At 45.4% G+C, this 132346-nt stretch overlaps 1 protein-coding gene across 1 annotated transcript; it reads right to left on the minus strand.

The window, feature by feature from the left end:
* Positions 1-59023: 59023 nt before the first annotated feature.
* LOC147668335 (rho GTPase-activating protein 39-like) lies at positions 59024-116470 on the minus strand. The gene is made up of 6 exons (XM_086948587.1): positions 116446-116470; positions 98315-98388; positions 92089-92288; positions 91562-91653; positions 77948-78117; positions 59024-63206 (listed from the first exon to the last, which is right to left on the minus strand). The coding sequence occupies exons 1-6, from the start codon at positions 116468-116470 to the stop codon at positions 63012-63014; spliced, it is 756 nt and encodes a 251-aa protein (XP_086804713.1). The 3' UTR covers positions 59024-63011.
* Positions 116471-132346: the final 15876 nt, after the last annotated feature.

Genomic DNA, 132346 nt, shown 5'->3' on the forward strand with positions numbered 1-132346 from the left:
CCCTTGAATACTGGGGGTCCCCGATTCCCAACTAGTCCACCAGGAACCTCCAGTATGCGCCAGGGGGCTGCCTTGCAGAGAGGTGTTAAAAGGGTCGTGGCCTCTTTACACGTCTCTGCAAGGCAGCCCCCTGGCACATACTGGAGGATCCTGGTGGGCTCCTTGGCCCCAGGGACCCCCAGTATTCAAGGGGAATTATTTCCCCCTCTGCAAATGCGCCAGGGGGCGCGTTTGCAGAGTGGTGCAGGGAGGGGGCGGGGCTTGAGGTGACGGATTGCACTACTCTGCAAACGCGCCCCCTGGCGCGTTTGCAGAGAGGGAACTAATTCCCCTTGAATACTGGGGGTCCCTGGGGGCCAACTAGCCCACCAGGAACCTCCACTATGCGCCAGGGGGCTGCGATGCAGAGAGGTGTAAAAAGAGGCGTGGCCTCTTTACACGTCTCTGCAAGGCAGCCCCCTGGCACATACTGGAGGTTCCTGGTGGGCTCCTTGGCCCCAGGGACCCCCAGTAATCAAGGGGAATTATTTCCCCCTCTGCAAATGCGCCAGGGGGCGCGTTTGCAGAGTGGTGCAGGGAGGGGGCGGGGCTTGAGGTGACGGATTGCACAACTCTGCAAACGCGCCCCCTGGCGCGTTTGCAGAGGGGGAAGTAATTCCCCTTGAATACTGGGGGTCCCCGGGGGCCAACTAGCCCACCAGGAACCTCCAGTATGCGCCAGGGGGCTGCCTTGCAGAGAGATGTAAAAAGGGGCGTGGCCTCTTTACACGTCTCTGCAAGGCAGCCCCCTGGCACATACTGGAGGTTCCTGGTGGGCTACTTGGCCCCCAGGGACCCGCAGTATTCAAGGGGAATTATTTCCCCCTCTGCAAATGCGCCAGGGAGCGCGTTTGCAGAGTGGTGCCTTAATTTGTTTTTGGGATCAGCAAGGTACGCGTATCCGGGTTTTTTTTTTGATTGTTTTTTTTGTCCTTGGGGGTCCTAGTGGGACCCCCTGACCAGGCCTAGGGGGTCAGGAACCTCCAGTATGCACCAGGGGGCTGCCTTGCAGAGAGGTGTAAAAAGGGGCATGGCCTCTTTACATGTCTTTGCAAGGCAGCCCCCTGTCGCGTTTGCAGAGGGGGAACTAATTCCCCTTCAATACTGGGGGTCCCTGGGGGCCACCTAGCCCACCAGGAACCTCCAGTATGTGCCAGGGGGCTGCGTTGCAGAGAGGTGTAAAAAGGGGCGTGGCCTCTTTACACGTCTCTGCAAGGCAGTGCTCTGTCGCATACTGGAGGTTCCTGGTGGGCTACTTGGCCCCCAGGGACCCCCAGTATTCAAGGGGAATTATATAGTGGTGCCTTAATTTTTGGGGGGGGATCGGCGATTTAAAAAAATTTTTAAAAATGTATTAGGTCCTTGGGGGTCCTTGTGGGACCCCCTAAGCAGGCCTAGGGGGTCAGGGTGTTTCTACCCTGCCCCCTTTTCGCGTTTTTCACGCTTCTTTTTCTGTTTACACTTCCTGGTTTGGAGTGTTGACAGACAGTTGACAGCCAATCAGCATGCAGCTCGTGCTCTGGAAGGTACAGTGTACAGTACAAAGTACTGTACTCTGTCTCTAGATATCGCTATGATTTTACATTTGATTTTCTCAGGAACTACTGAATGGATTTACACCATCTACCTCTCTGCCAAATTTGGTGTAATTCCGTTCAGCCTTTCGGGCTGAAGCCCTGCTTAAAGGTCCCTATGGAAAATTGCATGGGGAAAATACACTGGCCATGTCATGAGTGATGTAATATGTGACGTCATCAGCAGTGCATTGCAGGCGCGCAAGTTATAGTGAGTCCAACTAACTATAACGTGGGCATTTCAATGGTTTTATGTCAGTAAAATTTCCAGCTAACTATAACTGGTGTGAAACCTATGGTTTTTTTCAGTGAATGTAATAGGTTTTTTAAATGCTAATTCCTAACTATAACGGAGGTGAAACCTATGGTTTTTTCAGTGAATTTCATAGGTTTTTTAAATGCTAATTCCAAACTATATATAAGGCCCCAAACCTATGTTTTTTTCTTTGAATTTCAAAATTTTGTTAATAGCAAATGTCTATAGCTTTGAAATGTAATATTTTTGAAAATGAATGAATCCTATATTTTATTTCTATTTAAAACAATTTTTTTAATGTGTATTTTTTTTTACCCTGGAGCGCTCCCGGGGCACGCCCAGGTGAGCGCCCCGGAAAGCGTAGTCTTTTGAAGCGCCCCAGGGCGCGCTCCGGAGAGCGTCCCGTTAGCGCTATTACCGCGAACGAAAACATCATCGTGACGTATCGCGTAGCCGCGTCCATGTGATACGCACGGCGTAAGCGCACTCGAGCGAATACGATTGCGTAACGTAAACATCCGACGCGCTTAGGCGACGCGCCCGGGGGCGCGCCGCGTAAGCGCGTCGGTCATGTGACCTGAAAATAACACTTTTTATTGGTGCAGAACAGTTTTGGTTTCATAATGATGAAATCCCTGGTCTTGTGACCTGAAAATAACACTTCTCATTGGTTCAGGCCTTTTTTTTTCCAAATGATGAAAGACCCCACCTTTTTTCTTATTCTGACTTTGTCCTTTGACTTAGGAAGACCTGTTTTGCAATCTTTGAGGTATATTTTGTACTTTGAAATGGCTTCAGTAGCAGCAGCAGCTGGAGCATCTGCACCACCACCACCACCACAACCACCAAGAGGACCACCACAAGATTACATTGGTGGTCAACAAGAGGAGGAGGAAGAGGAGGAGGAGGAGGGGAGGAGAAGGTGGCTGCAAGAACACAATACCCCATACCAGCCAAGACCACGCATTGTATGGGAGTTTTTTTCGATCCCAGAGGGCAAGAAAAAAGTCAATGCGGCCAAGGTGACTTGCCTAATCTGTGGCATGGAACTTTCAAGGGGGAACCCTAATAAAAAATACTCTTTTGGAAACAACACCATGATTCGCCACATGCAGCGCAGGCATCCGATCAACTATTCTGCTGCAGAGATGAGGGAACTGGCCAGTAACCCTCCCCAATCTTCAAGCACCACCTCCAAAAGAAAGCAACCCACTCCATCGGGATCAGAGGCAAGGGAGACGATCCCTTGCATTCAGCCACGGTTTGCGGATTTCCGAATAACATGTATTCATTGTGGTAAGACCATCTCCTATGGTGAACTGAGCATAAAGCTCATCGTCCTTGCTGGGGACAACCACAAATGCCCCAAAAAACCCTAATTTTTTCTTATATTTTTTTTTTGCTCCAGTTGAGCCATTTTCAATTCCCTGTTTTTTCGTTTCTCCCCATAAAAATAACAAAATAAATATAAAATAGTTCATAAAAGCCAAAAAAAGTACAAAATGTTCCAAAAACACTAAAAAATATAAAACAACAAAAAGAAGAAAAAAAACAGTTCTTTTTAGAACTACCTCCAATTTATAAAAAAAAGCTACATTTTTTAAAAACTCTGTCATTCTTCTTTCCCTATGGTCCGCTCCCCGGTGCGCGTACCGGGCGCTCCCCCTGCGCAAATCAAAAAAAATATATATTATTTTGCACTGCGGAGCCCTTTTGTAGCCCCCACATCAAACCTAGGGGGTCAGGGGGGGTCTATCCTGCCCCCTTATGGTCATTTCCCCTTTTTTTTTTCCACCTCTTGTGTCTCTATCCTACCGAGACACAAGATGGCGGCCGGTCCGGACTGTTTTGAATGTTTACAGACACCTGAGAGCCAATCAGCTTTCCGTGCGCACCTCGCGTGTCGCGCCTGCTGCGCTCCCTGGTGCGCGTACCGGGGCGCGGCCATAGATATATATATTTTTTTTAACCTAAATTACTCAAAATCCACTGGAGCACATATCTTGAGACATAGCAAAGGCACATCGGGCTACCAGTCCCTACAATTTTGCCAAGTTTGGTGGAAATCCATTCAGCCGTTCGGGCTAAAAGTGAGTTTGACCGCCCTATGGAAATTAACATGGAGAAAACACGTTATGGGACCCCCCTTTTATCTCGGCCCCCGCTTGACGAATCCCCCCCAAACTTTCAAGGAAGGACCGGAGCTCCGCAAGGCAAATTTGAGGAAATTTTCAGGCAGATTCGTCAACAAGCGCCAATATTATTAACAATAGAATTTTGAGATTTAGCATTGAAAAAAATCCTAACTATAACTACCTACTGGCGACCGCCAGTAGGTAATATATATATATATATATATATATATATATATATACCAGTAGGTAGTTATAGTTAGGATTATTTTGTATAGGGAATCCGCAACATTCTATTGGGAATAACTTTGGCGTCGATTGAGGGATCTGCCTGTAAGTTTCCTCAAATTTGCCTCGCTGCGCTCCGCTCCTTCCCTGAAAGTTTGGGAGGGAATCGTCAAGCGGGGGCCGAGATAAAAGGGGGGTCCCAAAACGTTTTTTCCCCATGTTAATTTCCATAGGGTGGTCGGACTCACTTTTAGCCCGAACGGCTGAATGGATTTCCACCAAACTTGGCAAAATTGTAGGGACGGGTAGCCCGATGTGCCTTTGCTATGTCTCAAGATATGTGCTCCAGTGGATTTTGAGTAATCTCAGCCACTTATACACAAAGTGAAACACTGATACAAAGTGATGTAATATGTGACGTCATCAGCAGTGCATTGCAGGCGCGCAAGTTATAGTGAGTCCAACTAACTATAACGTGGGAATTTCATTGGTTTTATGTCGGTAAAATTTCTAGCTAACTATAACTGTTGTCAAACCTATGGTTTTTTCAGTGAATATATATATAATCAAAATCAACAGAGTTGCCTGCTGTAAGGAAAGCCCACGACAGATAGGTAGGTGTACGCCTCTTTATTTGCTGGAAGAAATGCAAGTTTCATACATCAGCGATGCTTCGCCAGAGTCAATGTCCTTCCCGATGCGTTTTGTGTTGGCTACACTTCTTCGGGAGATACGGGCATTTTTGGCAAGCAAAGTCACAGCAATTTCAAATTGCACTCTTAAAAAAGTTTTCTCCGCCTCAGTGGGCGTGGCCACTGCTTGGCCTGCTGGAACATGGAGTGCAAAAAATCTTCCTTTCAGTGAGGGGCTGTAAGTTAGCTTGCATTTGTTGAATAAAATCCCAAGTGAGTTGCGATGTAACAGCGCGAATGTTGAGCTTGCTATTTCACATTCTCCCGGCGGCATATCCGTCTCCGCACCACAACGTCGGTTGGCGCTGCGGCTAGACTGCACAGCGTGCAGCGGGGCCCTCCTTACGGCTCAGGTTGGGCCGCTATAACCAAAATCAACAGAGTTGCCTGCTGTAAGGAAAGCCCACGACAGATATGTAGGTGTACTCCTCTTTATTTGCTGGAAGAAATGCAAGTTTCATACATCAGCGATGCTTCGCCAGAGTCCATGTCCTTCTCGACGCGTTTCGTGTTGGCTACACTTCTTCAGGAGATACGGGCATTTTTGGCAAGCAAAGTCACAGCAATTTCAAATTGCACTCTTAACAAAGTTTTCTACGCCTCAGTGGGCGTGGCCACCGCTTTGCCTGCTGGAACATGGAGTGCAAAAAATCTTCCTTTCAGTGAGGTGCTGTAAGTTAGCTTGCATTTGTTGAATAAAATCCCAAGTGGGTTGCGATGTAACAGCGCGAATGTTGAGCTTCCTATTTCACATTCTCCCGGCGGCATATCAGTCTCCGCACCACAACGTCGGTTAGCGCTGCGGCTAGACTGCACAGCGTGCAGCGGAACCCTCCTTGCGGCTCAGGCTGAGCCGCTATAACCAAAATCAACAGAGTTGCCTGCTGTAAGGAAAGCCCACGACAGATAGGCAAGTGTACGCCTCTTTATTTGCTGGAAGAAATGCAAGTTTCATACATCAGCGATGCTTCGCCAGAGTCAATGTCCTTCTCGACGCGTTTCGTGTTGGCTACACTTCTTCAGGAGATACGGGCATTTTTGGCAAGCATAGTCACAGCAATTTCAAATTGCACTCTTAACAAATATATATATGCTCCATGCCTAATTCATTGAAAGTTGGCACTGGTGCAATGTAGCATATCTGCTCATTTATAAATGAATTTGACTGCGCACAGAGTGAATGAATGAATGATTTATTGTACAGTTAATAAAAACTCACAATATTAAAAACTTCCATTATTAAAAACATTTAAGCCTTATTTATATTCATGGTGTAAGAATAAGAAAAACATTTGTTTTACACTCAATAAAGTCATAAAAGTCTCAATTGCATTTTGGTATAGACCATTTCAAGTTTGTAAAGTCAATGTGCCTCAGTTTGCCAGGCGTAGTTGTAACTTGGCAAGTGACTAAGCGGGCTGTCCTTTGTTGGATTGAGGTGCTGTTGCTTACTGTACTTTGGATGAACCATGTGGCTATCTCATGAGTCTTCTAGCCATTATATCAAAATACTTTGTTAGTCTGCAATTTAACTGAATCTCTTCAGGATTAAAGCACAGCATCACATACTGGCCTGCAACTTGTTATGCCCTTTAGATCTCGCCGCCACTGTGCATAGAGGAACTCTATTGTCACAAGGTCTCCCGCCCCTCCACAAAAAACTAAAACAAAGGATAATTGAGGCTGTGGCCCATGTCCTGGGTTGTTTTCACACCTCTCAATGGTCATCGGCTCCTTACTGCCTCCGAAAATGAGCTAAAAAGCCACTGTTTTGCAGTGGCTATCTCCTCCTCTTCCCTGCCACCGTGTGCTTTTGGCTCCTCACCGGGTGACCAGGTGAAGGGAGCCGAAATCGTACGGCACGCGGTGGCACTTTGTGAGTTGTCGGCTCTGTTATAGGTTTGGTAATCGCTAAAAGAACAGATGTTAGCAAAGCACATATGATAGAGAGTGACAAGCATTGCATAAATGCAGACCAGGCCATGTCCATTCAGATGCTCAGTACATCTCGCCAGCGGGGTTTGAAAATCGGGCAAAGCTGCAGAACTGTTCAGGACATATCCTGCCCCACTGCTTATTTCCAACCTGCCTCCTCCATTCCTTGCCTCCCCCAACACTAGGAGTTATGGAGACAGTAGTTACAAAGAGCCACAGCTTGAGCCAGAACGTACTATTAATAATCGTTCTTTGCAATATAGAATTACAAGAATCTGCAAAAAGCATTAGCAAAGTCTCTGCTTTACACATTTAATGCCTCGGTCACGTCTGGGCAATCAGATGTTCTCCTTTCTTGTGGACAAAATGACAGATTGCCAAGGAGGACTGCCAGTGAGATTTCCCACTGGTACAATCAATGTAACAAAATGGGAAGACCCTGCCAAGGCCACAGATCCAGGTTGTATTAGAAGAAAGAAGGAAAACCACTATGCAACTATGGTTTCTCCCAAACAAAAACATCCCCTCCTTCCTGTCTCAGTTCCCGACAATATGTGTATCTGTTAAAGTGTCCCAATCTGGTTTAATCTTCGACCATCAAGACTGTGCCTCAGATTCAAGGTAGAATTTTTAGAACATGATGGGCCAGATGTACAAAGCAATTTCCCTGTCAAAATGGGCCTGATTCGCTTTTTCAAATGTGCAAAATGCAAAAAGCGATTTGGTAACTTGTTATTGAATCAAAATTCGCGATTTGACATTTGGATGGGGGTGTGTTTTGGGTACACCTTCCAAATACCGAATCAGCATGGTATGAATTACTGTTTTGCAACCAAATTCCGGCCGCAAAACAATAACACTTTACCACCATTCTAAAAGTGGTGGTAACTCATTCGCAAATGGGAAGGGGTCCCAAGGGGACCCCTTCCCCTTTGAGAATATTGAAAACATTTTTTTAAAGCAGACAGTAGTCCCACAGACCACTGCATACTCTTAAAACATGAAACTTCAACGTTTCATTTTTTTCTTTTTTAAGCGCATCCAATTTTTTCCTTTAAGGAAAACAAGCTGCATTTAAAAACAAGCATTTACAATGCAACGGTCTCGCCTTTGCAAAAGTTAGAGCTATTGGCATTGTAAATAACAAACTTTTTATTTATGTGTTGGTTTTGAAAACAGATAAATAAATGGCATTGTCATTTACAATGCCAATAGCTTAATCTCTCGCAAATGCGAGACCTATTGCATTTTAAATGCAATAGGTCACGTATTTACGCAAGTTTGAGCTATTGACAATGCAAATAACAATACGTTTTATTTATGTTTCAAAAACCAAAACATAAATAAAAGGTCTCGCACTGCTGTCTCTCTCACACTGCTGTCTCTCTCACACTGCTGTCTCTCCCTAGAACACACACACTGCTGTCTTTCACACTGCTGTTTCTCACAGACTGTTGTCTTTCTTACACACAATGCTGTCTCTCATACACACTGCTGTCGCTCACACTGCAGGTGTGGGTTGTGGGATGTGGGTTTCCAGCTCATATCACACACACACAGAGCCACAGCCACACAGACACACACACACTGAGAGCCACAAAGACACACAGAGAGCCACACACACAGACACACACACACAGAGACACACGCACACACACACACATAGACACACACAGAGACACACACACTTCAGTGATCTGTCAAAAGCGTGGTTTGCAGCGCCCACCTCTTCTCTCAAGGGAGCCAAGCCCAGTACCGGCAGTGTGCAGTGACGCTGTCAAAACAGGTCTGTGCTCTCAAAGGGGACAAAGCCACTCCCTTCTAGTAGGTCACATCAGATGACCATTTTCTAAATTACATCTTTAGGTGCCTGAGATTTACAGTTAGGCAGCATTATCTCACAATATTCCAGAGTTAAACTCTGGGGTGGAAGAGTCAACACCTATCATAAACTGTGCCGCTGCAATCATATTGGAAGGAAGGCTAAGCCACAAAAAGCATAGGATATTTTCTAAAGGTGCAAAAACAAAATACTAAAATTGTACACCCCACGACACACCTTTCCATCAGTTTCTGAAAACGAAAAAGTGTTTGTCGACATAAAATTAAAGAAAAATGAGAAGGTCGAACCAAGACCCTTTAAGCAACTATGTAAAAATCCTATGAGCACGAAAAGTGATAACAGCAAGGAAGAGCCACTAAAAGCCACGTAGAGCAGAACGGCGCTGCTTACGTTTCACTGAGTACAATGCACGATACACTTTTCGTGTGCTGTCCCAAATCAAAGTTTGCAAGGGGTTTCCAGGTTGCAGTGCACACTCCGAGAGTCCCACTCCCCAAAACTTTCAGCAGAGGCAGACGATGCCTGTCACAGCCTGTAAACACCAACCCCACCAGTGACAGGAAAAAAGTAAAATGCACACTCTGAATCCCCCTCAGAGACAAAAAGCAGAGGATATTTTCTAAAGGAGCAAAAACAAAATACTAAAATTGTACACCCTGCGACGCACCTTTCCATCAGTTTCTGAAAATGAAAAAACGTTTGTCGACATAAAATTAAAGAAAAATGAGAAGGTCGAACCAAGACCCTTTAAGCAACTAGGTAAAAATCCTATGAGCACGAAACGTGAAAACAGCAAGGAAGAGCCAGTAAAAGCCACGTAGAGCGGAGCTGCTTACGTTTCACTGAGTACAATCCGCAATACACTTTTCGTGTGCAGTCCCAAATCGAAGTTTGCAAGGGGTTTCCGGGTTGCAGTGCACACTCCGAGAGTCCCACTCCCCAAAATTTTCAGCAGAGGCAGACGAAGCCTGTCACAGCCTGTAAACACCAACCCCACCAGTGACAGGAAAAAAGTAAAATGCACACTCAGAATCCCCCTCAGAGACTGTCAATCCAAAATTCACCCAAATTGCTCATCGCAGATCACCAATCCAAAATCGTCTTACTGCCAGTCTATTAGTGACTGTAAACCACTTGGTATACAAACAGGCTTCTCCGAGAGTACCTTCTCTACACTAGGGGCACAAATAAATACACTAGTGCCCAGATCGGCCTGCACTCACCTCTTCCTTCTTGGAGTTCCTGCGGCTGGGACAGAGTGGAGATAGAAGTCTGGCCCATCTCCGGCACAAAGTTTCCTGGCAGCTCCCAGGCTCATGGTGTGGTTCTGCCGGACTCCGAGTCAGGCAGCCCTTCCGGCACCACCATTTCCTGAGTTTGGGAGGTGCGGGTCTGGTTCCCCTCGCCTAGCACTGGGTTTGAAAGTCGGGGGTGGCTGTGGCGGCTCCTCCCCCCATCCCTCATGTAGGCGCAACAGGCAGTTCCTGCTCCGGTCTGCTGCCGCTACATGCCTCTGCGCCTCTGCGGGGTCAGAGGGCGGGAGAGGATGGGCCTGCAGCAGGCAGCGGACACATGCCCCTCGCTGCTGGCCCTGCAGCCCTGGGTACTGGAGGGAGGGTGGCAGCGGCGAACCCTAAGCGCGCACACGAAGCCTTGCTCTGGTCGCAAATGTTAGTAAAAGAGCTGGCGCCGCCCCGGAGTCCGGGGCCCGGGGCCCTTCCCTTTTCACTTGCATATGCCAATGCTTGTTAAATTTTCATTGGCATAGTACAGCACGACACATGCTTGCGGCGTCGGCCGGCCCACATTTTTATTTTTGTGAAAAGCGCACACTTTTTTCCCCTGGCAGCCAGCCGGCATGACCTGCTCTCAGCAGCATCTTATTAGGTTGTTTATTGAAGAATTGTGGCCATCAGTATGACCTAACAGTTAGTGGCGTGCACACTATTTCTAGAAAGACTAGCAGTTCCAGATGAAGCCACATGCACTGACTCCATCTTTGCGATGTGCGGCTGCAACCACGCATGCCCTGCAGGGCAAATCAGTGCTGTGCATGTGCACACTATTTAAAGGGGGTGATTAGGCTCCAGGGTGCAGGCAGCATCTTTAAGCATGCACGGAAGATCGATCAGTGATGTGCACATTAATTAATCATTAAGTGTGATCCTGAAAAGAGCACACACTGATCAAAAGACAGGCCAGAGTTTCTGGTTATACCAGTACCGTGAGGTGTGCCATATCCCTGTGATGCACACACTAAATACAAGTGCATAGCGAGACTTTGATATATAACATTCAGGTATGATTTGCCCAGAAACACGGTGTTATCCTCAGACTACACGGATGCAGTGTGCTTTATTTAACTAGCTTAGGATGCGATCTGCCAAGCCTCCCAGTTTGTTGAGTGCCGCCGAGACTCAAACCTGCTTCTCCCGCATTACGGTTGGGAGTCTCTGGTGCTGCCTCTCCCCTTGTTGCGCTACCTGCCCATTCTTGCTACGGATGTCCCGGTTTCGCGCCATTGCTCACCTCGCTCTATGCTGCCAACGAGGCTTGGGGGCATCATCATCCGCACCAAGCCCTCCATGGTGCGAGACCTTCCTGGTCAGACTGTCCTGTGCGATGGCTGGGCTGCTTCCCCTACTACTTCGTCCAAGGCACCACCGTTCAGGTTGCAGGTGCCGGACATGCGTGTACTCTTTTGGGGGCGAACGGACCCTTCCACTTCTCCGCTAGGTCCTTTTTGGCTGCACCTCCGCCCATGGCTGGTCAACGATCCTCGGCTTCCCCACCCCTGTTCCACCGATTGTGCGCTGGATCTTGTTGCCACCTACAGCTTGGGTTACGCCGCCTGTCCCTGGCGATTTTTCTTCTTCCTTGATGCGAGGGGGGCTGTATGTGCTTACTTGGGTCATGTTCAGAAAAGCTGTTTTGTGGGATGGGTTGAGCCTCCGAATCTGATAAAACTATCCGATCTGGGTCTGATGTCGGAGATATCAGTGCCAGTGTGGAGCTCAGACCCATGGCATCAGTATTGGTCCCGTGAAAGGCATTGGGCATTGAGCTGAAGCAGGTGCAGGTGGCAAAATGCTCAATGATGGAGTACGAGTGGCGCAGTCAGCGTCGAGGATTAATCTGTCTATGGACCTCCAACAGGATGGCACCTGGGACCGAAGGCACTCCAGCTGGATCTGGTGGGTTACTAAAAATTTTCTCCAGAGCCTCTCTCAGCTGGTGGAGTTTGTCAGCTGTAGCAGTGCACTCAATAAAAAGTCAGAGCATAACCACTGATAAAGTCCATTCCAAAGAATATTTTCCTGAGGGAAAAAAGTCCATCAGAGACAGCAATGTCAGCTCTGGGACCACATCGTAAGATGCAGGAAAAAAGCGCTCGCCATGACACAGCCTTTTGTCTTTTAGCCCTGTCCCTTTCAGACTGACTTCCTGCTGACTTAAAAGGTTCCTTATCTTCTTTATGGGGCCACCTGGACCCATAAAGACGATAAGAAAGCTTTTACGCCAGCAGTACGTCAAGGAACCCAGTCTGAAAGGGACGGGGCTAAAAGAGAAATAAGAACGTCCCTAGGACATCTTCTCCAATGGCTGGCCACCGTTTAGCATGAACGGTGACGACAGCCAATGGAAAAGAGGGGCGGGGTTTAACCTCGCTAGTGAAAGTTACTCTATCTCATCCAGTCTCGCCAGCTCGACTGCGCATGTGCGCAGTCTTTCGCAGGCTGAGACCTGAAAAGATTCATTTATTAAAAAGCAATCACAGACATGATGGTCTCCTGACCTCAGCAGACTTCAATTACAGTGATGGCTGCAATTCCTAAGGGGTCACAAATTGCGACCTACTTCAGTAATATTCATGAGTTCGGTCGATTAACAACTTACCAGGAATCGCAATTTCGCATTACATAAATTACTACATTAGGAATACTGATTTCCAAATTGCGATTGGGAGATAATCGCAATTAGGAGATCAGTATTCCTAATGTTAATACATCTGGCCCAATATATTTTACAGATCTGGGCTTCCATGAATAAAGTATTGTAAGCAGGGCTTTTGGGCATTTAACTTTAGGTGTGAAAGGTAGCATTTGAAGGAAAACATAGGCAGTTGCAGGGCTGACAGCTGTATTTTGGTTTAACTAAGGTCATGCCTCTGGTTGATACAGAACTGGTTGCATTCAAATATGGGTCCATGCCTCATTCTCCAACAGTTGACAAGGTGCAATGTAGCATACTTGCCAATTTACAAAGTGATTTCATTATGCCAGGGGGTGGGGACTTGGAAGGGGGGGCTCATGCCGAGAGTTACCTAAGAGGCACTCTGCCCCTCACCAAGCCCCCTTCCACAAAACAAAGGGTCATATCGAGGCTTTCGACTAAATCCTGGGGTGTTTTCCAACCTTATTGAACATCGGCTGCTTACTGCCCCGAAAATGCAATCGACATCCACTGTTTACCCTACCGCCTTGCGATTTCGGTTCCTCGGCAGCTGACAGTGTGAAGGGAGCCGAAATCGCGTGACACACGGTGGCACCGTGTGAGTTGGCAGGCCTGATGTAGGTTTGTACATTGCTACAAGACTAGCTGTTTGCAAAGCACACATGATAAAGAGTGAGCAGCATTTCCACAAATGCAGACCAGACCACGTCCATGCTAAGTACATTTTACAAGCGGGGTTTGAAAATCGGGCAAAAAAGGCAGAAGTGTTCAGGACATAGAATGTTATCATAAAATCACATTGTACTGATGTATTACTTTATTAGCACAAGCCACCTGGCCCGAATGCTGCTTCGGAGCCTGCCTCCTCTATTCCTTGTCTTGCTTGCACCAGGAGCTTGGAGACAGTAGTTACTAAGAGCCACAGATCGAGCCAGGACAAATGATTATTAATAACCGTGCTTTTCAATATACAGTTACAAGAATCTGCAAAAAGCATCAGCAAGGTCTCTGCTTTACTCATTCAATGCCTCGCTCTCGTCTGGGCAATTAGAGGCGCTCCTTTCTTGTGGACAAGATGACAGCTTGCCAAGGAGGACTGCCAGTGAGATTTCCCACTGGTATAACCCGCGTGCCAAAATGGAGAAACTCTGCCAACGCGGGTTTTATTAGAAGAAAAATGGTAAACCACAATGGAACTATGCTTTCTCCCAAACCCTAACATCCCCTCTGAGTACACCCCGCTTCTCGTCTCAGCCCCGATCATATGTGTATGTTTTTTATGCACCTTCTGTCCGCACACTTCTCTCACTCCATGATCTTCTGTAATAGTATGCTCATGCTTCCCTACATAACCTTTGTTTTTGTAAAGCTTTCTGCCGCTCTAGGTCCATGCTATGTGAATACCCCCATTATATAAAAATTAAAATAAAATACCTAGTTAATCGTTTTTTTTTGTAGGTCGGACTTTGTTTTTTTTTGTTGCTTTCCCTTTAGAAAAGTAGTAAAGAAGCGGACTTTTATTTTACAAATGTGCTCAGAAAATGATTCCCCACATTGCCTTCATATTCTCTGAAGAGCCTTCATGTTTGAAGTGGAGCCCGTGATTTTGAATTTGGTTAAACCTATATCATATTACCAGAGCTATATGGTTTTCATAACAATATAAAACACTTTGCATGATGACAAATATTTACTCACATCGAGACATCTCAGAAATTGTTTCGACATCTGTGAAAGCTGAGCAAGGAAACAGAAAAAAATACAAATCTTTATTGTTTCAGCTAATAGCCTTACAATTAATATATAACATGTTCACTTAAAAATAAATACATTTAAAACACATGAAACAACAGCCCAAGAAATAAAACACATTTCGCCTAATAAAACCTAAAAAGGCATCTGCTGACTGCATGTAAATACTAACGTCGTGCAGTCGCGCAGATGCTTAACCAAATACAAACAGAAAAACATAATTTAGATTACATCTAAATTGATTTAAACTTAGCTCTTAAAAATTATAAAATCGCTGTTCTCCTATACTTTTGTTTGCTATATATTTTCACCATCAACGCATATGCCGCCCTCTGGCATGTCATAAGACAGGTAAAATGATCTTCTTGGCACAGTAGTAACAGCAGCATAGCTAGTTAAAATGGGCACAATTTAAGAAATACTTCCCACACGAATCCATTATGCAATTAAACGCCAGATGCAATACCATGTACAAATAGTACAGATGCCACCTGGGAAAATTTTAATTGATGCCATCTTAACGCCCACTATGCAATGGGTATTCTTGGCATCCAATGGTCAGTTACTGGCAATGGCTAATAACTCTTTCACACGCAGCAAAGCTGCCCATAAATATGAAGCTATGGAATTAAAAATAAATTCATCACCTGTCCTAAAACAGAAAGGTACTAAAAACCTAGAACTGATCTTATACAATTTAAATGTAAATGTAAATGTAGTAGTATTTGTATAGCGCACCGAATCGACCCCCGAAGGGGTATCTCAGGCGTTTGTACACATACCGCTGTGGAACCCTTCCTGGCTTTCCCCTGTGAAGTGCCCACACCTGGGCACCCCCAAGGTGAAGCCAGGCATCCTAGCGTTGTTAGTAATAGTAATAGTAATAGGGGCATTTATATAGCGCAGAGTTTTTACGCGCACCGGCGTGTCCTCGCGCTTCGACCGCTGCGAAACCCTTCCTGGCTTCCCTGAGAGATGGTCCCTTAATGGGTATCTCCAGGGTGAGACCAGGCATCCCCGGCGGTCTGGTGAGGCCGTTAGTGAAGATGAGGCAAGCTGATGCCCAGAGTTGCCGAGTGTGCTCGCTGCTCAGAGTGGGCACCGAGGCGAGAGAATTATCGAGTCCGCTGACCCTGGTCCAGAAACCTGCCGCGTCGGGAATCGAACCCTGGTCCCGGGCCGTCCTCTGCTCTCGGGGTCTGCCGCCTCTAACCAGTGAGCCACACTACTTCACATGTTGGGGCCGTTGTGGAGATTAAGCAAGCTATTGCCCAGAGTTGCAGAGTGGGACCCATGATTAGAATAGGCACTGAGGCGAGAATTATCAGGTTCGCGGAAATTAAGCCCAAGATCCGCCGAGGCGGGAGTTGAACCCTGGTCCCGGGCTAGACCTCTGCATCAGGGTCTGCCGCTCTAACCATTGAGCCACACTTCTCCACTAAAGGCAGTAGCCATCTTTTGAGAGTAAAACTGTATTTTGTGCAAAAAAGAAGTAGGTGCTGTGAGAAGTTGGCCTGATATGTGATGTCCACTATTCTAGTGGGCACCCTGTATCAGTCCAAACAACCCTTATGGTGATGGTTGTAAAGTCAACCTTATAGACCAGCTATCCTAAAGGTAGCATGGACAAAGCAGTCTTAGGCTAAAACTTCCGAGGGCATGTAAAGCCAGCTGTTTTACCATATGTAACCCATTTAACCCCTTCGCTGCGGCGGGAATTCCGCCGCAGCGCTAAGGGGGCGGGGGGGCCGAGCGGCGCTCGCATGCTCGTGACGGAGCCGCTCCGTCACGAGCCGCGGTTGAGCTGTGCTTGTGACGGAGCGGTTCCGTCATGGCCCGCCCCGCTCAATGGAACGTCCAGCGCAGGCGCGAAATTCGCGCTGCGCAGGTGCGAAATTCGCGATGCGCAGGCGCGCCGAGCGGGCCATGATGCAACCGCTTCGTCATGAGCACAGCTCAACCGAGACTCATGAGCACAGCTCAACCGAGGCTCATGACGGAGCGGCTCCGTCATGAGCATAGAACGGGTTAATACCAAATGAAAGGACACCACACAGGTTATATATAAAATATATATGTATTTATTTCTAACACAACCCCTCTGAACTCTTTATGAGGTCAGAGGCACAAGCACATAACAAGATACTTAATTATCATACAATAAGTTGCACAATATACAGTAGAGCCCTAGGGGCACTTCAAACCATATACTAAAATAGTGGTATAAGAACCACGTCACGAACAAAGGATAGGCCTAGGGCCTAGGGAATCGCTGGGGCTACACTGTACTACCAAAGGATAGGAAGTGGGAGGCCCACGGGAGGCGTGTGCAGTGTCTTTACACACACGCAAGTTACCATAGAGTTACCATAGAGTTAAAATGGGGACAAAAGAAATGGAAACTAGTTCTTTTAGGTCACTTCCGGATGGACTAGGAGAAAGCTACTGAAAACTGAGACACTAGGATAGTTAATACCCACAGGAGACCGGAGTACTCGGGTTACCTCACCCACAGGAAGCGGGTGCATAGGTGTCAAAGTGTGTCGGGTTTCGACGCTGAATCCTATGGAGCCTTGAAGAAAGATGCTGCAGACGACCAGGAAAGAAGTGTCTGGTTGGATCCAAGGGCGGATTGAGGATGAATAGTACCTGAAAGCAGAAGGGACAGAGTCTGGGTCACTCGCCAGGAACCAGGCGATGTCGTGAAGCAATCAGGTGATGTCGGGAAGCTTGTCTCTGCAGCCACGTGGACCAGAAGGTGTCGACGACGACCAGGAGCTGGGCACAGACTGTCCCACGAAGGATCTCGCTGTCAGCGGTTTCGGCTTCCGGATTGGAGTCAACAAGCCTTGGCTAAGGCAACCAACGCAGGAATCGAAGATGGTTTCTGGATCAGACCAGCAAGGTCTGATGGGCTTCTCCTTTTCAGGGAAGCAAGGGCCAGCCTGGAGCAACCAGGCCAGCGGTGGAAATTCAAAGGTTTGTCGTCACAGAGGCCATTAGCCAACGGGCAAGTGACCGGACAGACGCGTCGTGCAGGAAAATGCAGAAGGGCCACACGCGGCACTCATGAAGTGTGGAGAGCTGATCTTCGGTGCAGATGATGCTCGGGGCGGGGGCTTCTCATTCCCTGTTAGACCTGGCACCTTGGCGTGAGTTTCCCTTCCACTTTTTGCTGGTGTGCCTCCGATGTTTTGCTGGTTTTCCGCTACTCAGGGCACTGCGCCACGGCTAACCCGTGCCGCAGTGCAAGTGCTCCCTACTGTAAATTGTACATGTGATTGATGTCCATGATTGGTTCATTGGATTTACTGTTAGTCCCTAGTAAAGTGCACCAGGAGTGCCAGGGCTTGTAAATGCCAATACTGCTAGTGGGCCTGCAGCGCTGGTTGCGCCACCCACAGAAGCAGCCTTAAGATGTGTCTAGGGTCTGCCATTGCAGAACCTGCGTGCAGTCTCGTACTGTCACGCTGGCTGGGCAAGTGCACCCACTTGCCAGCCCCTGAACCTTCCCTTAACTTCATATTAGTCACCCCTATGGTAGGCCTGAGGGCAGGGTGCATTGTAAGTGTAAGGTAGGACAAGCCCTGATGTGTGTGGCCTGTCCTAGTAGTGAATTACAACTAAATTCGTATTTCACTATTGTAAGGCTACCTGCTTCCCTTAGGCCAGAATGGGCTGCTGGAATTATTACACTCTATAATCCCAGCAGGCTCAGGGAGCATGGTAGAGAGTCATGTTTAGTATGCCTGAACTCAGAATAATAAAATATTTCTTTTAGTAAAGTTTATTTTAATATCCTGTGTTTGCAAATGCTACTTTTAGAAAGTTAGCATTTGCTTGCCTAACCATTTCAGCCCGCCTCTGCTGGTATGTGTATCTGACTGTCTGGGATGTGTGAGTGACAGGGCTGGGGGATGACAGGTGGTGAATGCGAAGATTACACCTTAGTGGGAGGTAGGAGTGGCTCTTGACTCTGAATCTAGCAGTGCTCTGCCACCACAATGCTGGCTCCACCCTCCTGGGGAGCGACTGATGACTCAGCCGACACCTGGCCCAGGAAGGGCGCAGCCCCATCAACAAGGTACTTCTGGCTGCCCCTGTCCCCACAATGCTGGCTCCACCTCCTGTGGAGCGTCTGATGTGCCTGCCCCTCACACTGAAAGTAGAAGCCGGATTGCACCCAACAAAGTACTCAGAGACTGAAAGTGGCTATGCAAAGGCCCCCCTGGCCTGTAAGAACAAAAGAAACTGGGTATAAAAGTAGGAGCCCTGCTCCTTGTAAATTAGATCCTGTTTGTGCTACAGAAGAAACTCTGCCCAAAGAGAAGGACCTGGAAGGACAAGGAGGAGTGCTGTCTCTGGCCTGTGTCTGGTGCCTTGCTGCAGAAGGAGAGGAAAGAAAAGACTACAAGAAGACGTTTGCTTTGTGAAACTTTGTGCCAAACTTTGCTGAGAGATCTCCAAGGGCTTGCCTGTGAACTTGCCCCCTGACCAGCGCCCCAGGAACAGTGGGCGCTACCCCCTGACAGAGGAACCACTGCGAGACGCTGTCTCCCCTCTGCAAGCCTCTCCAAGAAAGCGGAGCGCGCTGTGACCATTGCGCTCTTCAGCAACGCTCTGGGAGCTGCCCCCTCTCTAAACAAAGTGACTGCCGCCTGCCTGGCCCAGAAGCATCGTAAAGATCAGCCCAGCTGATCCGAGCACAGTGACTGACCCCGAGCTGCAGCTCGCAACGTGAAGAGAAGGGGCGCCCGGTGCCTGCTTGCCCCCTTCGTGTCGTGTGCCCCTGAACGCGCCGCCGCTGTCCGAGAAACAGCTGTTGCGTGGGGTGCCTGAACGTCGCCTGGAGTAATAGAGGCCTGCGCCGAGGAGCACTGTCCCCTGAGTGCGCCCTCCTGATCAGGAACCCCGAGGCGCTGGCCCCTTTCAACCCGGCCCGCACAGCAACGTCGACCCACGAGCCAGAGCCGAGCCGCCGCTCGCTCCAAGCCGGACGGAAGACAACGCGACGCGGACTGCCGCATTGACCTGCGCCTCACCAAGTCTCCCCCAAGGTACTGTGTTCTTTGTCCTCCCGGTGCGAGCGTCCTGCGACCTGAGCTCGCACCGCGCTGCCTGTTCCTCAACGCGAGCCGCCTCTGAAACCGAGGCTCGCACTGCTCCTGGTCCTCGAGGCCCACGCGGGAAGCGTGAGCTTTGGCCGGCCGGGCCCGATCTCCTCTCTGAAGCGAGCGGAGACAGCGGAACGCGCATTGAGGCGCTACGAGACACTGAACCTTGTTGAACCTGGGCCGAAGGCCCGAAAGATTGCTTAATTGCTAGAAAGAACTGTGGCAACTTGAAACTAAGTGAACTGGAACCGCTATTGATAGTTTGACAACTGTATTTACAAGCCTGCTTGAAATTTATATAAAGATATATATTTTTACAAAATACAGTTTGGTGTCATTGTGTGGTGGGTCGGTTGTGATGGTGTAATATTGCAAATGTTTAACCCTATGTGCCCCAGAGATTAGCCTGAGACTGCTTAAGCCACACTACCTAGAGGGTAAGCAGAGGTTGTCTTGAAGGTAACCCTCAGCCCTGACGAGGAAGAGAGAGTCCCTGCTTGTCGCCAGTGCCGCACTGCGCCAACTAGAGACTCCCCCTTCCTACATTCCCCAATGCACAACTTAGAGGGTGGCTCAGAAGTTGCACGGAAAGCAATTCCCAGGCTTTCCAAGATGGCCGGTCCCACGTCTCTCGTCGCCTCCACGGGTCTCAGCTTTGCTGTGGCTGTGGATCGGGCTGAAGGAAGTCTGGAAGTCCGGGTCTTGTCAGGCTCTGTGCTCGGGCTCCGGCGGGAGCATCAACAAAGCAAACCGTTGATCGCTTGATGGTGCCTGCTTGCACAGGGTGGTCACTCCTTGACCACAAGGGAGATTCTTCAGTCTTCCATCTTTAAGTAGAACGTCGAAGGTTCAGAGTTACATTTCAAGTTTCAGTCAGGATAAATCTAAAGTCTCTTGACTCAGCTCCTACCTATATACTAATATGAGGGGCTGGTTTACTTGCTAGGTCCCTCCTATGGGTGGGACCAGATAAGGGGGTGGTTACACCCCTTTCCCTTTGTCCAGTTTCGTGCCAGAGCTGTGGCTGGAGTGCCCCAGCAAACGGTTTGAACCGGGCTATGCATGGGACACCTTGTGTGCCCCAGGCAGTGTCTCATTTCATTTAGCCCTCCCTGCCCCAATACACTATGGCCTGTCTGGGGTGGTGCTAGCACCTCCCAAGACAGGAAACCTATTGTCCAAGCCTCCCTCGCTGGAAGGACTCCCAGCAGCAGGAGGTCAGACTTGTGTGTGTGGCAGCAGCATCCATTTTGTGATGCTGAGGCTCTGGTTACCTTTAACCGGGTTTAGTGGGAACAACATGTCTTCTCCCTCTAGAAGGGTGGAAGGCTACCCCCGTCGCCAGAACTGGTGAGGGGGTAGTATTCCAAAGCGTATGACACCTTACACAACATGTTTTGATAAAGCCAAACCAGTTAGAATTCAACCGCGAGGATGATAATGCACTTAAGGGTATATGGTATGGCTATATCATAGAACAGCTATAAGGACATGGTTCCGAAAGCTGCAGACAGGCTCAGCTCATGCTAGAGCCTCATCTCACATAAAACCAAGCACTCTGCCTCCAGGATTGTTAAGGCCTGCCATAGGAGTGACTTATAGGTGTATATGTGTCTATATGTAAAGGTAGGTATAGGGATACTACACCTAAGCAAGGCACGACCTTGCCCCAGCTGAGGGATAAGCCAGTTGGGTCAATGTGAGGGGCCAGCCAGGGGTGGCATAATACATGATGCAGCCCCTGGTAGGCCTTGGATGCACCTATGACCTGGGTACCTAAGGTACACTATACAGGGACTCATAAGGTGAGCTAATTTCCAATTGGAGATGTACCTAAAGTACATGGAGCCCATTTTACAGTGAGAGCAGATAGCCTGGGGCCCTGATTAGCAGGATCCCAGGCCAACTAAGTCAAAAACCAGCTAAACACTAGGCAAAAAATCTGGGGTAACCATAGTCAGGTATCCACCTTCCTACACAGCCCCCCCCCCCCCAAATGAAAGGAGATACGGCTATCCTTGACCAGGTAAGCCTATGTTGCCTAAGTGGCCATATAAGGAAGTACCTGCACTAGCATGGTTACCCTCTGTCTCATGGTCCACTAAGCAATCCCTTACCCTAAGGGTATCATAGGGTCTCCACCATAGGGAATCTCTACCTGTGGTGTGTTTGGGCAAAGTAAAAGGCTGGTGTTGAGATGGAGTACTGAAGTGAGACTCCTCTAATTTAGGGCTCAGCTTCCTCCAATCATCTTCCACCATGTGTGCCTTTCTTTCCAGGACTGAGTTGCACTGTGCTCTCAGGGTCAACCTCTGGCTACCTAGTGCTGGAGGCTGGGTCCCTTTTGTTGGATTACTGGAGGGACAGGTCAGGTTTGGGGCCCTTAGGTCCCAGGTTTGGCGGTGCCCAACAGAGTCCATCTGGAGGAGGTTCCTAACTAAGTGTAAGGGAGATCCCTCAGGAGTTTTTAAAATGTTCACCTTGCGAGGGCTGCTAGCTTTGGTGCCCCTAATCTGCTGATGGGGTGGTGCTTGTGGACAGGGAGCCCTTTGGGGTCCACTGTCATCCTTGACCTCTACAGCCCTGGGCCGACTGAGGCAGGGTAGAGAGGGGCAGGTTACCTCCTGCAGACTGGGTTCCACCTTGGAAGGGTCCACTGACATCAGGGGCTCTGCCAGGCTAGGCCTGATTACCTCTGGGGCAGTTCCTTCACAAGGGGTAGGGTCAATTACCTGAGGAGGCTGACTCTAACCTAATGTCTGGTGGGAGGGAGACTTTTCTTCCTCCCCAATGCTCTCTGTCTGAGTGGAGTGATCCATAATTTCAGGCTTCACAACACTAAAATCTGTTTGAGTTTGGGATGTGACCATCAGAGTCCTGCCAATATTGTGTTTCTCTTGTTTTAAATTTATAGTGATTTTAATTCATAACACTGTCCTGAAGAAGGTGACGGCTCAAATCACTGAAACGCCGCGTCGACAATTTCTGTGTGATAAATTCGTTGCATTTTGAATATTTTTTAAAACATTGCTACTCTGTGTGATAAATTGTTGTATCAAATGTTTTTAATGATTTTTATGAATAAATGTGTAAATCTTGTGTGAAAAGTTGGTATGAACAGAGAATAATATCTTTAAATAAAAATATTTTTGTAAACAAATTTACATCTAGTGTATAAATCCTTATCAATTTACTATCAGCACTGATATTCAAGTTTTTTGTTAATTAAGGCTAGCTACAATTGATTGTGAATTTGTCAATCTGTATGCAACTCGAGATACGTTTGTTGGCTCACTCGGCGCCCCTCCCTTGAACCCCCCCAGACCTAAGTCTCTTCTCTCAATATATGAAAAGGGAATTCTTACTTTTGACTACTGATTAATATGTCATAATGAGTACGTAGTATGTCGATCAACGTTTCCATGCATTATGTAATTGATTGATTGCATGTTTAAAGATGGCGACCATGAATTGGTTATGTGGTCCGTTAACAGTGTCAATGAATTGTAAACATAAAAAACGGCAGTTTCGGCACCGCCATGTTACCATCGACAAAGGCGAATGCCGAAACGCGTCTGGACACCGTGAGCTCAGAAATAAAACTTTAGAGCTCGCCACCCTGAGTGCTTGTCTTCTTTGCGGGGGCATACCGCGGAAGTTTGGACCGAATATATATATATATATATATATATATATATATATATATATATATATATATATATATATATATATATACATACATATATATATATATATACATATATATATATATATGTGTGTGTGTGTGTGTGTGTATATATATTTGAATCGAGTTTGTGCTATGAAAAAACTGGAAAAAATAGCTGTAGAAAGGTACAGAGGAAGTCTTCTTAAGGTTTGTGTATATTTAATTTAGAGAGAGCATAATAAAGTGGGATGAGCACAAACACTAGTTTACATGCAGGGTCTGGTGGTTTTTGCAGGGGACTGCTGCATCCGCTCAAGAAATCTATTGCTGTCCCCTTGGTCACAGGTTCGTATCGATTCGAATAATCTTTATTTCGATCACAAGATCATAAAAGATATACATTACATTCTATAAAAAATTTAAAAACGTATTAAACAACATTAGTGATCAGAATAAAAGTTAAAGGTAAAAAATGTGCCACACATTTAGAACTATCTCGAGTCTTCAAGTTTTTTTTACACAATCCTTTTTTTTTTTTTTTATAAAATTTTTATTAGGAAACCTCAGGATTACATCGTGTGCAAAGCAGTGAAAGGCCAAGGGGCCATCATACATTATCAACAGATCCCAAAACATCGCGCACCACAGGATAGTTACACTGCGTAGTCAGACCCGACTGGCAATATTAAAGCAAAATTAGCGACCAAAATTACCCACAGTGTAGCAGGACATATGAGGATTCCAATTTACAATAAAGTTGAAGGATCATACGAAAGGCAATATTACGATATCAGTTTCAAACTATTTACGTATTAGGATAGCAGCCTTCAGTTGAAAGTACCAATGGGGGAACAAACGGCAGGTAAAACAAGAGTAACCCCACCATCAGCAGTGACCCAACCACGAAGCCAGAAATGTCAACAGGATCTATTACCATGAAGGGACACAAACAATGTTACACCCATGGAACCCATACCCCAGACTCCAACTATAAGAAAAGAGAGAGAGGAAGAATATACCAAGAAGAACAAGAAGGAAAAAGAAAAAGGAAAGAGCGGGCCATAGAGACAAAGAAGACACAAAGAGCACGTCCCACCCCCACCCCCCACCATGCATGCAGCGGAAGGCCACGCCCCCCCCCCCCATAGGCATGCCTGTCGCCCCAAGAAACCCCAAAGAAGGGAAAGTAGGAGGAGGGCCCAAGCACCGGCCCCTAACACGCCCCTCTCCCCCGCCCATCCTGAAAGACCAAAGTGAACCCACCAAAATGGAGGGCAAGCAACAATACAAAATCGTCCCAATCACCCCAAGTCACCATCGTAAGCAATGTTTTCATCCAGCACCAAAAACACCCATTAAGCAAACAAGTCTAAGTTCAGCCTTGGCCGGTACGAACCAGGGCAGCAAAACATTGTGCATCGGGAAAAAACAAAGTCGATGAGTCCGCAGTCCCTTTTGTAGCCGATGTAGCAGCAAGACAGGGCGGAAGAGTCCACACAGCAAAGAAACTCCATAGTGCTCTAGCGATCGAGGAAGGCAGGTTATGCGAATCAGGAACGTAGGCAGATAGCCAGAAAGCGTAGCAATCAGCAAACATAGCAGTTCGGCCACAAATCCCAGCAAGTTCGTTGTCCGGTTGCACACACGTTAGAGGGTCCCCGTCGCTGACAGACCGGGAAAGGACAGGCTCCGGCTCGACATCATAGCCATCCGCTGTTACACAACTCACCGACACCCGTGGGGAAGCCACACTCGTCCAGCCACTGATCAGAGCAGAGTGCAGGTCTTTAAGGGCCAGCAGGACGTCCCGCGTTGTAAAGTCCATATCCAGTCCGCCAGTGTGCATAGCGGTGTGCATTGCTCACCTCGCTCCCAGGGAAACTCAATGCTGGCAAGGACACACAACCCCAGGCGTGCCCAAAAGTTCCCTTAAAACAGCGATGCGAGGAGACCTACCGGCCGCCGACATTATCCGGGGCAGGTCGGGGCTGGAACGGCCGGCAGGCAGGCACGCCGAGGAAGCAGGCAAAACAGGCTCCGGCGAAAACCGTTGTCAAGCAGCCCGAGGGGCGCCAGCGCTGGACCTCAGTCGGCAATCTCCGGTCCCGGCCAGTAATGAACCCGATCTGACTCACTGGGTAAAGATGGCCGGCCGGGGCCGATGTTGTTCAATCGGACTCCGGCTGTTGCGTCACTCGAGGTCCCGGCGCACACACTGCGAGGGCCGGGAAATTGGAGACGATGTAGCTCGGCCGCGGAAGACCGATCTCGAACCGGAGAAACACTGCCGGGCTCAGTATGCACTCATCAGTGCAGGGCCGCTATCAGGACGCAAGATGGGTGTCAGGATAGTGCGGGAGGAAAGGCGATCGGCGGAGCCGGGCTTCTATGCGGCCATCTTGGCCGCCGTCTCTGCTCCTCCCTACACGATCCTTTTTACACAACGACTTCGAGCGTACCAAATAGAGGTTAAAAATTTGGATAGAGCAAAAACTACAGTAGGGGATAAATCTGTCTTTAAGACTCTGTAAGCGGGTAGAAAAGTTCTAAATCCCGTATTCCTAAGCAAGGGGACTAGCCAGTATTTCCTGCTCCTCTCATAACCCCTGCAAAAGAAGACAACATGAACGTCGTTCTCCTTTGGATGTGCACATGCCGGGCAAGTTTCTGAAGAGGAGCGAGAAGACCAGGATGCTGTAAATGATGCTAGGGGAAGAGTTCCATATCTCCATTGGAGAAATAATTTCCTAGTTAGTTGTGGGGTGATGGCATCTAGGACACTTTCGAGTTGATAGGAGTCTTTTGTTTGTATGAACTTGTTGGACAATGATCCGTCCCGGGTACCGTCTGTGGCTCTGAGGAGCATGTGTTCGTAATAAGCTCTCGCCAGTACCTTTTTTGGGGTCTTTGGAAAGATGTTTAATGGGTCCAGCCATAGTTCAGGGAGTCCAATTGCCTCCAGCGTTCCCTTGATGTAAATCAGCCATGGAATTCTTTTGGCATTGGGTAACTCTAAAAATTCCTGCAACTCAGCTCTGTAGTTTGAAAGGTCTGGGCTACTCCATAGACGCCGCCAGAATGTCAAAGGCTTAAGACCCAGCTCCTCCGTTATTGGTCGAATATCCAAGTCCAGTCTAAGCGGGAGTAATGGAGTACTCTGTGGAAGAGCAACAATCTGTCTCAGGAATTTATTCTCATTTGTTAATAATTTGGATGATGGAATGTGACCCCACAACTCACCCCCATATGTAACACCACCCCGGGCTTGGGCTTTGTAAATATGAATAATGGGGCTAAGTGGCCGATAGGGGGATTTGTTCACCAGTCTCATAGTGCCACCCGCCAACTGTACCAGTTTGATGTTCACTTTCGACTGGTGAGACGACCACGTTAAGTTTTCGTTGAGAGTGATCCCAAATATTCAATTGTGTGTACCCGTTCCAATTGGACTGTTCCCAACCTGGGTGGTGCACGGTTATGGGGCTTGGGATTAAAAATCATATACTTAGTCTTTTGTGGGTTGATTTCAAGTCCCCGATCTGAACAGAACTGTAAGAACCCGTCCAGAACACGTTGAATGCCCATAGGGGATTTGGACAGCAGCAGGGTGTCATCTGCAAACATAATTGCAGGCACCTTGCTGCCAGTCAGTTTTGGGGCGTCAGTATTGGGAATCCTGGTTAGGTGGGCAACTACCCCGTTCACAAAGAGGCAGAACAGGGTCGGTGCGAGCACGCAACCCTGTCTTACCCCTCTGCGAACGGGGAACCTTTCGGTTAAGTTGCCACCTCTGCCACACCTAACGCGGGCATAGTTGTTATGATGCAATCGCATCAGGATAACCAAGATATCTCCAGGGACATTCAACTGCTCCAAAACTTTCCATAATTTCGCTCTAGGTACCAATTCAAAGGCGGCACGCAAGTCTACAAAGACTGTATACAAAGTACCGCCCTCGATTATAGCTGTCCTCCAATATAGGAGGTTCAGCCTAAAAATTTGGTCTATTGTGGACACCCCCTGTCTAAATCCCGCCTGATAGGGAGTCAGCATACCCATCTCATCCACCCAGTCCTGTAACCGGTCCAAAATCAGTCTCCCAAAGAGCTTTTGGGATATGTCAATAAGACTGATTGGACGGTAGTTGGCTGGGAGCAGAGGGGACCCCTTTTTGTAGATTGGAACCACCTCTGCGCCCAGCCAAGTATCCGGGACCTCCATACCCCCCAGAATAGCGTTAAATATCAATGTGAGGTATGGGGCCCATATCCCTGGTTCCTGCTTAAATAGGTCCCCAGGTACCCCATCAAGGCCAGGCGCTTTCCCTGCGGACAGCCCAGCTATAGCCGCCCTCACCTCTTTTTCTGTGAAACGGTCACCAGTTGTCCCCTTGGTCACAGGTTCGTATCACAGGAGGTCCACTCTGACTTTCATCCTTCCTATGTCTATAAAGTGGGTACAATGAACATCCGTTATCTGTCGCTATCGCCCACAAACTCCTTAGGGATGGACATATATTCTACAGATATGGCTATTATGGTACATGGAATCTGACAATAATACCAATATGCATGTTGTTTTACAAGAAATCTAATAATAAATGTTTCTTTCTGTCATTCATTTTGCTGCCACACTACCGTAACTGGTGAAAGTTGCAGGATGGTCAAGTGAACATATTTACTAACAGGAGGAGTTCATGTGACCCCCAAGGTTTCTTTGAGCAGTGTTTCAATATTATGCAAGAATAGCTGCTGATATTTCTATTTCTGTTGCTGTGGGTGCAGGTTGCTGTGTGGTTTTAAATCAAGGAACAGTTCAACAGTTTGATATTCTACTGTGCTCAGCACTGTACCCATTTATGGTACTTACTCCAAGTAAAATTGGTAAAATTGAAAACTTTTTATTGACCGAATAATTACACTCTTTACACTAACATGAGCATAAATAGATATTTATAACTCCCCTAGTTCCAAAGCAACTTCTCTCCTCAGTGCATTTATCTTCTAAAGCCCTTGTTGTTTTCCTTGGAAGATAAAAAAACATCGCTTGAGATGAAACTTTATAAATAAATAAATAAATAAATAAATACTTTTCACATATTAAAATTGTCCCACCATAAAAACAAGTTTGTTAAAAGTCCCAAATTTAACTCGTTAATCATTTTGATTGGCTATGCAATTACTCTGCCTGATAAAAAATCGTATTCTCAGTCTCGAAGTGCAATGTGCTATCCCCTTAGACCTGGTGCAATTCCTTGACAGCCGACTGGAGCATTCCAGTAAGATTTGGGGTTCAAGGGATAATATGCATGGCTTATTTTAAGTTGCCCAATGTAAATACTTTGTTTACGCTTACTATCGATGTGTTCTGCAGAGACCAAGGAGTAATAAAAAAGTGCATCCTGCAGGTAGACAGGTTATAAAGGCGGTAGCCCCTATCTTTTACGTAACCGCCAGCTGTTACTCTCCTATATACCTGGGCTTCCCGGACTTATTGTCCTCAGGTTCGAGTTTAGTGGCCCTTGTTGTATGCTCCTTTTACTCTTACTGGCCGAGTGCCTGCCATCTATATATAGCAATGGAAATACCTTGTGCTGGTTGAACATGCATGAGCAACCTGTCATTGGACTTCAACCAGCAGCTTGTTGTTGATCTATGTATGTATGTATGTATGTATAGGCATTTATATAGCGCACTACTTACCCGGAGGGTCCCAAGGCGCTTCGACCGCTGCGAAACCCTTCCTGGCTTCCCTGAGAGATGGTCCCTTAATGGGTATCTCCAGGGTGAGACCAGGCATCCCCGGCGGTCTGGTGGGGCCGTTAGTGAGGATGAGGCAAGCTAATGCCCAGAGTTGCCGAGTGTGATCGCTGATCAGAGTGGGCACCGAGGCGAGAGAATTATCGAGTCCGCTGACCCTGGTCCAGAAACCTGCCGCACCGGGAATCGAACCCTGGTCCCGGGCCGTCCTCTGCTCTCGGGTCTGCCACCTCTAACCAGTGAGCCACACTACCTCTACAATAATTGGTGACCCTGTGGGATAGCGCTAGTGCTGCTTTCAGGTTATTAGTGCATTACTTGGCCTGTTAGTGGACTTTGTCCAAGCCAATTGGTGTTCGACTAAAGATTGAGGTGCTTTGTGCTGGTTAATGCGTGCAACGTCTTAGCCCATCCTTGTGTTTTAAAACCTGAGACTGCTCATCAAGTGCCCATCTGATTAAGTTAGTAAACTATGCCATTCTTGCTAGATTGATTGCATTGGTTTTGGTGAAACACAAGTCTGAGGCCTCCTTGCAAGTCCTTACTCCCTTGGCCCTAAAGATTGGGCAAAGCAACCATTGGCGATCCTCGGCCAAAGTGGGACAGCAACACAACAGGTGGAGCCAAGATTCCTTTCTGTATGAGCATAACCTGCATAAAGCATTTTCCCCCTTGCGTGCCCATGCTGGATTAAAGTCTGTTATTCTTAACGCTGTGAGCCACATAAAAGAATTTTCCTGCATGGCTAAATTGACAATACTGTGTGTGTATATAAGGGTGGGTTTCCCTAGAGTATATGTTGAATCCAACGCCGCTGTGATGGAATTAGACTGAAATGTTCCTGTGTCTATTTCAGCCGAGATGATCTGTACCTGCCTCTTCACCACTTTTTTCCATTCTGATATCGGGATTGAAGGTAAGTGTAGGCTTTCAGCTAGAATCCTCAGGCTGCCGATTGCTTGCCCCAGATTGCAGTACCATGGTGAGTGCTCTTCCTCGAAGATCGTTCCTAGGTACTATTTGTTATTAGGTCTAATGTGGTACCTTTATTGTGCGTCAGGCTGTTACAGGCTTGAACTAGGTTGAGGAGGAAGGATTTGAAGCTGTTTACCAAAGGGTCGTTTGTGACATTCCAGTGGATATTGAAATCCCCAAGAAAGATCTGCTTATAATGTGATCCGTGGTTAGTAGAGAGGATCTCCATGATTTGTTCTACAAATGTGTGATTATCACCGGGAGGGTGGTAGATCATGTGCATCGTGCACAATGTTTTGTCATTAGCTGAGATGTTGATCCACAGGTATTCGCATGAAGACAGAATTCGAGTGTGAGTTTATTTTATTAAGAGATTGTTCCGGTGACTACAGGCAATGCCCACCCAGGACCGCAAGAGCAATCCAAATGAATAATGTCATAGCTGGGGGTTCTAATAGGTCCAGTATGGGGGATGAGGAATCATTAAGCCAAGTTTCAGTGGGTAGTAGGAGATCCAGATTATTAGTGAGAATGAGGACAGCAATGTCTGCAGCATATTTCACTGCAGATCGGCAATTAAGTAATGCACATTTTAGGTTGGTTTTGGTAACAGTTGCGGGTGGATGAGATATGGGGACTATTTTAAGGTTAGATTTAGTGATGGACCTTGAGATGGGATAGGGATTCCTTTGAATGTGAGTGATGAATGTCTGAATTTTTCCCCTGGTGATGGAGTGGTTGATTGGTGCCTGGTTAAAGGAGGCGAGAAGGAAGAGGATGTTGTTGTTAGATAAGTTCCTGACCAATCCATTGGGTCTGGAGGAGAGGTTATGATTCGGGTTGCAGCTCTATTCAGGTAGTGGGCTTCTGGGATGGACAGGGCTGATGGTAGTAGGGCGTTTGAGGACAGGAGAGTTTTGGGTTCATAACTCATATTTTCAATCTTAACTTTGTGTTTCAGATTGGAGGCAACATGTATACAGTTCTGGATGTCTGTCCTCATCAGATGTAATAAATGTGTTACTTCGTGGAGCGTTGACCTCACATTGGAGGTGCTGAGGAACTGACTTGGAGGTGATGTGTGAAGGGTTTTGTCATGTATTAGGGAAGTTAGCGGTATGGGTGCCCCTGAAATGTGGGGATGGGTTGTTACGATGCTGTTTGGTTTGTGGGTTAGGTGTATGGAGGAGGTGGGTTTTGAATTAAGTGTGGTGAGTCAGATTTGCGGCGTCCCCCAGGGCTCATCCCTCAGCCCAACGTTTTTCAACGTCTACATGGCCCCCCTCGCACAAGTGGCCCGCCAGCACCTCAACATCATCTTCTACGCTGACGACACGCAGCTCATCCTCTCCCTCACCAAGGACCCACACACCACCAAAACCAACCCCCACGAGGGAATGAAGACCGTCGCCGAATGGATGAGAAGCAGCCGACTCAAGCTGAACTCGGACAAGACGGAGGTCCTCATCCTCGGACCGACCCCCTCAGCCTGGGACGATTCCTGGTGGACAACCACGCTGGGAACAGCACCGACACCCACTGACCACGCACACAACCTAGGATTCATCTTCAACTCCTCCCTCTCCATGTCGAAGCAGGTCAACGCCGTCTCTACCTCCTGCTACAACACCCTCCGCATGCTGCGCAGGATCTACAAGTGGATCCCTACCGAAATGATAAGAACGGTGACTCAGGCCCTCATCAGCAGCAGACTGGACTACGGCAATGCACTCTATGCAGGAATCCCGGCCAAACACCTGCGACGACTGCAACGCATCCAAAAAGCCTCCGCCGGACTCATCCTCAACGTCCCTCGCCGCAGCCACATCACCCCCCACCTGAGACCTACACTGGCTCCCCATCGACAAGAAGATCACCTTCACGCTCCTCACCCACGCACACAAAGCACTCCACAACACTGGACCAGCCTACCTTAACAGCAGACTCATCTTCCACACCCCCACCTGCCAGCTCCGCTCGTCTCGCCACCGTCCCCCGCATCCAACGAACGACCTCCGGCGGCAGATCCTTCTCCTTCCTTGCCGCCAAGACCTTGAACACCCTCCCTACCCACCCACTGCAGACCCAAGACCTGCTCACCTTCAGAAGACTCCTCAAGACCTGGCTCTTCAAGCAATAGTGGCACCCCCTCCCCCTCAGCGCATTCAGACCGTCACGGGTATGTAGCGCGCTTTATAAGTACTTTGATTGATTGATTGACTTGGGTCCTGTGTGGGGAGAGAATTTTCGTAGAGGGTTCTTGTGTTGCCTGGGGAAGTATGGGATTTCTTATTGGTGGCCATGGAGATCGACTGTGCAGTATCATATAATTGAGTGTGTGGAGAGATGTTACTGTCACTACAGTGATCAGCGTTGATCTTAGATTGGCCTATGTGCTCGGCAGGGGAGTTGGTAAAGTGATGATGGTTTGTGGAGTGGTAGTATTCCATCGGTGAGGAGGGTGTGTTTAGTATGCGGTGGTTGGCGAATTGGGTTAGGGTCATCCTTCTTGGGGGTAAAGGAGGGAGTCAGGATTGTTGTGAGGGTGCTAGGGGAGGCCCTTTGAGAGGTGTGAAGAGGTGAGCAAAGGAGTGTGAAGGAAAAGAGGATCCCTCAGAGGGGTGGTAGGTGGAGGCAAGAACAGGGGTAGTGGTTACTTCATTATGAATCATAACTTTAATAGTGGGGAAGAGATCCTCAAAGAGCTCCAGGTTGCGGTTGGAGGATTGTATGAGTACAGTGCCGTTATTATAAATGGTAATGGTGGCACCAGTCTTATACACCAATGAGGGGGTGATAGTACGTTTGAGGTCATTCAGTATCTACTTGGTGGAAGAGACCTTGAGAGCAGATGATAGGGCTTTCCTCCATTGAGGGCAATGGTTGTTGAAGAATATTAGGTTGTTGATAATTGTGCCCCTATTGACGCAAAAATAGAAGAGAGTTTTGGTAAAGTATGGTGGGTAGTCAATTTTGATAGAGTTGTGTCCAGCAGGAGAAAGTAGGGTGAACGGTGTTTTGAAGTGAGGTAAATCCATGATGACGAAATCGTAAGGCATGAAATACTGAATAATGAAGGGAGTAGCTAGTGGGGGAGAAGGGAGAGAGTGATTATAGGGCTCGAGTGGAGGGAAAAATCAGTCTAAAATGTCTGCCACTTTGGAGAATAAGGAGTGTAGTATATTTTTCTGATACTATGGCCAAGCTGGGATGAATATTCAATGACTCTCTCAATGTGTGCACAAAGTGTAGCCTGTGAGCTTGTGGACTTTGTAGGAGTAGGAGGGAGTATAAATACTTAGGATCTCAATCGTTGGCCCGAAGAGCAGATGTGGGCAAGGACCCGAAACATAAGCTGATTCTGCTGTAGACTATGAGGTGAGCTCTCAGCTCGAGGGAAGCGGTGTCATTTGTGAAAATGAGTTTAACTGGAACCAACCCAATCCAGAATGGCTGCCAAGTCAGGAGGTGAAAGAGGAGCTTAGGTCCTGGGAGTACTCTTTTACTTTCTATGATCTGGTAGTCCTCTTTCACCGTGTTGTGGTGGAGGTGGAGGAGCTAAGGAGGGGGAAGAGGGACTTCATACACATCTTTGATGTGAATTGGATGGGGAAAAATCCAGGGCTTTCAGGAAATTCTGGTACTTTTTTAGTGTCTGAGTGAGATCAGTAGAGGGGCGATGGGGAAGATGAAGTGGGACCTAAAATGGCGGCCCTGGTTCCCACGAATGATCAGTGAAAAGTGACTAAAAGTAGAAAAAAACAGTGTCCCTTCCAATGATGTTCCTTCTGAAGAGCAACGTTGCAAGAACTGCTGAGTACACAGTTGCCTGCTCAGTCAAATCATGACTGACATTGCATGACTCTGAGGCTCGCACGAAACCCAAGGAGGAGACAGTGGGCTCCCTGTCCAGAGAGTCGGGGCAGGCGAGAGAGCGGGTCAGCAGTGAGCTCTTTGTGTCTTAGACAGGTCAGGGTGGAGGACGTTGGGTCGTCTGCGTCGGGAGGCCGGCAACTAAGAAAAAAAGCAGGCTCGGTGGGGCGCCAGAGTTGATGTGAGAAGGCTCATGCGATTCAATGCCCCAGCACAGGTGAGGAGCAGGCGGTCACAGCAGATCCATGACTCATATTGTGGGTCATGTCGGATCACTAGGGGGATGTCGTCCTTGAGTCAAGCCTTCACTGGCTTCCTGTTGCACTTCCTCAGACTCTAGATATTATCTTTCCAACTGCAAGATCTGTGCTATGGCCATAGTGATTCTCCAAGTGTCACCAGAGTTCAGGGCAGCATAGACTTGCACGAAAAAGTTAGGTGACCTCTCTAAGGGGAGTCTCTACTAATGTATTTTACACTTACTAGTCGCTTTCTCCTTTGCTTCTCCTTTTACCACGTCAGGGCCCTTCAGTGACCATGGTGTCCAGGCAATATGAACAGTGTATAAGAGTTTTCTGGAGGGCTTTCTTTTGATTTTTGCTCCTCCTGGAGGCACTCTTGAGACTGAAAGACCATTTTCCAGTGTCCGCCACAAAGTGTTATTTGAAGCTCTTCACAGAATCTCAATTTCCTGTCTGCTACTGGGTTCAGTGCAAGGGTGCCAGCATGGTGTGGCACTATCTGTGTAACCTTTCATTCTCCCACTGCTCACCACAATCTCCCCCAACGTGCTACAGGTACTGCATTACTCTTCTCATAGTCCCAGTTTACAGCAGCACTGCTCTTTTATTGCGTCAGTTGCTCTCTTTTTTAGCAAATGCCTCCATACTAAGAGTTCAGCAGGATCGACGGGGTTGCGCCAATTTTCAGAAATACAACAGGAATTTGGCATTAGCTCAAGGAGCTTTTTCAAGTACTTGCAGGCGAGAAGTTTGTTAGCTAGTAAGACAGGAGGATTGCGAGGGTTTGAGGATAATACAATACTGAGAATTATTGAAGAGGGATATGGCTGTACGATTAAAAGGATATATGCGGAACTAATAGCGAATAGAGAGGATGACATAGGAAAATTCGAACTGAAATGGATGAATAAGGTAGGAATATTACAGGGGTCTTTTGAAAAATCACTTCGGCTAGGACAAGAGATACTATGTTCGGCAGCCTTACAAGCCCAACATTATAAAACACTGTATAGGTTGTACTATACGCCAGCTAGAATTGCACAGTGGGGGGTACGGAGGGGATTACATGCCCACGATGTGACAGTACAGATGGAGATATGGCACATATATTCGCGGAGTGCCCTAACCTGAGTCCCTTGTTGGGAGCTATTGAAGTCTTTTTGGATAGATCACTAAACTGCAGAGTAAAACTAACAACAGAGGTGATTTTATTAGGAGTAGGGTGGGGCACAATACTACCGCAGTATGAATACTTCCTGTTTGTGGCTATGATGGTGCTGCGATTGTGTATATCCTCTACGTGGCACGATAGATCCCCACCTACTATGCAGCATTGGATGGCAAGATTGCTACATATTCATAATTTGGAAAAGGAGATATATGCTAGAAAAGGGAAAAAGAGAAGAATACTAGCACTAAGTATATGGAAACTGATTGCAGAGTGGAAATGCAGAACTGAGAGATCAGAGTTATAGCGGAAGGAGTAACATTTTCATCCCCTTTTGGGGTGTTTTTCTCATATGTCGTTTGTTAATTTTTGGGGTTTTTCTTTTTGAATCCTTTTAGCCCATGTAACATATTGTCATCTTTTCTTAATATTTTATTGCATATATATATATATGGTGAATTGTGTATATAATCTGCCCATTATTTACGTATGTCTTAAATTGTCCTGTGCAGGGGGGGGGGTGGGAGGGAATAAATGTTGTTAAAATTTTGAATAAAAATATTAAAAAACAAAAAAAAATGAACTTGAGCATTAGATTGTCATACAGATAGGTTTTGATACTAGTGGTTTCTCATATGTCATTAGCAGTACCTCTCTGTTGTTATTACGTGCACTTTTTCTTACTCTTCTAATGATTTTTTCTGGGTAATGTTTTTATTTTAATTTCTCAGTGCTGATTTTTCGGAAACTATCTGCTTCACCACAATTGCGTCTCAGTCTTCGAAATTGCCCAATAGGAAGACCCCCCCCCCCTCAGAGATTGAGGATGGAAACTCTCACATAGGAGTAAGCTGTTCTTATCCGAGAAGATTGTTAGCTAATTTTTCACTATTAGGCCCCATAAGGCTGCATTCCCTTTTAAGTACTCTCACTAATGCTCCCTGGAGAATGTTTTATCTGGGGTTTCCTTGGCTCAGTGAGTGATTCCCAGTCATTGTGTTGTGTAAGTGTCTGTGTTAATGAAGTGTCTCCAATCAGAAAGGGTTCCGCCAGGATAGATGATAGTTGTTCATCATCAAATGAAAGTCCTTCCATAACTGTTCCGCTATCAGGAATAAATGGCACTATATAAGGCCTATATCTTCTATTCCTCTTTTTCTATCTATTTTTACAGCACAAGGGGCTGTACAAAATACTGTTAGCACACAGGGAGAATTGGAGGCTTCGATCACCACGTTTGCCTCCCTAAAACACGCACAACTAGAAAGAAATGCTCTAACCTATTTCTTAGAGGAAGTGGGGTCCCTTTCGCCCCTCTACTTCTCTACTTAGGTGTAGCTTTGTTAGGTAATCGCACTTACTCAGTGCCTCAAGATATTGGATGAGGTAGCATACTTCATTATCGGCCACCTCATCCCACCCTGGTATGGTAGTACTACCGAGGAGGACTCCATCTTACAATTTTGTAGAGGGAGTTCTTAATAAATAATCTTATGGATAATATTACCTGTATCCAGTTTAAACATTTAAAAATACCTACGTTATACCCCAAAAGCCATACTGTAATATGTATACAGAGAATGCTGTTAGGTGCAATGTCCTTGGCATCCCCTTGTTTTGCAAAAATGTTTCTGCCTTCTAATAGCTATAAATAGGTCTTCATAATTGTTCAGGACACAAAAAGGATCCTTACTCTATACTTATGTAACAAAATCAAAGGTAAGGTCCCATTATCTATCATATATTGCACCTAGGATAAAAACAACCCACAGACAGAACTTCAAGTCTGATGGACAGTCCCGCTCTTAATCGGTTGTAACTGCTAACCTCTATTCCTCCTTCATACATGCCCATACCCTCTATCCTCGCTAACCCTCACAGGCCCACGTCTCACAACAACAGAGGAATCATCATCAATAATCTCTGTAAAGTCCCACTCATCCAGGAACCCACCTCCTCCACAGTCTCCCCACGCCTTAAATGCTCACTCTTGAATTGTAGGTCGGCATCGAAACACGCCACAGACATAGCCGACCTCATTATCTCGACTAACCTTGACCTCATCATACTCAATGAAACATGGCTTACAGACTCCTCGCCAATTATCGAAATTTTGGTTCCCCCTAACTATCACATTATCAGACTAGAGAGGCTGGGAGGCAAGACTGGAGGTGGCATCGCGTGCATACATCGCAGCAACATTACCATTAATAGAACCATACCAGCGCAACTCCCTTCTAGTGAATACATCAGTTTCGACATCAACAACAATGGCAAACCTGTCTGCTCGCTCCACGTCATCTACCACCCACCTGGCGAAAACCTCCTTTTCACAGAACACCTCATGGACCTGATCACATCACTCACCTGTCGTAGTAACACACACATTTTCCTAGGTGACTTTAACCTCCATTGGAACGACCATAACGACACAGTAGTCAACAGCCTTAAAAACGTCCTTAACGCGTTAGACCTCATCCAACTGTGCAACAGTTCAACTCACAACAAGGGCGCAATTTTGGATCTAATAATTGCCAAGAATGAGGCCACCCAATTGGAATCTATCCTCCCTTGTGATTGGTCTGACCATCACATCATCACCTTCTTCATCAATGAAACATTCAAACTGACATCTGCACAAGTCACAAAACCTAAGGTATGGAAAAGAGACTGGAAAAAACTCAACACAAACTCTTTACCCCCCACTAGTAAGAGGCTACTTCTAACCCCCGCTGGAACTTCCAACGTAACGGACCTCACCAACCACTACCTAAACTCCATGACCTCGATAATTAGCAAATTTGCCCCCTGCAACTAAAGAGAGTCTCCATGAAAGACTCTAAACCCTGGTTCAACGGGCTCCTGAACGATGACAGACGCTCTCTCAGAACTGCTGAACGCAACTGGAGATCAGTATCATCCGCCAATCGCCTCCTGACGCTAAAAAGAAAAAGAAATGCTTACTTTAGTAAGGTCAAACGCACCAAAGCAGTCTTCTTTAGCTAAGAACTTGACCAGGGAAAAAATCGCCCCAAAAAACTTTTTGAATTGATCAAAACGCAATCTAAAGACCAACCGCAAAGGCCACCTGAATCAACTCACCCACTACCATGTGATGACTTTTCTAATCACTTTAACATAAAGACGGAGAACATCAAGAAAGACCTCCTCAAGGGCTTAATTTCTCACTCTGGCCCCCTCAACAAATCCCCCCACCTACCACCTAACGCATCTCAACACATCCCATCAGAGCTTTCCCTGAAAAACAATGCCACATGGTCTCACTTTCACCCCTACACTGAGGAAGTTATAGGAAAATTTCTCAGTGCCCTGAAGCCTTCCAATCACCTCAGAGACCCTCTCTCCGGAAATGCGGTCAAAGACCTCACACCTTGGCTACTACCCAACAACTACCGCCCAATCTCCAACATTCCCACCCTGGCCAAACTTCTAGAAAGATTTGCTCATAACCAACTGTCTAAACATATCGACCACTTCAACCTCCTAAATAATCACCAATCCGGCTTCCGGGCAAATCATAGCACGGAATCAGTCATCTCACACATCATAGATGATGCTCTACAACTTCTCGATCAGAACGAAGCATGTCTCCTCATCCTATTAGACCTTTCCTCAGCATTCGACACGGTCAAACATGATCACCTAATAGATCTGCTGAAACACAGAATGGGTCTCTCTGGACCAGTAGTTGATTGGTTTACATCATTTCTGCATAACCGGACTCAAAAATTCAAAGTTAACAACACACTGTCCAAACCAGTTCCTGTAACGTTAGGTGTACCACAAGGCTCCTCGTTATCCCCCACACTCTTCAACCTCTTCATGGAACCACTCACCGATCTGCTACAAACATCCAACGTGCAATTCCACATGTATGCAGACGACACTCAACTCTACCTCAAACTCAACACCTTGGACGACATTAATTTACTCAACAATACTCTTAAGAACACCAAATCATGGCTAGCACTGAATCACCTCAAACTGAATGCCTTAAAAACAGAATTCCTCCTTATTGCCCCACCCACCAAAATCCCCACTATGCACAAGTTGATAAAACACCTCACAGCACTTGATGTTCAACCAACCATCGTGGACTCAGCGAAATCACTCGGTATAACTTTGGATAGTAACCTCAACATGCAGAAGCATATTAGCAATGCTACGAGGGGAGCAAACTTTCAGATCAATACCCTAAGGAAGCTAAAGTCCTTCCTGCCCCCCAATGACTTCAAGCTAGCGGTTCATGCCCTAGTTTTACCTCGACTGGACTATGGAAGCGTCTCTTTATGCGGTCTCCCCAAGACCACTACAGCTCCCCTAAGAGCCTCTACCAACGCGGGAGCAAGACTAATAACTGGCTCAAAAAAAAGGGCCCACATCTCCCCTGATCTAAAATCTTTAAATTGGCTGCTATTTGAAGCCAGAATCCACCTGAAAATAGCTTGCATGACGCACAGGGCTCTACATCACAAGGCGCCCAGCTATCTCACACAAAAACTCACAATATCTGGAGGTTCAAGATCAACTAGGAGTGCTGACAACCTCCTCCTGAAACCACAAAAATTCAAAAAGAAAACACGTATACTCGCTCCTTCTCCAGAATGGCACCTAGGATCTGGAATGCCCTACCTCCAGAAATAAGACTGAACCCATCCTCCTCTTCCTTCAAACGGGAAGTAAAAAGCATCCTTATGGCCAAATTCACATAATTATTGCCTCACATGACTTTGGATCCCGCATGTACAGCCCTGCTCCACATAATGTTGTTGTTTTTGTCATCAATTTACTATCATCTCCCATTCATTCTTCTTTCCCACCCAGTCAATGCTTGAATCCTTCTTTTCACAGCTGTGCACCACCTATTTTTGTCGTTTTTGCCTTTAATGTATTTTCATCATTCATCAAACCCAATCGGGACGGTGTCACACCTTACTTGTCCTTCCCTCCTTACCATTGACTGTTCTCTGCTGCTACCGCTTCTCGTCCTCATTATCCTGAAATGTTTGATTTCTCAATTGCTTTTGATGCCATCCTTATGTTTACATTGTATTTTATTGTGTGTATATCTATACACTTCTTTACTGTGAAGCGCTCTGATACCTGTAAGGGTCTTGTTCGCGCTCTATAAAACGGTCAAATAAATAAATAAATAAATAAATATGCTTACGGTGGCATTTGTGATAGTTGTGACATTGCAAAGGAGAAATTGTACCCAGATTGTACAAAACAAGATGTGAAACCCTCGTAAAAACTGTGTGAGTGATTTTAGCAATAATACTGAGCTAATTCTAGAAAAGATAAACAAAGAAACATTGGTGGGAGGCTTGCCCACGGATGTAGGTACCCCCAGAAGGTCACAAGCGGCAGTGATTAGCATAAAATTAGAACATATAAGAATAAAAGAAGCAGGGGAGTTTAAAGCACTGACCCTGACTACTTCCTCAGGCTCGCCTCTTGATCCAATTCCACCAAATATGGCAAAAGAAAGGGTGGATGAATTATATCCAAGCCTACTAAAAATCTGCAATTAATCTTTGTTGATAGGAGCAGTACCAGACATTTGGAAGAAAGTCTTAGTCACTCCATTATTAAAAAAGCCAACAGCAGGCTTAAATGACCCCAGTAACTATTGTCCAATTTCTCAACTCCCTTATGTGGCTAAAATAATGGCGAAATATGTCAGTAAAAATGTGAAAACTATCTGGAAGGTCACAATATCTTGGAGAATGAACAAACAGGTTCAGACCTGAGCATGGCACAGAATCAGCGTTAATTCCGGTCCTCGATGAACTGAGGATGACGGTTGACAGAGGTCGAACAACAGTGCTGATTTTATTAGATCTGACAGCCGCGTTTGTCACTATCAATCATCAAATATTGATCGGTAGACTGCAGGAGATGGGGATGGAGGGAATACCATTGGAGTGAATAAATCCTAAGTGTATGATAGGACCCAAGCAATTTCTCTCCCTCCTTTCCATTCAAAGTTTTTTTTTAAAACAGAACATGGGGTGCCTGAGGGCTCAGCACTGAGACCTATTCTCTTCAACATTTATCTGTGACCACTTCTGACTCATCAGATCTTAAGGGATCTCTTTTGTGAAATATGCGGATGACACTCAGCTAATCCTGCCTCTGGATAATAATAGCCATACCTCTGCAGAAGGGCTCCACTGTGGGAGTTTACGTGGATGGCAAGCTTTCCATGGGACCACATATTAACCTAACAGCAGTAACATATTTCGGACTATAGTGGAATCTTAGGAAAATTGTGCCTTTTCTTCCTCAGTTAGCTAGAAAGTTGGTGGTTCAATGTATTGGGTTGAGCAGAATTGACTATTGTAATGCTCTCTCACTGGAAGCTCAAGACTATCTAATCAGGAAATATAGAGTGCAAACCACAGCAGCAAAACTTGCACTGAACAAATCAAGATTTGACTTCTCCTCAAGACCCCTGAGAGAGCTACATTGGCTTCTAGTAAAGGAGAGAATTATTTTTAAATCAATGTGGTGGTCTATAAGGCTGTAAACAAAACAGGACCTGTGCTACTACGAAATAAATTTAACAGTACGAGCCACAGAGGAACCTATGGTTGTCTTTGGCTAATCTGGTATGTGTCCCAAAATTCAGGCAAGTGAGGTTGAGTGGAAGGTCCTTTCAAATAAGGGCAGCCCAATTGTGGAACAAGCTTTCAGCTTTCCCTTAGAGCCAGTGCAAATTTCAACTGCTTCAGGAAAAGACCTGGCTGTTTCCGAAAAAGGACTGAGAACTTTAGTTAGGTTAGACTAGTAAAGATGATGCAGAATGCAACATTGTTGTTGTGTTTAGATTCCCGTCTAGGTTGTTATAGCACCAAGATACCTGCAAGATGAACGTTTATATACTCTACAAATGTCTGTTACTTACAAATACACAAAACGTGGGGAACAGTGTTCAAATACACACGTGGAACATTCATGCAACATTCCCGAGAGAGTCAGAATCCCTTACTCTATTAGGGTTATTTATCCCTGTATTCCCTGGTCTGATCAGGGGTGGTGACTCCTGTAGTCAAATACTGCAGGAAATATTTAGTATTGCGAGAGGCATAATAGGTTATGATGGAGGATTTCGGTGTAGGCTGCCAAAGATCATAAAGGCAGTCATGGTATAATTCAAGCAATCCTTTAGGAAAACAAACATTCACTCCATCATTACTGTGGGAGGGAAGCAAACTACTCACATTAATTCTCTTCCTCAATCAATGGCTACTGTAATTTTAGTCAACCCAGTGTAGTGTCCTCCCCTGCAATGAAGAATACAAATTAATACTCCACACACAAAGCTCTGCATCATAGGTCTTTATTACTCAGCATATGAACACACACTGCACACTCATTACGTCATAACCGTTAATAACAACTTAACACGTCCTAGGAAGTTACGTAATTCCTCTGTTGAGTCCAGCCAGAACCACAAGGGTCCTAGTGCACAGTCTCATGCATTACATCTCCCTCTTTGTTAAATAAAAAGTACAAACAACAGTCACATTACATTTCATTGATAAGTCTTCAAGGAGATCACATTAGTCAGCCAGATGGAGTGGTTTTAGATGGTTGAGATACACTCTCATTGTGCACCAATGGCATAGGTTCTGCTGCTTGATCTGAACTGTTAGGCAGAGTCGCTTCATTCATTATTGCAGGAGTTGACGAATGTTGAGGTAGGTGCTTAAAGTGTGACGAGTCCCGTGTGATGGACTTTTCGGGACGATGTGCAGTTACCAAGTGTCCTTTGCATGTCACAACCCTCATAGGATACATAGCATCCTTCACTTTAGTTTCTGCTTGACCAGGACCCAGTCACCTTCATTGAAGATTGTTTCCTGAGTTTAACAACGATGATTAGCTTAGGTTTCCATCTTGTAGGGAAGAGTCTTTGATACGAGCCTCATCTGCACTCAAGGATCGGCCTGCTGTCCACTTTGGAAGATTGGTTCTGATTATTCTCCCAAATAGCAAAGTGGCAGGACTCTCACCTATTGTGGAGTGAGGAGTTGAATGATATGCATGGAGGGCTTGACACAGGGCTTGGTTTAACTCAGTTCCCTCCAATGATGCTTGTTAAATTACCTTTTTTTAAGGGTACTTATAATTTGTTCCACAACACTATTGGCTTGGGGCCACAAGAGGTGTACTCTTTTGATGCTTGACATTTAATCTGACTAGAACCTCCTTGAATTCTCTGCTATTGAACGGCGGTCTATTGTCATATTTGAAAATGGCGGGTATAACCATGCTGCAAAGATGTCATCCAACTGCTCGGTTACCTTGTCTTTGTCTTGAGTTGTTAATGTTAACTCCTCTACTAAAGGAAAGCATGAATACTCATTAATGACTACCATCCAATAATGTCTGTTTCCTAAGGGCCCAAACATGTGCAGGAAGGTCAGACATTGTCAATGGATGCTGCATCACTTTGAGGGAAAGGCAGTTACAAAGATTGCGCTCTTTTAGTTCCTGCTTCACTCGCTCATCTAGGTGGGGTAACCACACTCAGTTTCTTAGTGCTCTTTTGGTGTCTATAATTCCACGATGTCCTTCATTGGCTTGTTCAATGCCTTGCTGTCTTAGGCTCTCAGGTATGATGATTCTCATGCATCTCAATACACCTTCCCTAGTAACAGACAGTTCATCCTGGAAATTTTTGAATTTTTCGAAATTCAACATAGTCAACAAAAGGTCGACCATTCTTCATCCACGATTGAGTTGAAATGATCCATTTGAGGATAAGCATGTTCTTATCCACATTAGTAGCAGAAATAATCTATTCTATGGATAAGGGTGCTGCTGTGCTGGTATTGCAGGGTAAATTAAAAACTGGAAAAAAGACAGACTCCTCTTTGACAATGCAAAGACAGCTCCTCCCACGGGCAGGCAGCCGTCTCTATTTGCTGTTTCACAGACAGCTATTTTTATACTGAGTTAAACAATACTTTATTACAAAACAGCAAATAATAATTGACTTGATAGTTATAGATTGAAAGCGGAAAAACATTCAAAAGGCATGTGACCCCGTACCCCCAAACTCTGACCTAATCCTCTACACATGTTTATTGCAGTTCTAACAATGCTTAACAAACAAATGCATGTGTACTTGTGGTAAATAAAGGTTTAGAGGTTTATGTGCTTTATAATTGTGCACCTAGACCGTTGTCCGTTCTGACCTAATTAAATCTCCTGTTCCTATTGTCTAATCAAGTTTAAATCTATTTGGAAACACAAAATAAGTGTCGGCGAGCCCATGTGCTGAAGCCATAAATTCCTTCAAGCTTGCTAAACATAAGTTGGCCCTTAACTGCAAACCTTTCAACGTATTCATTCTATTATGTCCTTAAGTAAACTCTTCACTTCTGTCTTGTCAGCATGAGTTTTTGGCCTGCACTGTTCTTTTATCACATATAACTGTGTGATGCTTTCTGCTGTTGCTTCCATATTTCACATTTTCCATAACATTGCCCCCTTTAGTTAATATTTCAACTACTGTGGCTAAACCTTGGTCAACACTTGGCACTAGATTATATATATTACCTTTGGAATCTACTACAAGTGTTGGTGTCCTAACTTGAAACATCCATCCAGCCTTTGCACTTACTCTTCTTTAACATGCTAGGAACAACTGTGCAGCAAAATGTATTAACACCATCGGTGCTTTGCAGATTCCTCCCTTGCGCTGAAGTTTTTAAAAACCCATTGTTCATGACGAGCTCAGCTCGTCATGAGTGTACGAGAGGTGTACCTCATGACGAGCTGAGCTCGTCATGAGCTTCGAAAGGGTTAATAATAGGCCCACAATAGTTGGCAACAAGGATCCTAACAGTCCAAACACCCAGAAATGACAGTCAACTGCTAAACCAATTATTTGGGGCACCTCCATCTACCATTTTCTTCAGTAGATCATGCAGTATCTGCATAGCGTCTGATAAAGTTACATTATCTGCCTCATTCGCTGAGATAAATGTACAGCACATAGTTCCAATTTTTTTGCATACCCCCCCTTGCATGGCCGTCAAAATTAGGTCAAGTACATATCGGTGCGGAGTTACCATTACTCTCATAGCATGCAGCTCTTCATTTATGGCATTAAATACATCCTTTGTAGTATTGATGATCTTGAGAAGTGCCCATCAAGTTATCTGTAACCAACAAATTGTTGCTTTAGCCTAAACAAACAGCAGATGAACAGCTGTCCATCATTGAATAATCGCTACTCTTGAGGAATATCGCTCCATGTGGTGGTGCCATATATTCTGCAGTTCTTTTCCTTCGATAATGATGTAGCAAAGTCGTTAGCTGACAGATTAATTCCAGGAATTACCAAAACAGGAGCGTGCAAGGTGACAATTGAGCAGAGGCCTCCCCAGTTCAGTGGTAACTGGGCATACAGTAATTCCCTACACTGTCAAGAATAGTCCATGAGACTGGAGGTGCCCACTTGCATGTCGGCGTTATCTATTTAAGCTTGTAATTAATGTTACAGCCTACATTAACAGTGCCATTTCCTCTGAAACATAAAGAAACAGAAGTTAATCTCATGACTGTCGGAGAACTTATTGTTCTATCTATCTAAGTGTCATGAGCAATGTTCTCATCCCAAATATGCACGTTTTTTACTGCATTCTGACTAACATCAGTGCCATTCCATAAAGACCTAACCCTACAGGAAAATTCAATATCAGAATGTCATTGATCATAGGCAAAGACTAATCCTGTGACTCTAAATCCTGGCCTATGAACACAATCTGGGGGTAAAGTATTTACTAAATAGCTGTTACGCTCAGTGGGTGAGTGTGTTACTCCTAAAAATCCTAAGTCTAGGACCATTTGGATCCAATCTACAGTAGTAGGACGACCTGTCTTCTTCATGTGATATCTCATGCGTGATGTCATGTGTATCGGTAAGAATGCATAACAGTTCCGCTAAAGAGTCATATTTTGTGGGGTTGACTAAAACAAAACTGCTACCTTAACATGTGGTAATTGCATTTGGGCCTTAATCATACACAAGTACAGATGTAATAAACATAAAGCCGTACTTGGGCGTACTTCTTTCTTTGAAAGTAGCCTAGCTGATCCTGTGGCATCTGGAATTAGAGCGCACACAAAACATGATTCGTTGGTACTTTCTGAACCTATGTCTGACATATGTTGATATCACATGTTATCTGACAGTCTGGTATAAGCATTATGGGACACATTGCGAAGATTAATGAGTTCTCTTTGTAGATGTAAAATATTAGAACTAAAGTAAAAGTTAGCAGGAAAATAGCATCAAGGGACTTAAAACTAACAAGAGATCAAAACTGCATATCTTTTGTGCTGTCTTTAATAAAAAAAAGTCCAAAAGCAAAGGTGGAGGTGGTATTTTTATGATGACAATATTTTCCCCCTTTTGTTCCATTTACATTGTCTATGATGCTTGGCGAGATTCTGGATCCAGACGAACATGTTAAGGTGGTACCAGGATTTCCTGCCATGCACCTTGAGGGCGGTGGAGGTTGCCATAGTCACTGTGTACGATCCGTCAAATTGTTTCTCCTTCCATTTTTGGACAAAGTTCCGTATAAAGATGGTATCTCCTATGTGGACAATTGGGAGGTCGACCTATGCGGTGGCGCGCTTTTCCTTCTCTTTGGTTATCTGTTTAGAGATGAACTTTGCAGCTTTGATTAATCCGAAAAGATGCACGTGCATTTCATTATTCAGGATTTCACAGTGATTCGTCCTGCACATTGCTTCTAGTGGCAGCGACTTGTGCGTTTATGGATCTCCCTGTCACTACCTGATGGGGTGTCAGGTGATGGTCAGAACCAGGTTTAATTGTAATTCCATTTATATAGTGCTTACTAACCTAGACGAGGCGTCAAAGCGCTGGGGGTCAAAGGTACGGCACTGGCCCTGCTTTTCGGATTCAGTCTCAAGCCTGGGGATAATTCTACGTGAAGGAATCTGCGGCTAGTAGTCTCTATCAGAGAAGAGCTACAAAAAAGATTCATGCTGAATGGGAGTTGTGTTCTGAGTCTCTCGAATTAACAGCTATAAAACAGCTTCTTGTCTAATGGGAATTGTAATTCATTTGTCTGTTACCCACCCGTTCTCTTGAGCAGTCTTTACAAACATTAGATGTCCTCCATTATATGTGGCATGGGATATTTATTCAGTTTCTGGTAATATTTCTCATCTTCAAGCAGTCCGAGGCATTCAGCATGGTACATTTCTTTCGGTAATATCACTATCCCTTCATCCTTGTCAGAAGGTTAAAGGACAATTGAGATACTCTTTGTAACTCAGCCAATGATTCCCTTTCTGCTTTAGTGTAATTGTGGAAACTATTTTGCCTGCTCAGTTTGAGTACATCTAAACTCAAATTTACAGCTTGCTAAAATGCTGCTTCTCCTAGAGGTAATTTGTGTAGTGCTGGAGTAAAGGTAGACAGTCTATGTTTTGATCGCCTCTGCCATTTTATTTTCCATGTTTTTTGAGGAGAAAATATTTGTAAACTTGTCCTTCTTAGGAATTCTGCAACCTCAATCCTCAATTTAAAGTATCCATCCCTGCATGTTGGGACAAAACCTAGCCCTTTGTTTATCATGCCCCTTTGGGTCTCAGTTAGTACTTTATTACTCAGGTTACTAATGTTGTCACTGCTATGTCTTGAATCCCGTCAGTCCCTGATTACGTTTTTTTGCCCGTATTTGGTTTCCTTCTAAGATACTCTGCAGTCTTTGTTTCTCCATCTCCCTCTCCCTCTGTCTAAAAAAGACATGGGCAGGTGTTCCCATAGAAGCCCATAATTGGGTGGGTTTTGGGGGAACCAAATGTGTGGGGCTAGCCCCGTTGCTGGGTGTTGAACGTACCAGGGTTTTAGCTATTCTGGGATAGGGGCCTTGTCGAAAACCATTTTTTTACCTTGGATTCTCTTTGTTTCTGTCACTCTTTCTGTTGATTTGCTACTCCCACCAGATGTGTCTGAGGAACCACTGTTCCTCCATTCATAACTCTCTTTTGAATATGGGTACATTTTCTCATGAGCGAATTTGTTCAAGTCTTTTTGGAATTTGTTAATTTTGGATTGCGTTAGAATGTTCTTATATTCTGTAATCCTTTTATTCAACTTCTCTAGTTTTTTATTGAAAAGAGAAATGCCTATTTATGTTTCGAGGGTGTTCTCACTGGTCTTGATTTTTATAACTAGGGTGCCTGATAGCTTATTGGCACTTTTTGTAATCAAGACTAACCAGTCACATGTACAATTCCAGACTATCAGTGACAAGTCCTCTGTGGACTTGTCCTTCAAGAAATTCTTGGCTCCTTTCACTCTATTAGGCCCCATGGGGCTGCATTCCCTCTTAAGTAATCTGTCATAACTGTTCCATGGAACATGTTTTTAATTTGTGTTTTCTTTCTTTCATAGAGCGATTCCCATTCATTAAGTTATTTAAGTGTCTCTCCTAATTAAGAGTCCCCAGAGAGGGTGCCCCCAAGATAGAGGACACTTCTTCAACATCAAATGAAAGACCTCCCATAATTGTTCAGTTATTAGGAATCAATGTCACTATATAGGGTGGGTATCCCCTCCTCTTCTTTTTTTAATCTATTCTCACAGCACAAAGGGGCTGTGCAAAACACTCAACCCACAGGGTGCATTGGAGGCTCCAACTACCATGTTTTCCTCCCTAAGACGCACAACCAAAAAAAACATACAAAAAACACGGTGCCCTATTTGTGAGGATCCTTTCCTTTTCTCCCCTCTCTCTAATCAGATGATGCTATCCTAGGTGATTGTACTAACTTAGAGTCTCAAGAAATTGGATGAGTTGGTCTCACCCATGTAATGTGGTGTGCTTCATCATTGGCCACCTCTTCCCACCCTGGTAAGATAGTACTACCAGGGCGGACTTGACCTCAAAAATCTGTAGAGAGAGTTCCTAAAATATAATCTTCTTGATAATATTACTGGGATCCAGTTTAACCCTTTAAAAATACCGTAAGCTTAAACCACAAAGATTGCTTTCATTAGGTGATACCTTAGGTATGAATTAAAACACGGTAATGTATATTCAGAGGATGCGGTTAGTTACACTTCCTTTCCATCACTGTTTCACCAACATGTTTGTGCCTCCCAATAACCATAAATAGGTCTCGGGCATACTTCAGCACCCAAGAAGGATTCCTACTCTACACTTGTATATAAAAAAAAGGTTTTAAATCAAAGGAAAGGACCTACCTCTTTTTATTATCATATATAGCATCTAGAATAAGACAACTCATAGTTAGGCCGAACTTCACGTCTGGTGGACCGCCATTAATTCTATATTAAAAGCAGCAATCAGTAAGTAACAATTCATCTGGTCAAGGTAAGTTCCTTCTAACAATCCAGTAGGACACCAAAATCATAAACGGTACGCTGTATGTTAGCGTTGTCCTCTCACCATCTTTTGTATCCTTTTTTCATTCCTTCTCCACCCGTTCCATCTCCCTTATTTACTTGACTCTGTGTCTATTGTTGTGGGTACTCGCTGTTTTTATATCATTATGTTATATCAAGTGTTGTTTGGAAAGCAAGATGAAATATATAGGAAATAAAATGACAGCAGAAAGTTCCCTTCTCTTTTATAAATACACTAATGTATTATGGGAATTTGGAAAGTATTAAGTGCACTTTAGAATGTAATATTGTGAAAAAATAATTTGTGATGGTTTTTTTCTCTTCTTTTTATGTATGTTTCAGATTATTATATATACATTTTGTGTGGCTCCTGAAGAAGGCTTGTACCACGCCGAAATGCGCGTCGATTTTATTCGCCACTTCCTGTCTGGATACTACTGACAGAATTTGTTAGGATGTTTTATGTTGATGATTATTGTTTTTATTAATATGTATAATTTCTGATGATTTTATTGTTCTGTCATCATATAGCTTATATTTTGTAATAAACTGTATGATTTTTAAATGTGTTTATTAAATTCACGTTCTATTCTAGCTTATTCCTTTCTGGCTCTTTTCTTGCTGTCATTTCATGTCACATGTTTTCCAGTGTGTTACTGCCTTGGACTTTTTTCACATACATTGTTATCCCTGTCCTAGGAGTTTTGCTTACTCTATTACTCAGGGTGTCCTTGTTTTTTTACAATCCCAGCGTTGTCCTCTCCTACATGCTACACATGGTAATGTCGCGCTAGCAGCAAGTACAAAAGGGGGTAAAAACCATGATAAGTCCCGACTTGGCAACGGCAGCACCCTCTGTTAAGAACACCAGACTCCAAAAGCATAGTTGTATGTATATCATGACGACTCTTAATGGTACGAATATAGGAGAGTCAAAAAAATTAATTAGCTGACTTGTATATTATTTGATCGTGATGACATTTTACTTTCTTTTAAAGACTCCGATAATAATTGTCCCAATAATGGTCCATGCTGATCTCGGAGTTCCATTTTTCTGTATAATAAAGGGGTTAAATATACATTTTAGTAGAGGACTTTAAATGTAAGGCACAGCACTGAGGTGCGTATTCATCTGCGTGGAATTCCTCTTGGTATTTTGTCATTCAATTCCTATATATCTGTTCGCAGTCTAAAAACCCACCACTGCTCATAGCTTAACAGAGCCATTGGCATGTTGTTGTGGTGGGGTTTGAATCTCTCAATCACATATCATTCAATATCATCATTAGTATGCTGTTTCTCAGTAAAATACCTTTTTAATTTGGTGCTATGTCTCCTGCACCTTATTGTACTCCTGTAATCGTTGATTTGTATTCGCACCATTTTTGCTGTCATGCCGATGTATAAACATCTACACAGGCATTTCAATTAGTATATGACATTGCATGAATTACAGATTCTGAAGTTATTTCGTTCGCAGGGTGTCTTGAGTCCCAAGTCTACAGATTTACATTTCTTAGTAAACAGACACCCACCAGTTACCACATGGTTGGTGACTCTTAAGATTAGGAATATTCCAGAGGGTGGTTAGTTTCTTCAAAGGTGTCTGATTCGTTGAGCATGTGTGTCCTAGTCTATCTCACAGATTTTGATGTCTCCGAAAAGAGAATGTATGTGGCCTGGTGTTGTGAGTCACCGGACTCCAGTACGCACTACTACAATACAATTTTTTCTTTTTTCTTTTAGTACATTCTATTTATTTTATCAAAAATGAAAAATAAATCATATTTTACTTCACTTTTTTTCACTTTTTTACATGGTATCTTGCAATATCACCATTTATATCATCATAGTAATATAATGAATACAAACAGATTCATTGACTCATAAAACATAACAATTAATCAACACCCAATGCATTTCGGGGCTGAAGCCCCTTCGTCAGGGGTCTGTGGTTAAAGAAAAGAAAGAAGAAATTTCATTACTCATGATGCAAAGTAAAGACTTGAATCGCTAGTGTTGAGTTTATATGATCAAAAAACGTCTTACCACAGATGTGAGAAGATTATGAATTCCAATATAGAGTCATCGTACCCAAGAATTTTGTGTTTTCTAAAGAAAAGATGTTGCATAATTTAGAATGCGAAGTCTATTTGAATTAGATAGACATCATATGTGTCATATTTCTAAATATGTTTACCTGGATGTCTTTTCGTTTGTAAATTATCTGTGAAGAACAAAGGAGGGGGGGGGGGTACGAAAATATAAGATGAATGAATTGACAAAAAAACTGTATGCTTTAACTTCATGAATGCTCATGTGAAGAGCTCACCTGTATTGTATTTTGATCTCGTGGAAGCCTGAATGAAACAAGAGTTGTAATCAATGCACTGTCATGTTGCATAGATAAAGATTAGATAAAGGTTACTGAGCAGTTTAGTCGAGAGAGATTTACCTGCGAGCCTTGACGTTTTGATTACGGTCTCGCCGGAGTCTCAAAGAAAATGCCCTGCAGATATCAAAAGCGTCGGTTAAGGAATTTGGGTTTGCTTGTGAGGTACCGTTTTAGACGACCGTAAGCATAAAATCGTTTTCCTCACTTACCGATAGGCAGAAGCGCTGCCGCACGTAGTGGCGTCCTGCTCAAGGGTTTACAAACAGGGACTAGTCCCTTCTCTAATATTACTCAATCACCCGACGAATAGACATCAATGAAGGACTCGAGCGCGCTCTCCGTTAGATCGTTTCTAATAGTATTGTACGTCTTCGCTAACCTTTTCAAAGACGCATTGAAACAGCAAGGCAATCAACAAAAGGATGGTCTTTGTTTCCAAATATTCATCAGCATCAAGGGACATAAAGAAAATAATTCTTAAAAGATGGGAGATTGTGTCAGCTGAAAAGGATTTTGGAACAATGTTCATGGATAGACCGTTATTTGCCTATAAAAGATCACAGAATTTAAAGGAGCTTCTTAGCAAACCTGTAAAGGAGATCACAGAACAAGCACCAATTTATAAAGGCACAACGCGATGTTTCAATTGTAAAAATTGCAACAATGCAATACTAGGAGATACCTTATTACACCCACGAACTGGTGAAAAAATACCTCTGAGACATACAACTAATTGTAATTCTGAACATGTGGTCTATTCCCTCAAGTGTCCATGTGGACTACTATATGTTGGTAAGACGGACAGAAAACTAAAACTAAGACTTTCTGAACACAAAAGTCGTATCCGCAATAAAAATCACACTTCTCCGCTGGCTAAGCATTGGATTGAAGCAGGGCACTCCATTGCCCAGCTACGATTTCAAGTTATTGAATTGGTCCCGCAGAGATTAGGTATGGACAATGCAAAAATACTTCTCCAGAGAGAGGCATTCTGGATTCACAAATTACAAACTCTCATTCCGAACGGTTTGAATGATAAATTGGAGATGATATGTTTTCGGTGAGATATGTATATCTGAATCCTCAGGATGCCCAACACACAATGATACTTACACATAGGATCACACGTACACTGAAGGGTATTAGGATTTGTAAACTTAACAGGCAGGTTGTTTTCTAAATAAGACTTTTTGCTGACTCCATTAGAATGTATATAGGCAGGAATTTAAAAATATTTGTGGTCGCGATAATTATCTGTAAAATTATGGGTTGACATTTGTTATTCCTTCCCTACATTTGTTATTCTTATTCCGTTATTTTTATTCCTTCCCTTATCTTTCTTTCTCCTTTTCTCTTTAGATTTTCTGATACAGCGCTAAATGTGTGAAACGTTTGTTTATAAATATACGTGTTCTACCATTTACAAATGGCGGCTAACTTCGCGCCTGTAATACTATTGAACTGGTCTCAGAATGGCAAGCATCACAGTTCCCATATTCGTTCGTGATAACATTCCTTTTACAGATCCAGTTCGGTTAAATGCTGTTTCAATGCGTCTTTGAAAAGGTTAGCGAAGACGTACAATACTATTAGAAACGATCTAACGGAGAGCGCGCTCGAGTCCTTCATTGATGTCTATTCGTCGGGTGATTGAGTAATATTAGAGAAGGGACTAGTCCCTGTTTGTAAACCTTTGAGCAGGATGCCACTACGTGCGGCAGCGCTTCTGCCTATCGGTAAGTGAGGAAAACGGTTTTATGCTTACGTTCGTCTAAAACGGTACCTCACAAGCAAACCAAAATTCCTTAACGGACGCTTTTGATATCTGCAGGGCATTTTCTTTGAGACTCCGGCGAGACCGTAATCAAAACGTCAAGGCTCGCAGGTAAATCTCTCTCGACTAAACTGCTCAGTAACCTTTATCTAATCTTTATCTATGCGACATGACATAGTGCATTGATTACAACTCTTGTTTCATTCAGGCTTCCACGAGATCAAAATACAATACAGGTGAGCTCTTCACATGAGCATTCATGAAGTTAAAGCATACCGTTTTTTTGTCAATTCATTCATCTTATATTTTCGGACCCCCCCTCCTTTGTTCTTCACAGATAATTTACAAACGAAAAGACATCCAGGTAAACATATTTAGAAATATGACACATATGATGTCTATCTAATTCAAATAGAATTCGCATTCTAAATTATGCAACATCTTTTCTTTAGAAAACACATAATTCTTGGGTACGATGACTCTATATTAGAATTCATAATCTTCCCACATCTGTGGTAAGAAGTTTTTTGATCATATAAACTCAACACTAGCGATTCAAGTCTTTACTTTGCATCATGAGTAATGAAATTTCTTCTTTCTTTTCTTTAACCACAGACCCCTGACGAAGGCGCTTCAGCCCCGAAATGCATTGGGTGTTGATTAATTGTTATGTTTTATGAGTCAATGAATCTGTTTGTATTCATTATATTACTATGATGATATAAATGGTGATATTGCAAGATGCCATGTAAAAAAGTAAAAAAAGTGAAGTGAAATATGATTTATCTTTCATTTTTGATAAAATAAATAGAATGTACTAAAAGAAAAAAGAAAAAATTGTATTGTAGTAGTGCGTACTGGAGTCCTGGTGACTCACAACACCAGGCCACATACATTCATTTAATCTAGTTAGCAGACACTAATCTAGTACAGCACACATACCGGATTAACGATCTAAATAGTGTGAATCGTGTGCAGCACCCTTCCACAATGATTTTATAGTCTCCGAAAAGAGAACATAAGTTTCTGTATTCTTAATTTGCGGACGTCAAAATATTTCAATGTTTTCTAATCAACTTTGTCAACTTATTTGATCTTAGTCAATAAGTTGTCAAACAGATAGGGTTTTATACTGACGGTTTTGCATATGTCATTAGGAACGCCTCTCTATTGTCATTACTTGCCATTTTTCTTGCTCTTCTAATGATTTATTCTGTGTAATGTTTTTCTTTTAATTTTTCACTTAATATTTCTGTATGTTTTTTCAGCACAAAATAATTGCGTCTCAGTGTTAGATATTTCCCGATAGGAAGACCCTCCCTCAGAGAACGGGGGTGTTAACACTTATAGAGGGTTTAAGCAGTTCTTATCTGTTGTTTTATGAAAAACCTCAGTTTTCAGAATTCCTCTCTCTGGGTAAATTCTGTGGTCTAAAAATTATATTTCTAATTGACTCAGGCTCATAGTAAACTTGGAAATGGGTTTAAGCTATTAAGCCACAGGTTACATTCAATAGCCTCTTCCCTTGATTAGTTCCAAATCACCAGGATGCCATCAATGTATACTTATCAATCCAGACCACCTCATTCGATAGTTTGTGGCTCTTAGTTAGTGAGATCACCTAGGATAGCTACACCGGTCTTACTTACGGTCATGCATAATCTGCTTGTCCGAAACCAGTGTGTGAAAGTGGAAAATGGCATTTTGTACGACGGGGAATTGCCCGCATTGAATCCTGGTTTAAAGCTTTGGTGCATGTTTGCCACTTGAAGAAAGAGCCGTACACAACTGGGCAGTTAAAAGCAATCAGGACCCCCACAAATACCGGATTTACAGTTCAAGAGGTTTAAAATGTGAAAATGATTGTGGTTTTCATCGCAGGTTCATTTACTTGTTATGCATTCAGAGAACTCTTTTGATACAATGGTAACCAAACCAGCAACCTCAAAGAATTGTACGTGATGAGAAAAAGAAAAAGAAACCCAGCTGAGATAGCTTGAAACGTGCTCCCTTTGACGCTGATTGTGCGCTGGTTTCACCACAGTCAACCTGCAGGATTGAGCTGTTCAGAAATGTCACCAAGAAAGCCTCTGCTTTTTATGCCCAAGTTGAGTGGAGGAGCAGGAGGGAGGGGAGAAACGGAATGTGGCGCTACAGCCAGAGCAGCCCACCTCAGAACTGAAGCATAAAGGGTTCAAGTTTAGGTGTTGCCTCAACATCCTGTGATTCTGGACAAATCACCTAATCCCTGGCAATACAAAAAGTGAACTTGTGTAAAGTTACTGTTGCTTCTGTAAAATGTCTCAATACCTTCCAGTGGGGTAGAGTTTGTGCTATATAAAATTGCCAAAATTGGAATAAATAGTAAAATAGGAAATAGTTTCAGTGTTGATGAAACAATTTTTTTTCAATTAAACCATGGAACAAAATATTCTATAGCAAATGAAACATATTTTTGTAATTGTAACTTTATTATTCATAAAATATTTGTTTACTGTCTTACATTTACAAAACTTTTTGGCATAACAAAAACAAAATTATCCAGTGTAATTGAATATCTTATTATACAGGGTTGGCAAAAAAAGGCATTCATATAGAACAGCGGCATTAGAAATACAAAACAAAGTATGTATATATTTACAGGTGATCTAAGTGCGAAGATTATCGTAAATAAGGATGGTCTGCAGATGAAGAATCATGCTCCCAAGAGCAACTGAACACAATCTGGGAAAAAATAACATAAAGGAAGACAATATCTGAACAAGAATCAATATCTGAACAAGAATCAAGAACCTTTTAACTTAATTAAAATTAATAACAAATATAAAAAAATAAAACGACTGCCTGTGTCCAAGAAACACATCCTACCACATCAAACTCAAAAACGCATGTCTTAGTTCTCAGAAAATATACTACTTTATTAACCACAAACATACACTTTTATGCAATCTGTCAAACATCAAATGATTGGAAATTGTATAAATGTCCTCGCAGATTAATGTATATGTTACAGAATGTCATGAGAAGGTAAACTATTCTTTCCTAGGCATTGACAGGCCTTGATAATAGGAAGTGCAGTTAAGCCTATTCCTTTTCAGAAGTCCTTAAAAGTATTATTTGTGATTTTTAGATACAATTATTTTCAAAGACTCCTGTGCTTGACCAACCGACCAGCAAATGTTTGTAATTTTATTTTTATTTTTTTGAGAACTAAAGGCCGAAAAAACTTTTTCTGTGGTAAGCCAAGTGCAACAGTTGTGACATGGTCCTTCTTTACAACGTCTCATTACAAACATTTGTAATGAAAAATAGGTGGGTTGTAAACGTTTGCTTTGCATAGGAGTGAGCCATCTAACTGCTGTGCAATCTGCTCATTTCAGCCATAACACTGCACAACTTTAAAAAGTTCTTTTTAAAAAAAGAAACCTGCTTACTTGGTACTTTAGAATTAAAGGCTTTAGAACGCCATAAAAAAGAAATCAGTGTCTGAATCAAAGTATACAAACCCAAGACTAACCAATTTTCTGCCTCTGCGGTCTACCACACTTCTGCAAACATCAAAGCAACAAAAACTCACAGCCACAATAAGCAAAAACTATTATAACTGAAAATAAAAATAAATAAACCATAATGGGGTCATACTGTGCACAGCCGGTGTTGCTGCTCTAGGCCAACAACCAGTGTCTGCAAAGTGGCCTTCTAAGGATACATAGTGATTATTGTCATGGAGCTAACAGCTATACAACACTAAGAACACACTAGGATCTTGGTACTAAATGGCGTTTTAAATAATGTTTTCAAATATGACATTCATTTAGCCTCAGCATCCATTAACCGTGACTTGGTAAATTAAACATTATTGGGACCAGAAATCAACTATTGAACAATATTATACACCTAGCATATGTACTCCCAGTTATCCACATACAAAGGAGTCCTATCCTGACCAACAGATCCCTTTAAATCCACTCAGCACTGACCCCACCATTGCCATCCTTCTTGCCAAATACATTTTTTCAGCTCCAGTCAAGTGATGAAATCATATGTACAGGAAGAATGCTGCACCACCGAGGGCATACGTGCACCACAATGTAGAGCGGATTAATTCTAAACCAACTTTCAAGAGCACTCCTGATCAAAGAGCAGAGTTGATGGAATCTTCTGTCAGACCGCGGATCTGGATGGGTGTCAATTCTAATTAACCGCATCGCTGCTGCGGCGATTTTTGCGCTGTGCGGCTTTTTTCATAAAACCGCGTTACATGACGAGCTCAGCTCATCATCAGCACACGCCACCCGTGGCTGATGACGAGCTGAGCTGTTCATCAGCAGCGAAGGGGTTAAGGCAGTTATAATGCTGATTGCAAAGCTTATGTCACCATAGACGGGTAGCGTGAGGTTGTCAGGATAAACAAGATTAAGAGAAGACTAATGAACTTGGGCACTGGACCAGCAAGTTATTGTAGGGGTGCAGTGTCATGGGCATCACAAATCTGATAGGAGTATGTATAAGTGGGATGTGAATGAATGAAATGAAAATTATATTTGTATAGCACATAGACTACTCTGAGGCCTCGCAGCGCTGGTGATGTTAAATTGCTATCCAGGTCTGATGTAGGAAACCGTTTAAGAAAATGTTGAAAGTCTTGCAGGAAAATGGAAAATGTTATAGACCTGATGAGCAGAGTATACAGCAGAGGTATTGGCAGTTGGAGACCTACAGAGCATTGGCTGTAAGAAGGAGCTCATATTTATGTATTTAGTGTCTGGAAAACCATAAGGGTACAGCAGGAAGGATTCGGGAAGTACCTGAAAAGGACAAATATTCTTTTTAGTACTTGTTTAAAGAAACATTTTCTGTTGAGGAAAAGACAGTACAATAAATAGTCTATTTTTTTCACGAGCTATGGGATGCTGACGAGAGAGAGGACTGGAATATACTGTGTGCCAACGGTAGGAAAATACGTGGATTTTGGAAATACATATGGGAAAATGTGGTAATATACTTGAGAAAATCAATGGAATTTAGTAAAACATCTCAATGGAAAGCAAAGAGATGGGTGATGAGTCAAAGAGGATCCAAGGTATTTGAGTACTGAATGCTTCCTACAAAATGGAGTCCAGAACCATGATGAAAGCCTGTCTTGCGTTATGAGATCGAGGGAAAGGGTCACATAAAGTAATAAAAAAAGTTTGATGATTTTATTTGATAACTTGAACCAAATTTGTTAATTTGTTTGCAAAGGGTGATAGTAGTATTAAGAAAGTCAATAGGAATGGAACGACGCAAGCGGTTTGCATTACAATATGTCTGCAGCCAATGGTGTTGGGGAACAGTAGTAACAGCATGAAGGCAACATGTGGCAAGAAGAAGAATGAGGCAGGAAGATGTGAAGGAATTGGGAATTCAAGTTCTAACCAGGGAACTGTGGAACACAAACACAAAATGGAGATGTCAAACATGTATGTACATATTGGTTGCAAGGTTATTTATGAATTTTTCTGGTATCAAGCTAAAGAACATGTTTCTGTTTTTGTACACTCTTAACTAATTATGTCACAGACTTGCTTGCACACACAAATAAACAGGAAACTTCAAATCAATTCTACATTTTTAAACAGTATAATTAGATGTCAGAATATGCCATGTTTGAGAATTTTTTTCGGGAATCAAGACCTATTGACAAGGAACAACTGTGTACCATTAAGATAGTTGTACAAGCAAAATGGTAACTTGTGGAGCTCTTTGTGGCCTTATCAGCAAGCCCATCTCTGTCTATGGCTATTTGTTGAAGTTCTGAATTCAGAATGTAACCAGAAAATTAGCGAAATTAGCGGGGGCAGTTCACTTTTGTTTTACTGTTATGTGGTACATTTTTACTCCATTGCAAACTCCTGTACTAGGAGGTACAAGTGGCAATAATAAGCTATGTCTCTTAACTTGGTGCAATTGCACTCTTGAAGGGTTTGGAACAGTCGAGGTTCTTTAACATATAAGATAAAGCTCAGAACTTGGTGCACGGCAACTAATGAGTATCCCTGGATATATGCATACTATGAGTGGGTTTCCTGCTGCTCCAATTCTTGTTGGAACTGGGTGCACAGCAGTAACAGCCTCAGCAACTCAGAGCCAATTACCCTTTATAAAATGTTTCCAGAGTAACTACATGTCATCATAATTTCCCCTATTACAGGTCTCCATATCTTTCACAAAGGAAACAATGAAACTCAGCCCAGCTTCAGTAGCTCAAAGCTTGGTGCATGCCAGTTTGGCTGTGAAAATTCAGTGCAAATGGACGTACAATAGATGTTCCCAACCAAATTCATGGCAGTGCACAGCCTAATAAAAGGATCTATAAAGAAAGGTCACAACCTAATGCTTGGGTGTATAAAGGATACGCTATAACCTAATACAGCTGTGCCCAGCTATAGCCTTCCATGGAACTAACATCTGGATTGCATGAATAATTATCCACTTCCAAAGGTACGGACGTACTTCTGAGATCACAGCCAATGCAGGGTTTAAGACTAATAATTCACAGTCTGACGCACATGTGTATGACAGAATAGTTGAAAGTCTAATACAGGAGCATACATCTGATAATTAAGTGCTTCAAGCAAGGGTGTAGGATTGATTATTCACAGTCCAATGCAGGGACCTATGATGGCCCACAGCTTAAAGCAGTGGTGTCCAGCTACAGCTGTTCAGTACCCTATACAAAGGCACACAACCAAGTGTTGTTTCTCCATTGTGGAAGAGCCTGTTGTGGAATTGAAAAACAAAATTCAGTCAAGAAGTAAGAATAACCTTCTGATAAGCACAAACTATAGACCAAGGGGACTACCTTGACTGAGAGGACATCAACAAGATGCTCTGACCCTGATTTAGTACTTGTTCTCAGTCTGTGCTCATCTCTCCAAGTACGCTGCACTGATGTCTGTAAGCATTCTATCCCAGGTTTTACAAATTTGCTCATCTATGCTCAAAGGCAGACCTGTATTGCATCATGTTCAAACCAATGAGGAGGGTGACATGGTAGCTTGCAACCAAAACAAGAAGCCTAAACGTCCAAAGTACAGGAAACTGCACAAACCTTTTTTAGACTAAAGCTCTAGGGCATGTGATCCCTGTCTTGGGGAAATCAGTGCTTTCTTGTTGACAATCACAAGACCAAGTACTCTGAAGCTATGGTAGGTAAGAACAGAGAAATGATCAGAGTAGAAAGAAACCGAATACTGTCCTGGTCCCACTTGTGCTTTTAATGTGTGCGGGAACAGAGGCACGTTTGATGGCTTGGCCAGATGTTAACATTGAAACTTTAGAGTTACAATCAAACTGAGAAAGATTCAGCACCTAGAGCGGATACAGTGTACTGTGGAAGCAGAGCATTACATATCCTGCGGGACAAAGGGACCAAAGCAAAATTCCCTCATTTCTGAATATCGGGTTGTGCTGTATTCGGAGAAAAACAGATCAACTCAAAACAATTAAATACAAGAGATAATGCTCGACTGCTTGAGCAACTTATCAGTGTTTTACAGTGCAGAAAAATATAAATATGCTAAGTGCATTGGATAATATCTGCATGGTTGCAATGCCAATTAAGTTAGTCTTTGAATGCTTAAATTAGAGCTCCAGACTTTTTCCACCTCTACAAGCATCCAGTGTAATGTAAAATGGGGCATGATTTGGTCAGCTGTGACACAAATATATAAATCCATCATACGTGCAAGCAGTACTTCGAGCAAACTCTTAGTCCACTCAGCATGTGACTGACCTTGTCTTTGGTTTTTACTCTGCAAGTAAAGCCAAACCCATTTGTGCTGCTGGAATGCCACAGGAGCTGCTTGAAAGCTTTTAGCAGTTGACTAGTAAGTCATACCATAAAGTAATAAAGGGCTACTTGTGCTTTAAAAAGTTGTGTATGTGCCATACACAGAAGAGAAAAGAATACATGGATAAGGCATAGAATTATAGTCACCCATTTGAGTGGCAAAAGTAAAAATGTCTGCACCACTCAAGTTCCCAAAAAAGTACTTAAAATACTACTTGAGACAAATTGAGATCCAGGGCAACAGTTCTTTTTGATTTGCAGAATAGCATATCAGATATTTTTCTGGAAGTGTGAAGTATACTGTTTATGTCACAGTAAGTGATGTCTTACTACAGGAATCAGCTTTTCAGGAAAGAGCATCCTGTACAGCTGGACTGTTATATGCTTTTTTGCATAACATGGACATGACCTGGGCGGCAAAGTTGATGACAAGTGAGGATATGGACTCTAAAGTTAATGTTTCATATGTAAATCAACTGAGAAATAATTTATAATGTGTAACAACAAGATTATGATTTGTAAACAGATGGAATTTAGCAATCCTGTCTGTTTCAGAGTTACAATTTATAATGTAAAAAGGATGCGGGTATAGGGCAAGTAACACTGCAGACTTTATGAAGAATATGTCTCCATGAAAACGAAGACGCTGAATTACAATACTTTACAACATCATCTTCAAAATTTCCTATGTGACTCTTATTTATCAGTTTTGACTCTCACCGTGTCAGGAAGAGGAGAGGAGAGTGTCTATAAGGTGCATTGGAGAGAAAAACAATACATTAAAACTGTCACATATCGATCAGATCAACAGAAATAGTAATCCCCTTTAAAGATACAAAGGGGCTTCAAACAATATTGGCTCACACCATCCAATATTCACTGCACCCTCTGCATCACTGATGTTTGAAAGAACAAGTCTTTTCTACAGATCAACAGCAGCATTTAAAGCTTAATTGGGAACAATTTGCAATGATCCAATGATAACGGGTTACTGGAGAACACTTTTTAGCCCTCCTTCTCCAAACTTGACCTAATTTGGACCAGAAATAATCTGCAGCAGTGATGAGATATGATTTGTTATGAAAACTAGATTCCAGTATTCTCTGGATTTATTAAAGGTATATAATGTATTGCTGTTTAGCTCAACCCAGAACTTAAAAGAAATGCCTCCAGTATTGCATCGAAGTTTACAAACAGAAGTACAATTTCCAGAAGCCTTACACACCAAAAACTGAGCTGTACAGTTTATCCGCCTCTATTGAAGGCTGACACGCAAAAAATATGTCCCCTATACGTTCACTCCCAGTTTCCCCAAATAATGCAGACATATGACATACAATGTGATGTACATTCCTAAAGAAGCCCCTTAACGAAGCTTGTGTCCAGGTGAACTATCAGCATCCGTAGAAAAGACATCTCCTTGCGTGTGTTTTCAAAGATGATCCTGGGCTCATCTGACTGGCACCGGAGGCAGTTAGGCGCCATCACCATAGCTAGATTGTTTACATCCATCTTGGTTGTGCCCACATTGGCCGGTTGTGCAAAAATCTGCCCAATGAGAGAGAGGAAGAGGATAAGTTAGAAGGGAGTCGAAGTCAAGGAAAACATTGAAGCAAAAGGAAATCGAAATTTTCCTGTTCCAAGCCCAAGAAACTTTCATTAACAAGTCTCTGTCACCACATTAGCTAATCAAACAACACCTCCGGGATCATTTCTCAATACTTTTGCATTTACACAACAATTAAAATAAAGCTCCTCCAGTCCTTGGAGTGTTTCCATTTTTGGAGGCAGTTTGTTCCAAGCAGACAGTCAAAGGGGTGATCACCATGGTGTGTACCCAGACAGTGGCTTACAGCAGAAAATATGGTATAATAGCAGTAGGGCAGTACAAAGACTGGATGAACATGGTGGATTGACTCACAGGACCTGAGGTGGGTTTGCCAAAAGGCTACTACCTAATATCAAGTACACTAGTCCCTTCTCAGATAAGAGTTCTGGAATGTCGTCGGAATGCATTTGCAACTTAAACTGAAAGAGTACTGATTGACAGGACTTGACAAACACCAAAGCTGAAAAGAAAAGGATAAAATAGGCAAGACACAGGATAAAGCACGAGAGAGCTGTAAAAGATGACCTTCGCCTTCATTAGAAAACTTTTTGTTTTGTTGCACTGAGTTAACGTCAGACCAGGAGTCGTAAAGGAGATGGACATACACACACAAAGTGTTTGAAGCACACTGCAAGTGTGACACAGTTACAAAAATAGCAAAAACGAGGACGCAATAATTGCATGATGATTTGAATAACATAGTATGTGTATTTCAGGAAATTATATGCCTGAATCCCTATGCGCACGCACTGTTAGTGGTTTATGCCCCATCACAATTATCAGTGTAAACAGAAACGCTTTGAACAGTTTCACAAAACAAAATTTTCATTTCTTTTATCTTTTTTAAATATTCCATGTATTTACAGAATTTTGCAATTCAAAAACTATGTTAGATCATTAACACAGAAACACATTATTCAATGATTCTTGTGGATTCCACTTGACTCTTGTGTAACCCTGTGCATTTCGGGACACTGGTCCCTTCCTCAGGGGCCTCTATATCAAATAACATAAGTTATTTAGTTAACCCCACACCCTAACCGAGGAATCAATTACAGCTCATCAAGTAATGCCTTATTGAGTTTACTTATATGGTGGTTCATATGTATTCACCAACATCATGCTTGTCCCATCAGTGATCATCTATGGTATACCAACATCTTCCAAGAGCTTACCAGTTGCCATTTCAAAATAACTTGTTGTGTGAAACATTAAACCAGTATCACCCTCAATGAATAATCTCTGCTGCAAATTACTCACAATCTAAGTGGAATCGTCAATAGCTTCCATCATAACTAGACATTGTCCAAATCTTCCTAAAAGAGGACACAGTTCTTAATACAAAAAGTACACCAGAATTGTGTACCTTACATCCCACTTTTCATCGATCCATACCTGAAACTCAAAAGGGATTCCTACGAACCACTAGTTGCAGTCTGCTTGTTCTCTGTTCAACCTCCAACCAAAAACAGAAAACAAATATCCATTTACCGGCCTCTATGCCAACACTAGTTCTATTCCTAACCTCTCTTCTCTTGGTGCCTACCAGGTACTCCTGTACGTCAAGCCACTCTAGTGGTTCTCTGTTTGTGATGAGTAACCGCTTCTTCACACCAACCCGCCAACTTAGATCGTCCAATCAAGCCCTCGCCGCAGTCCCGCGCATCCGAAAATCCACCATGGGTGGCAGATCCTTCTCCTTCCTGGCAGCCAAGACTTGGAACTCACTCCCCACTCACCTCCGCCTTACTCAAAACCACACCTCCTTCAGAAAAGATCTCAAAACCTGGCTATTCGACAAAAACTGAACCCCCCTTCCCCAAGCGCCTTGAGACCCTCTGGGTGAGTAGTGCGCTATACAAATCCCTGAACTTGAACTTGAACTTCTTTTCAACAGACACCCTTCTGTCTGTTGAAATTTTCAATCCTAACATCAAGGAATGCTATACTGGTCTTGCTCACAGTTTGAGTGAGTTTCGTCCTGTCATTTTTGTTATTTAGGCCGTAATATTTTCAATAAGATTATTTTCCGTGTTCCGCCATATCAGAAAAATTTCTGAAATATATTGGCAATAAAATGCTAAAATTGTCGCTCCATAAGCTCTATGCCCGTTTGCGCTTCCTACATTGCTGTGGCAGTGGTCTCTGGAGCGCAGAGCCCTGCTCCTTTGGAGCGGTGGCCTTAAGGGAAATGCTGACAGGACACTTTATTGGCTAGGAATGTACCCCTTTTATTTTGGTTCCTAAAGCAGCTGCATACAGTGAAACGAGGTTGTATCTAATAAATGTAATGTTATGCATGTATGTGTTAAATGAGCCTAGAGGTGAGGGTGGTTGTTGGGTCTTGTTCCCTTTGTTTCCCTAAAATTCAATTGTGAATAGATGTATAGTAGCAGTACTATTGGATTAGATGTCTGATTAATGCATGTTGCGTTGCCTCCAAAGGCGAAGTACGATGGTGTAATATTTGGCTTGGTTTCCTTGCAGATTTGCGCCCTATTTTGTCACAATTCGGTAGGGGGCGGTGCTCTGTCTAATTATGTACTGTAATGCTTTTCTTCAATAAAAGATGTTTTTTTAAAAAAATTGTCGCTCCTTGCGTTGTCTGATAAGATGTGGTCCTGTTCGAACTTAGCCATTAAGATGTTTGCATAAACAGGTGCCCTCCCTTCCCAAATACCCATGTTAGTGCCACTGATTTGGAAGAAAAAATCCTCTTGCCATTTAAAGTAACTTGGTGCCAAGCTGGAGCCATTGGGACTCAATGCCTTTACAATTAAATACCCAACTAACCTATCGAAAAATGCATCTAAACGCCTCAAACACTGAATTCTTAAATTGTATCCAGAAACCTTAATCTCTGATGCCTTCCCCTGTTTTAAAAAGGGTTCTATAATCAGTGATCTCATCTTCTACTCGAAAAGAAGAACTAAATGGAGGAAAGCATTCCACTCACTACTCATGATCACTGCTTCCCAAAAATGTGCACACCGACTAAGGCTCTTGATAGTCCCCTCGTCCATTTCCAAAGTGATGCTACCATCACATGTATAACAATGGGATAATCCTCACCCAAGCTGCTGACCGTCATCTAGGTATTTTTGAGGAAACTTTTCTCATCATCAAGAAATCCATAACTAACAGGGATCTAGACACTGCAAATAGGTGGTTTAGCCCCTCATTCCTCTCTCAGCTCCCTCAAGTGATCTCGTTACATAGTCCCTCCCACCTTTTCACTCCTCTCTGCAACACCTACTCGTACAACCCTTGCATTTCTAAAGTAATCAGCTTAGGAGTCCTCCCACGCTCCCTGACAAGCCTTGTTATCTCTCTAACTCAAACTCCCCTCCTCTGGATCTCCCAGGCCAGCATCACCCTAACTCTGCTATCAGATCTCCCTCCCCGCATACAGGCTCCCGGATACAGTCTTTGTCGTCTGATCATCACCTCTTCCCCGCTTCTTGCCTAGCTAATATCTCTTGGGATCTTCAACAGCTTCCTATCATCACCTAAGAATCGGGTAAGGAATTTTTGGCTCACAGGTCGTTAGGGAAGAACAGACATAATCAATTACCAGCTACTAACTACTACACCAAGCTGTCATCTCCCCTTTCAGTGAAGGGATTATCTCCCTGTGCGGCGTTTCCCCACCCAAAGTTGCAGAACCACTCCTTGCCTGGATGCTGCCTCCAAACCTTGTAGATTTAAGATCTCCTTAACAGATAGTGAAATTCATTCCCTCCTTCTTACATACAATTCCACTCATACAGCCAATCTGGATAAACAGGACTATATTCAGTCTATTTCCCCAAACCCTCATAGAAGCCCCAGACACAACCCTAATACTATAAACACTGTCAACCTCAAGCAAGTTCTCATCACTCAGTCTACCTCATCCGACTTAACTTTCCACTTGAATTGCATGGTTATCAATTGTAGATCTGCTGTGAAACACGCCGCAGACATCGCTGATCTCATCTTGGCACAGGAATTTGACCTTCTAATACTTACGGAAACCTGGCTAAAGGAGTCTCCTGGTCCGGTCCTTGACATCCTAGTCCCTCTTAGCCATAACATCATTAAACTTGACAGATCGGTACAACCTGGTGGAGGGATCACCTGTACGTATCTGAATAGTCTTATTGTGAAAGAGTCACACACTGCTACTCTCCCCTCTTGCAAATACATATGCATAGACATCACAAGCAAGCACAGGCCTCTATGCACCTTGCACACATTCTACCATTAGCCGGGTGATAACTTCCCTTTTGTGGAACAAATTATGGAAACCATCTCTCCAATGTGGATCATCACTGTACCCAAATCTTCCTCAGAGACTGCAATCTTCACTGGAATCACGTTAATGACCCTGCAGTGAATAGCCTCAAAACTTTCCTAGTTGACCTTAACATGATTCAAATCTGTGACAGTCCCACTCATATCTTGGGCTCAATCCTGGACCTATTCATCTCTAAACCCACCTGCATTCAACTTGATTCGATTGTCCCATGTGACTGGACTGATCATCACTACAGATCCCTCTGCATTATGGAACCTTGAACTATGATAAAATCTCAACCTAAGAAACCTGTGGATTGGAAACAATCCATCCGAAATGCAAACCTGAATGAAATGATATCCCTTGGCTACATGACCCTGCCTCCACCTATTCACATGTCTGAGGTACATGACCTCCTTGAGCATTACAACAACTCCATACTGAACATTCTAGATGCTATTGTTCCTTTGCCACTAAAATGAAGGTCCACCAAAGACTCCAAACCTTGGTTCAACGATATCTTAAATACAAACAGACGCAATCTGAGACTTGCTGAACCTCTTGAACACCTTATGCTCCTGAGATCTAGGAGGAGCACTAACAATAAACATATTAGAAGTGCGAAAGCAAACTTCTTCAGAAGTCAACTAGATAAAGCCACGAACAGGCCAAAAAAGCTTTTTGAATTAATTAAACTCCAATCCAACAATCTTCCCATTCTTTCCCCAACAGCTTCCGTTACGCAGCCAAATTGTGATGATTTTGCTGACTTCTTCCTCGAAAAGATGGATACGATTGAAACTGACCTCCAGACAATGAGGAACCAACTGACAGACACATCCCCTATCTAACCCTCATCCCCGCCCGCCCCTCGGACCCCCCCTGCTCCATGGCTCACACCCCAAAACAGCGCCTCCTGGAGCCAATTCACACCCTTTGACGAAATCTCTACATGTTTGTGGGGTCCACCACAGATAGCGACCACAATCCTTTAGAGCTCTCCCTGGTATCGCCCTGGGTCAGGTACATGAATCAAACCCACCCCATTGTTACGACTAGGGAGATATGCCCAACTAATAATAGACGGCTCAATTGGGCCCGGGTATCCCTTGACGCAGAGAAACTCAAAGTAATCAAATTTAATATGCTAGACAGTATCACCAAGTTATCTAGATTTAAACAGGGAAAGCTTGGTGAGGTTACGACTTGTCACAGCCACATTTTAAGTCTGTTGGCCACTCTCTTTAAAGAACCACTACGCACCCAGGACACTAGTAGAAAGACCAGGTCACAGTTTGCCTGTTTCAACCAGGAGTGTAGGAGCCTTAGATTAGCTGTCGCCATTAGGGCAAGCAATGTGGCAGAGCTGAGAGAAGTAAAGAATGCTTAGAAGGCAGCTCAGGTTAGAACAAAGATGGAATGGGAGGAGAACTGCTGGTCGCTAATTAACGAGGCCTGCAGTAGGAAAGACTCCAAGCATTTTTGGCTTCTAGTTACCAAGGGGGATGCCAACAGGTCCCTGCCACCGACTAACAGCCTCATAACCAAAATATTGTAGCCTGTACTCTTGACCACACTCACTCATGCTCTACTGATTTCTTCACAGGATCTGAAGTCAGGGCCAGCATTAACTCTGTCGTAAAGGCCAAGGCCGCTGGACCTGATGGCATTCCAGGTGATGTTTTAATTAACGACATTGAGAATTGGACAACCTACATCCTGGCACTAGCTAATGGCATTGCAGTGGGTGCCCCAATTCCACCTTCTTGAAAGGGAGCCAAGTTGATCTCAGTCTATAAGAAGGGTGACCGATCGTCACCTTCCAACTACAGGCCTATCAGTCTGATAGACTGTGTTCAAAAAGTGTTCACTCGTGCACTCCTTAGGAAAATACAGGCCTGGACCAGGGATCTTAGTCTCTTGTCCCCCTTCCAAGTTGGGTTCAGGCAAAAAACTAGTACTATTGACCAGGTTTTTCGCTTCCTCTTACTGATATGGAAGACGGTGGTCATAGGCAAGAGAAGCCTTTACGTTGCTTTCATTGATCTTAGGTCTGCCTTTGACCAAGGCATAAGCTCTGGTGTGCTCTAAAAGAGATGGGCCTCCCTCCTTATGTCTTCTCAATAGTTATTCGCCTCCATGAGACTAACTACGTAAAAGTTTGCTAGGGTAGTCAAGGACAGCTAACAGACCCAATTAAGGTTAATAACGGGGTCCGACTGGGCTGTGTACTCGCCCCTACACTGTTATCGCTTTTTGTTAACGGCGTCGTCCAGTACCTCTCTGAGATCCCCACAGACGCTCCCACTTTGGGGGTACCAAAGTGGTAACACTTCTATTTGCCGATGAAACGCAGCTGGTGTCCAAAACCCCTAGAGGGCTTCAGTTACTCCTGGATCGCTTTGAGGCCTTCTGTACCATGCTTGGCTTGGAGATCAATGCCTCGAAAACAAAACTTAATATTGAACCCCCACAAAACATTTAATGGCAAGCTCACACTGAGTGGGGTACCCCTGGAGAGAGTAAATAGCTTGGAGTATCTGGGGATCACCCTCTTTGATGACCAGTCATAGAACCCCATATAGTGAAGCAGACTCTCCAACACAGGCAGATTACCGGGGCCCTGATCAAGGAGCACAGGACATCCTCCAGCAGAACTGTAGCAGCCCCGCTTTACATCTACGACTGCAAGGCAGTGGGCTCAGCACTATATGGTGCTGAACAGTGGGGGTTTGAAAACCTGGACGGCTTCTTGACTACCGAGAACAAATTCCTGAGAGCTTTGGTTTCACTTCCACAGAGCACTCTCAGGCTGGACATGGGCAGAACTTCCATCATCGAGAAGGCAAAGCTACGCCCCTTATGTTCTGGCTGTGCCTTAGGACTACTCCTGGATTGCTCCCATATGCTGTTGCCCTACCTATGGTAATTGCCTCGATCGCTCAAACAAAATTGGTTGGTTTTATAAACTGAAATCCCTGCTTACTGCAATAGTGCTAGAGGGATGTGGGACACTAGGGTTCCTGCACTTCTCCCTAGCAGGGACCTAATTAATAAACAGTACTGGAATTGGGTGGCCCAGTCTTCTCTTACTTATCAGCGCTGGGGGCGTCGCACATCTGACTTTCTGGAGTTCAAACTGACAAGTGAATTTCAGCAATATCTAGAGGGCATAACGGTCCTGCAGGAGAGGAAGCTCCATATGCAATTCATATTTGGTTCCATCCCGGTGAAGTCTCTCACAGCCTCTTGGCGAAAGTCTGCTACTTCATCTCTTTTTTTCCTGGATGTCCCTCAATTGCTGAGTCGATAGGCCACATACTTTTTGTTTGTCCACTCTATCGGTCCCCGAGATCTACATGGTTAGCCACTCTTTGCAAGCGCCTTGGTACCTGTTGCCACTGAGAAGCACTACGCATCGTAAAATCTGACACTAGTTTGCTGATAGTTTGAGCAGTTGCTATGTTTCTCAGTAAGATGTGGGCTATCAGAAGATCCCGACTGAAAATATAAATGACTATTTCCTTTTTTACTGAATTTTATTACTTTTAAAGTTTTTTTGTTTTTTTTAAGTTTGATTTTTACATGTTATACAGTTAATGTGCAGTAGACATTTATAATTTGTCACAACCATTGTGGCACTTCTACTACTGAGACAACATGGCGGGCCATGCTGCTGACCGTTGTTCGATACAGGTTCTTGTTGCCTCAGCTTTAGGTGCTCCAAAAGATTACTATTTTAACTTTTTAATTATTGTCTAGTCCCATCCTCTACAGTTTATCCTTCACCAGAATTCTAACATATCATTGGTAGCACCTTATCTCTTCCTGTACTGTATGCATTTGCACTTTTATGGTCTGTGGACCGAAATATTGTTTATGATGATGAAATCTCTTTACTTAACATCCTTCCTATACTTAAACCCTCAAACCACTTCAGTGACCCGTTACTCCCCAGTTCCTTCAATGAAATTAAGAGGTCCAGAATTCCAATCAGGACCAGGATAGTAAATGCCTCCCTACAGTAAAGTGTGATTCCTGATTGTTTAAAATCTGGGCAGGTTACACCCATTCTTAAGAAAAACCACTGCGGAGCAAGAAGACCTTCACAACTTCCACCCAATCACTAACATTCCTACTCTATTGAAGCTGCTAGAGAAATGTTTCCATGTCCAATTATTTAACCACATTGATCAATTCCAGCTGCTAGATCAATTCCAATCGGGCTTTCGTCAGGGTCATGGCACTGAAACAACCATTTCCCACATATTGGATGATGCGCTAAAAATGCTGGATCGGAACGAAACTTGCCTTCTAATCCTCCTTGACCTCTCTTCAGCTTTTGATACGGTCAAACATGACAACCTCCTGGACTTGCTGGAATGCAGGATGGTTCTTTCAGGATCAGTGTTAAACTGGTTTGCCTCATTTCGCAAAGATTTAAAGTCAATCACTCCCGCTCCAACACTGCTCCAATCACTTTGGGGGTCCCACAAGGGTCCTCGCTCTAACCCACACTCTTCAACCTGTTCATGGAGCCCTTAACGCAAATACTCAAATCATACAATATGCTTTACCACATGTATACTGATGATACCCAATTGTACCTGAATATCTCCTCCCCAGAAGATATCAATTCACTCAATTCAACCCTACTAAACCCAACACTGGCTGACTTCCACCCATCTCAAGCTAAACTCCATCAATACGGAATTCCTCCTTATCTCTCCTCCTAAACAGGCGCCCATTATCATTGAATACATGAAACAGCCTACGCCTCTCAACTGTATTTCACACATCATTGACTCTACCAAATCTCTTGGAATAATACTTGATAAGGCCCTGAAAATGCAGGAGCAAATCAGCTCTGCCACCAAGAGAGCAAACGTCCAAATGAGCATACAAAGAAATATAAAACCCTTCCTTCCTGTGGAAGACTTCAAGCCTGCTATTCAAGCTCTAGTCATCTCCAGATTGGAGTATGGGAGTGCAACTCTCTGTGGTCTTCTGAGCTACAAGTTGGCACCGCTTAGGGTCTCTTTGAATTCGGCTGCTAGGCTCATCACAGGATCCAAATAACCACATCACTCCAGATTTGAAATCTCTAAACTGGCTTCCATTTGAGGCTAGGATTCATCTTAAAATGACTTGCATGGCTCACAAAGCCCATCCCCTTAACACTCCTCTGTACTTCTTGGAGGGGTTCTAGCACTTAGCTGCTGAAACCGCAAACATTTTGAAGAAAGAAAACCTATAAACGAGCCTTCTATGGTATTGTCCCGAGAATCTGGAACGCATTGCCTCTGGAAACATAGACTGATTACCTCAAAGTCCTCTTTCAAAAAAGTGAAAGCAATATTCTCTGAACTTGTATTGTATTGTATTGTAAAAAATAGTCCACATATGTGCCCAAAGGTTCAAACAAAGAACCGCAAGCAGACACTATAGGTCAAAATAGAGGATCTGTGTAATTTTTATGAATTTTAGGCAACATATATAGACGTGGTTGCCTGGGAAAAGATGTTGTTAGGAATGCTCGAGTTTTTGTGTTGATCCATTCCATATCTGTTGCTTTCTCTAGGATTTTAGATAGAATGTCTCCAATCTCCTGGGTAGGGTCATGATCTAATCTCAAATAAGTAGATTTAGAGGCTGGTAAATTGAGCTTGGTTTTCTGTTTTTGGATGAAGGTTGAACAGAGAACAAGCGGACTGCAACAAGTTATTCGTGGCAATCAAGTTTGAGTTTCAGGTATGGGTATATGAAGAGTGGGATGTAAGGAACACAATTCCGGTGTACTTTTTGTATTATGAACTGTGTTATCTTTTAGGTAGATTTGGTGGATGACTGGTTATGATGGAAGCTATTGACGATTCCACTTAGATTGTGAGTAATTTGCATCAGAGATTATTCACTGAGGGTGATACTGGTTTAATGTTTCACACAACAAGTTATTTTGAAATGGCAACCGGTAAGCTCTTGGTATATGTTGGTATACCATAGATGATCACTGATGGGATACACATGACTTTGGTGAATACATATAAACCACCATAAAAAGTAAACTCAATAAGGCATCACTTGATTAGCTGTAATTGTTTCCTTGGTTGAGATGTTAGGTTTTGGTTAGCTAAATTATTTTTTGTATTTGATACAGATACCTCTGAGGAAGGGACCAATGTCATGAAATGCATAGGGGTACGCGAGAATCAAGTGGAATCCACAAGAATCATTAAATAATGCATCTCTGTATTAATGATCTAACATTGTTTTTGAATTGTGAAATTCTGTAAATACATAAAATATTTAAAAAAAATAAAAGAAATGAAAAATGTTGTTTTGTGAAGCTGTTCAAAGTGTTTGTACATACCCTGATAATTGTGATAGGTCATAAACCACTAACAGTGGGTATAGGGATTCAGGCATATTTTTTCATGAAATACACATACAATTTTCACAGAGGAATAGGCCCGACCCCAGGCCTGTGCAGCACGCTGAAACAAAAAAGGTTTTCTTGAAATAAAATTGATCAACAATAACCCAGGAGTACGCATCCCTGCTCATTTTTTAGATTTGAATAACATGCCGGTTTGTTTGACATAAACATAGACCATACATACTCTCACAAGTTCAGTAAGGCTTTCCATTTTTAGGTCGAAGGCCTAAAAGGCTGCGCTTGCGCAGTCTTAGGCCGGAGATTTAATGAGTCTGAGTAGCGCCGAAGGTCCCGCCTCCGTGCCCCATCTCTCCTTCATTGGCTGGCTTCCTAAACGGAGGCCAGCCATTGGAGGAGAGATCAGTCACTCCAATGTAGCCCCGTCCTTTTCGGATTTGGGGGCGTCATTTTTGATGTTCTTTAGACAGTGACGTTGTCCGTCACTCAGAACATCAAAACCACGCCCCCAATTCAGAAAAATTTCAGGAGCGCCGGCCGCCATTAAGCTGTTTGTTGTGCATGAGGTAGGTCGCATGCTCCCGCTGTCCTCGTTCCCGCCCCGAATCCGAAAGTCGTTGTGGCCGCCGTTTTGTTTTTGCCGTTTTATTTTTCTCTCCCCCCCCCCCCCGCGGCTCTCCCGTCCCCCGAGGCTCTCCCGTCCCCCGAGGCTCTCCCGTCCCCAGAGGCTCTCCCGTCCCCCGAGGCTCTCCCGTCCCCCGAGGCTCTCCCGAGGCTCTCCCGTCCCCCGAGGCTCTCCCGAGGCTCTCCCGTCCCGTCACGTTCAGCCATGGGGCCCTTCACAAATCAGATTGTTTTCATTGTGTTTCATTGTTTGTGGGGCTTGGGCACATGTACGATGCCTAATGGGTAATCGGCTAAGTACAAAAAAGGACCAACCTATGTCTGCAGGGTCTTAGGGTACCAGCCTTTTGTGTAAGACCTTTGGGCCCCTCACCTGGCAGTCCCTGTGTGGCGATCACCACAGAAGATTCGTGAGCCTCTGTTGGGTCCAGTAAGCCTTTTTTTGCATGAGCATCCACATAATTATCACTACCTGAAACCGTGTGTATGCGCGCATCTATGTGTTTGTGACTGCATGCTCCCATGTGCGTTTCTATTATTGCGTTAACCCGTATGTGTGTGGGTCTCAAGTCTTTGCATATGCGTGTGACTGTTTGCATCCATGTGGCGTTTGTGACTGCGTGAACCCATGAGTGTGCCTGCACGTCTTTGTATGTTTGTGACTGCGTGAACCCATGGTGTACGCCTCCTCGGACCTCGAGTATGCCTGTGCGTGTCTATGCCTTCTAGGCCCCAGCCCCTTGAAGCAGACGGAAGACAAAGACTCCTGCGCCTGCTTCGGCTCCGCCCCCATTTTGTCCGCGCGGCCTATTGTCCTTCTGCCTCTCGTGTTCCGCGGTGGATGAATCCCAGCGGCCCAGTGTTTGTACAGCGATAAGGAAAGAGGGGAGGGGCTTTATCCTAACCTTGGTGCTTGCGAGGAAAGAGGCAATGTGTGGCTAAGCAGCGAAGGGGGCCGAATATGCTAACGAGCCGTTTCCCTCCATTCCCTCTGCCCTACCCGCAGGCTCCCTCCGCCTCCAATGATAGATCTGGGCTGTAGTGTCGAGCGCAGCCGTGGGTTCTTGGCACACGGTCACACTCTCCGCAGAGCCGTGATTAAGAATTCCAGACTCACAGAGAACTATAAAATATTTCTGCCTTCTGTGCCCATGACCTTCCAAAGAGATCTGTACACCTAAGCACCATTCTAAAGGAGCACAGTACACGAAAAAATCACCAGGTGAGCGTACACGAAATAGCTCTAAGAGTACTGACCCCACTGAGCTCTGAACACCAGAGCGTCTATAGGGATCCGTGCACCCATGTATCTACAGGGCTCTGTGCGTCTAAAACACACACGCATATTTATAGGGCTTCTCAACCTGCAGGGCCCTGTACACGACCATGCAGCACCGGAAAACATGTACAAAACACACACACGTACATACATATCTAAAAGGCTGTCTACACCAACGCATCTATTGGGCTCTGTACACCAAAGTAACTACAATCCGCTGGTCGCCTGAACAAAGAAACAACTATAGAGCTCTGTACGCCTAGAATCTATAGGGATCTGCACACTTGAAACAATCATTCACAAATCTCAGTAAAAACACACACACACACACATCTGATAATGTACGCCGAAATATCTCTGGGGCACTATGCAAAAAATATCTATAGCGGTCTTGTCTTCTATGCCGTTTTATTTTTCTTTCCATGTTTTGTTTTTGCCGTTTTATTTTTCTTCCCCCCCCGCCCGAGGCTCTCCCGTCCCCCGAGGCTCTCCCGAGGCTCTCCCGAGGCTCTCCCGTCCCCCGAGGCTCTCCCGAGGCTCTCCCGTCCCCCGAGGCTCTCCCGTCCCCCGAGGCTCTCCCGTCCCCCGAGGCTCTCCCGAGGCTCTCCCGTCCCCCGAGGCTCCCCCGAGGCTCTCCCGTCCCCCGAGGCTCTCCCGTCCCCCGAGGCTCCCGTCCCCCGAGGCTCTCCCGTCCCCCAAGGCTCTCCCGTCCCCCCCCGCGAGTCTCTCCCCCCCCCCCCCCCGAGTCTCTCCCGTCCCCCCCCCCCGCGAGTCTCTCCCGTCCCCCGTCCCCCCGCGAGTCTCTCCCGTCCCCCCCCCCGCGAGTCTCTCCCGTCCCCCCCTTGGCTGGGAAGAGCTGACTCCATTGGGCTCTCTGATTGGGTGTTGCCCTGTAGCTCTTTTCTTTACAGGGTCACAGTGCTCCTTGAAGACGGTTTGAGAATATTCAGCAGGCAAGATATTGAGCAGTCTCGATGAACTTTAAAGTTTAAATCTGCCGCTGCTTTCAATGCATTTCTGTAATCTGTTTTCCTACCCTTCTTTCTGATCAAGTCTAGAACCATTTTTACCCTTTAGTGGCCTTAAGCTTCTATTCAGCGTTAGCATATACCTGTTATATTGTCTAATGCTTTCTTCTTCAGGACTCGTAATGTTTGTAGATAAAGGAAGAAAGGCAGTGGGAGATTAAGTGATTAAAGAAAGATCGCACAATTCGCCAAGTGGGTAAAGAAAATACACCAGGCGAAGGGCAGTTTGTTGGGGCAGAAACCAGTAACATGGCACCTAGACAACATATCTGCTAGTATTCTATGGCAAGAAGTGGCTTCACATTGCTGACATCTTCAACACTATAAGACTGTCAGAGCTCCTTAGAATGGAAACTGCTTCCTCTTTGAAAGCAGGCGGTAAAGTTGTGAGTGCAGAGTTGTGAGTGCGCAGAGTTGTGAGTGCGCAGAGTTGTGAGTGCGCAGAGTTGTGAGTGCGCAGAGTTGTGAGTGCGCAGAGTTGTGAGTGCGCAGAGTTGTGAGTGCGCAGAGTTGTGAGTGCAGGTGCAGAGTAGTGAGTGCTGTTGAGTGCAGAGTAGTGAGTGCTGTTGAGTGCAGAGTAGTGAGTGCTGTTGAGTGCAGAGTAGTGAGTGCTGTTGAGTGCAGAGTGCTGTGTATTGGCAATGTAAATGACAATGCCATTTATTTATGATTAAAAGAAATGTCATGAGCAATGCCAATAGCTCTACCTTTAATGATGCCGAGACCATTGCATTGTAAATGCTTGTTTAAGCCTTTGAGGGTGTCTAATGCATCAAATGGAAATTTTCCGACAAAGTGTTGTATACCCTGCGTATCAGCTGCCTAGACCTGTCCAAAGCACTTCAAGCACAAAACAAAATGTGTTGCATGGGACATGTGAAAACCTAGCAGCAGAGAAAGGCTTATCCATTATCTGAAGAAACTGTCTGTGCATCACCTCTTCACCCCTTCAGTTCAATTGTCCACTATGGTTACTCTAAACCTTTGTACATTCAGCCAATAAAGGTATACCGAAACTGCTCATTATAAGTTAAGTCTTAATACAATGCCACACAATTTCTGAAACGTAACTCTACCTGAAGGAAGTGTATGAGGTAACATAGCACCAGTCTGTTCAGCTCCGGCAGTAAGTGGACGACAGATACGGCAGCGTCTGGATTCTCATAGTTGCTGATGCACTGCTTGTAGAACTGCTGTGGGATCAGTGGCTCCTCCAGCTCCCGGTACCAGAGCTTGAGCAAGGACGCTACAAAACCATTGGGAGAAAGACAAACCTGGGTCAGCGCAAGAAGCCTGTTTGTAATTTTTCAGTTAGCCAATAGGAAGAACACCTCTGCCAACACCCAATTAAACTCATCCTAACACAGAAGAGGAGCTGAATGAGTAGTGCATGCTGTAGGAAGCTGGCTCTGTATATACTATACCAAAGAGAGGTATATAAAGTGTGCACGATGTCCAGTGGAACCCCAAAGGTAGGCAGAGGTAAAGTTAGATAGAACGTTACTCTCTATTTGTGTTAGTGTGGTTGAGCAGTAAGGCAGTGTCAGAGGACAGTGTTAAGCATTTGTTGTACACACTCAGTCAGCAAATGAATTCACACACTCAAAGACTGAATTTCAGACCAATTGTTTTTGTATAAAAATATTCTTTTAGTTATTTTATTTTTCTAGAACCAAGCAAGCCTGGCACAGGTAAGCAATAAGTACTTTACAGTAGTAATGCAATTGAAATACAGTTTGAATGATAATTATACATGCACTTAGGTTTGATTTACAGTATGGATACAGAGAAATGCAATACTTAGTAAATGCAGTACATAGACTTGAATAGGCTGCACTCTAGATGCACTCTAGTTACACCCTCAGCGGGGTGCTAAGTGCTGAGACCCACTGTTATCCAATGGGGGATAGGGGGCCTCCGGTTGGTGGCTGCTGACGAGCAGGCCACTTGGGTGTGGGAGCAATGCTCCTGGACTTGGGCAAATGGGGAAACAAAGTAGCACCAAAGGTGCACCTTCAGCGGTACTAGGGCAGACGGGTGCAGGGTGCTGTTTCGACGTCGGACGCCCTGTTGTTTTCAATGGAAAACCTCCGGTTTTCAAAGACACTGCAGGCTTGGTGACGAAGGTCTTCTGGGTGCGACCACCCCTTCGAGAGGTAAGTTGGGAAGTTAGGAGTTGGTTAGGCACCGTCGGTTTGGGCACACAAGGCCGTGGGCTGTCGGGTGCAGGGGTGCCTTTTGGTGTTGGATCTTCTTACTAGCTCCTGGTTGAGGTTAGGGGGGCCTTCTGGATTTAGACTGCAGGTGTTGGCTGGAGGCAGGTCAGGGGTCGCCGGGTCAGAATCGCCGGGGTGACCTCCTCGTGGTATTTGCCCAGTCGAGCTCGGGCCGTGGACAGCGGGTGTAGAGGGGTTCCCGCCAAGGCTAGAGGTTGCAGATGAACAAATCCGGTGTTCACGGGAGACAAAGTCTTTGTGGATGAAGGCATGCAGGTCTTTCGGGGCTTTCGAGGTTGCTGGCTGCAGGACATACCGGGATTTCGCAGGAGCAGGTTCGAAGTGGAGACAGGCTGGTAGGGCTGGGGCCAAGTCAGAGGGCGTCTTCCTCTTGTTAGCTGCTGCATGGCTGTTTGGTCCTTCATCTTCTTGTAGTTTCTTCTTGTCTGTGGAAGCAAGGTTCAGGGATGCCCCTAAATACTAGATTTAGTGGTGTTACAGGTAGGTCCAATGGGTCCCTTCCCTGGGGTGGTACACCCCCTATTATGCCACCCTCCAGTGGAAGGGGGGCATGAGCCTGTCCCTGGTTGGCTGAGTCCCCCCATCTTCAAGATGGCGTGGACTAAGGGTTGTGCTTCATCTCGCTTCCCCCACCTGAGGGGTGGAGTTGGCAGAGGTGGGCACACCTCTCTTCCTCACTTGTTTTTCTCGCCGGTTCTCCCTCCCAAAGTGGGGGTCGGAACCAGTGAGGACCAGTTGCTCAGAGCAGCAAGTGGCCTGGGGAAGCTCACAAAGGCGGCAAGCCTTTGAAGCTTCCCCCTTGTAAACCCTGCCAATCCTGGGATAGGAGGCTTGGCACCTTGTCCCAGGATGTGCATTGTTTTAGGCCCAAGAGAGCAGCAGGCTCTCAACCCAGGAGCCCAGAAACATGTCTGGTGGTGGCAGCTGAAAGTGGCCACGCAGCCTGGACACTAGCGGTAGTTTCGTTTTCAGGGGGCATCTCTAAGATGCCCTCTGTGTGCATTTTTCCTTAAATCCCACACTGGCATCAGTGTGGGTTTAATGTGTTGAGAAGTTGATTATCAAACTTCTCAGTTTTCAGTGTAGCCATTATGGTGCTGTGGAGTTCGTAATGGCAAACTCCAAGCATCATATATTCCTTATGGTAGCACTGCACTTACAGTGTCTAAGAATGGACTTAGACACTGTAGGGGTACAGGGCTCATGCACCTGTACCCTCACCACTGCTATAGTGCACCCAGCTAGAGGGGTGACTGACCTGTGCCAGGGAAGTGGGCTGTAGGCATGGTACACAGAGATGTGTGCCATGTTGACTCTTTACTTTGTTCTGCACCAAAACACGCACCCTGCAAAGGCAGTAGGGGAGTGTAGTGGTACAGGACCTCTAAGAGTGGCACAATAGGTGCTGCAGAACCCCGTAGGGGCCTTCTCTGGTTACAGTGCCCTGGGTACCTGTGGTACCATTTACCAGGGGCTGACCTGTGGCCAGAGAAGTCAATTGGGTTTAGGCTTCAATGCAGGTTTAGGGAAAGAACATAGGCCCTGGGTACCTGATTAGCAGGAGCCCTAGGCACACTCAGTCAAAGTACATCATCAATTCAGCAAAAAGTGGGAGTAACCATGCAGACAGAGGGCACTTTCTCACACATGCACTTTAGATAGAACTTTGAGGATGTTCAGTGGTGTGGTGGATATTAATGTAAAATTGCATTAAAAAAATATAAATAGACAGAGGGGAACAAACACGTGACAGTGATAGCATAACCTGGGCCATACAGCAAGAGAGGAGGAAGGGTCTGACAGCAAGAAAGATTGGAGAGCAAGAAAGGAGCAAGGGCCTCACAATAACAGAGTATTCTACACCTAACAGCAAGAGAAAGATCAGATCAAGACAGTAAGTAAGGAAGCAGGGTCCAACAGCATGAGAAGAACGAGGGCCGAGAGCAAGTGAGGAACCAGGGCCTGACAGCTAGAGAGCACTGGGAGCCATGGCCTGTCAGCAAGAGAAGAGCCAAGGCTGGACAGCAAGAGAAGGACCAAAGTCTGAGAGCAAAAGAAGGACAAGGACCCGAAAACAAGAGAGGAACCACATCCAGACAGTGAGAGGAACCAGGGTACATAGCAAGAGAGGAACCAGGGCAAAATGTGAAAAAGGAACACTGACAAACAGCAAGTGAGGAACCAGCACCTGATGGTAGGAGAGGAACGAGATCCGGACAGCAAGAGTGATTAACACAGCCCAGACAAAAAGGGGAGACCACCAGAGTGAACCATACAGATGCAACATCAATCACCTCCACCTAAATCTGTAGGCGGAGTGTACTGCTTATCCAGCAAATTCACAAATCTTCATATTCATCAGGAAATATAGCAATATGCAGGCTGCACTTTCAGATTGTTGCACACTCAGACACATATTCAATAGAGTGGAAATGCCTCTCCCACCGGGTTCTGCATGACAGAGCACTGGTGTGTCCACAGGACTTTTCTTCAGGGCCAAGGCTGCACCAAGCATGTGTGTGGCCTTGGACGGCCTCTCCTACAGGGCTCAGACAGAACGCACCACTAGTGTGACAAGGCTGTCTCGGGGCAGGTATCACGCAGCACTGGGGTGACGAATTGCCGCACATGGGCATCTAAAACGGATAGGCTGCTTGCTGAATTTTTTAGGTCTCGCAGACCTAGCGCTGGAGCGCGCATGCTTGCCTCGCTTCTGCGAGGGCTTTTTGTAATCACTACGCTTTTGGAAGGGGACTTGAAGCCCCGCCCATCTTTTGATTGGGTAGCGTCATCTTCCATGCAAAATGCTGTCTTCTGATTGTAAAAAGGCTTCTTAGTCTCTCCTTGTTATCGCTTGTCCACTTTTGGCCACGCCCACCGGACTGGATCTTTTACTTGCGGTGTTATACACTCTCTCCTTCAAGTCGGTAAGCACAATGTTTTGGGCGCGCGCCCAGATTTATAGTTATCTCAGCGGTGCCTCTCCACGGGGTCAGCAGATTCCCTGCCCTGAGCGGCATGCCTCACTCCTGTTTTATTTACATATATATCAGCGCATTATCGCAGGCTGCTGAGCTGTCCCTGACATGGCGTGGGCGAGCAGATGAAGGGCGCCGGCTCCTGGCGATAGCAGGGGGATCTCCATGTCGGTAAGCACTATGTTTGGGCCTGTGTGTTAGCAATGCGCCATGCATTACTAGCTTGGGCAGCTATTCTTTTCCCTGAAGCTTCTATGATTTTGGATTCTTTATCATGAGGTGGTGTTTCCCCTGATGTTTGTGAATTTGCTTTTTTTCCTAGCGTTTGAAACTACTAGGGAGTCTAAGGGTAGCTGTCCCTTAATGTAAGAAGGAACCCCAGGAGCTGCTCTGTACTTTTTTTCTATCCTTGGGTTTATGATTCTAGCCCTAACAGCATCTTTAAACACTTTTGGGGCATGTTTAATAACTCCTTTAATCATTGGCAGTATTTGCACAGTTTTTTGGCACAGTTTTTTGGGAATGTTCAAACGTGTCTAGCAAAAAATCCCTTCTGCCTCATCTGAATCCATGGTGACATTGTGATAGATGGCAGCCCTATCAATCAAGTGTCCACACCCAATATTGTCTTCTGGAGGAGAAGGTTTCGATGGATATACATGTGGGTCAGGAATATCTGGTATATCCTGTGGGTTTGGATACTCCTAGTCTGGTGAACCTGTTGGGTAGGGAAAAGGGTCATCTGGGTCTTTCCCTCCCTCATGCTATACTGATGATCATCAACATCCTGAGGAGGTGTATGTTGTGGAGAATGAAGAGGAGAATTTTGAGGTGAAATGTTAAAAGGGACAGCAGGAGAGGAAGATACAGGAGAAGAAGGGTGCATCGGAGATGTGACAGAGTCCTTCTTCTTGACAGGCACTGGAGATGTAGGTGCTGTATCCGACTTCCTCTTCTTGTGTGGTGTGGTGGAAACATGTCCTGTTTCTGGGTCTATGTATATCCTTTTTTCAAAGGATCAGGTCTAAAAAGCTCTTCTTCTTCAGAATTTGCTTTCGATGCCGATTTTTTCAGCTCCGGGCCTGGTTTCTGCTTGTCATTAGCCTTAGGAGTTGTTTTATAGTCCTTTGGTGTAGTTTTCAGCACCGAAGGTATAGTTTTCGGCGCTGATGCCTGGTTCGAGGGCTTGGAGGCATCAGAAGCAGGCTTTGTAGGTTTCGGCACCGAAGATTTTGGAAGCTGTTTTGGTCGGCTTGGAAGCGTCGGAAACAGGATTCATTGGTTTTGGTGCCGTATTGTCTTTAGGAGTCGACGGTTTCTTGGTCTTTTTCAGAACCGGGACTTCTTTCAGTTTTGGTGCAGAGGGAGCTGGTTGTATCAGCACGTGCGGATTGCTCGGTATGGAGCTACCGGAAGGCTTTAATATTTTCTTCGGAGCCGAGTTCAATGGCGGGGCTTTCGAAGGAATGTCTCGGTCTCAACTGGGCCCCGAAGGCGGAGTTTTGACCTTAACCTTTGTTTTAGGTCTTGGGGCTGGGGTAGGGGCAGTCATACTCACTCGTTGACCTGATGGTATGGAGTCATCGGAGTCGTCTGCCTCAGATATGATTTGGAGATCATTGGAATCTTCCTCGGGGACACATGGACCTTCGTCGAAGATATCCACTGGTTCCGGAGCTGATCTCTGCATGTCACGTCGATGGGCCCTCCGATCACGAATGGTCTTCTTGGATTGAAAGGACGCACACGCTGTGCAGCTCGACTCGTCTTGTTCTGGTGATAAACACAGGTTACACATCTCGTGATGGTCGCTGTGTGGAAATTTTGCTCCACACTTGGGGCATCTTTTGAATGATGTCCTTTCCATGAGGTGTAGGCCTCACCACATGGGTAGGCCCGACGGCCCGCGGCGACGACAGGAGTCAAAGTGATGAGATCGAGTCTATGTATATTGAAGTTAAAGTTTATTTTTCGAAGGTTTTGCGCGTCAAAGTCTTCGAAAAGTAGATTTTCGAACCGGAGCGGAAAAGTTGCAACCGAACCCAGTGGCTGAAAAAAACAATCTAAGGATGGAGCCGATGCCCATGCGCACTATCGTCCAAAGGAGGAGTCACCTATCTCGTGACTACAAAGACTTCTTCCAAGACGACAACTACATGCAATCATCCGAGCCCAACACCAGGTGGCGAACTAATGCTAAGTGTACAATCCGCAGCTCATATGCCCCGAACATATATAATCCTGTGCTCTTTCAAGGCGTAGGCATTGTTTCTAACATTACTCTGTTAAGGGTAGTTTTCTTATGTACCAGTTATAGTTTTTATTAAATAATAATAAACAACTAGTATTTTTATCAGGATGAGGCTAGGTATATTTCAGTGCATTCATTGTGCCGAAGTTCTGTTTTATAGCACAGTTCAGAATACATAGTTTTGATGATTGTACCAAAGCTTTTTAGGTCTCGCCTGGCGTTAGCAGCACGCATGCGTTGCCCTCGCATGCGAGGGCTTCTTGGAATCAATACGGTTCCAGAAGTCGTGTGTCTGCTCCGCCTTCAATTTTCATTGGCATGCGTCGTTTCTCGTCAGTAATTATGTTAAACAGAGTGTAATGATTGCACCGGAGGCATTTTAATCCCTCCTGGTTGCCACCCTGTCCGCTTTTGGCCCCGCCCACCGGGATTGGCTCTTTTACTTGCAGCGTGACACAGTGCCTTCTAATTGCTGGGTGAGAACTTTCTTTTTTTCATTTGCACAATGGCGTGGCGGGCTGACATCTTTTTTTAAGTCTGCGGTATCATGGCGTCCTCACAAGCGCAGTAATTGTGGCTGCTGCCTGTTTAGCTTTACTTTGGACGCACGTTGTGAAGCGCGATGTTCTGAGTTGTATGTGAACATCGTGCGCCATTTATTTACATTAAAATATGATGGCTTTGTGTTTAGCTGTACTTTGTATGCACGTTGTGAAGCGCAATGTTTATTTGGTTTTTTTTTACGTTGTGAAGTGTGATGTGTATTTTTTTTTTTTAATTACATTTAATTATGGCGGCCGGGTGTTTAACTGTACTTTGTACGCATGTTATTGCCACTGTACGTGCCTTTCCTTGCTTCAACACCCCCTCGGTCAGCCCGTCATTCCCAACAAGCACAAAACAAGCAATGGATACTTCTTCGTGCTGTAAAAGTTACCAGAGGTTAAGAGGCGAGAAGTGCCGGTGTCATGGCATCCTCACTAGAGCAGTCAGTCTGTAGTCTGCTAATAATAAGGCCTGACAGTTAGCAGATGAAGTAGCTGTACTTTGTACGCACGTTGTGAAGCACAAGACAAGCATTGGCATAGCCAATAGGTTTTGCCTTTGGGACCTTATAAGTGTTAGCTATTAGTGCAGCTCCTTACAAAAAGAGTTCTTGCTCGCTCTACAAAGACTGTTGGGACTCTTTAGAAACTATTAAGACTGGTGGGGTATACAAAAGCAGCAGCAGCAATGCCAGACGGTGGGGGAGGGTGTCGCGCAGCCTGAAGGACCCGCAAAAAGCAGCTGTGCTGTTTGCCTTTTAAATCCCTTGCTGATTTCAGCTGTTGTTTGGAGAAGTTATACTTAGTGGCTTTTTTATTTGTCCACGAGTTGGAAAGGGAACCCCCACTGCCCCCCCTGTGAGGAGGAGGTGATGAGGAGACACTGTTTGCTGCAGCCTCTGGGCCGCAGCCTGGTAAACCAAGGCGGCTCTGCCACGGAGCACCAACAGGGCAAGAAAGGAAGGAGGGAACGGTAAACAAGCATTAAAAATGCAATAGGTCTCACCTTTCATAAAGTTAAAGCCATTTGCTTTGCTATACAATACCATTAGCAAAGCAAATGACTAACTTAATCAAAGGCGAGATCTATTGCATTTTCAATGCTTGTTATAAATGTGGTGGCCATCTAAATTGGGAAAACAATAATACAGTATTTAGAATACCATTCCAAAAGTACTGCCATGTTTTTATTCGGTTGGTAAGTAGAGAAGCAGCACTAGGGAGTAAGCACTGACAAAAACATTTGAAAAAAGGGATGCAACTGACAATGTCTAAAGCCAGTGACTGAAGATTTCGACACACAATAGGCTAATGAAGGCTGGCGCAAAGACCCTTAAATCAAGAACAGAATACATGTTAACCCTAAAAACAAGAAAAGAAACTATGGAGATAGATAGATGTTGCTGGTAGTACTGTTTCCCCTTGCGTGCTGCAGACCTGAAAGGGGGTAGGGTTGGGGCAGATAACACTGTCCCCTTGAGCACTGCAGTGCTGGTGGGCACGGTGGCACTTTGTTTTCTGCACAGGAGCCTAGCGACCATTTGTGCACTGCAGTGCTTAGGGGCATTGTTTCGCAATTGTTTTGCTCAGCTGGAAGGGAAGGGCCTGGCATGGACCCCATTCATGTGCACACTGCTGTGATGGCATGGTGCTGCATTATATACTGCAATCCTTTGTGCATAGTGATCCTTTTGCACTCCATTGCTGGGGGCAGACACAGTGCCTCGCTGTGCTCTGCAGTATGCTTCCTTTGCACACTGCATGACATAAGGAACAATCCATGTTTACTGTCAGTCGCTGGCTTTGGTATTAGACTCCACTCTGCAGAACATAAGGCATGCCAGATTGGGTACAGCAAAGCTTGGAGACCAGGGTCACTTTGTGCTCTGAGGGTCTTGGACAGGTACGATAGCATAACATTGTTCTCTGCAGTGCTAGAGGCTCGGTTTCTTAGTGCACTGTAATGCTGGCTGCAAGATGATATTTTATGTACCATAGTATAGTGGACATGGCTTTTTGTGTGCTGCAGTGCTGGGAAAACAGTGTCCCTTTGCACAATGGAGTGCTGCGGCAGCTATCAGAAGCCCCTGTTCTCTGCAAGGCTGATGAAACAGTGGCCCTTTGGGAATTGAACTGCTTGGACGAATGAGGTCTACTGACCAGAATTCGCTATTGCAGTTTTGGATATCTCTGGCTGATATCCTATCACAATGAAATCTTTGACTTAATACCACTTTTGGAGGAAGCTTCCTCTTGGAATCCCTCAAATTATTTTACCCTGCCTCTTGCTCCATGCAGTTACTATTTTTTTTCCAAAAAGGCACATCATTATACGATTCTTGTGGCTTACGTCATGCTTGGCACAACTGTCAACGATTGAGATTACAGATAATGCGTTTGGTCCCTTACCCCCACCCAGAAACAAATAATTCCCATATCTATAATGCATTTTGCCCCTTACCCCCACCCAGTAACAAATGATTCCCATATCTATAATACGTTTTGCCCCTTACCCCCAGTCAGAAACAAACTATTCCCATATTTATAATGCGTTTTGTCCCTTACCCCCACCCAGTAACAAATGATTCCCATATCTATAATACGTTTTGTCCCATACCCCCAGTCAGAAACAACTTATTCCCATATTTACAATGCGTTTTGCCCCTTACCCCCACCCAGAAACAGATGATTCCCATATCTATAATACGTTTTGCCCCTTACCCCCAGCCAGAAACAAATTATTCCCATATTTATAATGCGTTTTGCCCCTTACCCCCACTCAGAAACAAATGATTTCCCTCTCTGATCACAAGATCTCACCCAACTCAATCTTTGCATACCAAGACCAGTTTGACCATGACAAGGCCCCTCCTCCTGGTATCACCTCCTATGCCTCTTTCAACAACACCCTTCTGTTAGCATTCAACTGCCACTACAACCTCTGCATATTTGTAGGCCTCTGTAACTTTCTCCATCAATTCTCAAAAGACGTAGATATCCACGACTGTCACGTATGGATGAAATCCTAGGCCCTAAACACCATGATACATGTAAACAAGCCCTTACTGCAATGACATTTTTCCCTCTCTCAAACCCCTGACCAAAGGGCTAAACAGCACTTTTAACTGTGACACACCAAACACCCCTATCACTATCTGCCACTGACTTTACTATACTCCAAAGTAGGCTTCTCTATTGAGTAGATCGTAACCTACTGGTAGCTCTCCAGCCACCTATAGGAAGCTGTCCTATATGCAGTCCGGGCTAATAAATTAGAAGCTTTTGCTTGGCTGAACTAATATAAATACCAAAACTGAAAAGTGTGTACTAGAGATGAACATAGTGTAGTTTTAGAACTCATAAGCTTATGTTTGGGGGGAAATGGTTGAATTTTCATAATATATTTAATGCTGATATTTGAGAGATAAATCATTTGGCATTGGGGAGACAAATTACAAACATTATTACCTTGGTGCCATGGGGAATTGCACCTATGACTTACGTACTACCCATGTAAAGGCATTCCAAACTGGGAAATCCATTTTTTACGCTACTGCCAGCAGCGCTGCCTGATGCCCTGACATGATTACTGCTGGTAAATGTGCATAGGGTGGCCACTAATGTACTCCTGCCTGACGTGAAAAGGATTACAACACTAATAATATTAGTAGCCCAAGATGATTTTCTCTAAAGTCACCCTTATAAGCGGATCTTTTACCCCACTCCCCGCTCCCATTCACTCTAACCTAATGCATCTCACTCTGCTCAGCTTGCCTCATGTCAACATGCTTCCTTTGATTTTCTTTCAGGTATGCAAACTGATCACAGATCTCTCCTGTCCATCCAACCACAACAATGTATGACAGATTCTTTTTGTCTCCAAGACACGCCAACAGATCGTTTTTAACCTACTCAACATATACAATCTGGTTTCTGAGCTTTCCACTCCATTAACCGGTCTCATACATGAATCCAATGGTATCTTATTTGAGGCTGTGCCTTGTCTGGTTGCAAAAGGCCTATTGTCACTTACCACCCTCTGCCTGTTGCTTCCCGTACCGGCTCCTCCATTGACCCTCCACGTCCACTATTTGTTATTTTTTTCCTACGGGAAGACTAGGCAGCAAATTGCTGCCGGCCCTGTCGTATTTAAAAAAAAAGTGCTTTCTCGCTTTTTTTATTTATTGATCTATCTCTGGTTGGAAAAAAATAAGGTGTCACATAATTTTGTAGGTATCCATTCTTAATGACCTACGCGTGCACCAACAGAATGATGCAGCTGTGTCATCACCCTTTTCCCCAAAAAACTTTTGCCCACCACCATAAGGCACTGGCACAGCCAATACGTCATAAAGACAAGACTTACTGGCTTTGCAAATGCTTGTCTTCATAACTCACTAACTGCTTTTCACAACGCTGCTCTTTATAACCTACTTGGAAAAGCTTTTAACACCGATAAGTTTTATTATCTGTATCTTCTGTCTCTCAGACAATCAACCTTCAACTATCCGCACTGGCATTCTGACGTCCTCCTCTGCTAGGAACATTAGTGCTATTCAGCTTCCATCTCATTGTATGCCTTCTCATCTGAAAGAACGAACGCACATAATGCCTTAACTGGAGGTGAAAAGGGATTAGCTCTATCACCCCGTATGCTTCGAAAATGCCATGTAGATTTGTGCAGTAATCGCCGTGTGCTGGTGTGGTTTAGGATTGTGACATTTTTAGCCACCCATGTGTGAATAGTGAGGATTTTTATCATACATGAGAAAGGACAGCTACAGAGTGGGATATGAACACAGACGTATGGCTCCAGCTCGAGCCTCAGATTCAATGTCTGTTACTTGGCCCATGGACCAAGACTACTGCCCAACGTGAAGCAGAAGGCGCAATTCAACATCCGGGTTATTGAAGATAGAGCAGCGGCTTGTAGGGTATGGAACTTCTCACCGAAAAAGAGTCCATAATAAATAGGGCTAAGGTGCTAGTGTTTGATTATATGCACACTGTACAGTCTTTTCTGCAATCCCACTGGTTATTACGCGATCATAACCCAACAAGTCTTATTCTAAAATAGGTCAAATGTAACATGTTCCAATTGTAGCACACGTGGACGTGCACAGGTGCTATTTAAAGGGATTGCAAAACAGGAGCACAAAGAAGACATTACGCCCAACTATTATTGCTAATCACGATACGTAAGTACCAAAAGAAGAGCATTACCTGGCATTCAATACATATATTAATATTAATCAGGGTGTAGTACTTATATTAAAGACTCAAAAGATGCCAAAGCATTTAACCAACAGATTCCACTCAATCATAAGCAGTCGCAAATAAGTCCTATCCTTGGCTTCCACAAAAAACAGCTGAGTAAACGGAAGAGACCCATCAAGTTTGACACGTTATACCAGACACACCGGACTTTGTACAATTACAAGGCAAAGTCTTTGTGGTTAGTAGTTCTCACTGGTGCCACAAAGGTGCAATAAAACATGTTTCAGTGTAAACGTCAAAGCTGTTTGTGTCAAACATGTTGTGTTCTTATAGTTTCTTTAATAGAACATTCCTGTGTTCCTTCTGGATCGTGTCTACTTCCTGTTTTGCGAGTTGAGGAAGATTCAAAACATGAAATTAGAAAGTCCGACAAAGGCGTGAGCACAAAAGCCATCAACACTACACTAATTCCACAACTCTAGTATGTTCAAGTTACTTATGAACAAAACGATACAGAAGTACACATTGTGTAACTCTGTAAATTACTTTATGTAAAAAAATACAAAAAAATGGAAAATGTAAAGGTGTAGGGGATCTTAACCATAAAGCAAGATCTTTACTTTTGACTACGGGCATAACAATGCTTAGAGTAACAAAATTTTCTGATGGTTCCCCAAGCTGCAATTAATACTGATGGGAAAACGTGGACAGAGCCCTCATTTGTTATGGTAAAGAAGCTAGATCCATTACAATCAAGAGACAGGTTTTGACTTTTCTGAAATTCGCTTTTGATGTGTGCAAAATTGCAGCTTCCTCGTGGTGAAGAGGGTGAAGGGTTGGCCAGTTACTATACACTATCAGCAGGTTGGACCGCCTCTTTGTCTCGGGTCACATGGGACAGCCTGAACTTTATAAATGTTGTAGAATGCCATTTGAGAATCACTCAATGCGAAATAACCTTATTTTTGAGCACTCTATCACCAGAGTGGTAAAGATGACAAAACCCACCAAAATTCCCTCAGGCAAGAAAAATATCAGTCACCTGTTTGTGGTTTAGTTGTTTCTTAAAGTAACCTTTACATTGTTAGCAACTAAGGGGGATCTTGTACACAGCTTGACCAGATGCCCCTGAACAGCCTTAATTTCACGTTAGATTAATTGATTGGAAACCCAGGACACAGAACAATTACATAAAAATGCACTAATTAAAAATATATTGATCTACGTCAGGTTAGCTGATCACACCATCTTTCAGTCGAACACCTAAAATAATGAGACTAGCATTAAGTGACAAATGCACGTGCAGTACGCTCTTACCAGTGCAGACTTCACATGAAGATCTGTGGGCTCCAAACAGACATAGTTGCTCTCGCCAGGACTAAATATTCATTTAGATATGTAGAAAAGGGGCTGCTGCTGATTCTAGAAGCAGGCATTTGCACAAATAAGACTGTTTTCTTACCTGGTATGGTGGGATCCACTAAGTTATTAGGAATCCGCCACTGATCCACCTGCAGCTTCAGGGCATTGACCTCATCAATGTCGCCCGGTACTCTGCAAACAAACACACACTGGCATCAGCACACCACACGTGCATGTGCACTCTACTAAACAGACTGTTTACGTAATATATGCCACTGGGCAAACGCAGATATTTTCCAGAAATCAATAACAAGAGGTAACATATAGTGATCTACTTGTAACTGTGGGGTTTCAGCTTCATTTTTTACACGTTTATATACCGGCATTCAATCAAACTTGAACCCTATCTTGGGATTATATTACATGTATGTCTTTATGTTCGATCTCCATTTCAATTTACTCTAGTCACTGTGCACATAAAATAAAGAATTGACAGTCTTCGTTATATATAACCATATCTCAATGTGTAGATTACTCTTTCGGGCAGTTCTTAACTGTTACAAATCTAAAGTAAACACACCTTTAATAAAATTGGTTGCACTATGTTCTGTAGACACTAAAACACACCTGAATATTCCTTCAGTCTGCTCTCCACCCAGTGCCAGCACCTGCTCCGAGAGCTGCGTCTGTACCCAAGGCAGCTTCCGGTCTGGGTACAATTCCTGCTGCCGCAACATGATCTCTTCCAGGGAACTCCCAAAGAGTGAGGGTGTCAGGATGGCATTCCGCGCATGCTCGATCTCTTCGAGGGTCGGTTTCCGGATGCCCTGGAAAGAAGATGTGATTCAGTCATAAGTGCAGTCATGTGTACAGATAAGACGCTGAAAACGTCCAGCATGGAATGTATGCAAAGACATCATGCATGACACCATATCCAAGATTACCACCCCAATTATTTCTAACCTTTGACAGTCACAATTATGGGCCATCAGCCTTGGTCGAGGTTAACTGACACTACTGTCTCAATGCTCCCGCTGCCCTGGAGCTCAGCATAAATGCAGATTCCTGTTTGTGACACCTCAGTTGCCCACTTTCAACTTTCTAGCAGAATTTGTTCTCTCTCAGTATTCTGCCCCCATGAGGGCCTGCAATAAATTAATTACAAACTATTGTATTTATTTATTGGAGGATCTTACCCTTGGAGAGAGCAATTATATAAGGGTTCAAATGGTGGACCCATAAGTCTGGTAAGTACAATGTTGAGATTCCAAGCAGGTGCAGGGGGAAGTCTAGGTGGAATTACTCTTTTAAGGCCTTCCATGAATGCCTTGCTAACTGGTACCTTAAACAATGATAAATGTTGTCTGTTTTGCAGGTAGGCTGCTACTGCAGCTAGATGTAGGCGTATTGATGTATACGCTAGTCCAGAAGTCTACAAATGAAGTAAATAGCAGACAATGTTTTTAACAGTTGCATTAAACGGGTCAATATATTTACCCCAACAGTAGATGATAAATCACTTCCACTTTGCAGTGCAACACGCCCTGGTTGTAGGTTTACGTGCTTCTTTGCCTGAGTTTCCCGAACCACAAATTGAAGAAGAGGTAGATGTGGAAAAGCGCAGGAATATATCCCTGACAGTTCATCCATAGAGCATTGTCCTTGGATAGTGGATGTGAGAGCCTGAAAGCAAACTTTGGGTATTTTGTCTGTCTGCGGTTGCAGAGGTCTATCTGTGAAAACCTCCACTTGCAGAAGTATGGGAGGAGGACTACTGGGTGGAGTTCCCACTCGTGCAATTGTTGTTGGATTATGCTGAGGCCTGCAAATTCGTTGTCAGTCTCTGGAAGATGCGCCACTAACAGATGACTGTTGTGATGTATTAAGCAAATACAAGGAGATGATGGACGGAGCGCTAAAACGTTTCATACACTCACCCCCAGTCAAAGATCTGGGTTGAATCCATCCTCTTTCTTAAGCTCACTTGGCCACTCAGGTGTGACTTCGGCACGTTGATAGTGAACTTCAGCGAATACAAGGGGTCCGCCGTAGTCTGGAGGTGGGAGCCCGCCTTCAACACCCAGTCATCGAGATAGGGGAAGACTGGCACCCCTGATCTCCACAGATGAGCTGCAACCACCACCATCACATTGGTGAACACCCAAGGGGGGCTGGTAAGGCCAAAGGAGAGCACAACAAACTGAAAATGCTTGTGGCCCACCGTGAACAGTAGGTAAAGCCTGTGGGCAAGACGCTACCATCCAGTCTCTCGGGTCCAGGGCAGACAAGACTTGAGCCAGCGTGAGCATTTTGAAGTTCACCTTCCTGAGAAAGGAATTGAGAGGCTGCAAGTCAAGAAGGCTTCCGTCCTTCTTGGGCACAAGAAAGAAGAGGGACTAGCAAACATGACCTATTTCTGGCACCTGCACCCTATCTATGGCTCCTTTGGTCAAGAGAACCATCACTTCCTGTTGGAGTAAGGAAAGATAGTCCTCTATCATCCTGTCGCAAGCCGGTGGCATAGATAGAGGGGTAGTCATGAAGGGGAGGAGTAGCTCCTCCTCTGTACAATCTTCAAAATCCATTGGTTGGATGGGATAGACCATCAGTGGGGCAGGGGGCAAACTAGAAAGGCTTGAAGGCTGCCGGGGGGTGGGGGAGACTGGTGGACTGGCCCGGCCTTGGGCTGCCCGACCCACGAGGTCTGTAGGTACTGTATCTTTGGACACACAGAGGCAGGGAAGCTTGAGTACCGTGGTGGCTGGGAGTGCAGGGACACTGCTGGAAATGCCCCTTCCACGGCCTCGAAAGGCAGATTGGGGTTAGCGAGGGGCCATGGAAAGGCCCAAGGACCTGGCCATAGCCTTCTGTCCTTAAAGCACTCCAGCACTGAAGCCGCCTAGACTCAGAAGAGACAGGAGCCACCAAAGGGCATGTCCATAAGCAATGCTTGGACATCCCCTCAAAATCTGTTGTCCTCAGCCATGCGTGGCACCTTCAAGGCCACGGTCTCCGACTCTGCTCTGCCCAGCGGTGGTGTTCATTCCACATTGAATCATGAACTTAGCTGCATTCTTCCCATCTGCAACAGCCTAGGAGAGTATGATCCAGGCCTCCTCCAGAACCATGGGCAGCACTTTAGCAACCAAGCCCAATGGAGCATGGGAGTAACGGCCTAAAAGGCACGAGTTGTTCACGGACTGCAGCGTCAGGCTGGTGGTAGAAATGAGCTTCTTCCCCAAAGCGCCAAGCCGGGGGAGTGGTAGGGAATGCGCCAGGATTTACATGGGAAGTGGAGGCTTGGTAGGATATGGTGTTGTCCTGTTCATAGGAGCCCCAGTGCTGGACTTGGACCAAGTCCCAAGCAAGAAATCTATAAATGCTTCATTAAAGGGGAACAGCAGTTGAGAGGGGGTAAACTCCTGGTTGAAGCACCTCTGTCAATACATGGGTTTTGACTGCCACTGGGGGTAGGCTTGGGTCCAGGACCTCGACCACCCTTCTCACCACCATTGTAAAAGATGCTCCATCCTCCATAGCCACAGTAGTGTAAGAAGGCATTCCAGTCTCTGAAGAAATGTCCAGCCCACTCGCCTCTGCCAAATCTTCACACCAGTCTATATTAGGGTCATGGGACTGGTATTCTTCAGTGTCCAGCGACCTCTCCGATTGCTCCTCAAGACCTATTCCATTAGAAGAGGGCTCAGACACCGGCCTTTGGGGGCAAGACTCCAGTCGGCGTTGGACAACGCCCCTCAGGGGTAAGAATTGATACAGTGGCGCCGGGAGCTTCAGAGTGTGCGAAGATCCAGGTGGCATGGTGCTGGTTACAAACCATCTGTGGATCTAAGGGACCTGACTGGCACCGGGGCCGGAGCTGCCAGCGGGAAGCCAGTAAGGGCCACTACCGACCACGCTGGGCTCAAAGCGCGCAGTTGGGCCGTTCAAACAGGAGGCGTATGGCCTCATAAAACTCTTGAGTTGAGCGAGGGTAGCTTTGGCTGCCGGAAACTTGGTGTAGCACAGAGCCAACCCAGGCGCTGGCTCAACTATGGAGACAGGCTTAGAATGATGATGCTCCCTTCTCTTGTCAGAAGGCTTCGATGGACAGGGCAAAGTCGAAGACCTCTTCTTGCTCTTCTTTTTCTTGTGAGACTTACACAAGTGACCCGACGATTTCGAGTGCGATGAAGATCTCGGGATCTGCAACTGCTCCCAGGACCTTCCTCTCGACCAGGAATGACATCAGCCAAGTGCTTGAGGGAGCGCTCCCTCAAAGCCTTCGGGTGCATGGTGCAGCAGTTGGCACAGGCCGGCAGGTTGTGGTCTTGCTCGAGGCACAAAAGGCATACAAGATACAGGACTGACATCTATTGATGACATGCGCCGTAGGGCTTGAGGCCAACCTTTTTAGATGACATAACTGTCACGGAAGTAAAATAATAAAAAAAAAAAAGGTTGAAAGAAAGTCGAAAAAAAGTTTGGCAAAGAAGACTAAGGGGTTGCTCTCTCCAGATCGGTGCTGTGACGCGTAAAGAAAATAACTGACATAACCACGCTGGGTGGCGCAGATATAGAAACCGCACGTCATTTCCAGTGCGGACAACACTAGCGACCCCACTGGAGCCGAATGACGCAACTTACCGGGGTGCAGGGGTACTACTCGAAAAAAATTCTGGATCCAGTCTGGGGGACAATTTTAAGGTAGGGAATCTGCGGCTAGAACTCTCTATCAGACAGTGCCAGTGCATAGCTCTGCCCTGAACCTGCCCAGACTGCAACTTCCACATGCAGGTAACCTCAAGGCTAGAAAACTGTGTGTGAATGAGAGGCGGAATAGCAGACAGAGGTCTGCTGCATGAAATAAGGCTTTCTTTATGAATATTTTTTGGTGTGAAAAGCAAACTGAACTGTTGGATGCATATACACCTGGGGAGGGGTTACTGGGTGAACTGCACCTGTGCCCAGCCAGTGCCATGTCCCCAGTTAAATGCCAAGGCCAATAGAGGCAAGGGAATGCAGTTAAGTGAAGGAGGTGGCCTTCAACCAAAGGTTGCAACGCCTCGAGATCAGAAGCAGGATATTAACATTGTGTGTGTCCTTTTCCTTATTGGCACTGTGTAGTATTAAGTAATAAATTGTATTTAAAGTACTTTTGTGTATTCAAAGGACACGCAATCGGCTGGAGAATATATTATTGTGTCTGCTGGTTGAATGTTCAGTTCTGAGCTCTTGTCCCCGATGCTACCCCGAGAAAGAAGCATTTGACTGCTTGATCTTGCTACACTGAAAGCCAAGTACAGAAAAGGTGCACTTGGTCCAGTTTTCAGAACCTCAGTAAGACAGTTCTCAGGACACCAATAAAAACGAGTGGAGCGCAGTAGTCCCAGAAAGCCCTGTGGCCTACTGAATAGGGTCTGTCACAAAACGACATACCATACTGCCAGGACAGTAGTGGGGGAACAAAGCAAGGGCTTATACGTTCTGGCACGGGGTGCCCATCAGGACAGTGCATGTGAGAAGAGGATACTCTTGGAACGTAAATAAGATCAAGATGTAGCCCTTCGGTAGGTAAAGTAATGACCCTGAACTTGAAGGCCTCTGTGGGGCCATTACACCACACTAAGTAAATGGAACCGTTCTTTTACAAACAGTATAGTTAGACTCTGGGGTACCAGGGAGGAAGGAAAGAGTCAACAGTCATAAATGAAAAACATGTTCAGTGTTAACAAATAATGAGGTTTACAGGCCTCAACGACATCCTAAAAACCAAAAATTCTCTTACAAAAAATATTTCCACAAGCAATGTGGCTTGTAATCGGTTTGCCGTCTTCTTTTGTTCTTATGAAGGTGGCAGGTTAGACGTAGATGGGCAAAAAATGCAGGTGCACTACACTTTACAAAGTTTTCATCCAAACCACCTTTCTCAGGCTTACCTGGTTTGCTCTCTTTTTTCTCTAGTTATGTCTTCCTTTTGTTTTATCAGTTCTATGGTTCTTGTAAATACTGCCTTTCTAGTTCTCTTAAGTTGGTATTCTCATTTTTCTCTCACCCTCTCACAGGGTCCCACCTTCATTCTCATTTTTTGTTTTGCTTCTTTAATCTTTAGTCTTAATGCTCTGCCAATCTGGCTACCTCACTTTCATTCTCTCTACTTTTCACTCTTAGATGGTACTTTTCGATCTTTCTGTTAGTCTATCTTTTTTTCATAATTTTTTTTTGTTGCCTTCATCACTAGTCTCTACTCTATGGTTCTGGGTTTTTTCACATTTCTCTATTTTTTTTCCTTTCTCTGCCTCTTATTCACTTTAGCACATATTACCTCACTCTGGTTAACTCTCAGGCGATAGTTCGCTTTCCTTGTTTTCTCTTGTTGTCTCACTTTGGGTTTCTCCACCCATACTCCGGTTCTCTTTTCCTGCAGATTTGTCCCTTGGCCTTTTCCCTCACCCTTCCAAGAATCCATCTTCCCAGGAGTAATTCTTACAAGAAGCAGCTGCTACAGTTTATGAGGAGTGTTTCGCACACTCTGCGTTTGCCCCTTGAAGGCCTCTGGGTACCTCCCGGGGTCGGGAGTGGAGGAAAACTGAAATGCTACGGCTGCATTAGAGTCTCCCGGTTTCACCAACTGCTCCATAAAAGAAGTGCCTCGGGTTTTAGCACAGCCACAGAAACTGTGGTATATTCTAACTCTGCTGCCGCCTTCCAGGCACATACCCCGCCAAAGACTGCCAATAACATTTGGATTTAGTTAAGATCTGCCATAAATGACACTCGCTAAACTATACATAGTCATAGAGCGAAGAACAACCAACAGCCTAGCGGCTAAGTACTGGTCGATTTTCAGTCTTACCTTCTTTCCTCCAGTAACCGCCACCTTTTGCAGTTTGCGGTAACAGTACTTTGCATAAGTACTTATGGGCAATCCTGAAAAATAGAAGTGAAAGGGAGCCGGAGTTAGAGCAAAGCCACAATGTAACATGGATGAAAACAGAACCAGAATCAAACCAATTCTCGAGTGGTCATGTGCGTGAGCAAGCAAAGGTCATTTCTGCGCATGAAACTGGCTCTTACCCAGCCCTAACGCCCTTTAGGAGTAACATGTACTGGCGCTGCCCTTCATATAGCGACATTTAAGAGCCTGAGATGTGACTGACACTATCCCAAATATACAGGGATCTTAGGATACTAACACACAATTGACTATAATGTACCCCAGACATATGATATCGCACTTTCACAGCCTGGCATGTAACACGCTCTGCTCAGGCCTCACTGACTCCTAAAAGCCTAGCATGCCTCATGCATACCACATTTTAAGAGTCTGGCCTGTGACCGACTCTGACCCAACCTTAAAGAGATAGTTCAAAGTCTGCTTTGTGATAGCAAATTGGTTGAAGAAGCAGTGTTCTTAATGATACTGCATTTTACTAGGAATTGTCTAAATCTAAACCAGAACCAAACAATCACTAATCTTTACCTTTTTGTATACTACTGACACTTTCCTAACTTTGCTGCCTTGAAGGGAGAACGGAGTGACCTGCTGACATTATCCAGACTTTCATAAACTCTCTCCAACTTACCTATAGGCCACAAGCTTTACCATAAGATTCCCCTCCCTAAATGCCTACACCGCGGAGTTAAAGTCGAAGAATTCAGTTAATGAACAAACACAGCTAAAGCCAACATCTTCGGTTTCTAATTATGGGAGTTGACCATATGAAGGCAGCCATTACTTACAAGCAATACACCACACCATACATACAAACTGTGCATGCAGTGGTCGAAGTGGGGATAAAAATGCTGGGGAACTGTGGATGGAGAATCAGAGGGCAGGAATAACCAAAAGGTTTGGATCAGTGGGCGGAGTCAGAGGTGTGGCCAGAATGCACAAAACATCCCAATTTTTGTATTTGTTTGGCATTTCACTGACCAGTAAAAAATTACTATGTTATTTAATTCAACCAATGGATCCACGTGATTTTTTAAGGTTTAATATGAGTTATTGACATTAAAATACATTCACAAAGTGGGAAAGGTTTCCAATCACAGAATGTTCCAAATACCCTTAAAAGTGGAAGCACAATCCATTATTCTCTGAGCCTTGGAGTTTCTGACCTCCCTTTTTCCACAAGAGCAGTCCAAACATGAATAGCAAAATATCCTAGTTTGCAAATGTTTTCTAAATAATTATGGCTCTGCCATATTTGACACATAACACAACATCTGCTACATAATCTGACAATTTTAACTTATCAACTGTAGCTCAGAAGGTCAAAAGTTACAAAAAAAATGTGACTTGTGTTGCTGCGAGGTGGACAGCCCTTCGCAAAGGTTGACTGATCACCTTTCTCACTGCTGCATCTGTATGTTGCACTAGTACTAACTAATAAGGCAAAATCTTTCCAGAGACTGTTAGCACGAGTAAGCATGTCAAAATAATAAATTATCAGAAAATATACTTCATTACGCTGCAACCATTTTTTGCTGCATAATTTAGCCAACACTGAAGCATATTGTTGTGCTCCTTTGCTGCATAGTTTCAGTGTCCCCAAAGCAGGCAGCACATGTTAAAGTGCTTGTGAATGAAGAAGAGAGACTGTGAAGTGTGCGAACGTAGGCCCCCATTAGGATGGCGGGCGGACTTTGCCCGCCCGCCATCCTTGTACCAAAAGGGACCGCCCGCCATAGGAGCGGCAGTCCTGCCTTGGGCATCAGGATGCGCCCGCCACACTGGCAGGAGCATCCTGTAAGTTTACCATTGCGGCGGGCATTGCAGAAAGCGTCGCCCGCCGCAATGGTAAAAATGCCTGTTGTGCATTTCAAAGCACAACAAGACAGGCACCGCATGGTGCCTGCCATGTTGCACTTTGAAATGTGGGGGGGTACCATAGGTACCCCCCATGTGCACCCCCGGACTCCCAGGGGGCCCGCAACGGGCCCCCGCAGGGAGTCTCCGCATGCAATGCCGCCACAGAAAAGCATGTCAGGAAGCCCATCATAATATGGCTGGCGGTGTCTCATAGACACCGCCACCATATTAAACATATTCCGCCCCGGCCGCAAGGCGACCGGGGCGGAAAAGTGGTGGACGGTGTTTACGTCCGCCACGTTCCCCTCCACCATAGTAATATGGCGGGGGAAATGGGTGGCGGACGGACATTAACGCCTTCGATGCGGCCGCGATTTTTCCCGTGTGCGGCCGCCGGCCGAACACGGGCGGGCCATGACGAACCCCAGCCGTCATCAGCACACGAGCACCGTAGTGCATGACGGCTGGGGTTCGTCACCAGCATGGAAGGGGTTAATGTCGGGTGGATCGCCACCGCCACCATGGCGGTGGCGATCCGCCAGACATCGTAATGGGCCCCTTAGTTTGGTGTGCATGCAAATCCTGCATTGCGGATCCCTGGTGAGTTTTCTAAACTGGGAGTCAAGCCCCAGCTGATGCACGATAGTCCGGACGCGAGGTCTGCAGAATAAACGTGCAATCAATATCGCAGAAAGCACAATTCAATATGCAGTCAGGAATTAATGGCAAGCAAACATTGAACCAAATGCCAGAAATAGTTCAATCTAGGTCACTTTCAAAGACCAGCTGCAGGCCATGGGCTGACTAGTAAGTCGATCTGCTAGCGTCCTGGATCAAAGCAGCAGTCCACAAGAAAAATAGTGCAGGTTGCTATTTAAATGTTGCCTTTTGAGCCGAGGACTAAGAATGACCCATGGCCACAATCTGAAAAGAAAAGTGCGCCGCCTTCTGTTTTCTTAATTAAATGTCAGTTGCTATTGTTCTTTTGACAGAAAACAACCTAGGCAACTAATGTTTCACAGTGTAGTATACATAAGGACAATTGGCTACAAATTATTATAAAAATACATGTTTTATTATAAATTTTTGAACATTTAAAAAGACATATGGCATGAATGTAATAAAAAAGGACAATGAACACAAATGGAATCATATATCATACAATATCAATAAAAAGTTCATACATTCATAATCACGTGAGCAAACATGCACGCGCAATCACGACCAGGGCTTCTCCTCCCCTAGCAGCCCTCCTCCCACACCAGCAACTCCCCCCTCCCACACCAGCACCTCCCCTCTCTCTCCCCGCAAACACAGCCTTGCCATAGCAGCACTCCTCCCACACCAGCACCTCCCCCCTCCCACACCAGCACCTTCACTCTCTCTCCCCACAAACACAGCCTTGCCCTAGCAGCACTCCTCCCACACCAGCACCTCCCCCTTCCCACACCAGCACCTCCCCTCTCTCTCCCCGCAAACACAGCCTTGTTTTCATTCTGTGCAGTGCAGCACCATCGTTGACCCGATTTTGTAAATTAAGATGCTTTGCCAACACATGCTTGTTATCACACTTAAGGTAAATCTTCTATTTTTTCAAACGCTTTGTGAAGTGTGTGTACAAGGTTTGTTTATGGTAGGCACGGGAGAGCCAATGCAGCAACTGGAACCCAGTGGCACTGCGTGGGTGTGAGTGGCGTTGCGTGGGTGTGAGTGGCGTTGCGTGTGTGAGTGGCGTTGCGTGTGTGAGTGGCGTTGCGTGTGTGAGTGGCGTTGCGGGTGTGAGTGACATTGCGTGCCTTGTGCTATGCGCGGCCGTGACAGAGTTAGGCGAACTAAGCAGACTTCCGAACAGACATCTGTTTTAAAAAATCTGTATTCCCACTGCCAGAAACACCAGTCTTACAGCCTGGTTCAGTAGGAACGGAGTCAGTCACAATTAGTTGTACGGCATTAACATAAACAAGGCAGAGGTTTGGGCGGTGCAGAGGCAACACCATTGAATGTGAGAGCAATATGGGGTTGGGTGGGGGAATGGATACGAAAGCAACGTGGAGAGGGCCGGAGGGACGTGAAAGCAACATGAAGGGCGCGGGAGCAGGGTAGGCAGTTGGGGAAGCGCACAATTCAACGCAACAGGAAAGAGGCAGGTAAAAGAGAGCAGCGCAGGTGGCGAGACGTGCATGAGGAACGCAGCGCAAAAACAAATGAACTCTCCTTCAGTTCTCAATAGGGAAGAAGTGGCGAAACATCCAAAGCTACCGAACTGGAACTGGGTTCTCCCGTGCCTACCATAAACAAACCTTGTACACACACTTCACAAAGCGTTTGAAAAAATAATAGATTTACCTTAAGTGTGATAACAAGCATGTGTTGGCAAAGCATCTTAATTTACAAAATCGGGTAAACGATGGTGCTGCACTGCACAGAATGAAAAAAAGGCTGTGTTTGCAGGGAGAGAGAGGGGAGGTCCTGTTGTGGGAGGCGGGAGGTGCTGGTGTGGGAGGAGTGCTGCTAGGGCAAGGCTGTGTTTGCGGGGAGAGAGAGGGGAGGTGCTGGTGTGGGAGGGGGGAGGTGCTGGTGTGCGAGGAGTGCTGCTACGGCAAGGCTGTGTTTGCGGGGAGAGAGAGGGGAGGTGCTGGTGTGGGAGGGGGGAGTTGCTGGTGTGGGAGGAGTGCTGCTAGGGGAGGAGAAGCCCTGGCCGTGAATGCGCGTGCATGTTTGCTCACGTGATTCACGTGAACTGCAAGAAAACCGCGGGGCTGAAAGCCCTTGGTTTGAAGAGGATTTTGCCGACTTGAATTCTCCCCATTTATTCAAAGGGTTTTCCGAGTGTTGGCTTCAGGTTTGTTGCCTTTGCAATGGGTTTTTCTATCCTAATTCCTGACCCACAGAACAGTGGGCCTGACAATGCTCATCCAACCGCCACCAGCAACAGGTTCAATGGTATTCTCTGATGTCATCGCTGGAACACCTGTTGGGTAGATCTCGTAAGTAAAGTACCTCAGATTCCTGCACACTACCTGTGGTATTTGTGTTTTGCGTTATTTTGTGAAGAGCACTCTACCGTTCATCCCACTAAGGCCGATAAAATTAGTGTAACTTGAATTTTTTATGTATTTATTGAGACGCAATAGCGTTTCAATACAAAAACCTGTAAATCCTGACAGAGTGGTTATAATAAAGTTATTGAAGTAGGTACTGATAGCACATGGTATTTAAGTGCTAATAAACAAATGGGTGTGTGATGTGTGTGCTATGAAATTATTCAACAGTACACAAACGCTCTGTAACACTTGTGTAACCTATGCCTTATTTTCTTACATTGGACTATTTCTAACAGTCAGATGTAGCTAGTAAATATTTGTTACCAGAAGACACCATATCCCGCGGACTCCCAAGCGTCCTGTAATAGGGTTTTCCTTAATAAACTAATTTATATATGTACTTCACTCCAACTGGTTCAACTCCAGCCATTCACACTGACAATTCCAAGAATGCATTAAGCAGTAAAATCAAAGTAAAGGAATGGAACATAGTGTCCCTAGTGACATGCACTCATAACAACCTTATGCTTGGATACCTGCAGTATATGGTGGATTTTTGCAGAGCTTGCCATGAGCATGAACTTGGTAGCTTTGCAGAGCGCTGGACCAGCCACTGAAAGATCGAGTCAGACTCGAACCTGAGCCCAGGTCGAGCTCCTGTTGGGACAGCTACGAGCCGAGCTCATGTGGCTTCTGCCTTCCTCCCTTTACTCAGGAAGTGGCATTACGGTTTTAACGGCTGACTGTGGCATTAGGGAACCAGGTTCTAGTCTTGGCGTTGGCTCAACATCCTGCGATTCTGGGCAAATCAAGTAATTTCTCCGTGCTTATAAACAATGCCAGTAACACTGTAAAATGGAGCTGGCTGGTGCTTACGTAATGGGTTCCAATACCCTTGGGTTAAGTGCACACTATATTTTAAAAACTGCAGAAAAACCCATTAAAAGATAAAAACAAAATCTTAACATAACGAGAGACAAATAGATAGCCATTTACAGGCTGATTTGTACAAAGTGAAACCAGAGACCCTGGATACATTGTGGCTTCCCCGCTTAAACTCTGCGTTCTTAGGCAAACATTTTATTACACCAAAACTCTTTTTTGAGTTCATGGGGGCTTGTCCAAGATGGCGCCAGAGTGACAGCACTTCTGTGGTGCTCTGCCACTCGACTCGGACAGCTGATGGATCCAGCCTGTTCACCATGGGTCTGGCCTACGATCCCAGCAGATCACCGAGAGCCCGAAGAAACATTTTGCGCACCTACATGACCACTGTGAGACGCGGGGGAAAGCCAGCATACTGGGGCCCATGATTGTTGTGTCCTGCTGGACTCGCTGGACACAGACTAGTGTTTTTGCCAGCCTCTCCACAGAGAGCTGGCCCATATACCCACCCCACACCCATCCAACACAGGAGTAACTGGTCAGGTGACCCTGCCAATAAAAGAGCCCAAGTGCACGTGCTCGTGGCCAGTTCTGAGTACGTTACAAAAGTGTCTGCGTTACTTATTTACAAAGTATGTGGGCTCTTGGCCCATAATACAACAATGGCGATGAGTGGGCCGATCCCCGTTTGTGAGCCATCGTTAGGTCAAGGACCGAAAATGCTGGCTTGCCAGATCTTATGTTTCTTAGTAGGGCTGAAGAACCCGCCTCCCTGCCCTGTCTCTCCTCCATTGGCTGGCTTCCTAAACGGAGGCCAGCCATTGGAGGAGAGAGCCGTCCCTCCAAAGAAGCTCCGTCTTTTTCGGAAAACCACGCCCCTGAATCCGAAAAAATCGGAAGCTGGCGGGCGCCATTTTTCTGGTCGAGCAGCGTCTACCAGGACATGAGGTAAGCCTCTGCTCCCCTGTTTGTGCCTTTCTTCGTGCCCCTCTGGTCCCCTGTTTGTGCTTTCTTCGTGCCCCTGCCCCCGTTTGTGCTGTTTTTCTGCCCCCCCCCCCCCCATGTTTGTGCCGTTGTTTCTTGCTCTGACTCCCTGTTTGGCAACCCCTTCCCTCCGCCCGCACGTTTGGTTTCGGTTGCGCTGGAGAGAACTGAACAGCGCGTCCCTTTTAAGCGGCTTCAGAGGGTAGAGCCAGCGGCAGAGAGTTGTGTGGCTGGGGACTGGTTGGGACCCCCTTGTGGCATGGTTGGTGCGGGGCGCTCTCCAGTTGAACAAAGCATTTGGTATGGGCGAACTTTGTTCTTGTCGGTCCTACAGATAGAGTTGAGGGTTCGGCATCTTCAAAGAGAGCATTGGTATAATTAGCCATGGTGTTTCAGGTGCGGAATTTTCGGTAAATACTCGGGTTACACAGTGCGTGGGACACAGGGATCGCTTCGGGAGGTATTCGAAACAGGTCTTGTTGTACTGCTCCTTCTTGGACAGAGAGGCATCGTTCCCACTCGGGATGAGATTTCATGGAGGAGCGATTTCTTTACTGGTATGCGTGTTCGTTGGGGCCTGAAATGTTCTCGGGATACATGGAGCATCTGGGCGCAGACCCTTGGACACCGGGTGCTGACCGGATGGTATGGCTCGCCGACTTGAAGCGCTGCTCACGGAGATGTTTGGCATAGAAACTGGGGAGCTGTTTTATCGGACATAAGATCAGTTCAAGTTGTGTGCCCCACTCGAGGATCGGGTATTATGGGCGCAGCTCGAACTGGTGGAGTTGTACAGCGCACCCAATGGTTACTGGGGTGTGGTATGAGCCTCCTGACTCATTGCTTCAACCCCTGAGCACACAGGGGTTTCAGACTAGAGGGGAGAAACCACCGCCCTCTTTGCAGAATCAAATGCCCTTGATTATAGACAGTCATTGCACGCTGGAAGCTTAAATTGGCGCGCTTTTCCTCTGGGTGGGTGTCTGTTATTGTGGGAGAAGACACAAGCGTATTAGAGGGCACAACGCTAAAGCCATATAGAGATTGTTGCATGGGGAGACATTTCTCGGACATTACACAGGCGAATCAGACACGATTATTAGGGGACTTTTTGGTGCCAAAGTTGAACCTGTACCTGATTATTTCTTGCATACCTGGCCCTGCGCAGGCAGACACCCATAATTGGTGACTCATGCCCAGCCGCACAGTTAGGGGTATAATGAGAGGCAACTTCGCCTTAGAACACTCTTGATGGATGGAAGAACGGCATGTACATGTGGGGCGCAGGCGTTAGCTTTCAGTGATGTTACTGCCTGACTCACCAAATGATGGCAGGGCGTAAATTCCCCTATAACACAACTAAAGCTCCTGAGTAGTGCTCTGAGGCTCCCATTAGTAATTGGAGATGGGATTGCATCCTGGGCATTAGTCCTTGGGGAGATAGCGCCACCAGCTTCATGCGAGTGGGGGAATAGGGCAGTAGGGGCGCATAGTTCATGTTAGCAATGCGATGCACCAGGGTCGTGAGTTAGTGCAGCCAGAAGGAATGTAGATACTATGCCCTTTTGAATTTAGCGCTTTTTGTCCACTCCAGATTACTGCTATCCCCTCGAAGCATAACATTCAGCCCCTGCCATTGCACTGATTTATTATTGCTCATTACAGCAGCCGGCTGTTGACAGTGGAGCTTGATCTACTCATGTAATTAACAGCTTTCTCTTTTTCAAGACCACCTGCAGAGTATTTGGTAGGTGTTAGTGACATTTTCGCAGAAGCAGAGATGCAACCAGATGTTTTTTTCTGTTTATTTCTTCATCTTCAAGTTTCGACAAATATCGCTACAGCCAGATCTATTCAGCGTTTAATTCTTTGCTTTGTGTAATGATGTGGCGTTTCTCTTTTTTGCTGACTGTTTATCAGGGGTACAGTTAAAGTTTTGAGCAATGTTACTCTGTGAGGTGCAGTTACAAATCTATGAGGAGTTAAAAGCGCTCGGATTGTATTTACCATATTAGTCTCCGATCTGAAAACTTGAAGGTAGTAAGCAAAGGATTTGGGTAAATGATCATTTTACCCACGAGTCTGATCGAAGGGCCTACCTTGAGTTTACAAATTCTGCCCCAATTTCCGTATGTGTAATTGCAGCAAAGGCCCGTTCGGTCATCATGCCTGCCATTACCACTTCAAACATCCACATTATCTCCTGTTTCAGCATTGTCAACAATTAAGTCTGCAGTTGTTTCTCAGTTTTTCTGCTCTCACTATTCTCATACTGCAAGTCTCTAATTCTTTTACAGTGCCCATGTTTTTAGATGTGATGGACCAGAATTAATAGAATACTAATTTGACAACACTCCATTCAACTCCTGATCTGCTCACTTTGTTCTTATGTTAAATTGCCGTAGGATATTTGTGAATATTCCATTGGCTTTTACAATCTAGGCAATTTCTGTGTTTTATTTAATTTCCAGATTGTCTTGTTTTCTTCATTGCTAGCCCTTGCTTTCATTTACCCTTAGGGTACTGAGGTAGCACGCCCCATGGTGACACCCATACCAGTAGATTTGTTCTTCTGGTAGGGTGAGTTTCATGAAATTACCCGAATTCATCTCACATGAATGACTATACTCTTACTCTGTTTTCCTGTCCGGGGCACCAGAGTGTCCAGACTTATTCTTTTTCCTGTTGGCCAAGTAGCTCCTCATTGCCTTTTAACAAAAAGAATGATACTGTGAAAAGTTAGCATCATCTTTAAAACATTCTATAAGTTCCTGGTGCAGGAATGAACGCACACACAGCTCCTTATGCAACTTTTCCACCAGAGTTTTGTCACTTTGAATGTTTATTATAGGTTTTATTATCCACTTAAAAGAAAACATCATAGGTTTGGGGGATTTCAAACTTGGTGTTTGATGTGGAGTTGGTAACTAGCCATCCGGCCTGCACGTTCAACTTTAATGGTTTTTATTGTATCCTTAGCATTACCTTAATTTTACCGTCCTGCTTTTAATACTCCCTTTTTAGGTCGAGGACTGTAGGCTGCGCTTTCGCAGTTCGGCCCGAAGATTTAATGTTTCTTAGTACGGGGCATTAACCCGCCCCTCTTCTCCATTGGCTCGCCTTGTAAATCCGTCTGAAAAGGATGGGGCTTACATCATCTGTTTGCAGCCCTGCTTGTGATTGTTCTGATTTTTTCGTGCCTCTGTTCCCTCCTGCTTGTGATCTGGTTTTTTCGTGCCTCTGTTCCCTCCTGCTTGTGATACGGTTTTTTCGTGCCTCTTTCTGTGTGTGTGTGTGTGTGTGGCTCTGTGTGTGTGTGTGTTGCTCTGTGTGGATAGCTTTTTTTGTAGGTGGCTCTATGTGTGAGTGGCTCTGCGATTAAGCTATTGGCGTTGTAAATGACAATGCCATTTATTTAACGATTAAGCTATTGGCAATGTAAATGACAATGCCATTTATTTATAATTTTAAAAAAAAGTCATGAGCAATGCCAATAGCTCTACCTTTAATAATACCGAGACCATTGCATTGTAAATGCTTGTTGGCATGGAGGGGAAAAATGGCCTGTGCTTGAGGCACCCTCGCCCCTGCTGCCTGCACCGAGGAAGGGCAGCAAAAAGCCTACTCAGTAGTTAAGCCCGACGGCGTCCTACAACCAGAACCCCTGCCGCGGCCCTGCGGCGAGGGGAAAGAGACTGGTCATCTCCCGCAGTCTGATGCTCCAGTTGCATCACGCCTATTTAATGACAGCATGAACAAGACAGCAGGATGTGGCAGCATGAACAAGACAGCAGGATGTGGCGGAACCCCCGAGAACTAGCGCACAAGCCTCCGACACCAATTGTGGCCCGGGACTGTTCATGTTGATCCTGTCTGCCTGCCACCATTCTGGCCAGGTGAAGAGGGGAGTGGAGTGCCATCCCGATAGGAGCATAGGAGACACTAGTGAGCCCAGCATGTACAGGGAAGTGCTACAGTAACCACATCATAGAGCCCCGCCAACCGGTGAGAAAAGACTGAGATCACTGCACCCCTGTGATAAGAGTGACAAGCCCTGCACAGGAGTTTCCCACCCTGCGCTGCTCACTGCCTCCCCAGAATACTGCCAGGAGCAGCAGTGTCCTCTGGCAATCGGCCGGCACCGCAGAGTCCCTGCCTGAGGATAAGATGGCCATCCTCTGTTAGTGCCGCCAGCCTGGGAGACCACCTGTTGGGAGGAGAAACGGTAGCTGGGGTTCGCAAGGCATACATAGTATGTATCCGCCCATCCAGTGAGTAGGGCAGCGGCCTTGCCATGAGGCACCGATACAGCCAGCATGCTGAGGGTGATCACTTGTGAAGACGGTGGCTGCAGTGGCACCTGATGCCAGCCCAGCGTAACTGCACCGTTTGTATTTGGCAACCCCGTTGTTTACTTCTCCACCTGCAGCTTCAGTCCCGCACGGCCTGTGAATGAAGTATATCTGCCACCGCAGAGGCAGGGTCATATTAGGAAGGCGGGCAGTCGGGCATTGGCCGAGGGGCCGGGGCCTAAGTGTGACCAGTGGGCCGTTTTTTTAAGCCCTGTGTCACCTGGCCCACAGAACCTTGCAATCTGGGCAGCCCCGCCCCAGCCAAGCTGTTGCATTGTAAGGCAAGGTGACTATCAGGGCAGGGACTTGTGGCTCCTGGGGGGCTGCACACACACCCAAAAGCAGTGCTCCTGCTCCCCTGCCGGGCTGTCAAACAGAGGCGGGCGGGAAGAGTAAAGCAGCCTCACTAGGGGTTCAGTATTAGGAGATAACTACTGATGGCTCATCTTCACCTCAACCCCCATTGCCCCCCACCTCCGAGACCGGCCCAGAAGCTTTGTTCTGTGATTCCTTCCACCTTTGCCAGGCTAAAGCTTGACGCTTTAGTGTACTGGGAAGGATGTGAGCGTGAAGCGGTCAGGGGCTTTGCTGGCGGCCAGGTGTTGTCTTGTCAGCCCCAGTGTCTTTCTGTGCTGAGTGTAAGGTGCTGTGCGTGGAGGGGTTATTTGCATATAGGCCTAGCTGTGAGGCTACCACGACCAGAGCTGCCAACTCTGGAACTATGTTGGAATCCCCGCTTTAGCTCAACATCCTGTGATTCTGGGCAAATCACTTCTTGTCCTGAGGCTGAAAAATAAAAACTAATTTGATCTCCTCTAGCGCAGCTGGTGCTCATTGAACTAGATCTAGTGCCCAAGGGGCCAGTTAACACTATATAAAACGACAATTTTTATTTTCTTTAAATGACTGACCATTGTTCATGTTTTCAAATGTTGCAAACGCCAGAGCATGATAATCAAAGACGAATCTTTATATAGAACTAGCAGCCCGTCCCGACGTTGTCCGGGTATGAATTGCTGCCGGCCAGTAGTATATTGTTTTGTAGGATTTCGTTTTGATGCAATTCTTATCTGTGACAGGCCTGTGAACGGTCCGATTCACAGTGCACTGCTGATGCACTTAAGAGTGCGCGTTCAGTAGTGTGTGAACTTGAGTTTCACCTACTTTATTTTTCCTTGCAATATTATATAGCGCAAACTCAACAATATGACATGAGCACAATTTACATTACAGAAGAACACATTCATTTGTGGTAGGCACGGGGAGACAAAGCGATTTGCCTTGACTCACGGGATGTTGAGCTGATGCCGAGATTCGAACGTAGCTTCCCAGCTCTAAAATTTGCAATTGTAGAACTTGTGGCGGGAGGTGTGTCTAAAAGTGTATGTCGGTGCTGGCCATCAATGAGAGAGACCTGTGCATTTTTTAAATGGGTCGTGAAAAAATATGAGTATGTTGCTGGTGATGTGGGCCGCCGTGCCACCAATGTACTTACCGGGGGAGGGTAAACACCCATTATTCTGCAACTTTCTTTCCGCATACCATCACTCCGCATACTTTTATTACGAAAGTACCATGACTCCGCAATGCCATTATAACGCATGGCATTACATTTTATATGCTTTTACCACGCATACATTCACAACGAAATTTGTTGTAAATGCATGAATGGTAAAAGCATGTTTTTTTTTTAATGTTTGGATAAGGGTATAGGGGTATATGTTTTGGGGTACTGAGGTATATTTTTTCGGGTGTTTGGGTATTTTAAGGGTTCAGATATAGTTTTGGGTTATGGGGTACAGGGGTAGTTTTAGGGTTTAGGGATAGGTAGGGGTTTTGGGGTACAGGGGTATTTTTAGGGTTCAGGGCTAGCTTTGGGTTTTGGGGTATAGGGGTATTTTTAGGGTTCAGGGGTAGGTTTGGGTTTTGGGGTACAGGGGTATTTTAAGCGTTCATGGCTAGGTTTGGATTTTGGGGTACAGTGGTATTTTTAGGGTTCAGGGCTAGGTTTGGGTTGTGGGGTACAGTGGTATTTTAGGGTTCAGGGGTAGGTTTGGGTTTTGGGGTACAGGGTTATTTTTAGGGTTCAGGGCTAGGTTTGGGGTACAGGGGTATTTTTAGGGTTCAGGGGTAGGTTTGGGTTTTGGGGTACAGGGTTATTTTAAGGGTTTAGGGCTAGGTTTAGGTTTTGGGGTACAGGGGTATTTTAGGGTTCAGGGGTAGGTTTGGGTTTTGTGGTAGAGTGGTATTTTTAGGGTTCAGGGCTAGGTTTGGGTTTTGGGGTACAGGGGTATTTTTAGGGTTCAGGGGTAGGTTTGGGTTTTGAGGTACAGGGGTATTTATAGGGTTCGGGGCTAGGTTTGGGTTTTGGGGGACAGGGGTATTTTTAGGGTTTAGGGATAGGTTTGGGTTTTGGGGTACAGGGTATATTTATAGGGTTAAGATGGGTTAGTGTTTAAGGGTGTTGGGGTATTTTAAGGAGTACGGGTGGGTTATGATTATGGGGTGCAGGGGTATTTAAAGGGAGCAGGGTGGGATTAGCACACGATATGAGACATGGCATGAAGGGCGGAACGTACCACACGCCGCCAGCGTTTGTCACGCCCCCAGCACACGCCCACAGTACAACGCAGACAAGTCCACAAGGGACTACTTTGCTGGCACGGTTCTTTTACCTTTTAAATGTATATGGTGGGCGTCTGCATAGCTTATGTCCTTCTGCTGCAACTGCCCTTTCCAACGCTGTATTGGGTGTTGTGATTGTTGCTGTGGTTCCTGAGATTACCAGCCTCAAAGGTTTGGGCTCTCTCTTTATTATATTAGTATGGATAAAAACCTTATTCTTTTTTAACATGGCTTTTCTGCCTTTGTTACTTTGACGATCAGTCACGGGTCATTTAGGCAGCTTTAGAAATTAATATAAAGTGCATTTGCCTTACGTTAAATGCTTAAAATACATACTGATTACGGGGAAAATAACAAAATTTGGTGATATTTGTCATTTTTGTACAGGCCAGGATTTCAAAATTCCAATCAGAGCATGTGTTGTGGCCCTTGGACAATTATAATTCACCTTGCCCGCCAGCCAAAAATCAATGCTCCTGGGGCCTCATTTATGAGGGCTTGCGTCAGTTTTGCGCTTCTAATGCGTCACTTTTTGTGATGCATTGGGGTCGTAAAACATGCCTCCTGTTGAGAGCTATTTACAAAGTGACGCTTCTAAGCAGATGCGTCACTTTGTAAACCCCTGCGCTACATTATACCTGCATCAGGTATAATGTATGCAGGAGGGGCGTTCCCCAGCAAAAAGCCTCGTAGAAGTGACGCAGTGAAATCTATGAGATTTCACTGCGTCACTTCTAGGATGATGTTGCGTCAAAATCTTACTCCTGCCTCACAGCAGGCGTAAGACTGACACAGGCCCTTTCACATGGGGCTTGCCCCATGTGAAAAGACGCATTGCTGGAGTTGCGTCACTTTTGTGACACACTCCAGCAATGCGTCACTTTTGCACTATACAGATACGTCAGAAATACTGACGTATCTGTAACTCCTTGCAACATGATGCGTCATACAGTTAATATGATGCATCAGGTATGTCGCAAGGAGTGCGCACTAAGAAGTGACGCATCGCTGCTTTCACGCAGCGATGCATCATTTCTCATAAATGAGGCCCCTAGTTTTTACCCACGCTACTGTCTCCATACGCTATAAAATGTGAACATTACCAAACATTTCTATAAACGTGCCCAATGAGACTAAACAATTGGTGTTTAATGAAAAGGAACATTCCGGGAATATGGGCCACTTTTTTTTAGGAGTGCCCGGGCCGAATTGTGATCCCAATCCGACACTGCGCAGAGGTGAAGGAGGACTTTTGAAAAGCCTGCAACTCCAGGGAGGAGTAGCGCGGCCCCTCAACATCAGGAACGCTGCAGCGGTCCTAATGAAGGAGTGGCTGCAGCACCACCTGGCAGAAGCTCAGTGGACTGCACCAGAGCGGTACCAAAGCCTAAATGCTCCCACAGCCGGCCTGAAACTGTACACGCCGAAGTGACTCCAGAAAGGCCCGCTGCAATAACAAGGTCCCACGCGCTGTAAGAAGTGGCTACAGCTCCCCCTAGTCCTAGAGGGACTCCAATGCCGCAGTCCAGACCTGGCGACATTCAGATCAAAGACAGGCCGTCCTACTGTACCAACACGGTGTGAAAACACAGCAACGGCATTTTCAGTACCTGGTAAAGTGAAAGACAAGGAAAGCAGCCCTGATGTAGCACACCATAGACACTGGCCAGGTGAAAGCTGCACACCCCTGTGGGATGCCTAGTGCCTGAGGGGAGAGACTGTTGACCCACACAGTAAGCACCAAGTAGAGGAAAGCTTCAAGAGAACTGACAAAAGTACATTGCTGTCAAGAGACAGCAAGACCCTGATGGTTATGAATGTGGGGGAAGAGAAACCTGCAGTGGCAGCAGGTAGAGACATTGCAGTGCTGATGAAAGTGCTTCCCCGCACTTAGGAAGGGTAGGCTTCAGGATACTCTGGCTGTTCCCTGCACATCACGAGGGAGTAGAAAAGACGTCCTTACAGAAGTGCCTGCATGTTCAGCTGCCATGTGCCTACACAGCAGCCAGTAGAAGGAAGAGAGGCCCCACAGGACACTACAGACTACATTCTAACAGTCACAGCCAAAAGACTGGTAGAAGAGAGGGCAGCACGCCCCCTGTGGACTGCCTACGCGATGCAGAACAGGAGAGACTGAACCCCTGCAGAAAGAGTGTCAAGAAACCCAAAGTTGGGAGCGAGAAACCTCTGCGAAGAGAAGAAGCAATGCTGAAGTGAAGAGGATGTGATGGCCGCCAACTACAATGAGTGGCCACCGTTGGCCTAGCATTTGCAGTATGTCAGACTGAGTGACTAATCTTATCAGACTCGTATGAACCTGTGCAGGATCCAGCACCGCAACCGCGCAGCCTCAAGGCACAAGCATTGTGCCCTTGAGCGAAGAGGAGGCAGAAAGGAGTTTACCCGCCATAAAGCAAAGCACCAAGGAGATCTCAGAGGAGGAGCTCCATGTAGCTTAAACATGGAAAGGAGATCATGTTCACCCCAGCTGCACTAGCACCGCCCCGTAATGGGCCAGAAACTATTCAGGGAGTGCACCCAAAACTGCCTTAAGATTGCGTTGCACATTAGCTCATTACAGGCATGAGGAGACTCGCAAGTCCCAGAGTAGCAAGCTGCCTCCGACGCAAGAGCAAAGAGACACTCACCTCCCACAGCGATCCTGAGTTGCAGCCAGAATACCTTGTTCAGGAGAAGAAGTGTATGGAAGGCACTGCAGAACGGATCCACCAAAACACACCTACCTTCACTGCTGTCTACGAAATGGCTGACGCAACCGAGAAGACGCCCAGTCCTATAGACAGGACAGGACCGGACCGGCGAGTGGTCCGTGGCGGGAGAAGAAGATATGCAGTGTAACAGACAAGACGGAGTTGGCAGGAGGTCCAAGGTAGAAGAGTGGACAACACCTGTCACCACTATTTCCAGCATGTACAAAGAAGAAATGCGTCTGGATACCACATTACAGAGGAAGCAAGAACAGAGGAGGAAGAGAGATTGTCACGTTGTCACATTTGCAAAGAAGAGAAGGAGTGGTGAGAAAGGAGTGTGACAATCCTGTCACACAGAAGAACGGACTACCACAGGTGCACAGGAGAAATTAACAAGGAGGCAAGAACAATGACTCGTACTACTATCTGAGTACACATACTGACACAAGCCAGCCACTGGGGTGCAGAGACGTCACGGGAGGTAGCTCAGCGGGAATACCGAACGTAAGCCGCCTGCATGCACGAACCGTGTATCTGCCCCACACTTCACAATGTGACCGTCCTGGCACCTGTCACCGGCTGCTTAGAGCAAACGGCATCCCTGCTTGCAAGCGCACATGCCAAAGAAGAGGAGCTGCACCAAGTGACATGACTGCAAAGTCCTTCCAGTCACCCTTCCCCCCATGCAAGTCATCACCACCTGTCTTCCCCATAGCAACCACTCCATCATTTACCATGTGCATCATCACCATCCGTGGAACATCAAATGATAACACTGGAGTCCTGCACCATTGTCATACAGAGTGACGATCGGAAGAACCAGTGGTCATTTCTTTAACTGGCTTACATCATGATCCCGGTAGCGAGAGCATGTTCTTCTGATCAGGACACATCCACCCCGGACGTTGCACGAGTGACTAGGCAGTGGCTCCGAGGTGGTTTTGCGGCTGTCCAGATGCAGACATGCATGCAGCCCCAGTGCAGCCGACAGGCAGTTCCGTGGCAACTCAACCAAAGGGGCCTCCCTCAAGCGTGAGATGGATTTGACTTTGCCCCAACAATGGATTCCAGGAGGTAGCCAGACCATGTAACACACACTTCAACAGGTCACAGCATGCCAAGGCTGTCTTTAAGGGATCAAGCGACACCATCGTCAAATGTTCACAATGGACTCCCCATACTTTCCTGATGCACTTAAGTTTGAACCACAAGACACCAATTGCCTCACTGCAAGAGCACGCTGGACCGATTAACATCACATAGGTCGACTTTGTCACTCAACTGACGTAATGCTGAAAGATCCGGACGTCATCAGACGTACCTGGCGAAATTATGGTTATGAGCCAAGATGCCCGGGTGCTCCCAGCTATACCTATGACTGCTGTTCTGCGGACTGCCTCTAAGAACTTTGAGACTTCAGTTGTTTTTAGTTGTTTTCTTATTCATTCCCACAGGTTCGATTTTTGTTTGTTGATTTTGTTTTTAATAAAATTTGGGAGGAATGTTGTGAGCCACATCTGGGGAGCCTCGACCTCCTCCATCTGATGTCCGTCGAGGCCCGACAACATTACCTTCTGCAGCTAGTGGACTTGACATGGAGGGAGTGACGCAAGCAGCCTCCACCTATCCTCCTTCCCCTGTGTAGTACTGGGCTCCCATCATGGATACCTTCCACTGTGAGCAGTTGTTGCACGCGTGGGGGGAGCAATCCTCTTGCCGGCACTGAGGCTACCACAAGCAAAATTAGGGGGGGGGGGGGGGTCTGGAGGAATTGGGGCAGCAAACATGCAATGGGAGCCACACAGGATGACCAACCCCCACAGGGTGCTGGTAGAGACAGCCCGACTCCACCCACATCGCTCCACCCAACACAAAAGCTGCTGGGATTGGCACACTGAGGCACACCAATTCTCCAAGAGACACAGAATAAGATCCACAACATTACCTGACCACTGCCCAAACCGGGTCCATGCTGACATGTGGCCTGAGATTACAGGCCGTGATACTCTGACAACCAGCAGCAACCTCTGTGAACATTTTTTCGTGCACACAACACAAACATGACATTTTCCGACCTGGACCCTGACAACACCATGGCGGTGCACAGGCCCAAAAAAGACCCTACTCTGAAGGACTTACTCACAAAGCGCCCTGCTAAGAAGACGAATCAGATCCGGGATGCCTAACCCCCGCCACAGACAACCCACGAGCTGCCGACCCAGGTGCACATAGAGGTCGAGGCACCCTTTACCCGCTCCTTCATAGAGACCCTCTTAAGCACACTCAGGCCAGACATAGCTGCTCTTCGTGAGGAGATGTCCGCAGACATCATACAGGTCAAGAAGAATGTCACAGAGATTGGAAACAGGTTGGTCACTTTGGAGCAAACAAACAACGCCAGGGAAGAGGCACTCAATCACTATAGGCGTGAACTACTAGACCTGCAAAGCCAACACCAAGATCTGCAAATCCACCTAAAGGACCTTGAAAACAGATCCTCTAGCTCTAACATCAGAATCAGAGAAGTCCCACTACAGGCGGAAGCTGGGGACTTGGAGGACTACATTATCTACCTCTTCCACCACATCCCACAGGACTTTGCGGAGAAAGATGTGGTGCTCGACCGCACACAGAGGAGGTAGACTAGCCAATACACCAGGCACGACACAGGAAATTTTAACAAGTGTCCACCAATTCCGCCAGGAGTAGGCAATCATGGCAGCGGTGCGGGACAAGGCCTCGATTATATTGGAAGGCATAAAAGGGTGTCTGTACCAAGACTTATCCCCCATCACCCTTTAATGCCACTGCACGCTCTAAGCTGCTACAGCCTTCCTGCGAGAAAATGGTGTTAATTACAGGGGATTTCCACCCGTTCCACCTGATCTTCGTGTGAAACATAGAAACACACACAGCACAAAGGATGTAAAGTCCATTCCAGGACTGCAGAATACCCAAAAAGAGACCGACCTCTCAGGCACCCCTCGCAAAATACCAGGGCACTGGTGTGAGGCCCCCCACACCTTTAGAAGGAATACAGGCAAGCCCACAGCCGATTAAAGCCACAAAGAGCGCTTCGCTCTTATCCACCATCATGAGTCCTCACAAGATCGAAATTCCCCAGGACAGACCCATGCCCCTGGCCTCAGACTACGGATACACAGCTCCACCCATAATGTGTCACTGTATCGAACCTGAAAGGGCATACTACACCACGTTACTCACATCTGCCTATATATCCTGACCTCTATGGCTGTCCGCTGTGGACAGAGCCTCTACCCCTTACTATGTGCAAAACTGTACTCGTTGGCCATAGTCACAACAACTCCTGTTCACAAAGTTGCTATACCTCCCATGGATGGAGTAGTTGACCCCCCAGGTCCAACCTAAATTTTCACACCTCCCGCTGCCCTCAACCAGACTTTCCGCTGCTCCATAGTTATAGAGGTGAACAGTTGTGCAGCCGGCCAAGAGGACTCTACTCATGTCAGTCACGCCCACCCACTAGCCATGCACACACACCCTCAACCCATGATTAAAGTACTGAATTTAAATGTGCTGGGTCTCAACGCCCCAACAAAAAGACTGCCTCTCTTCTCCACTTCTCCATGCTCTGAATGCAATGTCTGTCTGTTGCAGGAAATGCATCTCCTTTATTGTGACTGGAAGTGGAAGAAATCCAGCTGGTTTGACAGCCAAATACTTCACTGCGGGCCCACAGAAAAAAGCAGCAGTGATCCTCCTCGCCACAACCTTTTGCGTGCAGCTTCACCAGACGCACGTAGAGCAACCAGGGAAACTCCTCTCCCTATGAATGGTGATCCACACACACACACCCTTTCACTTTAGAGACAATATACACTCCAAATGAGCACCAAGAACAGTTTATTTTTAGCGCCCTGTGACAGGTACTGGACAACCCCGACATTGATGAACTGATAGTTGGAGACTTAAATTTAGTTCTAAATAAGTTGAAAGACTGCTTGGAACAAAACATAGGGCAGACTGGAGCCTTCATTCCTCAGCGCCTGCACTGGCTACAGGTGGCGGGCCTGCCAGATATATGGTGCTTGCGCATTCTCACTACCAGTGATTACACTTTATCTCCGCCGCACACCAAACCTATGCCACAATTCACTACTTCTTTGCCACCACACGTCTCCCTGCAGTGATTACTCAAGTCGACATAGGGGTCGCTGCACTATCTGACCACTCCCATATCTTGCTCTCCCTAAGTGTCCCTGAAGGGCCCACGACCCATCGGACATGGTGCCTGACCCCGAAACTATTAACGTATGACTCTACAGTTAAAGAGATCACAGAGTAATTGAAACCTTCCTAAGCAGAAATGAGAACCTGGATACCTCCCATCATATTGCTAGGGGACACCCTAAAAGCAGTCCTCTGAAGCGCATTGCTAGCCATCTCCATGAGAATCAATAGGTACAGGAGAGAGAAACAAGTGGCTCTGGAAACCTAGGTGAAAGACCTGGAGGACGCCTACAAACAATCTGGCTCCCACAAGGTGAGGAGGCAACTAACTATGGCCAGAAAACAACTCAAAGCCATAGACACAGGCAAAGTAGAGTATGCCCTGCTACGCACCAAACAGAGGGACTTACACCAAAGGCAATAAAGCTGGAAGGCTCCTTGTGCATCGGTTGAGGGCACAGGTACATAAAAGTAGAATTCCGGAGATGCATGGACCCTTGGAACAGAAACTGCAGACAGACGCAGCTATAGCGCAGACATTTGAGCGCTTCTACGTGGAGTTGTACACCGCAAAGACGCTAGAAGCAGCCAAGGCAGTGGCATACTTACCAGTACACTTACTGGCACTATGGGAACAGCGGTCATCACCGTGATTCCCAAATCTGGTAAAGACAACAACAAATGTGCATCTTACCGTCTCATAACCTATTGAATGTAGATGCTAAAATCTTTCCAGGAATATTGGGCCCTCACCTTAACCCATGTACGCAGGCCATCAGACTTGGATCAAGCAGGGTTCATACCAGATAGGTGCTGCAGTGACAACACAAGCAAGATGCTCCCAGACGCTGGCGCTACTTATGTCGATCGATGCCAAAAAGGCTTTTGATCAGGTGCACTCGCCCTTCCTTCGCCTGGTGTCGGAGGGGGCAGGACTAGGTGCTTGATTTCAGAAATGGGTCTGGTGTAACTATGCAGGGCCACAGCATGTGTGCGAGTAACAGATTGGCCTCGAGAAGATTCATTATAGCGCAAGGCACAAGACAGGGCTGTCCTTATTCTCCACTTCTGTTTGACTTGTATATGAAACCCTTGGCAAAAGGATACGCAAAAATACGCATATCAGAGGCATCTCCTTTAGCCGCCAAGAGCAAAAAATGGCACTTTATGCAGATGATGTTATGATTGCTCTAACCTAACCATACACCTCCCTGTCATCACTTTTACCGGAGCTAGAGGCCTTAGGCAGGGTGTCTGGCTTCAAAGTCAATCTACAAAAATCACAAGCCCTGAACCTCACTGTCCCCCAGAGTGCAAAGCCAGACTAGAACGCCTGTTCCCCTTTCCGTGGATGACCCAATGGGTGCTCTACCTGGGTTTAAAATATGCCCCTCACTAGGCAAAGCAGCAGAGCACAACCACACTGACCTGCTGGCGCACACCAAGCCGACTTGTAGACTTGGAGAAGGAGGAGCATCTACTGCCTAGGTAGAATAGCGGCTATTAAAATGACCCTCCTTCCGAAGATTCTCTTCGTAGACGGGGAAAGAGAATTGTTCATATTTTGTAACAAGGCTGAGATAGCTAACTCCCACTAATGCGTCAAGGCAGCTCCCAGCTATGCATACAACACCATCACCATTTACAGATGAAAGATGCCACTGAGTGCCAGTCCGTCTGATGTCTAGTCATCATTAAAGTTTAACACCATCATCCACACTATGTTTTGTACGTTGTTCACTTCACACAATTGTCATATATGTTTGATGCACTGACATCAGCTTCGACAAAATGCAAGATCACGCAGGAATACAAGTTTAGATCCCAACTATAGCCGACACATCGAAAAAGAAGTACGCATAAAACGTCTCACAAATGTGGTCTGGTGATGGTGATATAAACTTAGCTTCAGATGGAACAAAGAGCAAACGAATTAAGAGTAACTTTCCAAGAGTAAAGTTTGCTATTCTGATGAATTAATGTGGCCCAGTACCCACTTAGGAACAGATCACATGTCCGCAAAGCTCTTACAGGCAATCATAGGGTGGCATAGAGAGCTTTGCACATAACAAAAAAAAATAGGTTTTTCTTTGAGGAGTAGCAATAAATATTCATCTTATCATTTCTATATGAAAACAAAACTTATTTTATTCTATTAAAAAAGTACAAAACACATTTATAATACAAAATTCATTAAAAACTCCACTTTTCATTTAATGCTTTCATAGACTTCAACTGGCTTTATATATTGTCACTTATGCAGAATATAGCTGCTTTTATGATGACATATTTCAGCTTCCTTTCATTGTCATCATATTTAGAACCCTCTATTTTAATGATTCTATTAATTTCTAGGCCATTGGATCGCAGTTATTGTCACAACCAGGCAACAATTGCTTTACGGATTTTGTCAATTCTTGATCCTTTCGGGCAGGCCAAACATTCATGTGCATTTTAATATGCCCACGCCCCCATTCCCTGTCTGAGCACAGAAGCACAGCGCTCAGGCCAATCACAACACTGCATTGCAGCGCTTTGATTTGTCAGAGGAGCCAGGGTGCTTCCTCGTTGCTGTTCTGGCCGAGTCCTGACACGGAGGAGAGAACTGAGTCTCGGCGGTGATAAGGTACATTTAATTTTTTGCTTTTTGTACAACCCCCCACCCCTGCTCCGCCTACCCCGACCCATGCCGGCCGCCACTGTTACTAAATGGTGGAAAAATACACTACCTTAAATCGCAGCTATCAAAATCGAGATTGTGTTTGAGCCACAAATCATGCTCCGTTTGCAAAAAAAAATCCTGGTCTATTACTTTAGTTTTCCACGTCTTTGGTTCCCCCAACAACTGCCCTGTGGTCAGACACATATTACACTGCTCTTCTTTCCTATGAATTTTTTTCTCCACAGTACGATAAACGTGAATAGAACTCAATTCCCGAATTTTCAAGATTGTGAGAAAAAATCTATGGACCAAATCACCATTCATATTTACCTAAAAATTCAAATGTGATTGACATGTGTTGCAAACCACTGAATAACAATTTTAAACACCAGACACATTCGAGTATATATACCCTTTCAATGCCATCAGGCACAAATCATGGTTACTTCATTTATCTATGACTGATGAAGTTCACTGTTTTTTTTAGTTTAAAATGTTACGACAAAAATTACATTTTCCCCTAACTATATTTATTTTTATTTTATTTCACAGAGTTTCATATAGCGCGAACATGACCCGAATCGGGTATCAGATCGCTTTACATAGCACCAGTTGCATTACAAGAGGACACATTCATTTTTTGTGAGGCACAGGGAGATTAAGTGATTTGCCCAGAATCACAGGATGTTCAGCGTCATTGCCAAGACCCGAACCCAGTACCCCAGATTCGAGGTCGACCGCCCTAGCCGATAGGCCAACTCCTCTTCCCAATTGCTCTAAGATGATATTACCATACCTAACTATAACGTCACTTTAACCTTTGTTTTTTTCAGTGAATTTCTAGGTTTTGTTTTAACATAAAGCAATATTTTATTACCATATGTAACTATACCAACCCCGCTGCGCATGGCGCTTGTTCAATAGTTTTCTGCACAGAGGGTGAGCATAGGGATGGATCAGTAGATAGGAAAGTTGGGTGCAAGTTGGTATTTACAACAAGTGTATGTATGTAAGTGAAGAAGTGTAAACCAAAGGCTTCCGGGGACGTGAGAGGGCGCATGTGAATCTACAGCACCTCTGGCTATGAACAGATGCTTACTGGGTAACACATTCAGTTTGTGTCATGTCTGGATGTAGATACACATGCTCTGCATAGACTGTAAAGCATTTCTCTCCCAAGGGGTTAGCCAGTAGATGTTGCAGAAGATTGAAACAAAGTTCTTAGAACAGTCCGTCCAACTCTAGCTTGTTGGCATGCTACGACATCAACACAGAAGTGCTTGGTAAACATATTTGTAGTGGACTATGTAGCTGCCTCACAAATGTCAGCTATGGGGATATTTCCAAGGAAAGCGATAGTGGCCCCTTTTTCGTATATAGTGCGGCCTGATCGAGGCAAGAAAGGAATATGCTACTTACCAGTATGCATCTGTTCTTGGCATGTAGGGCTGCTGACATTCATATCTTGTGCATAGATCGCAGCCTAGTGTTGGGTCCGGATGATTGCACTTGTTGTCTTGGAAGAGTCTTCGAAGTATCACGAGATAGGTGACTACTCCAGTGGACTACAGTGCGCATGGGCATCCTCTCCATCTTCAGATTGTTTTTCGCCATTGTGGCAGAAATGGAGATAGTAAAGTAAGAGATGGCCATGCCAGAGAGAATGCTGCAGCTGCTACAGGCAGCGGGGAGGAGGGCGGGCGATAGGAATGTCAACAGCCCTACATGCCAAGAACAGATGCATACTGGTAAGTAGCATATTCCGTTCGAGGCATGTGGGCTGCTGAATTCATATCTTGTGCATAGACTGTATAGCAGTATCTCCTCTAGCGGTGGCTACCTGTGCCAGCTGCAGCAGTTTGAAAAAGAGTTTTGAGGACAGCCTGGCCTACAGCAGCTTGATGTTTTGTTTGCACATCTACACAGTAGTGTTTTGTGAAAGTGTGTATGGTCAGGAGGTGCTACGTCAGCAAGCAAGATGGCTGCTTAGGCTCCCGGCTCCGCCGAACTCCGTAACCCGCCACGATATCCTGTACATTATCCTGACTTTACGCCTAGTCTCTGTGTGCATGAACTGTTCCGCACTCCGATGGTGAAATCCGTAAACTTTTATCGGCTTGTTTGACGAAGTTCCATCGAGTTGAAGTTTGCGGCCTACTCCAGCGGTGAAGCCGGGGCCTGGAGTACTTTCACAGCCGGGCTGTAGTGCAACAACATCGGCCAGGAGAATCGGGCTGGATCCGGTCGACCGGAGTGGAGGCTTTAATTCAGCCCGAAATTGGCAGCAATCGTTTTCATTGCTCAGTATCGACCGAGGGGTGAGTCAGCTTGCTGCTGGCTGCGGGTGGGGGCCCCCGTACCGCGGACCCGATTTGCGCCCGCCGGGGTTCGGGGTCTCTGGCCTGCGGCCTTAACTGGGTTGACCGTGGCAGCGGACAAAGACTGGTCACCCTTCGCATTTGCACGTTCGTGGTCCTGTCTGTCGCCCCCCCTAATCCCCCCGGAAGATGCCAGATTCACCCGGGGAGGTGATTGTGACTGATATCGGGCATGAGAATATGGATCGAACGGTGCATGAGCCATTGCTGAGGTCAATACTGGCAGAACTTTGGGCATTTCGCTCACATGTGGATACTTTGCTGAGCAAATTGGACACGCGCCTATCTGAGATGCTCCTGGTGGAACCGGGCCCAGCCTTATTGTTGGAACAGGAATCTACAGCCATTCATACCGCGGCCATTTTGACTCCGTGCGAGAACCCCGTGAGGAAACAAGCATTGGAACCATCGGATGGTGCCCTGAGAGACGGTGTTCCCGAGGATGTCATGGTATTGCTGAACCTTCCACCACCACCGGCTTTGGAGATAACGTCAGGCGTTCCCCTCCTGGAGACTTTTGTTTGTGACTTTCCTTTCATTTTGTGGACATCTTCTCCTTTCCTGGTGACGCTACGACTCCTGTGTAAGACACATTGTGACTGTTCAACTAGGAGGGAGAATTCGTCTACGTCTACAGTTCCTGTGGACTCACTGCCTGCCGGTAGCCATGGGCTGCTTTCTGATGACTCTCTTCTTCTTTATTGCTTCTTTGTGTGCCTTTGGGTCTCGCTGGGAGGGGTTTGTGTTCTTGTTCGGAAGGGCCAAGGTTAAGATCGACTGGGTCGGGAAGGGTTGGCGTGGCTTTCATAAATGTTGGACCTGCAACTGTTTGCTCTAAGAGGCTGGGCGGTGTCTCACGGTACCCTCTAATTTCTCCTATATTGTTGTCTTAAACTTGTCTTTTAGTGATAGGGGGTGGCTGTTTCAGGCGGGGGGTCTAAAGGGGCTGGGAGCCCATATAGATATGCTTTCCTCCGTTCTTTCTCCTACCTTTGGGGTTTTAGTTATTAGGGGCGACAGGCATGCTGCTAGTGGGGTCAGGCTGTAGCCATTTGAAGTGGTGCAGGGTGGGGGGCAGGAGGGGTTTTTTTTATTTTGCCTTTTTTATTTTCTATGGCCTTTCTTTCCTTCTCTCTCTTTCTTAAAGGATCAGTATAGCTACGAATCGTTCGGATTCTTATCGTGTGCTTGTGTTTCGTGCCTATGCTCTTATGATATCCTGATTCCTGGGCGGGCAGGCTCCGAGTACTGGCGCAGCATGGAATGTATTGTCATATGGTTACTACGTTTCTATATATTGTGTTAAGTTAGCATGAGCTTATTAAATGTTTAAATGCCATATTTTCTTTCAGCTTCAGTTTGCACACGACACCTAATTGTTATGTTAGCTTTCAATCTAGACGAAAGATGTGATTTATTTGAGAATAATATGTTATTGCTCTGATATAAATTGTGCTTGGTACACTTGGTACAACTGTCTGCACACTGAGAACTGCACCCTCTAAGAATAACCTAACACAAGGTTGCTGAAGGCTTGATCCTCGCACCACATTAGACATAACACAAATAATGTTGCTGCCAACATTGGGCTCTACGCGGGTTTAAGATAGAGTTACAGGGAATGAATCAACACACTTGATGCTTCGCATGCAGAGAGCTGGTAGCTGTTGATGTGATCTACTCCTACTGAGAATTAGAGGTATGGGCCCGCCCTGCTAGAACCCAAACGAGACCTTCTTAAATATAATATAATATGCTAAATAGGGTGCGCGAAATATAGGTGATACAGAATTCTATAGATTTTTGCATCATAACATGCTATCACCTTTTGCTTATTATGGATTAGTGACTATGCTGCTAACTCTGATCTTTATAATATGTATGTTGATATTATACAAGATACTGCGTTTGAGAACTTTGCATTGAAAAATAAACATTTCAAACTTGCACGTGTGTTCTTTGCCTCCCAGTTTCGGTTAGTAATGATTATATAACGAAAGAGTGTTCATGTGTTCCACGATACCTGAGGTACCCTAAGTTCATGTTCTGGATTGTCTAAGTCATTGGTAAGTTATTACTCCCGATGAGACACTGTAGCTAGCTTGGTAAGGGGATTTTTGAAACAAAGGTGAGTTTTGGGTCACCCTAACTCACCCAGGTTCTAGATCTCTGTGCACAGTTCTGTGGGAGAACGGAAACCCTGCTACATGGCGCCCATACGTTGTTGGCCTTATATCATGACACTCGAGTAGTATATCATTCAAAACTTAACCCCTTCATTCCCGTTTCCGGAAAACGGCAGTGTCGGAAAAACCTACCTATTTTTGAAATAGGTCTTTTTCAAGCTTGAATCTATCTAAAAACGGTTTCTTTGAATTACTACCCAGTTGTGCTACAAAGTAATCTTTGTTTTTTCACTTTCCTGTGCTGACATGGCACAAGCCGTGGACATCCCGCATCATAGTCGCATTGCGGTGCGTGACCATTTGCGGGCTTATAATGTACCTATGGAAGGCTTGGCTGTTGTTCTAGTGGTGAGTGCGGAACATGCTTACCCGTACGAACTGTTTTATTCGTGGGTGACATTTCCGGCGGTGAACGCTAATTCTGGTGTTTTCCACACCTACACTGCTACGGCTGTACCGGCTGCGTATGCTCCGTACAGAGCACTGGAGGTTCCTATTGACGCTTGGCAGCATGGAGTTTGGTTTGGTGGCGCCCTACCACACGCTTTAACCGCTCCGAGGTTAGGTCCTTTGTCCATTCCGGGCACACCTTGGCCCGCTTTGGCTGGATTCACTCCTCACCCTAATCGAGCCACTTGTGGCGTAGCTGATCTGCGGCAACTTCATGAAGTCGCAGTGGAAGTGATTAGAGCGCTTGTTCATTACACTAGCCGTAATGTTCAGGACGTTACCCCTAGGGGCGCACAGCTTCGTGCAGAACAGGCTCGTTTGAAAATCAATCCTGTCATGGTGAATTCCGTGATGGGCAAAAAGCCGCAGGACAAGGATGATTTTCCGTTCTGGCTTGCTGAGAAATTCGGCCAGCTAGAAGCTGTGTTTCCTAATACGAATCCCGGTGATAAGCACCGGATTCTTACACTTAGTTTACCGAACGATTTGGCACCTGAGCTTGTTGATTGTGAGACCTGGGGTAAGACTTTTGCAGCGGTCTATTCGAGGTGCTATGGCACCCCGTCTGTGACCAATCTGGGTGCGATCCTTAAAAGTGTTCAGGACGAACACGGACCGGAGTCGTCGGTTGAATTGGGTATGCGCCTGTGTGGCTCCTTTGATGTAGTTTGCGATCTGATCCTTGCAAATGTCAAGGGAGATGCAGTGAACTTTCAAGTTGCTAACGCTTTGGCGTTGATTCCCGAGGCCGAGAGACCCCGTCAGTTGGCAAGGATCATTGTGGCTGCTTATAAAACGGTTGGCCGCAATGCGAAGGGGCTTAAGGCTTTTCCTGATAAAGAGAAAAAGCAGCCCCAGGGTCAGACATCGGAAACTAGTGGTCAACAAAAGTCCAAGAAACAAAATTGGCCTAAAAAGCAGAATCAGGGTAAGCAACAGCAACAGCAAACACAGGTTTCTGCTCCTGCGTCTCCGTTGCCTGCGCAGTCGGATCGTGTTTATGATTTGCGCGACCGCGCAATGATTAAATCACCTGAGAGGTTTCAGGCTTCTGACCAACGCTCTCCTCGTTCCTTTCAGGACTCATCGGCTCCGTCAACCGGTGGTGGAGGGGGCGGCAGGGGCCGGGGTGGCCAGCAAGGACGTGGTCAGCCCCGCCCGCGTAACGGTGGAGAGCAGCAGGAAGGTTCTACGCCCAAGAGACCACAGTTTGCCACGAAGAAAGTCGCCGCCCTGACAGCGCATCGTTATGCCCCAGATAGTGAGAACGCGGCTTCGGAATCTGACGTGGGCTCTGACCTTGCTGGACAGCGCGGCGGAGATTACCATAGTGAGAGAGGCCTCCATCCACTGTTGAAGGTGACAGCGACTGAAACTTATGTTGTGATTGAAACTGCTGATACGCATGTTGCTCCCCCTGAAAGTCTTTTTGAAATTGTCCTGTTAATTGAAGGTGACATGCAGCGAACTGTAAAAGGGGTATTTTGGGAAAATCTCTCGTCTACGTATGACATTTTGCTTTCGGAGGCTGACTGGCCCCCACCTTTTGTTCTCGCAGCTCCGCGAGGGGAGGAGGTAATCCTACCCAGTTTGGCGCACACTGTACCGAGAGTGGAAGCGCTGCATTTTGCAGAAGAGTGGGCTCTGGCGCTTGCGCCGGCTGTGTACCGCAATCAGTGTGGCTGGTATAAATTGTCACCAAGCCACGAGATTCCTTTACGGTCTCAGCCGCAGCCTCAACCTCAATATCCCATACGGCGTGAAGCCAAAGCTTCAGTCGCGGCTATCCTTGAACAATTGGAATATCAAGGTGTAATTGAAACGTGTGTGTCACCGATGAATAACCCCCTTTTTACTGTAAACAAGCCGGACGGCTCATATCGTTTGGATTCGGATTATAGGCATTTAAACTCGCTTTTCCGTAACTGCGCAGTACAGAATACTCATGGCTCTGCTTTAGTGAATAGTCTTGAGCGTAAACGGTTCAAAACCACACTCGACATTTACACAGTGTTGTTTCTCGGTTACGAGCTTAACAACGAGGGAAAAGGGTTAGCACCTCACTTCCTGGAGAAATGCGCACAATTGCGCTCTCCGACAACACTGAAAAAATTACAATCTTTGCTGGGTTTTTTGAATTTCGGGAGAACTTATATTCCGGAATATGCCCAGCGTATCAAGCCTTTGTATGCTTTGATACAACCATCTTTCCCCAAATCATGCTGGCTGCCTGAGCATTCAGCCATTCTGCAATCTTTGCAGGCTCATTTGCTCGCTTCTGAATACTTACAGACTCGTGATAACCAGACCAACCTGGTGATAAGAATTATCCCTGGGGCAGTGGGTTTCACTTACCTGACTTTTAATGAAGGAGATACAGTACCAATTGCTTACAAGTCACACTTGTACACTTCGGCTGAATTGCGTTTTTCCACTGTGGAGAAGGTTTTAACTGCAGTACAGATGGCAATTCTTAAGGAACGTGCCCTGTCACAAGGAAAGCGCATGTTGGTTGTTACCCCGTGTCCTGCCTTAGAGGCGGTTACGAAAGCCAGTGTACCTAATTCCAAAGCTTTGCACCCTCGGTGGATTCAATGGGCTGCATCCTTGACGTCACAAGATGTCACGTTTATTTTTGACGCCACTTTACGGTCGCAGGAGTATTTACAGTATGAATTTGTTCATCCTGCTCCTTTAGCAATGCGGCCGTTGGAGGATTTCCATTGCATCATTTACACTGATGGTTCGGCGCAGGTTGCGCATGGCTCTAAACATGCCTACGTTTCCGCATGCGCCATTGTGGTCGGTGCCATGGTGAACGACGACTTCAAGTCCAGTGTCGTGCACACGCAGACGCTTGGGGACTGCACCGCACAATTAGCGGAGCTTCGTGCTCTGATGCTTGCATTGGAGTACGCAGGTCCAAGTGTGACGACTTTGATCGTAAGTGACTCTTACTACTGTGTCCAGTCTTACAATGAAAACTTATTCTTTTGGATTCAGAATGAGTTTCGTGATTCCAAAGGTAGCACAATAAAACATAAAATGATCTGGGTCCGAGTGGCGGAACTTAAAGAGAAGTTGCCACTCGTGTTTGTGATTCATACTCTCGGTCATCAGAGCGTGGGGGTCCACGCTGTTGGCAATTCGCTTGCTGATGAAGCAGCGAAGTCAGCGGTATCAAAATACTTAGTTGCAGCAGTCACGAGGTCCAAAAGCAAAATAGATGATGACATCTTGGCAGCAGTTGCGGCAACAGAGAAGAGAAGTAAATATCCTGCGGGGTTCCCTTCTAAATACACATACCACTTAAGTCCCGATAAGGTTCCTTATGTGAAAATCCCTGATGTTGGTGAACGTCTAGTTCCCAACTCGGATCGCAGGGCTGCTTTGATTGCAGCGGCTCATGAAGGTGTGTCGTCTGCGCATGCGGGCGTCTCAGCCACTGTAACTCAGCTACAACAAAGGTTCTGGTGGCGGGGACTGTACAAACAGACGCGCGATTATGTCCTTCAATGTGACATTTGCCAGCAGATTAAGCCTTCAACTGCTGCGCGTCCGCCTCAGACACAGTTGTATATCTCGAATAAACTGCTTGGATGCGTTTATTTGGATCACTGCGGTCCATTTTCTTCTGATACTGCATACAAGTACATCTTAGTAGCAGTTGATTCATGCACACGCTTTGTGTGGGTATGGCCACATCAGAGCGCTGATTCACGAACTGTCATTAAGGATTTGCGAGTCTTTGTGGGAATTTTTGCCTGTGGTACCTTCCATTCGGATCAGGGTCCGGCTTTCGCCTCTAAGGCGTATAAGGATGCTATGGTTTTGTTGGGGGTCCAAGTCAAGTTTTCGAGTCCCTACAGGCCCGAGGGCAATAGTGTAGTTGAACGAATGAACCGCGACTTAAAGCAATCTTTGACAGCTCGAGTTATAGGCACTGGCAGAAACTGGTTAGCCCACCTCATAGGCGTGCAGAGTGTGCTTAATAATCTCCCTAGAAGGTCTCTGGGTGGGCGGACCCCGTACGAAATGCTCTTTGGTATCAAGATGTATGTCCCTGACCTCGATGGGCTAGACGGCAAGGCCCAGGCCACGGCCTTTGACGTAGATGAACATTGCAATGTTTTACAGAATCTACAAAAGACCAGAGACAGTCTTGCAAAGGAACATTTGCCCTCCACATCGGATGATGCGCTGCAGATCCCGGTAGTTGGCTGGCTACCACAAGTTGGAGAACAGGTTCGAGAGAAGATCGATAACAAGAAAGAGTTTGGTCCCTCATATCGTGCACCGGTTCGAGTTCTTGGAGTGAAGGGCACAAGAACAGTCATTTTACCACCACTTCCAGGTCGTAAGGAGAACAGATTTATTTCTATTGACAATGTCAAGACACACATGGTGGCCGATTCTTCATAGCATGACACCGGCTGTATCCTGTCCTTCCATGGTGAGGCACTCTGTGCTGGCTATTACATCTGGTGCAGAACAGGAGGTGTCCCTCGAGATGCCTGCCATATCCAGTCCTTTATTAAATACTATTCCTGTTACTAACATTGATGAGCTGACCTACAGCTATCCTGCTGATTTATCAATGCCTGATTTACAGACTCGTTTGGCCGACCAGTCCAGATTCTCTTTTGACTCTGTTTTGGAACCTTCAAAGAAACCCTCAACTATTGCAAAATATGCCACGTTGTTTAAAAAACATTTTTTAATTCCCCCTTGAACATACATTTGGTTGATCCTATTTTCATTTTACCTTTTTATGTCAATTGGTTTTGTGTTTTATTTTTTCCGCCTGATCGATGGTCACTACGTTAAAGAAAGAACAGGAATTCGGTACCTTAATGGAACATTAGCCCCTCTTTCCTCTTCACATTCAGCGCACAGACTGAAACGAAACTTAAATACAGTTAACATTACTGCTTGGCCTGTCCTTGATGGGATTGTGTGGGATGCGGTTAGATTTCAAATACATGGGCCCACTGAAGTGATTAATGTTCCGAATGTGCTTAGAGTAAACATGGGGGATGTTATTAAACAAGATATACGTTCTGATGATTGGGATGTTCAGGCCGTAGAGGCATTATTTTCAGATTTAAAATACTATGCGGCTTTTGATGCTGAAGACTTATATTTAGATTCTATAAATTATGGTGATTTGTTTTGCTTCCAACATTATGGTAATCATTTTCTCCATAAGACAAATTCCAGGCGAGTTACTGTGAATTACACGCAATGGGAACACTGCCCAGCTCCTTTAATTGGAAGCTCCAGTACATTTCTGAAAAAATACAAATATTTTAAAGATTTCAATCAATCAAATCCTGAGTCCTTTTATTTCAGAATGACAGAAAAGTCCATGTCCAAAGTTAGACTTACCGATACAAAGTTGCTGTATTCGAAGTCCTTTCTAGACAGATTGGCTTTAGATGGCTACGAGTTCTGGAATGGAATAATTGACCTTAAATCGGTTTGAGGTACCAAGGATTGGCAGGTACAAGGCACTGAGGCTTTGCACCGTGCATGTCTCATCCCGAATCACATGTTGTTTCTAAATTCTACTGTTTCCCAAACA

This window comes from Lissotriton vulgaris, unplaced genomic scaffold (genome assembly GCF_964263255.1).
Source record: "Lissotriton vulgaris unplaced genomic scaffold, aLisVul1.2 SCAFFOLD_640, whole genome shotgun sequence".
In the NCBI taxonomy this organism is placed as follows: domain Eukaryota; kingdom Metazoa; phylum Chordata; class Amphibia; order Caudata; family Salamandridae; genus Lissotriton; species Lissotriton vulgaris.

Coding starts and splice junctions, on each gene's coding strand:
- LOC147668335 (XM_086948587.1), bottom strand. CDS start 116,470: ATGTCAAGTCCACTAGCTGCAGAAG. Junction 92,289..98,314: donor CGGTTACTGGAGGAAAGAAG/GTAAGACTGAAA, acceptor TCTTCTTTCCAG/GGCATCCGGAAACCGACCCT. Junction 63,207..77,947: donor ACCTCATACACTTCCTTCAG/GTAGAGTTACGT, acceptor CTCATTGGGCAG/ATTTTTGCACAACCGGCCAA.